This window comes from Engystomops pustulosus, chromosome 4 (assembly GCF_040894005.1).
Source record: "Engystomops pustulosus chromosome 4, aEngPut4.maternal, whole genome shotgun sequence".
In the NCBI taxonomy this organism is placed as follows: Eukaryota; Metazoa; Chordata; class Amphibia; order Anura; family Leptodactylidae; genus Engystomops; species Engystomops pustulosus.
In genome coordinates this window covers 37,865,308-38,009,486 of record NC_092414.1, presented here as the reverse complement: position 1 = coordinate 38,009,486, position 144,179 = coordinate 37,865,308, and the positions used below count along the sequence as shown (strand labels likewise).

Here is a 144,179-nt window from a genome sequence, read left to right as displayed (position 1 = left end):
GGTTGCAAGTATTTTGGTCCAGCCTAAAATATTGAAGGAAATTAATTAAGACTGGAATTTTAAATGCCAGTCTTAAAATTCTCAGCTTTGGCTGTAACTATTAAACGGCTCCAGCTTATTAGATCGGGTGCAAACTCCCAAAGACCAGGCCTGATTTTACAGAGTTTTCTTCTATAGTCCCCACCAGCTTTCTGTCTGAAAATATAGTACATATTACAGTACATATATAGTACATATAGTACATATATGTACATATAGTACATATAGTTTTATTGAACTTGTATGTATCATTACTCCTGGAAAATCAATAAAAATTAATGTTCAAAAAAAAAAAATATATAGTACATATAGTGGGGAGGGTGTTCACACCGATGGCCGTCAGGCTCCCTGCCTGCTCCTCGACACGCCCAAAGTGACATGCTGGTCAGAGAATCCAGGAAACTGATGGTTAAGGGGGATGTTTATGTGAATCTACCCCATTTTGTTAGGACATGCCTGCATTATAGAGCTAAATTGCTTTAGCCATAAGCTCTATAGTATATTGAAAACTAAAATAAAAAATACAAGGACAAAGAGAGGCTTATAACATATAACATTTTTCTAGTGAACACAGGCAAAAATGCAACAAAATAGCAGCTAATAAAAAAGCAAATCCTGTTCCTGTGTAGTCATAGTAGGTAAAACATAAGATGGATCATCTGCTGTAGTAGTTTTCTACAGTTTCTTCAAAGATATTTCCAGATTAACCCAGTCTCATCCCTTTAACAATTCTATACGTTCATTTTTTTCTTTATGATAACATTTGGATGTCCAGACTTTAAAGTTTTAAAGTTAAAAGTAATAGGGGCCACATGAACCCCTTTTTGTCATTCTTTGCAGTTTCTTAGCCATCAAAAGATGGTGATTCCTGGTGTTGCTCAGTTTTTTTTTTTACATAAAGACTCGGCTTTTGAATGGTAAAGAAATGCTCTTCAAATATTTTTTTTTTATTTTCAGTTGTAAAATGTTCCAAATGGGAAAGCAAATGAATTTATAATTGTAATAAACCTATTTGAGAAGTTATTGCAGCATGTATGTACAAGGTCAATGACCTTTTCTATGACAGACCATGTGTATCACTGTTAAAAACTTCTTCAGCTTGGACTCTTTAGCTAGACACTCCCTCCTAGTTGCTTAAAGAGGTTGTTGGACATTAATAAAAACTTACCTCTCTGGGTGTTCCCGGTGTCCCATGCTGTCGTCTGTCGCTGTCGTGGCCGTGTTTGTTCAGAGAATGCTGTAGCCTGGCATGCCCACCTGCCCCAGCACTGTAGCAAGCACTGGAACAGGAGACAGGTGGGTGTGCCAGGCTGATGGAAATTGCCGGAGCAGTGGTGCCGTGCCAAGCGGCAGCAAAGGACGGTGGTGCAGGACAGTTGGGCCACTAAAGGAGGTAAGTACAGGTGTATTTTTTTACAGTCCCCCATAGTCCACCAGTTAAGTTTTTATTAATGTCAGACACCACTTTTAAGTTTCATCATCTGTTTTAAGTAAGCACTAATATGGCAATATATGAACTTAGCTTCTAAGAGGCAGTCCCCGGATTTCATTATTAATGAAGTTACTTGTAAATCCCAAATAGGCTCAGAGAGGTTGAACAGCACGTATCACCTGTCTTTCTGTTTCTCACCCCAAGCATCGTATGCTGGGGAGGGTGAGTAATTGACCCTATTCTCCTAGTTTCTCTGTTTTGTCCCAATTCATATCCTTTGCAACAACACCATTTTGCCATAAAAGTTCTCATATAAGTTACTATAGATATAATCAACGACATAGGTGGCTGCTTGGTTGATTCCTCTCTAGAGTAAGTGATCTCTGTTCTTTTGATATATAAGTTACTCAAGAAGATAGCCTTCACCAGATATTTATATCATATACTTCAATAATTACATAGATAGTAGGTTTAAAAAAATACATGTGCCCATAAAGTTCAACCACAGAAGGCAAAGAAAAGGATGGGACAGGGAAGGGATGGAATGGGACACAATTCTATATTACAATACAGTGTAACCAGCATCGATACTTTGCTGTAAAAAGGAATCTATATTCTAAATTATACTAATGATTTAAAAAAAAACTCTCACATAAGAAAAAACTCCTAAGCTTCATTGCAGCATTTGCTGTTGGAAAATGAAAATGAAAAGATTTAGTTAACATATAACTCTTTTCTTTTAAATATCAGAAACTAAGATATATACAATTTAAAAATGTTTAATCCAACCGAAGAATATGGACATTAAAAACTAAGACTAATGTGTGATCTGTCTGCTATTCACCATCTTTCAATATATTAGTATTAGTATTAATATACCTTTAGTACCTTTAAAAAAAAATTACCAGTGAAATGTTTAATTTCTAATATCAGAACGTAACAGAACCTGAAACAGACATAATGTAGAATTAGCAAATTGAAAGTGGAAAATTTAGATCTAAAGTAAGATTTAAAAATGCAAAACATCAGCTTTAATTTTTTTTTCTTTGTGGTTTATGATCATAAACAGTATTTTGTAATTGATATGAAATATAACATGCATTTTTCCAAGTAAATTTATATTTATATATCTGTTTATTTTAAATGATATCTGATAGCAATAAAGCTTAACCATTGAAGTTGCAGTTGCCCATATATGACACGTGTGTAAAGTAAATATTTTTGCAGCATCATATTAAACTTTGTTTTACAATCCATAAACTATCCTTTAAATTTGTTTTGTTTACATCAAAAATTATACTTTTTAGTAGTAAAAACAATAATTGTGTTATATCTGTTAAACTAGATATATTAGTTAAAAGTAAGTCAGTGATGCTGCAGTTCCCCATATTGGCCTCAGAGCGCCGCTGTTCACCTACAAGGAAAATATTCTGTAAATCCAGAATCACCTCCATGATGCAGACAGTGTTCAACTGCAAGAAGAAATACACAGCATTTCACACTGGGATGTGCCGGGTATAGGACTCATACACAAGAGGGATTATTTTCCTGTGGATTCTACATATAACAAGGGATTTTACCATTATATTTCTGGTGAGAAGAAGGATGGCTGGATTACACCTGCAGGAAGGACAAGCAATGCAAGGACTCAGATGGCAAGTAATATTTCCCTTCTTATTCTCCTGGCTGTGTCATTCAGTCTCTGGTCACATCCATTATTCCATTAATGAAGAATTAAGGAAAGGATCTATTGTGGGGAATATAGCAAAGGATCTACAATTAGATGTTAAGGATCTTTCAAGGAGAAAATTCCATATTGTGTCGTCTGAATCTGACAAATATTTTAGTATAAATCTAGATAATGGAAACCTGTACATTGCTGATAGGATAGACAGGGAGACATTGTGTGGAGCTGAAGCCGACTGTGTCCTTACATTTGATGCTGTGGTGGAAAATCCTCTAAATGTCTTCAGTATAAAGATTGATATTCAGGACATAAATGACAATTTTCCTACATTTCTTCAAAACACATTAACATTAGACATGAGTGAATCCACCTCCCCAGGAAGAAGATATGTGTTACACAATGCAGAAGATTTGGATGTTGGTGTTAATTCTGTGATAAGCTACAGACTCAGCACAAACCAGTATTTTACTCTTGGAGAGAAGGTCAGCACTGATGGCAGTGTATTTCCAGAGCTGATACTAGAGAAACCTCTAGACCGAGAGACACAAGACAAGCATGAGCTCATCCTAACAGCTTCTGATGGTGGGAATCCTGTACAGACAGGCACTGCCCTAATAAATATCATTATCACTGACATCAATGATAATTCTCCAGTATTTACACAGGATGTATATAAAGTAAGTGTTAGGGAGAATATACCGGTGAATTCTACTATTCTGCAGGTCAGTGCAAGTGATGAAGATGAAGGTGTCAATGGGCAGATCACCTACACTATAAGAACCACGGCAAATAATATTCTTCAGACTTATAAAATAAATTCTTATACTGGAGAAATTACACTAAAAGGGCATGTAGATTATGAAGTTAGTAAATATTATGACATTTCTGTACAAGCCAAAGATGGAGGAGGCCTAGCTACTCATGCTAAGGTTTTAATAGAAATCATAGATGAAAATGACAATGCTCCAGAGATATCTATAACCTCATCATCAGATCTTATTCCTGAGGATTCTGCCCCTGGGACTGTGGTGGCTCTGATTAAAGTTCAGGATCGTGACTCTGGAGAAAATGGTGAGGTCCAGTGTATAATAAAAGGTGATTTGCCATTTGAGCTAATATCATCCGGGAGTAATTTTTATAAAGTTGTTACAAAATATAGTCTAGATAGAGAAATAATATCATCCTACAATATCACAATACAAGCCTCTGATAAAGGATCTCCTGAAATGACTTCTAGAAAAGTTATTAGGCTTGATGTATCAGATGTCAATGACAATGCTCCAGTGTTTGATAAACTGACTTATACTGCATTTATACCAGAAAATAATCTTCCCGGAGCTTCAATATTTAATATTCAAGCAAGAGATATGGATAGTGAAGACAATGCTAAGATAACTTATTCAATAATGTCTACAAGTAATGAAGAAGATCTCCTGTCCTTCTACATCTCCATGAATCCAGTAACTGGGGTCATCTATGCTCAGAGGTCATTTGATTATGAAAACCAGAAAGAATTTAGGATCCAAATCATTGCCAGAGACAATGGATCTCCATCTCTGAACAGCAGCACAACACTAAGAATATGTATAGTCGACCAGAATGATAATTCACCAGTCATTCTCTACCCATCTCCAGAGGCTGATAGCTCAGTATTTGAGATGGTTCCTTGGACCTCTGAACCAGGCTCTGTAGTATCTAAAGTGGTGGCAGTGGACGCTGACTCTGGACACAATGCCTGGTTGTCTTACTTTTTACAATCTTCAGAACCATCGCTCTTCACCATTGACCAGCACACAGGGGAGATCAGGACATCTCGTGTATTTCAAGAGAAAGACATCATGAAACATGGAATTGTGGTTCTAGTGAGAGACAATGGGAATCCATCCCGCTCAGCTTCAGTCACTATAAACATGGTGATCGCTGGTCATTTTCATCAGGTCCTTCCTGAGCTCAGCAACCAGACTATAAAAGACGAATCTCAGTCCAACCTACAATTCTACTTGGTAATAGCCTTGGCATTGATTTCCTTCCTCTTCATGGTGACTGTGATTATTGTTGTTGTCTCCAAGTATAAAGAGTCCAAATCATCTCCATTTGGATCCATGAGTACAAGTCTATATCCACCGGTTGATCCCAGATTTATGTCACAGTTCAGCAATGGGACATTACCTCTGCCATATTCCTATGATGTTTGTGTAACTCTGGACCCAAGTGAGAGGGAATTTGCTTTTGTAAAACCTCAACACAATGTTCCTGTAGAAAGTCTAATAGATGCTGATGTCTCAGGGATTGGAACTGAATCTGTACAGAACTACCCACCCGCTGAAATTAACTTACCACAGGTATGTCTTTATATGCTATGTTTTACATGCTGAAGACTCCGGGATTAAAATTAATAGTTTAAATAACACTCCATATGCATAAAAATAGATGTGTTTTTTTCCATCTTTTTTACAATTCTTTGAATCTATCATTTTCTATAGCTTTTACTTAATAAAGTCATCTGTTAAAGCAACATTGTACCAAGTTTTACTATTTAAAAATACATAGTGATATCTGTGACATTAATTTTCTACTGTTTGCTTTTTTCCTTTATTTTTTTCTTTAATAAAGGGATGGCATGGAATAAAAAGGGATTGTCTTCCCCTAACCACCACTTTTTTATAGTTGGTCCAGGTTTTGTATCACGTTGATTACAACCTGTTGACCCATACTGAGGAGGTGACTTCTATAAAAGTATGCTGTATAAGAATAATACAGGCGCCACATGCTAAAAAATATTTGTAGTCGAAAGATACAAGTATTACATTTTAATGGTATGCTTTAAAATGAATTGTGATCACAACAAATAAAAACATATAGGGAAGGCTGGTGACGCATCTCGGACTATGTAGTAGGGTCATACCTAAAAGACACAAGGTCGTCATACAAGCAAGTAGATCCCTAGATGGCAAAACTTTGTGTGACATGAGAAAGGGGGAGTACCCAACTAGGTGACAGGATACATATGAGTAATGTGACATAGGTGGAGGTCATGTGAATGTCGGCGTAAAAAAAAAACCAAAGGAACGAGGTATAAAATAGAAATACATTAGATCTTGTTTGTAGTTAAGACCTTCAGGAAATCTTGTTCCCAGCATTAGGATCAATAAAGCTTCTCTGGTAAGAGGAGCTTTACCTTTATTTCCACCAAGAAGTGGTCAAGGAACTTGCTCAATGGTGATGGCAGCCATGCAGCGGGTAGACCCTACATGGAAGTCTTTGAAGTGCTTGAATGCACCTGAAATGCCACGATTGACAGTTAAAGAGTATTCTCTTTAGCTCCAGTGATGTATTCAGATATTATAGTTTTCATTTTGCGCACAGGGCAGCCAATATTATGGACCTGGCAGTAGGTATTTTCTATCATGCAAACTACATATGTTGACTCGGAATTCTTATGTGATTTGATTTTATGGGTACAATGCATTGCTGTGGAGGAGAAAATAGTAGTTTTATTCATATAAAAGCAGAGATTACATCTTGATCTATCTCAACGGTAGCTACCACAATAGTGGATCCACATTTTTTTTAACTGGAGATTTACACACGTAAGGAGAGATAATGCTGTCTAAAGTGTGTGGGGGGTATGGACACAATAGAGATGCCAGACTTACCAGCTCACTTACTCTGGTGCTGCCACAGTTATTAGGAACTGTTTGTTTCTCTTTTTCTCTTTCTTTTGCTTCTATTAAAGTACCTAGAAGGACAAAAAAGCCCCTTAGCCCTAAAAGTCCATTTATATCATAAAAGGGTTATTGAAACAGTTTTTCAAATTTGAGAATGTGTGTAAGAGGGATACAATTATTTCAATCTCCCGAAATAAGGAAAAGAGCTGTGTCCATGAATATGTTTATGTATATGCTTACATATATGGATGAAGTCCTTAAAAACTGAATATATTGGAAGTATTTAAAGTTATTTTCATGTGATGGATCCAAAACTTTGTTTGCCGTTACATAACATAAGAAGCCTTCTCCCATTATAATTGCTGCATAGATAATTAAATTTGTCATTTAGTTATATTCTGGCAAAGACTTTTCTGTAAGATTAATCACTGGCACTTTCAGAAGTGAAGGGGATGGAATAGTCTAAAATAACTAATAACTTAAAATTCTCAGTGGCGGCACTCTGATGCTCGGAACTAGTAAGAGGCTCCAGCCTATTAGTAGATCAGGCGCAAACTCTTAGAGACCAAGTCTGATATTACAGAGTTCTCTGCTATAGTCCCCACCAGCTTTCTGCATGAGAATATGGTACATCCTGTGTGGAGGATGTTCACCACCAAGCCCCCCCCCCCACTCTTTTCCCTGATGATCCTCAACCTGCCCAAAGTCATGTGCTGGTCAGAGAATCCAGGACACTGGTGGTAAGGGGGAGAAAACTGGCAAAGAACACATAATGAATCTACCCCATTATGTTGCAAGGACATACCATTTTTATAATTGCTTTTTACTTGGACATATCTTATTATAAATTGCTTTAGCGATAAGCTCTGCAGTATATTGAAAACTAAAATACAAAAAATACAAGGACAAAGAGAGAACTACAACATACATAATTTGTCTAGTGAACACACCCAAAAATCCAACAAAATAGCAGCTGATAGAAAAGCAAATCCTGTTCCTGACATTTCCAGATTAACCCAGTCTCATCCCTTTAACAATTTTAAATGTTCATTTGTTTCTTTATATTAACATTTGGTTGTCCAGACTTAAAAGTTAAAAGCTATAGGGGCCACATGAACCCCTTTTTGTCATTCTGTGCATTCTCTTAGCCATTAAAGGGGTATTCTCATCAGGGGATTCACATTTAAATGCATTTGCCATATGTAAACATTTCTTCAATTAGATGTTAATAAAAAAAATGTTCCAGTGTGCAGATAATTTCTCATAAATGTAGCCATGTTGTCCCTTAGAAACCAGATAGCTTCCTCGGATACGACCACCTCACACTCTGGCAGCACTGTGCCGGACTGCCAGGATTCAGCGATCATAACCACAGGACGGCTGTGCGACATGTAGTAACTCCCGGACATTTTATATACAATAACCTTTTGTTTCTTTGTGCAATCTCTCCAGCAGAGGTGGCCGTATCCGGGGAAGCTATCTCGTTTCTAAGGGACAACATGACTGCATTTATGAGAAATTATCTTCACACAGGAACATTTTTTTTAATAACATCTAATTGAAGAAATGTTTATATATGGAAGATGAATGAAACTGAAGGAGAATGCCAAGATGAGAATACCCCTTTAAGGGTGATCATATCTGGTGTTGCTCAGTTTTTTTTTACATAAACACTCGGCTTTTGAATGATGAAGAAATGCTCTGCAAATTATTTTTCATTTTCAGTTGTGAAATGTTCCAAATGGGAAAGCAAATTAATGTATAATTATAATAAACCTATCTGAGCATTTATAGCATCATGTATGTACGAGGTCAGTGACCTTTCCTAAGTCAGACCATGTACATCATTCTTAAAAACGTCTTCAGCTTGGACTGTTTAGCTAGACACTTCCCCCTTAGTTGCTTAAAGAGGTTGTAGATCGTTAATAAAAACTTTACTGATGGGCTGGTGTTCCCTGTGTCCCGTTTGTCGCTGCAGTGGCCATGTTTGTTTACAGGGGCACAGCATCTCTGCTCCGAGAATGCTGCCCGCCTGGCATGCCCACATGTCCCTGCACTGTAGCAAGCATTGGGACAGGAGACAGGTGGGTGCGCTAGGTTGATGGAATTTGTGGGAACAGTGGTGCCGTGCCTCTGTATACAAGCGGCAGCAAAGAACGGTGGGGCAGGACAGTGGGACCACCAAGGGAGGTAAGGACAGGTTTATTTTTTTTCACAGTCCCCCACAGCCCACCCGTAAAGTTTTTATCAATGTCAGGAACCACTTTTAAGCTTCATCATCAATTTTAAGTAAGAATTAGTATGGCAATATGTGAACTTCTAAGGGGAAGACCAGGGTTTCATTGTAAATAAAGTTACTTGTAACTCACTAATAGGCTCAGTGAGGTCAAGCAGGAAGACATCACATATAACCAGTCTTTCTGTTTGTCTCCCCAATCATAATATGCGCAGGAGGGGGAGCGGTTAGCCCTATTCTTCTGGTTTTTCAGTTTTGTCCAAAATAAAATCCTTTGCAACAACACTATTTTCCCATAAATGTTCTCATATATGTTACTATAGAGATAGTCAGTGACATAGGTGGCTGCTTTGATGTTTCCTCTCTTGAGTGATCTCTGATCTCTTGATATATAAGTTACACAAGAAGAAAGCATCCATCAGATATTTATATCATATACTTAAATAATTACATAGTTAATAGGTTTGAAAAAAGACACGCGGCCATAAAGTTCAACCACAGAAGGCATGGTAAAGGACGGGACAGGGAAGGGAAGGATGGAATAAAACACGATTCTATATTACAATACATTGTAACCATCAATGATATTTTTCTGTAAAAAGACATCTAAGCTCTCTCTGCTATGACCAGCTCCTTAGGTAGACCATTCTAAATTATACTAATGATTTAAAAAAACTCTCACATAGGAAAAAACTCCCAAGCTTCATTGCAGCATTTTCTGTTAGAGAATGAAAAGGTTTAGTTAACATATAACTCTTTTGTTTTAAATATCAGAAACTAAGATTTATACAATTTAAAAATGTTTAATCCAACCCAAAAATATGGAAAGTTAAAACTAAAACTACTGGGTGATCTGTCCGCTATTCACCATCTTTTAATATATTAGTATTTTAATAAATTATTGTATCTTTAATCTACCTTTAAAATAAATTACCTGTGAAATGTTTAATTTCTAATATCAGAACTTAACAGAACCTAAAACATTTTCAGACATAATACAGATTTAGCAAACTAAAAGTGTAAAACTTAGACCTAAAGTAAGATTTAAAAATGCAAAACATCAGTTTAAAATGTTTTTTATCTTTCTGGTTTAGGTTCATGAATAGTATTTTGTAATAAATATAAAGTATAACATACATATAAGAATGAATCTTTCCACAAAACATACTAATACAATTTATATTTAAATATTTGTTAAATTTTAAGTGATAAAGCTATAAATAAAGCAATAAAGCTAAATCAAAGTTAACATTGCCCATATATGACACGTGTGTAGAGTAAATATTTTAGCAACATCATATTAAACTTTGTTTTAAAATCCATAAACTTTCCTTTTAATTTCTCTTAACATCAAAAATTATACTTTTCAATAGTAAAAACAATAATTGTGTTATATCTGTTAAACTAGATATATTAGTAGAAGTCAGAAATGCTGCAGTTCCCCATATCGGCCTCAGAGCGCCGCTGTTCACCTATAAGGAAAATATTCTGTAAATCCAGAATCACCTCCATGATGCAGACAGTGTTCAACTGCAAGAAGAAATACACAGCATTTCACACTAGGATGTGCCGGGTATAGGACTCATACACAAGAGGGATTATTTTCCTGTGGATTCTACATATAACAAGGGATTTTACCATTATATTTCTGGTGAGAAGAAGGATGGCTGGATTACACCTGCAGGAAGGACAAGCAATGCAAGGACTCAGATGGCAAGTAATATTTCCCTTCCTATTCTCCTGGCTGTGTCATTCAGTCTCAGGTCACATCCATTATTCCATTAATGAGGAATTAAGGAAAGGATCTATTGTGGGGAATATAGCAAAGGATCTACAATTAGAAGTTAAAGATCTTTCAAGGAGAAAATTCCATATTGTGTCTGATAATTCTGAGAAATATTTTAGTATAAACATGGAAAATGGAAACCTGTACATTGCTGATAGGATAGACAGGGAGACATTGTGTGGAGCTGCAGCCGACTGTGTCCTAACATATGATGCTATTGTACAGGATCCACTAAATGTCTTCAGTATAAAGATTGATATTCAGGATATAAATGACAATTCTCCTACATTTCTTCATAATACATTGACATTAGACATGAGTGAATCCACCTCCCCAGGGGCACAATTTGTGTTACAAAATGCAGAAGATTTGGATGTTGGTGTTAATTCTGTGATAAGCTACAGACTCAGTACAAACCAGTATTTTACTCTTGGAGAGAAGGTCAGCACTGATGGCAGTGTATTTCCAGAGCTGATACTAGAGAAACCTCTAGACCGAGAGACACAAGACAAGCATGAGCTCATCCTAACAGCTTCTGATGGTGGGAATCCTGTACAGACAGGCACTGCCCTAATAAATATCATTATCACTGACATCAATGATAATTCTCCAGTATTTACACAGGATGTATATAAAGTAAGTGTTAGGGAGAATATACCGGTGAATTCTACTATTCTGCAGGTCAGTGCAAGTGATGAAGATGAAGGTGTCAATGGACAGATCACTTATTCCATAAGAACTACAGCGAATAACATTCTACAGACTTATAACATAAATTATCATACTGGAGAAATTACACTAAAAGGACATTTAGATTATGAAGTTAGTAAATATTATGACATCTCTGTGCAAGCCAAAGATGGCGGAGGTCGAGCTGCTCATGCTAAAGTTTTATTAAAAATCATAGATGAAAATGACAATGCTCCTGAGATATCTATAACCTCATCATCAGATCTTATTCCTGAGGATTCTGCACCTGGAACTGTGGTGGCTGTGATTAGAGCTCAGGATCGTGACTCTGGAGAAAATGGTGAGGTCCAATGTATAATAAAAGGGGATTTGCCATTTGAGCTAATATCATCTGGGAGTAATTTTTATAAAGTTGTTACAAAAAGTAGTTTAGATAGAGAAATAATATCATCCTACAACATCACAATACAAGCCTCTGATAAAGGTTCTCCTGAAATGACTTCTAGAAAAGTTATTAGACTTGATATATCAGATGTCAATGACAATGTCCCAGTGTTTGACAAAGTGACATATACTGCATTTATACCAGAAAATAATCTTCCTGGAGCTTCAATATTTATTGTTCAAGCAACAGATATGGACAGTGACGACAATGCTAAGATAACTTATTCTATAATGTCTACAAGTAATGAAGAAGATCTCCTGTCCTCTTACATCTCCATGAATCCAGTAACTGGGGTCATCTATGCTCAGAGGTCATTTGATTATGAGAAGCAGAAAGAATTAAAAGTCCAAGTCATTGCCAGAGACAATGGATCTCCATCTCTGAACAGCAGCACAACACTAAGAATATGTATAGTAGACCAGAATGATAATTCTCCAGTCATTCTCTACCCATCACCAGAGGCTGATACCTCAACATTTGAGATGGTTCCATGGACCTCTGAACCGGGCTCTTTAGTATCTAAAGTCGTGGCAGTGGACGCTGACTCTGGACACAATGCCTGGTTGTCTTACTTTTTACAATCTTCAGAGCCATCACTCTTCACCATTGACCAGCACACAGGGGAGATCAGGACATCTCGTGTATTTCAAGAAAAAGACATCATGAAACATGGAATTGTGATTCTAGTGAGAGACAATGGGAATCCATCCCGCTCAGCTTCAGTCACTATAAACATGGTGATCGCTGGTCATTTTCATCAGGTCCTTCCTGAGCTGAGCAACCAGTCTATAAAAGAAGAATCTCAGTCCAACCTACAATTCTACTTGGTAATAGCCTTGGCATTGATTTCCTTCCTCTTCATGGTGACTGTGATTATTGCAGTTGTCTCTAAGTACAAAGAATCCAAGTCTTCTTCATTTGGATCCATGAGTACAAGTCTATATCCACCGGTTGATCCCAGATTTATGACACAGTTCAGCAATGGGACATTACCTCTGCCATATTCCTATGATGTTTGTGTAACTCTGGACCCAAGTGAGAGGGAATTTGCTTTCCTTAAACCTCAGCACAATGTTCCTGTGGAAAGTCTAATAGATGCTGACGACTCAGGGATTGGAACTGAAACTACAAACAACATACAACCTTTAGAAATGGTTGTAGCACAGGTAAATTTATTATAGTTTTTTTAAAATTAATAATAACAATTAATAAAGTGCACAAAATAACTATTTATATGTATGAATTGTGCTTTGTATCTAAATATTCTCCACATTTTTCCCTTTTGGATTTTTTAAATGTATATTTATGGCATTGCTTGACCCTATTTGCAGTAAATTAGCACACTACTTTGTTTTTCTTTGTAGAATCTAAATGAAAGATATTTTTATCTTAAGTATTAGCTTTATGCCATATTAAATATTTACTAAACAGGTCCAAATATTGTATTTTGAGTATTTGAAAGCAAAACATATAACTCCATAATTTTACAGATTTAGGAGCCATGAATTGACTTAATTCTGTCTCGTCTATCTAGCAATCTATCTTGATTGCTTAGTCCCTGTCATGGATGACTTAGGGCCATAGGCCTTATGGATCCGCAGATGTAAAACTGGGTTCTTTTCACCTATTTGTTTATTTGTATTTGAGTAGAGTGATGCTAAGATAATAAGTGATAATAAACAAATGATTTCTGGTCTTGGATACATCCTTTATATCATCATTGTGCGATGATTTTTACACTGTCAGCACTGCTACATCTCTGTTCTCACCGATGTGTGCCTGTCTCCTCCTTCCCCCTTATCCTCTTGTGCTTTTCATTTTCTATTTCCTTAAGATGTGTTTGCTGCCAGGTAGTGAATCAGTAAGTGTCTTTGATCTCCAGATTACAAGGGGGTGGGGCTACAGGCTCAGAGCAGATAGACACAGAAATCTCAGCTGAACAGAGTCACACAGAAATTCAAGATGGATTCCCCGACCCTAAAGTCAGAAGTTACAGGGTTGTGTCAAGGGGCAACTGAAATTGTGTACACCAGGGCTGAAAAGACAGGTTGCATTTATGTCTGTGAAATGCTCTATTTTTAATAATAACAGTGAATTATAGAATGTTATTTTGGTATCCTGAGTACATTTAAGAAACTTGTCCTTGTGGTAATTGCAAAGTCGCCAGTGGCATTTAGATCCATGTTGCTGTGCTCACCAGCACCATGGTTGAGGTACTGCATGCTGCTATTTCGGTGAGGATCATTGTTCCTGTTTACATTGTCAGGCAGTGAAAACCCTCCCCAAAATGGTGCAGAATGCCGTCACTTGCGCATTTGCCAGGGACATTTTAAAAGTTAACACCCTCAATCAGTGCTAGCACCAATCGGAGGCAGTAACTGCAGGGGAAGGTTGAGTCGAACCTGGCCCCCAAACCCACAAAGTTTGATATGAACATAAATGTTGTGGTTCAGCTACATTCTTTGGGTTGTGGGTAAACCACGTCACTATAGCTTAGCTGGAATTCAAGAAATGATGAGTAACTACACAGAGAACAGAGCTGGAAGTTACACAAATAAGTGACAATGGGGGAAGGGACACAGCAAGAGTGTTAAAAAACAAAAACTACTATAAAATAGTTATCATGGTATAGTTTATATTTTATAAGAATATTAAATCAATACTGGAAAATATACTGTACTAAAATAGGAATTGAAGTAAAAATAAAGCAGAATTACAATATCTTTTTTTGTCGACTGCCTGAATACAGTAGGGTTCCCTGTGCTTTTGACATTTTCAGTACCCATGTTAGTTATATTTTTTTACATGGTAGTTTTATGGTTAATATGTTATGTGATATGTGATCATTCTGTAAGTCTTTTACATCACTTTACAAATGAATTTAGAAGGAAATCCAAGTAAAATTCAGATTTGCATACATACTTTATACAGTTTATTGCCATGTACATTTTGTTTGGTCGGGTTTATATTAATCTTTATAGACTATAAGAGTAATATATTAGAAACAAGAGTAATAAAATTGAAAATAAATTGGAAGACAAAGCCTATTTATTTTTGTACACAATGTACAAATCTAATACATCTAATATCTTCACAATGACTTCACTAGAATGAATAAGAGCTGAGCTGTAGTTCTTAATGAAGTCACTACACATGGAGGAGAGCTGAACTTCTGCTTCCATACCCTATGTTTATTCTAGTGTTAAAGGGAGCCCTTTTAAAGTTATAATGTATGCTCTTACTGTTAAGATTGTTTTTTTTATATTATGTCGGGGGGATGTGTTTTGATTATTTTCTATAATACATTTTATTTAGAAATTCCACTTAGTTTGAAAAAACGATGACGGGCGGGATATTTTAAATAGTATTGTTTGCCACTAGAATGTAGACCATGAATAAGGCTTGATCAGCCAAAACGCATAGGTTCGGTAGTTGGTCTCTGTGGAAATGTGTTCTGTTTTTGCTCTTGGATTGAAATAAAGAAGATTTTATGAATATCTACCGTCTAAGTCTGCAGTTGAGTGCCTAGCACTTGTTCCTTTCTTTATTTAGAAATTTTACTTAATTTGAAAAGAGAACAGGTTGTATTATGCCCCTTGGTAACAGCTTTTATCTGTATTAAAAAAGGGAATCCATGTTCTAGGCAGGCTATAGGTTTATTACTGAGCATCTTGTGTTTGTTATATAACTCTAAGCAGTAAGTCTCACCCCTTTCTGCTATCACACTGTGTGGCACATTTACTTACCCGGTCCCTCAGAGTTCCCAAAAGTGTATTGTCCGACAACAATGCACTGTGCGTCGCTTCCCCGATCAGGACCGCGGGAGTTCACCATCTACTTACTGGTGTATGTAAGTGCATTGTATGCAACACAATTTGAATGTAAAATCCCGCGCTGAGTCCGAATCAGTCGGATCGTCTGATGGCCCTCCCTCCCACCTGGATTTCTGTCGCCTTAAATCATGAATCCGAATCATGTGCGACACAATCCGAATCATGTGCGACACAATCCCCTTCTAAATCACAGTGGCTCAAATCCAGAAAATGTCCGGAGTTCTGACGAAAATGCAATCCGCGGACCCTTAGTATTATTTGCTAACAGAATTTCATTCCCCATACCATACTTTCAATTTCAATTAGATATGGAAAGACTTGCTGGGTTGTCAGACATGTATAAAAGTTCTGTTTTACTAGAATACTGATCTCTACAGAGAGATAAAAGACATAGCAGTGTGCAGTCAGTTTTTTTTTAATAAAAAAAGCAGAATTAAAAAAAAAGGTATATTCACATTTTTTATCAATACTAGATATTATTTCACAGTAAATTGATAATTTAGCTTTGAGCAGAAGTGAGTAATTCATGTAAAACATTCATTCTATGGCTGAGATCTGGTGGTTAAAAGTTTGATAAAAATCAGAATACCACTCTACTTCTAGAGGTTTTTAAAGTGTCAGATGAACAATCAAAGATTGTCAAAACATTTAAATAATTATAGTTTAATTGAAAAAGAAAAATATATTCCGGGCTTGCAGGGACAAACACAGGAAGAATAAAGTGTATATTTTACAAAAAAATGTTTAAATACAAATCAATTTATATAAAACAAGATAGTACTTAATAATAAACTTTGACAAGATTTTGTTTAGGAATTATTATAAAATAATAAAGATTTCATAGATATAACAAATATAATGTTTTGTATCATAAACATAGTTAGATGAATAAAGAATTAAATCAGTGATGCTGCAGTTCCCCATATTGGCCTCAGAGCGCCGCTGTTCACCTATAAGGAAAATATTCTGTAAATCCAGAATCACCTCCATGATGCAGACAGTGTTCAACTGCAAGAAGAAATACACAGCATTTCACACTGGGATGTGCCGGGTATAGAACTCATACACAAGAGGGATTATTTTCCTGTGAATTCTACATATAACAAGGGATTTTACCATTATATTTCTGGTGAGAAGAAGGATGGCTGGATTACACCTGCAGGAAGGACAAGCAATGCAAGGACTCAGATGGCAAGTAATATTTCCCTTCTTATTCTCCTGGCTGTGTCATTCAGTCTCTGGTCACATCCATTATTCCATTAATGAAGAATTAAGGAAAGGATCTATTGTGGGGAATATAGCAAAGGATCTACAATTAGATGTTAAGGATCTCACCAGAAGGAAATTACGTATTGTGTCCAAAACCTCAGAGAAATATTTTAGCATAAATCTGGATAATGGAAACCTGTACATTGCTGATAGCATAGACAGGGAGACATTGTGTAGAGCTGCAGCCGACTGTGTCCTTATATTTGATGCTGTGGTAGAAAATCCACTGAATGTCTACAGTATAAAGATTGATATTCAGGATATAAATGATAATCCTCCTAAATTTATTAATGACATATTAACAATGGAAATGAGTGAATCCACCTCCCCAGGAGCAACATTTATATTGCAAAAAGCAGAAGATCCGGATGTTGGTGTTAATTCCCTGATAAGCTACAGACTCAGTACAAACCAGTATTTTACTCTTGGAGAGAAGGTCAGCACTGATGGCAGTGTATTTCCAGAGCTGATACTAGAGAAACCTCTAGACCGAGAGACACAAGGCAAGCATGAGCTCATCCTAACAGCTTCTGATGGTGGGAATCCTGTACAGACAGGCACTGCCCTAATAAATATCATTGTCACTGACTTCAATGATAATTCTCCAGTATTTACACAGGATGTATATAAAGTAAGTGTTAGGGAGAATATACCGGTGAACTCTACTATTCTGCAGGTCAGTGCAAGTGATGAAGATGAAGGTGTCAATGGGCAGATCACTTACTCATTTAGTACAACTGAAAATCATATTCTTCAATCTTTTATTATTGACTCTAAAAAGGGAGAAATAAGGCCAAAGGAAACTTTGGATTATGAGGTGACAAAATATTATGAAATTTCTGTGCAAGCCAAAGATGGAGGAGGCCGAGCTGCTCATGCTAAGGTTTTGATAGAAATCATAGATGAAAATGACAATGCTCCTGAGATATCTATAACCTCATCATCAGATCTTATTCCTGAGGATTCTGCACCTGGAACTGTGGTGGCTCTGATTCAATTTCATGATCCAGACTCAGGAGAAAATGGTGAGGTCCAATGTACAATAATAGGTGATTTATCATTTGAGTTAATTTCTTCAGGAAGTAACTTTTTTAAAGTTGTTACAAAAAGTAGTCTAGATAGAGAAAAAATATCATCCTATAACATCACAATACAAGCCTCTGATAAAGGTTCTCCTGAAATGACTTCTAGAAAAGTTATTAGACTTGATGTATCAGATGTCAATGACAATGCCCCAGTGTTTGACAAACTGACTTATACTGCATTTATACCAGAAAATAATCTCCCTGGGGCCTCAATATTTAACATTCAAGCAAGAGATATGGACAGTGAAGACAATGCTAAGATAACTTATTCTATAATGTCTACAAGTAATGAAGAAGATCTCCTGTCCTCCTACATCTCCATGAATCCAGTAACTGGGGTCATCTATGCTCAGAGGTCATTTGATTATGAAAAGCAGAAAGAATTAGGATCCAAATCATTGCCAGAGACAATGGATCTCCATCTCTGAACAGCAGCACAACACTAAGAATATGTATAGTAGACCAGAATGATAATTCTCCAGTCATTCTCTACCCATCACCAGAGGCTGATAGCTCAACATTTGAGATGGTTCCTTGGACCTCTGAACCAGGCTCTGTAGTATCTAAAGTGGTGGCAGTGGACGCTGACTCTGGACACAATGCCTGGTTGTCTTACTTTTTACAATCTTCAGAACCATCACTCTTCACCATTGACCAGCACACAGGGGAGATCAGGACATCTCGTGTATTTCAAGAAAAAGACATCATGAAACATGGAATTGTGGTTCTAGTGAGAGACAATGGGAATCCATCCCGCTCAGCTTCAGTCACTATAAACATGGTGATCGCTGGTCATTTTCATCAGGTCCTTCCTGAGCTCAGCAACCAGTCTATAAAAGAAGAATCTCAGTCCAATCTACAATTCTACTTGGTAATAGCCTTGGCATTGATTTCCTTCCTCTTCATGGTGACTGTGATTATTGCAGTTGTTTCCAAGTACAAAGAGTCCAAATCTTCTACTTCATTTGGATCCATGAGTACAAGTCTATATCCACCGATTGATCCCAGATTTATGACACAGTTCAGCAATGGGACATTACCTCTGCCATATTCCTATGATGTTTGTGTAACTCTGGACCCAAGTGAGCGGGAATTTGCTTTCCTTAAACCTCTGCACAATGTTCCTGTGGATAGTCTAATAGATGCCGATGACTCAGGGATTGGAAGTGAGGCTGTTCAAAGCTCTTTACTTGCTGAAAGTCTCCCACCACAGGTATGTATTCATATGTTAAGAAATATGCTACTCTAAAATTTTTATTAAATTAATTGAATAATCTCTTTTTATGAATTCATGCCAGATATTTAAACATATTCACATTTTTTGTCCTTTCTTATTTACTGATTATATATTTTTTATTTTGTTTTGGGGGCGGTCATTGACTTGGGTGTCATGAACCATAGGAGGCAATAGTTAATCTATCAATGCAATATCTCCAATAAGTCTATAAGTCTATTGGAACATTTTCCTGACTTGCTGTGTTGTGTTGCGTGGTATGTCTTTGGCCATTTGTCGCTTAGTTTTCAGCATTAAGGAGTATAACCAATAACAATAAATAACATGTACATTACAAAAAAAATTAGAAAACTTTATTAACATAACATAACATAAATCATTTTTACTAACAATGCTATTGTCTGATTAAACTTTTCTATAGTTATTATACTTTCCTAAGGTCCAGCAGCAGAGACGACAAGCATTCTGTGATTATTTGCGCCAAAAATAACTTAATGCTTTCTACCACATTTATCAATCATGTAAGAGTGTTTTTAAAAATAAAAATAAAATGACCCCTGGTGCTACAAAATCAGCAAGGCCTGGAAAAGGCCTTCACGGGAAAAGACCTGTCAAAAATGTGAAATATGAAAAATGTTTCAAAATATAAAAAAGTAAAACTAGAGCGTGTAATACGACAAACTTTTTGCAAGATACACTTTCATAAATCTGACGCAGACTCTCTTTAAATTCACACATTCTGACTCAGTCACTTTGTATAAACCTGTTCCTTTGTGTGTACTCTGCCAATTGATGTACTAATAAACCCCATATCTTATCTGTGCTTATGGAAAAGTTAAAAGCACGAGTATCTAAAAAATAAACTAAAAAAATTATATTTATTTTTATTTTTGGAATGGCTATTTTATATCTCTGTATGGACATTTATGTACTATATTTTTTGGACTATAAGATGTTCCTTACTGTAAGACGTAGCTCAGATTTGATCATCATAAAAAAGGAAAAACTTTTTGAAACCAAATAAAAATTCCCTGGTGGTCACACACTGAAGCAAAGCCATGCTAAATTTGCATACAATCTGCTACATCCATCATCTCTCTCAAACACAATGCTACTACATCCATCCTCTATTCCACACACAGCCCTGCTACATCCACACACACACATCTCTTATTCATTCATAGTTCCAGACTCATTGCATAAAACTCCTATCATTTGATTTCATCCCAACCAGCAGTATAGAAGGGTTCAAAGACATACTGTGATGAAGCATGTGATGATACACAAGCTTCTGAAAGCCCTCTAGGTTCTTGTCCTCCTTTACTCATGACAGTCCAGTCAAGAGAGGGAGAGGTTGCTTTGCTAACTCTAAACCCATTCTCCAGGACAGCGCTCAGGAGGGTCTGGCAGTATTGGACCCTTTGGACTTGTGGTCTATAAGAGGCAGGCACTTTTAAGCAAGGTTTTTTTCTTGCTAAAAAGTGTGTCTTATAGTCCAAAAAATGCAATAATGTTGATTTATAGTCACACATAAAAGTTGTGTTTCTTGAGTCTTAATTCACATTTGGAGTCTGGATAACAGAAAAGTACAGTCATATACAGTACAGGTCAAACATATATTGGGCCCTATTTAGCGTTATTTTATGTAAAAGTCTGGGGGATTAGCATCAGTCTGACCTTCTTTTAAGATGTATTACTGCATTGCTTTCCTTTTATGGACATCCTGTAAAAATGTAAACTGAACCATAAGGAATACATTTCTTCAATAAGAAATTACAGATAACAAAATGTCTTTGTACACGTACTTCATGTAACGGCATGTAAGAGCTGTCTTTCAGAAATATATACCGGGATTATTACTTGACACATACCTTAGACATATACTGTAATTGTAGTTTCAGCAGAGCTCAAATGATTTGGTCAAAAAAAGAACATAGTTCACAGATATTTTTGGCCATAATTTCATGCACAGATAAAATAAATGTTTATTAAAACTATGATTATATTTTGTATGTTCGTTGAAGATACTTTAGTAGGGTTCTTTGTATGGACAACCCATTGATTTAAAAAAGTAGTATTTATTTTTCTCTATCACTGTGGCTCGATTGCCTTGCTTGCAATCATAAATCAAAATTGCATCTCCATTTTGTTTTAACCCACGTGAAACATGCAAAGGGTTAACAAACTTCGTACAGTTACGTAAGTATGATGATGGGACTAGTTTCTATAATGGGATAATTCATAGGGTTTTACTATTATTTAGGCATCTCAAAGTCCCTTGAAACCCGAGCAGGTCCTTTAAAACCTGAGTCTAGGCGATTCTCATGAAAAAGTGAAATATAGCACCTGGAGTTCTTCAAAAATGAGAGGATGCATAAAATACATGCCAACATAAAGAAGACATTCTACAAATTTTAGTTATCGAATTATTTAGGTTGCAGGACTTTGGGTAAAAGGAATCTTTTCAGAATTTTTGCTAAATTTCCAACTTCGCAAGGCATGTCACCCAAAGTTTTCAACTACCATGAAGTACAAAGTGTCATTAGAAAACAATCTCAAAACACTTGGTTATGTTAAACCATTCCACAATTTTAACCAAATAAATTCACACTAGTCCGATCTGAAAAAATGGGTTGTGACAGGAAGGTACAAAATAGCCAAGTCTTAAAGGGGGTCAATAAAGATACAGGGGCACATTTACTTACAAGGTCACTCGAGTTCACTGAAAGTGCATTCTCGGTATATAATGCTGCGTGTGGCGATTCACCAAGATTGTGCGCCACAAATCATGAGCTCACCATCTTTTTTGTGGTGCACTATTAACTATTAAATAGTGTGCAACACAATTTTCAAAGTTAAATATGGTGTTCGGTCCGAATCAGTTGGACTGTCCCATGGCACGCCCCCTAATTTGTGTCGCATGGAGGTCAACACAGCTGTTCCACAAAAGGGTCACGTGCGTCACAATCGCAGTGTAGAAACTTCTTAAATACCTGCGCAAGCCGTTTTAGCCATAAAGAACGTGCACAGTCCGACAAAAGTGTTGCGCGCCACCCTTAGTAAATGTGTCCCACAGTTTTTATATAGTGACAAAATGGCTTGGCTCTTTAAATTTTCAGTTTCAGAGTTTCATGTTGAGTTATAAAAATGTTGCTGTAAAATATTCCACTTTTTCCATAAATGTCTCAAATGATAAAAAAAAAAAATTATGTGCACATTTAACTGCTTCATCTTTTCCTTTCTGGAGTGAGGGCTCTCTGTTGTCTTTATATTAGCGGTGCATAAAAGTTAACCCTTAATGTCAGATGACAACGGCATATAATGTCAGTATGGTTAAAAAAAGACATAGATCCACAAAGTGCTACCAAGGAAGGAAAGGGGAAGGGATGTAAGGGAACCCAATTCTATATTATAACATAACCATCATTGTTATTTTGCTGTAAAAAGGCATCTGAACCCTTCTCTCCTCTGTCCCCCCTGTGACCAGGACCTCAGGCAGGCTATTCTAAAGTATACTACTGATTAAAGAAATTCTGACTTTTAAGCTTTATTTCAGACTTTACTGTTTGAGAAGGTAAATCCAAAGTTTAGTTAAAATATTACCTTTTTCAGAATGGAAACATTTGCAAATTAAAAATGTTGAGTAAAACCTTGAATCAAAGACTTAGAACAATAAAACATGATCTTTATGAGTGATCCTTTTGCTGGTCAACTTTCTTTCAGTATAAAATTATAATTGATATAGATTACTTTTACAATACAATTAGATGAGATATGTTTCATTTCTAATATCATGTAGATTCAGGAGAAAAGATTTCATGAGTACCAACAAACTACATTTACCTGAGTAGGCAAAAAGAACTTCAAACATTCAAAACTTTTTCCGACATTTATTAAAGAATTTGCAAACTAAAAGTATAAGATTTACATCTCAAGTTAAGTTTAGACATGCAATACATGGGGTTTCAATGTATTATTTTCTTGTGGTTTAAATTTATAAACAGTATTCTGTATTTCACATAAATTATAACTTTTGGAATCTTTCTACAAATAGTAATTCATAAATATCTAAAAATATGTTACATTTTTAATTATATCATAGAACTCAGTCATCTGAGGCTAGGTTTTTTTAAAAGATTTAATGCAATAAAAATAGTTGGCTGCAAATAGTTTTCATTCTAAGTCAGTGATGCTGCAGTTCCCCATATCGGCCTCAGAGCGCCGCTGTTTACCTATAAGGAAAATATTCTGCAAATCCAGAATCACCTCCATGATGCAGACAGTGTTCAACTGCAAGAAGAAATACACAGCATTTCACACTAGGATGTGCCGGGTATAGGACTCATACACAAGAGGGATTATTTTCCTGTGGATTCTACATATAACAAGGGATTTTACCATTATATTTCTGGTGAGAAGAAGGATGGCTGGATTACACCTGCAGGAAGGACAAGCAATGCAAGGACTCAGATGGCAAGTAATATTTCCCTTCTTATTCTCCTGGCTGTGTCATTCAGTCTCTGGGCACATCCATTATTCCATTAATGAGGAATTAAGGAAAGGATCTATTGTGGGGAATATAGCAAAGGATCTACAATTAGATGTTAAGGATCTCAACAGAAGGAAACTACGTGTTGTGTCTAAAACCTATGAAAAATATCTTAATATAAATCTGGATAATGGAAACCTGTACATTGCTGATAGGATAGACAGGGAGACATTGTGTAGAGCTGCAGCTGACTGTGTCCTTACATTTGATGCTGTGGTGGAAAATCCTATAAATATTTTCAATATAAAGATTGATATTCAGGATATAAATGATAATCCTCCTAAATTTCATCATAACACGTTAACATTAGACATGAGTGAATCCACCTCCCCAGGAGAAACATTTGCACTACAAAATGCAGAAGATGTGGATGTTGGTGTTAATTCTGTGATAAGCTACAGACTCAGTACAAACCAGTATTTTACTCTTGGAGAGAAGGTCAGCACTGATGGCAGTGTATTTCCAGAGCTGATACTAGAGAAACCTCTAGACCGAGAGACACAAGACAAGCATGAGCTCATCCTAACAGCTTCTGATGGTGGGAATCCTGTACAGACAGGCACTGCCCTAATAAATATCATTGTCACTGACTTCAATGATAATTCTCCAGTATTTACACAGGATGTATATAAAGTAAGTGTTAGGGAGAATATACCGGTGAATTCTACAATTCTGCAGGTCAGTGCAAGTGATGAAGATGAGGGTGTCAATGCAGACATCACATATTCAATTAAAAGTACAAAAGACATAATATATGAAGGTTTTTCTATAAATCCCAGTAATGGTCAAATCAAAGTAAAGGGACACTTAGATTATGAAGATAGTAAAAATTATGAAATTTCTGTCAAAGCTCAAGATGGAGGAGGAAGAGCAGCTCATGCTAAGATTCTTATAGAAATTATAGATGAAAATGACAATGCTCCTGAAATATCTATAACCTCATCATCAGATCTTATTCCTGAGGATTCTGCCCCTGGGACTCTGGTCGCTCTTATTCAAGTTAATGATCCAGACTCAGGAGAAAATGGTGAGGTCCAATGTACAATAATAGGTGATTTACCATTTGAATTAATTTCATCAAGTAGTAATTTTTATAAAATAGTTACAAAACAAAGTCTAGATAGAGAAATCATATCATCCTACAACATCACAATACAAGCCTCTGATAAAGGTTCTCCTGAAATGACTTCTAGAAAAGTTATTAGACTTGTTGTATCAGATGTCAATGACAATGTTCCAGTTTTTGAAAAACTGACTTATACTGCATTTATACCAGAAAATAATCTCCCTGGGGCCTCAATATTTAATATTCAGGCAAGAGATATGGACAGTGAAGACAATGCTCAGATAACGTATTCTATAATGTCTACAAGTAAGGAAGAAGATCTCCTGTCCTCCTACATTTCCATGAATCCAGTAACTGGGGTCATCTATGCTCAGAGGTCATTTGATTATGAGAAGCAAAAAGAATTTAATGTCCAAATCATTGCCAAAGACAATGGATCTCCATCACTAAGTGGCAGTACTACACTGAGGATTTCTGTTGTTGACCAGAATGATAATTCACCAGTCATTCTCTACCCATCTCCAGAGGCTGATAGCTCAACATTTGAGATGGTTCCCTGGACCTCTGAACCAGGCTCTTTAGTATCTAAAGTGGTGGCAGTGGATGCTGACTCTGGACACAATGCCTGGTTGTCTTACTTTTTACAATCTCCAGAACCAACACTCTTCACCATTGACCAGCATACAGGGGAGATCAGGACATCTCGTGTATTTCAAGAAAAAGACATCATGAAACATGGAATTGTGGTTCTAGTGAGAGACAATGGGAATCCATCCCGCTCAGCTTCAGTCACTATAAACATGGTGATCGCTGGTCATTTTCATCAGGTCCTTCCTGAGCTCAGTAACCAGTCTATAAAAGAAGAATCCCAGTCCAACCTACAATTCTACTTGGTAATCGCCTTGGCATTGATTTCCTTCCTCTTCATAGTGACTGTGATAATTGCTGTTGTCTCCAAGTACAAAGAGTCCAAATCTTCGGCTTCATTTGGCTCCATGAGTACAAGTCTATATCCACCAGTTGATCCCAGATTTATGTCACAGTTCAGCAATGGGGCATTACCTCTGCCATATTCCTATGATGTTTGTGTAACTCTGGACCCAAGTGAGAGGGAATTTGCTTTCCTTAAACCTCAGCACAATGTTCCTGTGGAAAGTCTAATAGATGCCGATGACTCAGGGATTGGAAGTGCAGCTGTTCAAAGCTCTTTACTTGCTGACAGTCTCCCACCACAGGTATGTATTCATATGTTAAGAAATATGCTACTCTAACATTTTTAATTAATTGGATAACCTCTTTTTATGAATACATGCCAGATATTTAAACATATTCAAATTTGTTGTCCTTTCTTATTTTCTGACTGTATATTTTTTATTTTGATTACTGGGGGCGGTCACTTTTATGCATTACATTTTATAGCTTTCAATATTAGAGCAGTGTCATGGATCATAGGAGGCAATAGTTAATCTATCAATGCAATATATCCAATAAGTCTATAAGTCTATTGGAACATTTTCCTGACTTGCTGTGTTGTGGTGCGTGGTATGTCTTTGGCCATTTGTCGCTTAGTTTTCAGCATTAAGGAGTATAACCAATAACAAAAAATAACATATATATAACAAAAAAATTAGAAAATTTTATTAACATAAAACATTTTTACTAACAATGCTATTGTCTGATGCAACTTTTCTATAGTTTTAATTATACTTTCCCAAGGTACAGCAGCGGAGGCGACAAGCATTCTGTGATAATTTGTACCAAAAATAACTTAATGCCTTAATAATTTATCAATCATGAAAGAGTGTTTTTAAAAATAAAAATTAAATGACTCCTATTGCTACAAAATCAGCAAGGCCTGAGAAAGGCCTTCACAGGAAAAGACCTGTCGAAAAATGCCAATGTGAAATATGATAAATGTTTCAAAATATGAAAAAGTAAAACTAGAACTTGTAATACCACTAACTTTTTGCAAGAGACACTTTCATAAATCTGACGCAGACTCTCTTTAAATTTACACATTCTGAATAATTCACTTTGTATAAACCTGTTCCTTTGTGTGTACTCTGCCAAATGATGTTCCTAATAAACCCCATATCTTAACCGTGCTTATGGAAAAGTTAGAAAGCACGAGTATCTAAAAAATAAACTATGAAAATTATATTTATTTTTATTTTTAAAATGGCTAATTTATAAATGGACTTACCGTATATACTCGTGTATAAGCCGAGTTTTTCAGCACAAAAAATGTGCTGAAAAACGTCACCTCGGCTTATACACGAGTCTATTATAAAAAAAAATTACCCAGTTAAAAAAAATAAACTTAAATACTCACTCACCGACGTCAGCACGGCTCCCCGATGTCGGCGCGGCTCCCCGATGTCCCCGATGTCAGCGCGTCCTGTCTTCTTTCTTCTCCGCGGCTCCTCTTCTCTCTTCTTTCTTCCGGCATTGACGCAGCGGCCGCGTCATAGTATGCGCCTGCTAGAAGAAAAGATGGCCGCGTCCATGCTGGAAGAATGAAGAGGAGCCGCGGAGAAGAAAGAAGACGGGACACGCTGACATCGAGGACATCGGTAAGCCGCGCCGACATCGGGAAGCCGCGCTGACATCGGAGGGTTAGTATTTAAGTTTATTTTTTTAAGGTCCGTGGGGGCAGGCTGCTGTATAATACTAGGGGCTGCTGTATACTACTAGGGGCTGCTGTATACTACTAAGGGCTGCTGTATACTACTAGGGGCTGCTGTATACTACTAGGGGCTTTATGTATACTACAAGGGGCTGCTGTATACTACTAGGGGCTGCTGTATACTACTAAGGGCTGCTGTATACTACTAGGGGCTGCTTTATACTACTAGGGGCTTTATGTATACTACAAGGGGCTGCTGTATAATACTAGGGGCTGCTGTATACTACTAGGGGCTTCTGTATACTACTAGGGGCTGCTGTATACTACTAAGGGCTGCTGTATACTACTAGGGGCTTGCTGTATACTACTAGGGGCTTGCTGATACTACTAGGGGCTGCTGTATACTACTAGGGGCTTGCTGTATACCACTAGGGGCTTGCTGTATACCACTAGGGGCTTGCTGTATACTACTAGGGGCTGCTGTATACTACTAGGGGCTGCTGTATACTACTAGGGGCTTGCTGTATACTACTAGGGGCTGCTGTATACTACTAGGGGCTGCTGTATACTACTATGGGCTGCCGTATACTACTGGTGGCTGATGTATAGTACTAGGGGCTTGATGTATACTACTAGGGGCTTGATGTATACTACTAGGGGCTTGCTGTATACTACTGAGGGCTGGCAGGCTGTATACTACTGAGGGCTGGCAGGCTGTATACTACTGGGGGCTGGCAGGCTGTATACTATTGGGGGGGGTTGACCAATGCATTTCCCACCCTCGGCTTATACTCGAGTCAGTAGTTTTTCCCAGTTTTTGTTGGTAAAATTAGGGGCTTATACTCGGGTTGGCTTATACTCGAGTATAAACGGTATCTCTGTATGGACATTTATGTACTTTATTTTTTGGACTATAAGATGTTCCTTACTGTAAGACATAGCTCAGATTTGATCATCAAAAAAAAGGAAACATTTTTTTGAAACCAAATAAAAATTCATTGGTGGTCACACGCTAAAGCAAAGCCATGCTAAATTTGCATATATATGATACATCCATCATCTCTCTCAAATACAATGCTACTACATCTATTATCTACACTACATGCAGTGGTGCTACATCCCTCCTCTCACACACAGCTCAGCTACATCCACGCACACGCGCACATCTCTTATTTATTCACAGTCTCATTGCATAAAACTCCTATTGTTTGGTTTCATCCCAACCAGCAGTATAGAAGGGTTCAAAGACCTATAGTGAAGAAGCATGTAATCAGCCACAAACTTCTGAAAGCCCTCTAGGTTCTTGTCCTCCTTTACTCATGACAGTCCAGCCAAGAGAGGGAGAGGTCGCTTTGCTAACTCTTCACCCATTCTCCAGGACAGCGTTCAGGAGGGTCTGGCAGTATTGGATCCTTCTGACCAACAGTCTATAAGAGGCAGGCACTTTTAAACAAGGTTTTTTTCTTGCTAAAAAGTGTGTCTTATAGTCAAAAAAAATACTATAAATGTTGATTTATAGTCACACATTAAAGCTGTGTCTCGTGTCTTAATTGACATTTGGGGTCTGGATAACAGACAAGTATTGGCATATATAGTACAGTACAGGTCAAACATATATTGGGCCCTATTTAGTGTTTTTATGTAAAAGTGAGGGTGCGACTTAGGTGCAATTTTTTACATTTTCATGAGAATCACCTATACTCGCATTTTCAAGGACCTGCTTGGGTTTCAAGTGATTTTGAGATGCCTAAATAATAGTTAAACTTTATGAATTATACCATTATAGACAATAAACCCCTCATCATACTTAAAACAACTTTTACAAAGTTTGTTAACCCTTTATATGTTACACATGGGTTAAAACAAAATGGAGATGCAAGTTTCATTTATGAAGCAAGGCAATCCAGCCATAGTGATCGAGAAAAGAAAATACTACTTATTTGAATCAATGGGATGTCCATACAAAGAACCCTACTAAAGTATCTTCAACAAACATACAAAATGCAATAAACATTTATTTTATCTGTGCATGAAATTATGGCCAAAAACACCCATAAAAATAAAGCAATGCAGTAATACATCTTAAAAGAAAGTCAGACTGATGCTAATCTTAGCATCAGTCTGACTTTCTTTTAAGATGCATTACTGCATTGCTTTATTTTTATGGGCATCCTGTAAAAATGTAAACTGAACTATAAGGAATACATTTCTTCAATAAGAAATTACAGATATCAAAATGTCTTTGTACACGTACTTTATATAACGGCATGTAAGAGCTGTCTATCAGAAATATATACCGGGATTATTACTTGACATATACCTTAGCCATATACTGTAATTGTAGTTTCAGCAGAGATCAAATGATTTGGTCAAAAAATGAACATAGTTCACAGATATAGTGTTTTGGGCCATAATTTCATGCACAGATAAAATAAATGTTTATTGCATTTTGTATGTTTGTTGAAGATACTTTAGTAGGGTTCTTTGTATGGACATCCCATTGATTCAAATAAGTAGTATTTTTTTTCTCGATCACTATGGCTGGATTGCCTTGCTTGTAGTCATAAATCAAACTTGCATCTCCATTTTGTTTTAACCCATGTGTAACATATAAAGGGTTAACAAACTTTGTAAAAGTTGTTTTAAGTATGATGAGGGGTTTAGTGTCTATAATGGTATAATTCATAAAGTTTAACTATTATTTAGGCATCTCAAAATCACTTGAAACCCAAGCAGGTCCTTGAAAATGCGAGTATAGGTGATTCTCATGAAAATGTAAAAAATTGCACCTAAGTTTTAAGCCTCTTAACACGCTTCAAAAATGAGGGGATGCATAAAATACATGCCAACATGAAGAAGACATTTTACAAATTTTAGTAGTACGACGTTTAGGTTGTATGACATTTGGGAAAAGGAAACTTTTCAGAATTTTTGCCAAATTTCCAACTTCGAAAGGCACAGCACACAAATTTTTCAGCAAACATGAAGTACAATGTGTCATGAGAAAACAATCTCAAAAACACTGATATGTTAAACCATTCCCCAGTTTTAACCACATAAATTCACACAAGTCCGATCTGAAAAAATGGGTTGTGCCAGGAAGCTACAAAATGGCCAAGTCTTAAAGGAGTTGATAAAAATACAGGGGCATATTTACTTACAAGGTCACTCGAGTTCATTGAAAGTGCATTCTTGGTCTATAATGCTACGTGTGGCGATTCACCAAGATTGTGCAAAACAAATCATAAATTTGTCGATTCTCTGCACAGGTGTTCACCATCTTTTTTGTGGTGCACCTTTTAAAATATAGTGTGCAACACAATTTTAAAGTTAAATACGGCACTTGGTCCAAATCAGTCGGACTGTCCCATGGCAGGCCCCCTAATTTTTGTGTCGCATGGAGGCCCACGCAGCTGCACCACAAACGGGTCGTGTGCGCCACAATCGCAGTGCAGACACTGTGCAAGCCGTTTTAGCCATGAAGAGCGTGCAAAGCCCGATAAAAGTGCAGAGTGCCACCCTTAGTAAATGTGTCCCACAGTTTTTATATAGTGACAAAATGGCTTGGCTCTTTAAATTCAGAGTTTCAGAGTTTAATTTTGAGTTATAAAAATGTTGCTGTAAAATATTCCACTTTTTCCATAAATGTTTCATATGATAAAAAAGTTATGTGCACATTTGACTGCTTCATCTTTTCCTTTCTGGAATGAGGGCTCTCTGTTGTCTTTATATTAGCGGTACATAAAAGTTAACCCTTAATGTCAGATGACAACGGCATATAATGTCAGTATGGTTAAAAAAAGACATAGATCCATGAAGAGCTACCAAGAAAGGAAAGGGGAAGGGATGTAAGGAAGCCCAATTCTATATTATAACATAACCATCATTGTTATTTTGCTGTAAAAAAGGCATCTGAACCCTTCTCTCCTCTGTCCCCCCTGTGACCAGGACCACAGGCAGGCTATTCTAAAGTATGCTACTGATTAAAGAAATTCTGACTTTTAAGCTTTATTTCAGACTTTACTGTTTGAGAAGGTAAATCCAAAGTTTAGTTAAAATATAACCATTTTCAGAACGGAACGGAGTCAAACCTTGAATCAAAGACTTGGAACAATAAAACATGATCTTTATGAGTGATCCTTTTGCTGGTCAACTTTCTTTCAATATAAAATTATAATTGATATAGATTACTTTTACTTTTACAATACAATTAGATGAGATATGTTTCATTTCTAATATCATGTAGGTTTAATGAGAAAAGATTTCATGAGTACCAACAAACTACATTTACCTGAGTAGGCATACAAAAAGAACTTCAAACATTTTTCAGACATTTATTAAAGAATTTGCAAACTAAAAGTATAAGATTTACATCTAAAGTTAAGTTTAGACATGCAATACATGGGGTTTAAATGTATTATTTTCTTGTGGTTTATATTTATAAACAGTATTCTGTATTTCACATAAATTATAACTTTTGGAATCGTTCTACAAATAGTAATGCATAAATATCTAAAAATATGTTACATTTTTAATGATATCATAGAACTCAGTTAGTGATGCTGACTCTAGTTTTCTTTAAAGATTTTATACAATAAACTTAGTTGGCTAAATCAAAAGTGATACATTTTAATAGTGAATACCATAATTAAGTTATGTCTGTAAAACTAGATATATTAGTAGAAAACAAAGTCAGTGATGCTGCAGTTCCCCATATTCGCCTCAGAGCGCCGCTGTTCACCTATAAGGAAAATATTCTGTAAATCCAGAATCACCTCCATGATGCAGACAGTGTTCAACTGCAAGAAGAAATACACAGCATTTCACACTAGGATGTGCCGGGTATAGGACTCATACACAAGAGGGATTATTTTCCTGTGGATTCTACATATAACAAGGGATTTTACCATGATATTTCTGGTGAGAAGAAGGATGGCTGGATTACACCTGCAGGAAGGACAAGCAATGCAAGGACTCAGATGGCAAGTAATATTTCCCTTCTTATTCTCCTGGCTGTGTCATTCAGTCTCTGGTCACATCCATTATTCCATTAATGAGGAATTAAGGAAAGGATCTATTGTGGGGAATATAGCAAAGGATCTACAATTAGATGTTAAGGATCTCAACAGAAGGAAACTACGTATTGTTTCTAAAACCTATGAGAAATATCTTAATATAAATCTGGATAATGGAAACCTGTACATTGCTGATAGGATAGACAGGGAGACATTGTGTGGAGCTGCAGCCGACTGTGTCCTTACATTTGATGCTGTGGTGGAAAATCCTCTAAATATTTTCAATGTAAAGATTGATATTCAGGATATAAATGATAATCCTCCTAAATTTAATCATAACATGTTAACATTAGAAATTAGTGAATCCACCTCTCCAGGAGAAAAATTTGCACTACAAAATGCAGAAGATGTGGATGTTGGTGTTAATTCTCTGATAAGCTACAGACTCAGTACAAACCAGTATTTTACTCTTGGAGAGAAGGTCAGCACTGATGGCAGTGTATTTCCAGAGCTGATACTAGAGAAACCTCTAGACCGAGAGACACAAGACAAGCATGAGCTCATCCTAACAGCTTCTGATGGTGGGAATCCTGTACAGACAGGCACTGCCCTAATAAATATCATCATCACTGACTTCAATGATAATTCTCCAGTATTTACACAGGATGTATATAAAGTAAGTGTTAGGGAGAATATACCGGTGAATTCTACTATTCTGCAGGTCAGTGCAAGTGATGAAGATGAGGGTGTCAATGCAGACATCACATATTCAATTAAAAGTACAAAAGACATAATATATGAAGGTTTTTCTATAAATCCCAGTAATGGTCAAATCAAAGTAAAGGGACACTTAGATTATGAAGTTAGTAAAAATTATGAAATTTCTGTCCAAGCTCAAGATGGAGGAGGAAGAGCAGCTCATGCTAAGATTCTTATAGAAGTAAAGGATGAAAATGACAATGCTCCTGAAATATCTATAACCTCATCGTCAGATCTTATTCCTGAGGATACTGTCCCTGGGACTATGGTGGCTCTTATTCAAGTTCATGATCCAGACTCAGGAGAAAATGGTGAGGTCCAATGTACAATAATAGGTGATTTACCATTTGAATTAATTTCATCAAGTAGTAATTTTTATAAAATAGTTACAAAACATAGTCTAGACAGAGAAATAATATCATCCTACAACATCACGATACAAGCCTCTGATAAAGGATCTCCTGAAATGACTTCTAGAAAAGTTATTAGACTTGATGTATCAGATGTCAATGACAATGCTCCAGTGTTTGAAAAACTGACTTATACTGCATTTATACCAGAAAATAATCTTCCTGGAGCTTCTATATTTAATATTCAAGCAAAAGATATGGACAGTAAAGACAATGCTAAGATAACTTATTCTATAATGTCTACAAGTAATGAAGAAGATCTCCTGTCCTCCTACATCTCCATGAATCCAGTAACTGGGGTCATCTATGCTCAGAGGTCATTTGATTATGAGAAGCAAAAAGAATTTAAGGTCCAAATCATTGCCAAAGACAATGGATCTCCATCATTAAGTGGCAGTACTACACTGAGGATTTCTGTTGTTGATCAGAATGATAATTCTCCAGTCATTCTCTACCCATCACCAGAGGCTGATAGCTCAACATTTGAGATGGTTCCTTGGACCTCTGAACCAGGCTCTTTGGTATCTAAAGTGGTGGCAGTGGACGCTGACTCTGGACACAATGCCTGGTTGTCTTACTTTTTACAATCTTCAGAGCCATCACTCTTCACCATTGACCAGCAGACAGGGGAGATCAGGACTTCTCGTGTATTTCAAGAAAAAGACATCATGAAACATGGAATTGTGGTTCTAGTGAGAGACAATGGGAATCCATCCCGCTCAGCTTCAGTCACTATAAACATGGTGATCGCTGGTTATTTTCATCAGGTCCTTCCTGAGCTTAGTAACCAGTCTATAAAAGAAGAATCCCAGTCCAACCTACAATTCTACTTGGTAATAGCCTTGGCATTGATTTCCTTCCTCTTCCTGGTGACTGTGATTATTGCAGTTGTCTCCAAGTACAAAGAGTCCAAAGCTTCTCCATTTGGATCCATGAGTACAAGTCTATATCCACCGATTGATCCCAGATTTATGACACAGTTCAGCAATGGGACATTACCTCTGCCATATTCCTATGATGTTTGTGTAACTCTGGACCCAAGTGAGAGGGAATTTGCTTTCCTTAAACCTCAACACAATGTTCCTGTGGAAAGTCTAATAGATGCTGATGACTCAGGGATTGGATGTGAAAACTTAAGGAATCCTCCATCTGCAGAAACACAGGTATATATTTAAGCCATTTCTGTGAGGGACTGTCGTTTCATTTTTTCTTTCCCCTTATGTTTACTATATCACTTCTTTGAGAGAACCATGTGTTAATGGAATGTGCCTTCAATTTTTACTACTTGATGACGCGCTGATGGTCGTTTTTTCAAATCTTTGTTTATTCTGTGATGGTAGGTTTTCTATTCTTTTTTTCTTAAGTGATTTCAGCAGTAAAATGGAAGTTAAATGGATTTTCTGGGTCCTCATTACACCTTTGCACGATCCTTTGGATGTCATACTGATGACCTACCCTGAGGATAGGTCTTCCTTCTAAAAGTTTACAATGGGTAAAACAGATCCTTTATTTGAAAAATGAATTTTTATCATAAAATATATATTTCAAAACAGTTTTGCAATTTCAATATTAATATATCATTTATTTAAATCTACCAAAGTAAGAAACGGATGTGTTTGAGCATGTGTGGGTTTCTTTATGTTCTGGAACCAAACCTTGGAAGAAAACAGAAACAAATTTTATGATTTACAAATCTTTATGCAATTTTACAATATCTAAACCAACCACTGACTATCCAAAAGCAAGAAAGAATATAGTAATTTATGTGTAACGTTTCCTCAGTATTACATCCCTAGAATTACTTTAACATTACATATGTCAGTAGCTCTACTGGGAGACAAAATGTTGTTTAATACTAATGAATTTAAAGTATCAATGTCTTAGAAACAAAAACTCTGTTAAGCTTTATTGCAACTTTGATGGTACAATCTGTGATTTTCAGGCCAGAACAAGTTATGCACGCCGACTACAGAAAGTGTCTTCTATTGCATGGTGTTGTTTTCTATTCACAAAGCTGAGAATTGTCTTTTTTACCTTTAGCAACCGTTAAAGCTCTAATTTCTTGTAGAACTTCGGCAAAATAAAGGCTTATGATTGGATTGCATAGAATACAGCTTTAAAGATCTCCCCCATTATTCTCATCTTGCAAAGACATTGTCAGATAGCCAATCACTAGTGATAACCTGATAAAATTTGCGTTCTGCCAATTTCAGCCAAACCAGAATTTTAAGATCCTGACCCAAACCCCAAACAGTAACAACCACAATTGGTGCCTGCACTGATTGCGGATGTTAACTGTTTAAATGTTGCTGGCAAACTCGCCAGCAGCATTTAAACTACTGAAGCACAATGAGCCTTTACTAACATGCTGGCAGCGCTGCACACTGCAATTTTTGGGACGGCTGGCAGTATTTGGGGGTTGCCACTGCCACCTAAATGCTGCTGGCAACTTTGTCAGCGGCGAAGATGAAGTAGAGACAAACCTGCTCAGTTTGGTATTAACCTTAACTTTGCAGTTCGGGTCCTCTCCACATTACCAATCACATCACATTTGGTTTCTACATCAGGCAATTTTGATCAATTAGGTGTGTATGATTTTCTTATCAGCATATTGTACTAGGAGACATATGCGAGATTTACAAGAGTAGAGAGAGGAAAGCAGCAAAAAGGCAGTTTTCATCTATGTAGTTGTGAATCGGTAATGAAATGACAAAGACAATTGCAGTTCATGATAAACATGTTACCAAAAGAGAACTATGGTAAAACTTCTTGATGACTATCTATCCAAAATTGTACTGAAAAGTCGTCTTCTAAGAGGTGTCAATTAGGATAGCAAGTTTGGATAATGTATGGTGGAGTGGTGATGTTGACTTGTTTGAGCTGCATCTCTTCTTGGAACTTGACAGGAGATGAAGACGGATCGGATTGTTTCAAACTATTGAATTTTGGGAGTTGTTGCAGGGTCTGCTCATTTGGGCCAGTTTCTTCTCCTTTTGAATTCTTTTGGATTTTTTTGACTTTATTATTTGGAGTTATAGTCTTATTAAAAGTTTTACTAAATTCAAAATAATTTCCATAACTCTCTGTGTAATGTAATGTAAGTGGTAAGATAAATAAAACTTATAAAAACAATTCTCAAAGCAGTTTTAAAACAGTTGTCAACTTTCAGGAAATAATTGAAATTGTTTGTGAAATGAAAAGATATACGATTTTTCAATATACTTCCTGTAGCAATCCCCCATGGTTTCCTTAGATCTCTGCTTGCTATCCTTCTATTGGAAGTCTTTTAGTTTATTTTCTGGGGATAAAAACTAGTCCCTGGTCATATGATGTCACACAGGTGCACAGCTCGTTATATCACAGTGAGTAATAAGACCTGCACCTGTGTGACATCACATGACCAGGGATCAATTTCTATTCACAGGAGGGAAACAATGAAGATCCCTGTTTAATGTTCCTGTTTAATGTTTAAAGGAGAACATTGGGAATTGATACAGAAAGAATATTAGAAAATTGTATACATTTCCAATACACAAACAATATCAATTATTTGCAGAAAGTGGACAAACCGTTTAATCTTTTTAGGTTATAAACTGTAGCCCCACCAACAAATATTCAATTGAACTATGGAAAAAGTTCCTTATGAATTATATTAGATGTTACTTTAAAGAAACATATTGTTTAAAAAAAGAAATATGCAGTGATTACATGAAACACTGATGACAACACTAGAATAACTAGGTACAGGGGTGGGGTTTTCAAAACTATATAATATGGGTGTAATAATATAGGAGCAGGAATAAGAAATATCGGCTAATTGTTTAGTTTCTTAATACCTTTTGATAAAATTATTTTGTGTAGATTATTATGCCAACTGTATTTGCTGTTACTTTTAAATTACATAGTAATGTTATATATTTCATCTGAAGCAGTTTCAGAATTTTAATGTTCATAAACACCAAGCTATACTTGATAGACTACATTAAAAAATAAGACATTGTTTAACCTGTGTGTTTGTTTTATAACACTGGTTTTATACAAGTCATAAATTTATACCAAGGGTAAAAATTTGAAATGTAATATATTGGCATAAACTGTATTTTACTTTTTTTATATTTTGGGGCTTATTTCTACATTTACAATTCTTAACATTCTAAATATAAAGTATAAATGTGAATATTTAGTGTTTTAGTAAAAGATGAGTAAAGAAAAATAAAACATTTTAGTAAAGATACATTTAAATATTATATACAAAGCTTTGAATTATATCTGTGATGCTGCAGTTCCCTATATCGGCCTCAGAGCGCCGCTGTTCACCTATAAGGAAAATATTCTGTAAATCCAGAATCACCTCCATGATGCAGACAGTGTTCAACTGCAAGAAGAAATACACAGCATTTCACACTAGGATGTGCCGGGTATAGGACTCATACACAAGAGGGATTATTTTCCTGTGGATTCTACATATAACAAGGGATTTTACCATTATATTTCTGGTGAGAAGAAGGATGGCTGGATTACACCTGCAGGAAGGACAAGCAATGCAAGGACTCAGATGGCAAGTAATATTTCCCTTCTTATTCTCCTGGCTGTGTCATTCAGTCTCAGGTCACATCCATTATTCCATTAATGAAGAATTAAGGAAAGGATCTATTGTGGGGAATATAGCAAAGGATCTACAATTAGATGTTAAAGATCTCAAAAGAAGGAAATTTCGTGTTGTGTCAAAAACATCTGAGAAATATTTTAGCATAAATCTGGATAATGGAAACCTGTACATTGCTGATAGGATAGACAGGGAGACATTGTGTGGAGCTGCAGCCGACTGTGTCCTTACATTTGATGCTGTGGTGGAAAATCCACTAAATATTTTCAGTATAAAGATTGATATTCAGGATATAAATGATAATCCTCCTACATTTCTTCAAAACACAATAACATTAGACATGAGTGAACTCACCTCCCCAGGAAGAAGATTTGTGTTACAAAATGCAGAAGATTTGGATGTTGGTGTTAATTCTGTGATCAGCTACAGACTCAGTACAAACCAGTATTTTACTCTTGGAGAGAAGGTCAGCACTGATGGCAGTGTATTTCCAGAGCTGATACTAGAGAAACCTCTAGACCGAGAGACACAAGACAAGCATGAGCTCATCCTAACAGCTTCTGATGGAGGGAATCCTGTACAGACAGGCACTGCCCTAATAAATATCATTGTCACTGACTTCAATGATAATTCTCCAGTATTTACACAGGATGTATATAAAGTAAGTGTTAGGGAGAATATACCGGTGAATTCTACTATTCTGCAGGTCAGTGCAAGTGATGAAGATGAAGGTGACAATGGGCAGATCACTTATTCAATTAAAAGTACAAAAAACATAATTTTTGCAACATTTGATATAAACCCCAATAATGGTGAAATTAAAATAAAAGGACATTTGGATTATGAAGTTAGTAAATACTATGACATTTCTGTGCAAGCCAAAGATGGAGGAGGCCTAGCTACTCATGCTAAAGTTCTAATAGAAATAACAGATGAAAATGACAATGCTCCAGAGATATCTATAACCTCATCATCAGATCTTATTCCTGAGGATTCTGCCCCTGGGACAATGGTAGCATTAATTCAAGTTCACGATCCAGATTCAGGAGAAAACGGTGAAGTACAGTGTTTAATAATAGGTGATTTGCCTTTTGAGTTAGTATCATCAGGTAGTAATTTTTATAAAGTTCTTACAAAACATAGTTTAGATAGAGAAATAATATCATCCTACAACATCACAATACAAGCCTCTGATAAAGGTTCTCCTGAAATGACTTCTAGAAAAGTTATTCAACTTGATGTATCAGATGTCAATGACAATGCTCCAGTGTTTGAGAAACTGAATTATTCTGCATTTATAGCAGAAAATAATTTACCTGGAGCTTCAATACTCAATATCCAAGCAAAAGATATGGACAGTGAAGACAATGCTAAGATAACCTATTCTATAATGTCTACAGATAGAGAAGAAGATCTCCTGTCCTCCTACATCTCCTTGAATCCAGTAACTGGGGTCATCTATGCTCAGAGGTCATTTGATTATGAAATCCAGAAAGAATTTAGAATCCAAATCATTGCCAGAGACAATGGATCTCCATCTCTGAACAGCAGCACAACACTAAGAATATGTATAGTAGACCAGAATGATAATTCCCCAGTCATTCTCTACCCATCACCAGAGGCTGATAGCTCAACATTTGAGATGGTTCCTTGGACCTTTGAACCAGGCTCTTTAGTATCTAAAGTGGTGGCAGTGGACGCTGACTCTGGACACAATGCCTGGTTGTCTTACTTTTTTCAATCTTCAGAACCATCACTCTTCACCATTGACCAGCACACAGGGGAGATCAGGACTTCTCGTGTATTTCAAGAGAAAGACATCATGAAACATGGAATTGTGGTTCTAGTGAGAGACAATGGGAATCCATCCCGCTCAGCTTCAGTCACTATAAACATGGTGATCGCTGGTCATTTTCATCAGGTCCTTCCTGAGCTCAGCAACCAGTCTATAAAAGAAGAATCTCAGTCCAATCTACAATTCTACTTGGTAATAGCCTTGGCATTGATTTCCTTCCTCTTCATGGTGACTGTGATTATTGCAGTTGTCTCCAAGTACAAAGAGTCCAAGTCTAGTTCATTTGGATCCATGAGTACAAGTCTATATCCACCGATTGATCCCAGATTTATGTCACAGTTCAGCAATGGGACATTACCTCTGCCATATTCCTATGATGTTTGTGTAACTCTGGACCCAAGTGAGAGGGAATTTGCTTTCCTTAAACCTCAACACAATGTTCCTGTGGAAAGTCTAATAGATGCTGATGACTCTGGGATGGAAAGTGAAAGTTTGAATATTACCCCTCCCTTAGATACACAGGTAGGTCTTTAATTATTTTTGTATTATATTATAGAAGTTGATGCCTGTATGGAATTATTACATAATTTTAAGCATTGAAGTCATAAATATAATTTATGTTTTCAAATGCTTTTATTAGGGTATACTCTTCAGCTGATAATGGTCCAGATTTTGCTCCAGAACTAGCACTGACTTCATTTGGAGTAAGAAGGTTGTGTTTTCATGCATGTAAAATTAAGCAATGTGTCTTTTAAAATATAGAGAAAATATAACAGCAGCACAGCCTCAATCTATCGGTGTTTGTTATCCTCCAATCTTTCATCAAAAGAGTTAGAATTTTTTATATTAAGAGATCTGCTTAGCCTATTTTAGAAATTTGGGGCATACAGGTAAAATTTGAATGTGAAAGGCCTACATGCAGCTTGTGTCAAAGTCCAAGCCAAATCCTTTGTTCATCTCCCATTAAAGTAAATCAAAGCTATTAACCTATCCCATGGACAGCCCTTTACTATGCATAGACAGGAAAATATTTTAATTAAGTATTTTGTAATTTCTGTGTTGGCGTCATCTTCTGTCTGATTTTGTCCTTATGTTTTGCTCTGATATTCTTGGTTTAAACAATGGATTGATTGATTGATTGATTGATTGATCGTATCACCTATCTCTTCTGTTGTTCTCTTACAGTTCATCAGAGCTTAAGCTGCTTTGATAGACATAGTTATTATCCTAACAGCAGAGAATCATGATTCTGACACCACATTAAAGGTCCTAGGATCCTTTGCTTAGTGCTACTTATAGATCACACCTGACCAAGCTGGCATGTTTTTTGCCTACTCATATCTGATATCTCCTGACCCTGTAGCTTGTCTTTTGATATTGGTTTGGTACTTTGCTTGCTCACTTTGTTGTGACCTGGCTCTGGCGACCATTCTTACATTTTTGTTTGTTATGTCTTGTCTTTTGCAATTTGGTGCAGTGAGGGATAGTTTTCTAGTTGTCTGCCCACTGCCTATTGTGGTCCCTGCAATATGAAGGAACAGCTAGGATCTGGATTAGTTTCCGGCCCATTGTCTCTGTATATGTCTTCCTTCAGTTTTAGACCCTGCATGACATATTTACAGCATTTTCTTTGGTGCTTATGAATTCATTTATATATTTGTCCATTTTTCATAGTAATTAATATATACATTTTAGTTAAGCTATTAATTTATTGATATATCTTTATCATTACACATTTTTTAAAATCTGATATGCTATCTTTTTACAAATATTTTAACTTAAAAGTGTCCACCTATATGATTATTGCTATCAGCGGGATTCCAGTCGATGGCAACGGTGTAGAAAAAAATCTCCACTTGTATGGTGGAAAGAAAATGTATATAGGAATTTGCTTATATAGGGTCTGTGATAAACAAGGTACAACAACAACAATTATCATGTGATATCCTATCGGATTTATTACAGTGGGCAAAGCCACCTTGGAAGGAGGCTAAAAAGAAAGTCAGCTGATCTTTATTAGCTCTGGTGATTGGCCGGGCACTATCATCTGGTGTTACTGTACAAAATGAACACCAAATGATCTACTACAACCAATTAGCAGCAGGTAAATAATCAAAATGCTTGTGTGAAAGACATTTTTCATTCCTTAAAATAGTTGATTTGTAAAAAAAAAATATATTAATCTTTACTTAAGCTCTACTTTTTATTATGGGAAAGAGGAGGAAGTATGTAGATTTAAATACAGAATTATTATTTATTATTATTAACTGTACTTTACTAAGTAGGAAAATTTGAGGGCAAGTTCTATGGGTCCTGCACTTGTATTTATCGGGATCAGGTCATTCTCCAACTTTCTTTTAAGAGGAACAATTTTCATCATAAATTTCAACATTACCAGTTAGTAATTCTAGGCATACAGTTGCTCTATGATTTATAGCATTGGAAGGTATACATTTCCTCCTGTAGATGGCCTGACTTTCTGGATAAACTATGACCAATTTTGCTTCATCATTAAAAAAATGATGAGAAGCAAAACTTTCCCAGTAACTTGGGTAACACATTTGTATATTGTGTTTTATACTTGTAGAGACTGTGTGTGGGCTCTATGGTGTAAATAAAAGGCAATAGAGGACAAGATACTTTATTGCCTATGCTGTAGTGTATATCATATATTTAGGATTAGTTGTGTTAGAATTATTTAAAGGATATCTACCACCTTGATGAAGGATTGTAAACCAGGAACACTGACATACACATGTGTGCCCCTATGGCAGAATCCAATTTTCTCTAAGTTTCTTATATCCTTGTTTCTAAGAATAAAAGGCTTTAAAAATGATGCTAATGCATTTGCATAAAATTTAAAATGCTTTAAAAAATAAACAAACAGGGAATAAGAAGCTAAACAAAGAGATGATCCTACCAGATGGGGCCCACACCAGTATGTCAGTGTGTTTGGTTCACAATCCTTGATCCTGGTGGTAGAAGTCCCTTAAATGTCTAATTTTCTAATCTTATTTTTAGATGTTATAGATTTTTAGTCTACCAGTAAGCATACTTTATACGCTTAATAGAGGTGTTCTAGTGCACCTGTTTTTAGTTCTATTGGTGTGGCCAATCATTGTGAATAGGGTAGTATGGACTATTGTCAGGAGTATCTGGTGCACCAAGAAGTGTATTTGCATTACATACATTTGTTTGTACATATGACATTTTATCCTAAATGACGGATTATTTGGAGACATGAATGTCTTAAAAAGCTGGTAAACTCCTTTTAATAGTGGATCCTCTATAAAGTAGTATGATTACATGCAAATGGCTTTTCGTCTCAGATAAATAATTTAATTATGCCTAAAAAACTATAATGAACCGCTTTGAATATAGCAAACAAATACGGTTTAGATTCAACTTCTAAGAATGATTGGTTAGAATGGGAAACATGGTCATTTGTTGCATGCAAATCGATTAATATTCCTGTCCTGACACAGCCTTGCAAACTTCACAAGGAGCAATAAAAACAAGAATTTCTGGTTGATAGAGCAGAGAGATCAGATAACAAGAAACTGCAAAATCTGGATGGAATATAAGTGGCTAGTGATTCTAGAGCTATTAAACAGAGATTTATCAGAAGCTGCATCTGGAGCCTATAGGCCAGACATCTATAGCCCAGAGACTGGAGTATGTGTAGAGGAGGAAGAAACAAAGCTGTAATTAGATTTTCCCTTTCATTTCTTTAATGTAGAGGAGGAAAATATGTAGTGAATTTTCAACGATAACTCTAACTTCATCCAAAATGTATGCCGAAATATGTAACAATTTTTCCAGAACTTTTGGACATACCCCCTAAAAGTAATGAATGAATTTGCTTTACCTCCATATTACAGGGATAACAAGTAAAAAATCAACAGATGAAAAAAGTAAACTAAAACAAGAATATCCTGTGCGCCTTTTCCAGAACTTTTGGACATACCCCCTAAAAGTAATGAATGAATTTGCTTTACCTCCATATTACAGGGATAACAAGTAAAAAATCAACAGATGAAAAAAGTAAACTAAAACAAGAATATCCTGTGCGCCTTATTTTTTTAAAATGATATACAGGAAAACCTGCACGTGACAATTTTTATAACATTATAAAACTGATGTAAAGACCTATGATATAATTCTTATGTGTAACACTTGTGGGTGTATGTATGAGCAAATAAAAATGGAATAACTTTATTTCATTACCAGAAGAAGAAGTTATCACAGTGAGATTGTGCATTAAACAATTCTGCATTATATTGTGTTATCTATGGTAATTATCATGGCAGTTACTATTCTATAAATTGTTTTCTTTTTTATATTAAAAAGAAAATTAATATTTTTAATATGTGTTAGAGATAAAATCCAAAACATATTATAGAATAATTAAGTGATCCTACAGATAGCTAAGCTAAACATTGAACTTCTTAGATATTCTCCATAGTAAGAGATCTAACCAGCTGCTATTTGTAGAATAAACATTACTCTCATTTGATTATCTTTTTTTAAAATTTTACATAAAATGTTATCTGCCACTCCTTAAACATTAAGATATTAGACTTTTATATAAATATATCTTGCACCTCCAAAATATTCCTATAACAAATCAAATTGTACTATGAATAAAATGTATTAAACGTAGTAATTGTGAAAAAACATACATAATCTTCAGGCGCAGCATAGACTGTACATGTTTCTTTCTTAGTTTCTAACAATCAATGGAGGTAGATATATAACTAAATAGAAACATCTTAAAATACCAGTACAAGAATGTTTTATTATTCAAATATTTGAACTTTTAGGTCCTATTAGGTAAAAATGTATTTAGTGATGCTGCAGTTCTCCATATCGGCCTCAGAGCGCCGCTATTCACCTATAAGGAAAATATTCTGTAAATCCAGAATCACCTCCATGATGCAGACAGTGTTGAACTGCAAGAAGAAATACACAGCATTTCACACTAGGATGTGCCGGGTATAGGACTCATACACAAGAGGGATTATTTTCCTGTGGATTCTACATATAACAAGGGATTTTACCATTATATTTCTGGTGAGAAGAAGGATGGCTGGATTACACCTGCAGGAAGGACAAGCAATGCAAAGACTCAGATGGCAAGTAATATTTCCCTTCTTATTCTCCTGGCTGTGTCATTCAGTCTCTGGTCACATCCGTTATTCCATTAATGAAGAATTAAGGAAAGGATCTATTGTGGGGAATATAGCAAAGGATCTACAATTAGATGTTAAGGATCTCACCAGAAGGAAATTACAAATAATGTCAGATGTATCTGACAAATATTTTAGTATAAATATAGATAATGGAAACCTGTACATTGCTGATAGGATAGACAGGGAGACATTGTGTGGAGCTGCAGCCGACTGTGTCCTTACATTTGATGTTTTATTAGAAAATCCATTAAATGTCTTCAATATTAACATAGATGTCAATGATATAAATGATAATCCTCCTATATTTATTCATAATACACTGACATTAGACATGAGTGAATCCACCTCCCCAGGAAGAAGATTTTTGTTACAAAAAGCAGAAGATGTGGATGTTGGTGTTAATTCTGTGATAAGCTACAGACTCAGTACAAACCAGTATTTTATTCTTGGAGAGAAGGTCAGCACTGATGGCAGTGTATTTCCAGAACTGATACTAGAGAAACCTCTAGACCGAGAGACACAAGACAAGCATGAGCTCATCCTAACAGCTTCTGATGGTGGGAATCCTGTACAGACAGGCACTGCCCTAATAAATATCATTGTCACTGACATCAATGATAATTCTCCAGTATTTACACAGGATGTATATAAAGTAAGGGTTAGGGAGAATATACCGGTGAATTCTACTATTCTGCAGGTCAGTGCAAGTGATGAAGATGAAGGTGTCAATGGGCAAATCACTTACTCATTTAGTACAACAGCAAATAACATTCTTCAATCTTTTATTATTAACTCAAAAAATGGAGAAATTAGAACAAAGGGAACATTAGATTATGAGATGACTAAATATTATGATATTTCTGTCCAAGCCAAAGATGGAGGAGGCCTAGCTGCTAATGCAAAGGTTTTGATAGAAATAACAGATGAAAATGACAATTCTCCTGAGGTATCTATAACCTCATCATCAGATCTTATTCCTGAGGATTCTGCACCTGGGACTCTGGTGGCTCTGATTAGAGTCCGTGATCGGGACTCGGCAGAAAATGGTGAGGTCCAATGTATAATACAAGGGGATCTACCATTTGAAATTTTTTCATCAGGAAGCAATATTTATAAAATTGTTACAAAAAGTAGTCTAGATAGAGAAATAATAACATCCTACAACATCACAATACAAGCCTCTGATAAAGGGTCTCCTGAAATGACTTCTAGAAAACTTATTAGACTTGATGTATCAGATGTCAATGACAATGTTCCAGTGTTTGAGAAACTGACTTATACTGCATTTATACCAGAAAATAATGTCCCCGGAGCTTCCATATATAATTTTCAAGCAAGAGATATGGACATTGAAGACAATGCTAAGATAACTTATTCTATAATATCTACAAGCAATGAAGAAGATCTCCTGTCCTCCTACATCTCCATGAATCCAGTAACTGGGGTCATCTATGCTCAGAGGTCATTTGATTATGAGAAACAGAAAGAATTTAGGATCCAAATTATTGCCAGAGACAATGGATCTCCATCTCTGAACAGCAGCACAACACTAAGAATATGTATAGTAGACCAGAATGATAATTCACCAGTCATTCTCTACCCATCACCAGAGGCTGATAGCTCTACATTTGAGATGGTTCCTTGGACCTCTGAACCAGGCTCTTTAGTATCTAAAGTGGTGGCAGTGGACGCTGACTCTGGACACAATGCCTGGTTGTCTTACTTTTTACAATCTTCAGAAGCATCACTCTTCACCATTGACCAGCACACAGGGGAGATCAGGACATCTCGTGTATTTCAAGAAAAAGACATCATGAAACATGGAATTGTGGTTCTAGTGAGAGACAATGGGAATCCATCCCGCTCAGCTTCAGTCACTATAAACATGGTGATCGCTGGTCATTTTCATCAGGTTCTTCCTGAGCTTAGTAACCAGTCTATAAAAGAAGAATCTCAGTCCAACCTACAATTCTACTTGGTTATAGCCTTGGCATTGATTTCCTTCCTCTTCATGGTGACTGTGATTATTGCAGTTGTCTCCAAGTACAAAGAGTCCAAATCTTCTACTTCATTTGGATCCATGAGTACAAGTCTATATCCACCGGTTGATCCCAGATTTATGTCACAGTTCAGCAATGGGACATTACCTCTGCCATATTCCTATGATGTTTTTGTAACTCTGGACCCAAGTGAGAGGGAATTTGCTTTCCTTAAACCTCAACACAATGTTCCTGTGGAAAGTCTAATAGATGCTGATGACTCTGGGATGGAAAGTGAGAGTTTGAATATCACCCCTCCTATAGATACACAGGTAGGTTTTCAATATTTTGTATAATATATAACACTAGTTATTACTTAATCTTAAGCACTCGGATAACAAAGTAGAATTTTTTATTTCAATTGTTTGTAGTGAATTATGTTTATATAGCTGAAAATGTCGCCGATTTTCCACCGGAACAATCTTTACAAAAATTTACCTAGCAATTAACTTACAATGGGAATATGGATGTTGTGTTTACACTTATGAGGAATGAAATGATAGGTCCTTCACACTGTGCCTAGAAAAGGAATGTTAGCCGTGCAGTTTCAGTTTTTCAGTGTTGTTATCCGCAATATTCCCACCAAAGGAATTTGGCATCTGTTTTATATTTTATTTACTTCGTGAGGAACCTGCATAGACTCCTCCTAAAACTTGGAGTATAGAGTAAAATCTTAAAGCCTAATATATACAGCAGATATTAATGCATCAATTTTTATAATTTGCATTTGGTATTAAAGGGGTTTTCAAGCCAAATCCATGGTTCTGCTCTCATTACAATAAATGGAATCTGAAAGGCTAACCATGGGACAGAACTTCTTAGGCCGCTAAATTCCCATCTAAAGACTAATTTTATGGACAGGGCTTTACTATACATATAGTATATATAATCATTTTCTTTGGGGTTTATGATTTTCTACACGTGTCCATTTCCTACAGTTATCTTATTTTATAAACAATTCTCAATCTGTTATAATCTGATATTCCTTTACTATTATCAAACTCTTTTTTAGCATTTAGATTATTTTCTGTTGATATTTTCTCATAATTTTATTTCAAGTATCCATCTCTATGATTGTTGTTATCAGTGAGATTCAGGTCTATGGCAAAGGTGTGTCCAATAATCGCTTGTGTTATGGAAAGAAGTGATAAGTGGCTTTTCTCTTTGTTTCCTCCTATATTTGCCGATTTCTTAGTGCATTTGGATATTTGCGCCAAAATTTGTGGTTTTTCAACTCGTCTAGCAGTTAGATGTTAAAATGTTTCATTGTTGAGTCAAATGTAACTTTGAAATCCAGACGTGGATGTATAAAATAGCACAATTTTAGCACAAATTGCGGTTAAAAAGTTGCAAATAAACTCAAGCCCCGACCATGCATAGGGAAAACTTTAGAAGGGGTTGCAGAAGAGTTTGCTACTTTTGTGCAAAAACTCCAGAGATATATATCTACGTCTAAGATGAACCAAGGAATAACCGGAGTCCAAAACCTGGAATAACCGAAAGAAGACACGCATAATTGACCCCCATTGTGTAGGTCACCAATATAAATAAATTCAACATACTCCCAAAATGGGCAATCAAACTGTATACATCATAAAAACATAATATCCAGATCCAGAAAAAAAAAATAAAATATAATCCAACATCATATATAAAAATAGGGTGAATCTTTATTTCGTGGCAACATTTCAGTGATATAACATATCTTTGCTTGAGAAGGGTGTGTTATATCTCCAAAACATCACTACGGAATAAAGATTCTCCCAATATTTCAATGCTGCCTCTTCATTGGATTTATTAATGTTACCCCCCTTGCGATGGGTTATGTAGCTTTGCATTCACCTTGGAGTTGGGCTGCTCTCACTTTTCCTTTTATATATATATATATATATATATATATATATATATATATATATTGAGAGAGAGAGAGATTTCATCTTGTACTACCTACTACTATTTTAATTATTTTCTTCCAGTTTAAAATTGGCACCTAAAGGTGTACAGCAAATGGAAAGTTCTGTTTTGACAAATCCCTGCACACCTCTGGGATAAGCAGAAGCAACTTAACTCAAATTCAACTCAAATAGGGATGGTCCAATCATACAGTATATATGCTGACTCTTAGTCTGGAAAAGTGGTTTCTCCATTATTTGAAATGGTCCACTCGGCATTTGTATACTTTTAGGTGGCAAATTTACACGGAATGAGAAATGATATAAAGAGCATTACATTTTTTTAAATTTTCTACAAAAGAGGGGCACATTTTTATACTTAGTTTGCTATTTACATTTGGAATCGGTGATCTTCCCTTGGAACCATGGGAGGTGTGAATAGTGATGCAGAAGCTTAGGTTGTCCAGACATGTCCCAGTCTTGAAAATCTCTCAAGTGTGGTGAGAATTGTCCATGGATATTATTTTCTTATATGCCTTTTCAATTAACTAAAGATTCGAGCCGTAATATAATTAGCCTTTTTTGCTATGAAATAAGTTCAAATGGAGTTTCTACCTTAAGTATATATATACCCTAGCTCTTATGGCAATGTGTTGTGTAAATGTCAGCCTGTGAGTGACCTAAATCTTTGGACAACACTTGTTTCACCTTAAAAAGTGATAAGAGAAGCAAAAAAAAAGTTTTCTAAAACTTGGATATCTTTTGAGCACTGATATCAAATTTGCAATCACTAGGGCTGCATTCACACTGACGTGTGCCCGCCATACCGTATCACAGTGGGCACACAACAGCGTCAGGGAGAGAAGGAGAGGGTAAGCGCTGCTCACCCCCGCCCCTCTCCATAGAGTAACATAGGCACGGCGCCGTATTCCAGGAAAAGATAGGACAGCGCTGTACCACTCCCATAGGGTGCCATGCGCCCTTTGGCGTCTCTGGGGGGGGGGATATACGTTGGATGTATATACGTCCTCCGTATGGCAGTATGAATGCAGCCTAAGATTCATCTTCAGCAATTTGTTACAAAAAAACTTGGGGCCTCATTTACCAAAATAGAACTCAATGCTTTGACCATAGCACCAAAGTATGGTTTAGCTTTAACTGCTAAAACTGTGATTGTAATTGGTTACAATGGGAAATAAGACCGCAGTTTCAGTCTAAATAAATGATAACGTGTGTTGCATAGAAATTGAGTATTATTTCTTAGTATTTCATAGTATTTTTTCCATCAAGTACATGTGAAGCTATAAATGATACATCCTTGCAAAGTTAACACGGTGTAATAGAGTTGGCAAAGAGTAGAGATCAAAGAATAGGAAATTGTAAAACCTGAAAAGAATATACATGGAAGCTAACATTATAACATCTATAAAGCTTAACTTAATTGTAATTGGTTAATTATATCCAATGCAAACTTAGTACTCACTTGAGGGGGGAGGGATTGGAATGTTTCTTAATGTTCTGTTTTGTATTTCATGCAAAAAAACTTTGAATAAAAATACATTTGAAAAAAAAAATTAAGAAAAATAAAGCATAGATTTATTAGAAACTGCAACTAGAACTTCTAGGACAGACATGTATAGACCAGAGACTGGAGTGGGCATATGGAAGAGATAGAAGCAGATCTGCAGTGTGATTTCACAATTCTTTCAGTAGATTTTAATTGGAAACGTTTAATATAAGCTTTATTTCATCAGAAAATGAAGTTATTACAGTGAAATTATGCAGTGTATAATTATGAAATGAATAAAAATGATCTGAAGCCGGCTGCATGCTATGTCTGGGTTCCCGCATTAGATTGTGTCACCTATAGTGATTACCAGGACACTTGCTATTCTGTAAATTGTTTTCTTTTTAATATTATCCAATTTCTGTCTATTGAGTTGTATAGGCACCAGTGAATTACTCCTGGTAGAACAGATGAGTTCTAAAAATAATATTTAATAATTTTAATTCTAATAGTTGTCTATGGAAAAATTTAAAGAAGCTATCCCGTGGCAAGCTGTGAGTTTCTTAGGTATATCACATAGTAAGAGATCTAACTGGCTGCTAGTTAGTATTAGTTTCATTACTCTAATTAGATTTAAAATTTTACATTAAATATATACAATTAATTTTTATGTTATACTTCTAAATATATATACTGCACCAAATATTCTGGGTAATTTCTGTATTCTGTATTTCTATCATATTAAATGTTTTGAACTTATGGATATAAAAATAACCTAACTAATCTTCAGGTGTAGCATAGATAGTAAAAGTTTCTTCCTTATTTCCTAACAAACACTGGAGTTGGATTTGTAACTCAATAGAAAAAGTCATGAATAATCTAAATTTACCAATGAAAGCATGATTTATTGTTCAAAAATTTAAACTTTACTTAAAATGTGCTGAAAGGTAAAAATAAAATCACTAGTGCTGCAGTTCCCCATATTCGCCTCAGAGCGCCGCTGTTCACCTATAAGGAAAATATTCTGTAAATCCAGAATCACCTCCATGATGCAGACAGTGTTCAACTGCAAGAAGAAATACACAGCATTTCACACTAGGATGTGCCGGGTATAGGACTCATACACAAGAGGGATTATTTCCCTGTGGATTCTACATATAACAAGGGATTTTACCATTATATTTCTGGGGAGAAGAAGGATGGCTGGATTACACCTGCAGGAAGGACAAGCAATGCAAGGACTCAGATGGCAAGTAATATTTCCCTTCTTATTCTCCTGGCTGTGTCATTCAGTCTCTGGTCACATCCATTATTCCATTAATGAAGAATTAAGGAAAGGATCTATTGTGGGGAATATAGCAAAGGATCTACAATTAGATGTTAAGGATCTCTCCAGAAGGAAATTACAAATAATGTCAGATGTATCTGAGAAATATTTTAGCATAAATCTGGATGATGGAAACCTGTACATTGCTGATAGGATAGACAGGGAGACATTGTGTGGAGCTGCAGCCGACTGTGTCCTTACATTTGATGTTTTATTAGAAAATCCATTAAATGTCTTCAATTTTAAGATACACGTTAAGGATATAAATGATAATCCACCTAAATTTACTCAAGAAGTACTGATACTAGACATGAGTGAATCCACGTCCCCAGGAAGAAGATATGTGTTACAAAAAGCAGAAGATTTGGATGTTGGTGTTAATTCTGTGATAAGCTACAGACTCAGTACAAACCAGTATTTTACTCTTGGAGAGAAGGTCAGCACTGATGGCAGTGTATTTCCAGAGCTGATACTAGAGAAACCTCTAGACCGAGAGACACAAGACAAGCATGAGCTCATCCTAACAGCTTCTGATGGTGGGAATCCTGTACAGACAGGCACTGCCCTAATAAATATCATTGTCACTGACATCAATGATAATTCTCCAGTATTTACACAGGATGTATATAAAGTAAGTGTTAGGGAGAATATACCGGTGAATTCTACTATTCTACAGGTCAGTGCAAGTGATGAAGATGAAGGTGTCAATGGGCAGATCACTTACTCGTTTACTACAACAGCAAATACCATTCTTCAATCTTTCATTATTGACTCTAAAAATGGAGAAATTAGAACAAGGGGAAACTTAGATTATGAGATGACAAAATACTATGATATTTCGTTGCAAGCCAAAGATGGAGGAGGCATAGCTACTCATGCTAAGGTTTTAATTGAAATAACAGATGAAAATGATAATGCTCCAGAGATATCTATTACCTCTTCATCAGATCTTATTCCTGAGGATTCTGCCCCTGGGACTGTGGTGGCTCTTATGAGAGTTCGTGACCGTGACTCAGGAGAAAATGGTGAGGTCCAATGTATAATACAAGGGGATTTACCATTTGAAATTCTATCATCAGGAAGCAATATTTATAAAATTGTTACAAAAAATAGTCTAGATAGAGAAATAATATCATCCTACAACATCACGATACAAGCCTCTGATAAAGGATCTCCTGAAATGACTTCTAGAAAAGTTATTAGACTTGATGTATCAGATGTCAATGACAATGCTCCAGTGTTTGAGAAATTTATACAAACTGCATGTGTCACAGAAAATAATTTACCTGGAGCTTCAATATTTCATATTCAAGCAAGAGATATGGACAGTGAAGACAATGCCAAGATAACTTATTCTATAATGTCTACAAGTAATGAAGAAGATCTCCTGTCCTCCTACATCTCCATGAATCCAGTAACTGGGGTCATCTATGCTCAAAGGACATTTGATTATGAAAAGCAGAAAGAATTTAAGATCCAAATCATTGCCAGAGACAATGGATCTCCATCTCTGAACAGCAGCACAACACTAAGAATATGTATAGTAGACCAGAATGATAATTCACCAGTCATTCTCTACCCATCACCAGAGGCTGATAGCTCAACATTTGAGATGGTTCCTTGGACCTCCGAACCTGGCTCTTTAGTATCTAAAGTGGTGGCAGTGGACGCTGACTCTGGACACAATGCCTGGTTGTCTTACTTTTTACAATCTTCAGAACCATCACTCTTCACCATTGACCAGCACACAGGAGAGATCAGGACATCTCGTGTATTTCAAGAGAAAGATATCATGAAACATGGAATTGTGGTTCTAGTGAGAGACAATGGGAATCCATCCCGCTCAGCTTCAGTCACTATAAACATGGTGATCGCTGGTCATTTTCATCAGGTCCTTCCTGAGCTCAGCAACCAGTCTATAAAAGAAGAATCTCAGTCCAACCTACAATTCTACTTGGTAATAGCCTTGGCATTGATTTCCTTCCTCTTCATGGTGACTGTGATTATTGCAGTTGTCTCCAAGTACAAAGAGTCCAAATCCTCTTCATTTGGATCCATGAGTACAAGTCTATATCCACCGATTGATCCCAGATTTATGACACAGTTCAGCAATGGGACATTACCTCTGCATATTCCTATGATGTTTGTGTAACTCTGGACCCAAGTGAGAGGGAATTTGCTTTCCTTAAACCTCAACACAATGTTCCAGTGGAAAGTCTAATAGATGCTGATGACTCAGGGATTGGAAGTGAAACTGTTAAGAATCCCTCACCTGAAGAAACACAGGTTTGTATTTAAGAACACATAAATGTCAATATTTTCTATGCTGTTTATGTTATACGCCTGCTTTGAGAGATTCATATCTCTAGTTACGTGCTTTGGTTTACCAAAGCAAGGATAGGGCATCGATATCAGATTAGTGGGAGTCTGATATTCAGCAATTCCACTTGTCTAGCATTCTCCTTGAGTAAGTAGCCCACAGTTATCAAAAACTTAGCAGCAGTGGCGTAACTAGGAATAAGTGGGCCCCATAGCAAACTTTTGGCTGGGCCCCCCCCCCCCCTCGCCGATGACCACGGCACCTTTTCCCATTCCCTGCCCATTTTGAACATATATAAGGGTTTTTTATATTGTAAGTATACAGAGTAACTAACACAGGAATAACACATAAGGCATTTATAGTTTAACATATTTTATCACTTAGGTCATAGTCATAACTTACCTGAAACCCAAAGCACCGTGTTTCCATCTCTTCTTGCTTGATATAAATTTTAACTTTAAAACATCTAGGAAGCACCTAAGCACAAAAATGATAGAGGTTAATCTTGCATAAAGCTATATAACTATTTGTAAATATAGAATGGTATAAAATTTAATAAAAATTTGTGTCTTAACTTATATGTAATTCGTCAAAACTTACTTGGACAGGAAGTATCATATTCAACTAGTTTGCATCTTCTGAAAAGATATGTTGTTTTTTTCGAACATATTAAATATATGAAAAACTCGCCAACCTGAAAAAAAAATATAAATAATCCAAATTCTGTTCATGTTTCTCCAATCAGCATTGATTCTAAAATAAATTTCAAGTTTTCTAACTTACATTAACAAAACCAGAACTTTCAACGGATGATCATCCTAGGGAAATCAACAAAAATAATATTTATTAGAGGTTTTACTTTAGCTGTATTCATTGTTAAAGGAGTAGGCAAGCAAATCACAAGTTCTGCTTGTTCACTCCATAACCATAAACTTTCTGACAGATTTATCAAGCAGTCTGAAAGTCAAAATATTTCTAGTTGTCCATTGCAACCAATCAAGGCTCCCCTTTAAAATATTCATGAGCACTAGTAAAATGAAAGCTGAGCTGTGATTGGTTAACATGGGCAACTAGAAAGATTCTGACTTTCAGACAGCTTGATAAATCTGCCCCATAGTGTTAATACATAGTTTTAAAGTAAGCCATACTCACTTTTGTCCAGATCCTTCTATCTCTATAGATTGTAGGATACGTAGCTTTACTCTTCTCTTTTTCTCTTCAAGTTTTGATCACTGTTTGGCCTTCACACTTCACGTAATGCTCTTCACAATAAAATCTAGGAAAGTAGAAAAAAAGAAAATGGCTCTGAGCAAATGGGTGTTTAATATTCATAGTCTACCATAAGGATAACTCATTTTTAAAAATCAGCATAGAATAGACAGATGCGCTTTAAGCTGATGACTAAGAGTAATTCTTTCCATATGCAGTGACTATTTGGCCGGGTCAACGTACGGGCCTGTTTCTACTGGTTGATAGTGTACATGAACTCTTTCACATCAGAACAGAGTCCATGTGCTCCATCTAACGCATGCTCATCTCTCTATGGCTAAATAGGAGTCCATGCAATATAGTGAACAATAGTCCTGAAACATGGGGCTCCTGTGTGCCAAAAAGCAAAGGGGTTACTAGTATTCATTGGTCGATATTTGAAAGTAAACTAATGAACTCTAAAAGCTTAACACAGATTATTGAAGAGTAACAGTATTCATATACTGGCGGTCCCCTACTTAAGGACACCCGACTTACAGACAACCCCTAGTTACAGACGGACCCCTCTGCCCCCTGTGACCTCTGGTGACCACTCTGGATGTTACTATAGTCCCAGACTGCAATGATCAGCTGTAAGGTTTCTGTAATGAAGCTTTATTGATAATCCTTGGTCCCATTACAGCAAAAAATATTGAAACTCCACTGGGGCAAAAAAAGAATTTTGTCTGGAGTGACAATTGTAAAATATACAGTTCCGACTTACATATAAATTCAACTAAAGTACAAACCCAAGGAACCTATCTTGTACGTAACCCGGGGACTGCCCGTATTTTATTAACCTTTTTTATAAAATGCTTTTCAGATCTGTAAATGGTGTATACTTTGCCTTATAAAGTGGAGTACTTTAGTTATGTGGATAGTTTGTTTTAATAAAATGGTTGACAAGGGTGCGTCGGGGAGGTTTTATTTTAATAAAAAATATTTCCTAAAAAATGTTGTTTTTTTAACTCAAAACTTGCCTTAGTAATGGTCCTGGACTGGGGCCTTGTGTTAGCTGGTAAAAAAGGCTGATATTAACCCCCTTATCATTACCCAGGTACCTACTGCCAACAGAGGTGCTGTAAAGAGCTGGATACAATCCAGTACCTGACCGTCTACAGATGATCCGGTACTAAGGCGGTTGCAGGCTGGTATTGGGCTCTGCCCAAAAAAAGTGGGTGCTCAGATTCAAATAATATCAGGGTGCTCCAGCTGTATTGCATCTGGCTGGTTATAGAAAATGAGTCTCCATACCCTTTTTGTAAAACAAGTTTTAAAAAAAAAATGACGTGGGGTTCCCCCTCATTTTCATAACCAGCCAGATACAATACAGCAGCAGCACCCTGACATTACTGGGGTGTGAGTGCCCATTGATATAGGGCCATCACAGCCCAATAATACCAGCCTGCAGCCGCCCCAGCACCTGACCATCTATAGATGGTCAAGTTCTGGATTGTACCCAGCTCTTCCTGGCACCCCTGGTGGCGGTGGGTACCAGGGTAATGATTAGGGGGTTACTGTTAAGCCTTTTTTACCGGCTAACACTAAACCCCGCTCCTAGTAATGGGCGACGTCTATTAGACAGCACCATTACTAAGGCAAGTTTTGAGTAGAAAAAAAACACACAAAGAAATATATTTTATTAAAATAAAAACTCCCCAACAACCCCTTGTTAACCATTTTATTAAAAAAAATAATCCAGGTCATTGATGTAGTCCAACGAATCAGGCGAAGTATGAAACAGCATACCCAGATCTGAAAAATAGAAATACAGAAAAGGCATCAAATAATTATTTATATACACACACACATATATATACATATATATATATTTAAATATATGTTATTAGTGAGGGGGTGAGGGGAGACACCTCACTAAAAACACGCCCAGCAGTGGCCTCCCCTCACTAATGACATGGCCCCTAGGGCCTCCCTTAACTAATAAAAAAGCTCCTAGGGCCTCCCTTAACTAATAAAAAAAGCCCCTAGGGCCTCCCTTAACTAATAAAAAAGCTCCTAGGGCCTCGCTTAACTAATAAAAAAGCCCCTGGGGCCTCCCTTGACTAATAAAAAAGTCCCTAGGGCCTCCCTCAACTAATAAAAAAACCCATAGGGCCTCCCTTAACTAATAAAAAAGCCCCTGGGGCCTCCCTTGACTAATAAAAAAGCCCCTGGGGCCTCCCTTGACTAATAAAAAAGCCCCTGGGGCCTCCCTTGACTAATAAAAAAGCCCCTGGGGCCTCCCTTGACTAATAAAAAATCCCCTAGGGCCTCCCTTAACTAATAAAAAAGCCCCTAGGGCTTCCCTTAACTAATAAAAAAGCCCCTGGGGCCTCCCTTGACTAATAAAAAAGCCCCTAGGGCCTCCCTTGACTAATAAAAAAGCTCCTAGGGCCTCCCTTGACTAATAAAAAAGCCCCTGGGGCCTCCCTTGACTAATAAAAAAGCCCCTGGGGCCTCCCTTGACTAATAAAAAATCCCCTAGGGCCTCCCTTCCCTAATAAAAAATCCCCTAGAGCCTCCCTTCCCTAATAAAAAATCCCCTAGGGCCTCCCTTCCCTAATAAAAAATCCCCTAGGGCAGCGATGGCTAACCTATGGCACTGGTGCCAGAGGTGGCACTCAGAGCCCTTTCTGTGGGCACTCAGGCCTTCACCAGAGATGACTCTAGGAATCTTCCTACAGTCCCAGACAGCCCAGGACTTGCTGTGCACAGAGCTATTTTAAAGTGACAGCTGTACCTGGGACTATTTTCTGCTTTATTGGTGCCTCAGGTGCTGGTATCAATGAAAACTGTGACAGAGAACGGAGTATAAATCACAAATTAAATTTCTGTGTTGGCACTTTGCAATAAATAAGCGGGGCTTTGTTGTAGTTTGGGCACTCGGTCTCCAAAAGGTTTGCCATCACTGCCCTAGGGCCTCCCTTCTCTAATAAAAAATCCCCTAGGGCCTCCCTTCTCTAATAAAAAATCCCCTAGGGCCTCCCTTCTCTAATAAAAAATCCCCTAGGGCCTCCCTTCCCTAATAAAAAATCCCCTAGGGCCTCCCTTCTCTAATAAAAAATCCCCTAGGGCCTCCCTTCCCTAATAAAAAATCCCCTAGGGCCTCCCTTCCCTAATAAAAAATCCCCTAGGGCCACCCTTCCCTAATAAAAAATCCCCTAGGGCCTCCCTTCCCTAATAAAAAATCCCCTAGGGCCTCCCTTCTCTAATAAAAAATCCCCTAGGGCCTCCCTTCTCTAATAAAAAATCCCCTAGGGCCTCCCTTCTCTAATAAAAAATCCCCTAGGGCCTCCCTTCCCTAATAAAAAATCCCCTAGGGCCTCCCTTCCCTAATAAAAAATCCCCTAGGGCCTCCCTTCCCTAATAAAAAATCCCCTAGGGCCTCCCTTCTCTAATAAAAAATCCCCTAGGGCCTCCCTTCCCTAATAAAAAATCCCCTAGGGCATCCCTTCTCTAATAAAAAAAATCCCCTAGGGCCTCCCTTCCCTAAAAAAAATCCCCTAGGGCCTCCCTTCCCTAATAAAAAATCCCCTAGGGCCTCCCTTCTCTAATAAAAAATCCCCTAGGGCCTCCCTTCCCTAAAAAAAATCCCCTAGGGCCTCCCTTCTCTAATAAAAAATCCCCTAGGGCCTCCCTTCTCTAATAAAAAATCCCCTAGGGCCTCCCTTCCCTAATAAAAAATCCCCTAGGGCCTCCCTTCTCTAATAAAAAAATCCCCTAGGGCCTCCCTTCCCTAATAAAAAATCCCCTAGGGCCTCCCTTCTCTAATAAAAAATCCCCTAGGGCCTCCCTTCCCTAAAAAAAATCCCCTAGGGCCTCCCTTCTCTAATAAAAAATCCCCTAGGGCCTCCCTTCCCTAATAAAAAATCCCCTAGGGCCTCCCTTCTCTAATAAAAAATCCCCTAGGGCCTCCCTTCCCTAAAAAAAATCCCCTAGGGCCTCCCTTCCCTAATAAAAAATCCCCTAGGGCCTCCCTTCCCTAATAAAAAATCCCCTAGGGCCTCCCTTCTCTAATAAAAAATCCCCTAGGGCCTCCCTTCCCTAATAAAAAATCCCCTAGGGCCTCCCTTCCCTAATAAAAAATCCCCTAGGGCCTCCCTTCTCTAATAAAAAATCCCCTAGGGCCTCCCTTCCCTAAAAAAAATCCCCTAGGGCCTCCCTTCCCTAATAAAAAATCCCCTAGGGCCTCCCTTCCCTAATAAAAAATCCCCTAGGGCCTCCCTTCTCTAATAAAAAATCCCCTAGGGCCTCCCTTCCCTAAAAAAAATCCCCTAGGGCCTCCCTTCCCTAATAAAAAATCCCCTAGGGCCTCCCTTCCCTAATAAAAAAGCTTTCCCTATACAAATAATAAACACATACTTACCCACCGGTGATGTCTTCTTCCGTATACCTTCACCTCACGGCTAGTCGGAAGAAAATGGCGGCTCGGCTCCTCCAGGTTGCACCGCGCGCCTCTGGTCACGTGACTTACGCGACCTGACGTCAGGTCGCGTCAGTCACGTGACATGGGCCGCGCGGCGCAACCTGGAGGAGTTACAGAACAGGTGGGCGGATCGCCGACGCAGGACTGGTAAGGAGGGGGCAGAAACAGGGGCGGGCGCAGGGACAGATACACAGGGGCGGGCGCAGGGACAGATACACAGGGGCGGGCGCAGGGACAGATACACAGGGGCGGGGAGGGGCCTTATCGTGCCGTAAAGCAGGGCCCGGGCCCCGGGCCTCGGTCGGACCGGGTCGGTAATGCTGCGCAGCAGACATTGTAATGTGCCGCCCCACGGGCCCCTGAAGCTCCCGGGCCCCGTAGCAACCGCTACGGCTGCTACGGCGGTAGTTCCGCCACTGCTTAGCAGTCTGCACTGTGTGTAGTTTTCCTGTGTAGTTTCAGGTTGTGTCAGATTCAGAAATTGTGGCGTACGTTCTTCATAAATCTGGCACTGCCCCGACAGTGTACACCACCTTTTTTTGGTGCCACTTTAACATGGGGCGTGCAACACGGTGCGAAATTTGTGTGGCATCAGGTACAGTGCAGCCGTGAGACAAAAGAGTCGCATGCAACACAAATGTGTCGCTGACACTTAAGTACATAGGCAAGTAGTTTGAACAGAAAAGAATTTGCAAAGTCCGACAGAAAACGGGTGCAATGTCCTTAGGAAATGTCAGAGATGTATGGTTGGGACTACAAAAGATAAGATACTGATAACCTATCCTATGAAAGAAGAAGATGCTGGGCACGTACCATATTTTTGGACTATAAAATGCACTTTTCAGCAAGAAAGCAGAGTCTTGTCACTGCTTTCTCTGTCTCTTGGCCGCCCCAACTCTAAAACTGAAGGAACTTTAAAGATGTAATCGGGTCATGTGATCTTCAAGTCAAGCAGAGAACATTCACTACACATAGTAAGCTGTCTTTGTCCTGCAGTTACATGGAGAATGTGAGTAGCTGTAGGGCTGGGGAGCTAGATGAGATGTAAGGGAAGGATATACAGAGGGGTATTGTTATACACAGGGGATAAAGAGCTTCTGGGGTAGAGGTTATTTATTCTAAACGTTTGATAGCTGATGAAATGTGGGGTAAGGGAGTATGGAAAACTGGGGGGATGTGGAGTTTATAGATTTAGTAAATATGGTAAATAGGAAGCTCGGGGCGCGTTCACACGAGACGTTTTGGGGACGTGTTTTACATGTTACCATGCGTTGGGCTGCTTTGAAGCATTTTTCTTCATTGCTGAAATTGTAAGCAGCTGTGTTACCATTTTCACAGCTGCTTATACTTCCAGCAATGAATAAAAACGCTTTCAAAGCAGCCAAACGCATGGTAACATGTAAAACACATCCGTGCAGACACCTGTTTAAAAGCGCATCAACAAAACACCATATGTGAACGCACCCTCAGGGTACAGAGGACGTTAGTCATTATAAAGGGTTAAAGGCTGATGGTGTGTTGGGGGGGGGGGGCTTGCATGTAACAAGGGTTTATCTTTATATGTGTGAATTTATATAGAAGATATGTCTTAATATGTGTGAATGTAGTGGAGCTATTACAGAGTTGTTTGTGACCACCAAGTGGGTGTCAAATATACTTTTGCTTTTTTTTTGATGTTCAGATTATGGTAAGTTTCGTCTTAAAGTCCGAAAAATACTTTTTCTTTTTCTATTTACCTTTTTAGTACAATAATTCCTTGAATACAGTGTTTTGTAATACAAAGTAATGTATAAAAATCTGAACAATATAACAGTTCTTATAATAATTATACTTATATCATTTTAGTCATTCATAGGGAGATAAGTTATAGGGTTTCTACTAAAAATAAATGCAGTCTTTTCAGTATTTAAGGTCCTTTTGTTGTAGGATTCATCTATGTTAAAATATTTATACATTTTATGTCTTATAAGGTCTTCCGTTCAGTGCAGTGAATTATAAGCGACATCAGACATATAGTGCATTACAGCTACTATAAATATAATATTTATATAGTTATTTTAAGGTATAAAACTGTAATTTTTCATCATCAAGCTGTTTAACAATACTTTTTGTCCTGTAGTGTGTATCCTATCAAACTTTATAAAATCAATGGCCTATCCTTAAGTGAGACAAACACATTAAGATTTAACTCCCGCGGAAAACTGTAGTCTGAAGGGCCGAGGAACTTTGCACATTACTATATCTTTCTGTTGTTTACATTGGGTGCCAAAACCTTAGAAACACCCCTCATTTTGCAATATTGTAGCTGTTGCATAGTACTATTCAAGTTTAGCTTGAGCACCCAATGTAAAAGATAAGACTACATGTCCTGTCCCCTCAGAACAACTGAATATCAGATATACTAAAAGTTATCATACCAATGACAGCTGTGTGATACCCTACTACTAGTGAGCACTGTTATACCCTCAGTGACTAATAAATAGGGCAATAAGAAGGTAAAGTCCAGTTAGGTCACATCAGCTAAGTTAATGTTGCTAAGAGGTATCATGTTGTTAAATCACCATCATGCTCTAAGCAGTGAATATAAATCAGCGATTCTGCCCGTAAGGCTCTGACAGTGGAGAGATAAATGTGCCCAGTTGTTAAACTATTAACAGATGGTCTGTGAGGGGTATATTTGGTAGAAAATGTTATTATTTTGTTTTTTCAAATATTGACTTCTAAAGGTTTAGGTAATATTGATGAATAAAAAAATTCCATATAAGCTACATAGTAGCAGAATTTTGTATACTTAATATTTACTAACTAAAGTTGCAGTTCCCCATATTCGCCTCAGAGCGCCGCTGTTCACCTATAAGGAAAATATTCTGTAAATCCAGAATCACCTCCATGATGCAGACAGTGTTCAACTGCAAGAAGAAATACACAGCATTTCACACTAGGATGTGCCGGGTATAGGACTCATACACAAGAGGGATTATTTTCCTGTGGATTCTACATATAACAAGCGATTTTACCATTATATTTCTGGTGAGAAGAAGGATGGCTGGATTACACCTGCAGGAAGGACAAGCAATGCAAGGACTCAGATGGCAAGTAATATTTCCCTTCTTATTCTCCTGGCTGTGTCATTCAGTCTCTGGTCACATCCATTATTCCATTAATGAAGAATTAAGGAAAGGATCTATTGTGGGGAATATAGCAAAGGATCTACAATTAGATGTTAAGGATCTAGTCAGAAGGAAATTACGTGTTGTGTCTAAAACCTCAGAGAAATATCTTAATATAAATCTGGATAATGGAAACCTGTACATTGCTGATAGGATAGACAGGGAGACATTGTGTAGAGCTGCAGCCGACTGTGTCCTTACATTTGATGCTGTGGTGGAAAATCCTCTAAATGTCTTCAGTATAAAGATTGATATTCAGGATATAAATGACAATTCTCCTAAATTTATTCTTGATACAATTAGAATAGAAATGAGTGAATCCACCTCCCCGGGAAGCAGATTTCTATTACAAAATGCAGAAGATCCGGATGTTGGTGTTAATTCTGTGATAAGCTACAGACTCAGTACAAACCAGTATTTTACTCTTGGAGAGAAGGTCAGCACTGATGGCAGTGTATTTCCAGAGCTGATACTAGAGAAACCTCTAGACCGAGAGACACAAGACAAGCATGAGCTCATCCTAACAGCTTCTGATGGTGGGAATCCTGTACAGACAGGCACTGCCCTAATAAATATCATTGTCACTGACTTCAATGATAATTCTCCAGTATTTACACAGGATGTATATAAAGTAAGTGTTAGGGAGAATATTCCGGTGAATTCTACAATACTGCAGGTCAGTGCAAGTGATGAAGATGAAGGTGTCAATGGGCAGATCACTTACTCTATTAGAACCACAGCAAGTGAAATTCTACAGACTTTCATTATTAATCCCAAAAATGGTGAGATTAAAACAAAAACACATTTAGATTATGAAGTTTCAAGGTTTTATGAGATCTCAGTGCAAGCAGAAGATGGAGGAAGCCGTGCAACCAAAGCCAAGGTTTTAATAGAAGTAACAGATATGAATGACAATGCCCCTGAGATATCTATAACCTCATCATCAGATCTTATTCCTGAGGATTCTGCTCCTGGGACTGTGGTGGCTCTGATACAAGTTCATGATCCTGACTCTGAAGAAAATGGTGAGGTCCAATGTGTTATTCTAGGCAATTTACCATTTGAGTTAATATCATCAGGAAGTAATTTTTATAAAATTGTTACAAAAAGTAGTCTAGATAGAGAAAAAATATCATCCTACAACATCACAATACAAGCCTCTGATAAAGGTTCTCCTGAAATGACTTCTAGAAAAGTTATTAGACTTGATGTATCAGATGTCAATGACAATGCCCCAGTGTTTGAGAAACTGACTTATACTGCATTTATACCAGAAAATAATCTTCCCGGAGCCTCAATATTTAATATTCCAGCAAGAGATATGGACATTGAAGACAATGCTAAGATAACTTATTCTATAATGTCTACAAGTAATGAAGAAGATCTCCTGTCCTCCTACATCTCCATGAATCCAGTAACTGGGGTCATCTATGCTCAGAGGTCATTTGATTATGAGAAACAGAAAGAATTTAAGATCCAAATCATTGCCAGAGACAATGGATCTCCATCTCTGAACAGCAGGACAACACTAAGAATATGTATAGTAGACCAGAATGATAATTCTCCAGTCATTCTCTACCCATCACCAGAGGCTGATAGCTCAACATTTGAGATGGTACCTTGGACCTCTGAACCAGGCTCTTTAGTATCTAAAGTGGTGGCAGTGGACGCTGACTCTGGACACAATGCCTGGTTGTCTTACTTTTTACAATCTTCAGAACCATCACTCTTCACCATTGACCAGCACACAGGGGAGATGAGGACATCTCGTGTATTTCAAGAAAAAGACTTCATGAAACATGGAATTGTGGTTCTAGTGAGAGACAATGGGAATCCATCCCGCTCAGCTTCAGTCACTATAAACATGGTGATCGCTGGTCATTTTCATCAGGTCCTTCCTGAGCTCAGTAACCAGTCTATAATAGAAGAATCTCAGTCCAACCTACAATTCTACTTGGTAATAGCCTTGGCATTGATTTCCTTCCTCTTCATAGTGACTGTGATTATTGCAGTTGTCTCCAAGTACAAACAGTCCAAATCATCTTCATTTGGATCCATGAGTACAAGTCTATATCCACCCATTGATCCCAGATTTATGACACAGTTCAGCACTGGGACATTACCTCTGCCATATTCCTATGATGTTTGTGTAACTCTGGACCCAAGTGAGAGGGAATTTGCTTTCCTTAAACCGCAGCACAATGTTCCTGTGGAAAGTCTAATAGATGCCGATGACTCAGGGATTGGAAATGAATCGTTGAAAAACACTACACAGAATTTTATACCACAGGTATTCTTCTTGCATTATTATTTATCTAGCTGTACATTAATATTGGGAATTTTTGCCTAAATAACTTTTTTGGGTTTTTTATTTTGTATTAGTTTTTCAATTGCTATATTTTTAGTCAGAATTTAAGTCATGTTTTTTAGTTGTTTTAGTGTGGTTATATCAACACATGACTCTTAAATAGCAACTAAATGTTTTCTGTTGGAACACTATGGTGGCTTTACTTTTGCACAGGTTCTACAATTTCCCTCTGAGGTCAGGTGTAAATTGAAGCTTCTAGTCCAAGTTGAACATCTATACAATCCACCAACATGACCACCACTGTAATGTATTTTTGTTTGTGCTGATATCTTTCTATGGGGTAGAGACTCCTTATTGATTCCCAAAGGCAGTGTGAGTGAACCCATGGCATGGGTACCATGGGTAGCCCAGCATGTGCTGCGTTCATCACTATTTTAAACCAACACTTCCTGGGCTTCTTGGGTCTGCATATGAAGAAAGGAGATGTGGATAAGACTGGATTTTTATTGGAGATCCTGTCCTGCAATATTTCCTGTTCAAATGGACCCTAGAGGGAAGCTACAATGATAAATCTAATTTCCCCTCCTTCTTTCAACGGTGTTAGTGTCCCCAAGATGCAAATACGGTTGAAAACTGTGGCAGGACAGGGAGCAATAAGTTGTTGATCATGATTATTGAGTAGGTTTTTGGCTATTCTTGGGCACTAGGCCTCTAAAAGGTTCCCAATCAGTGCCCTAAGGTTTTGTCCATAGAAGTTTCTTTCTGAATTTCCTGCATTTTAGAGTGGGCTTTGGTTTTGGTCTTGAGTTTGATGTTTTTTCTCAATTATTCAAGTTATGGCTGATAATATTGTCGAGGACCAAGGTTAAATTATGTGTACATGTTGCAAATAATTGTGGTTTTTAAGGTATAGAGGTGCTTTTGGTGCCTGATTTTAGCAGTGATTTGCACTATGATTATATATTGTGGCACACGACTTTAATGTATTTGGTGCACAGGAATTTCAGACCATATTTATGAAGGATTTAGAAGTTAATACACTTGCTTTTTGTTGGTCTTATTGTGTGCCAAAAACGTGTTGGGAAATTAGAAGTGCAGGAAAAGCACAGGATTGAAGAGCTGTGCCCAACTTGAGTGACAAAATAAAATAAAAGTTTGTGAATGTCAGAGAAGATGAAAAATTGAGGGTTCGACACAAAGTGCAGCAACAAAAAAAAACACTTCCCCCAAAAAATTGGGTCAAAGCCATTAATAAATTCCCCCCATAGTGTTATATATGGTCTACAATAGGGAATCATTTCAAAGGTCTAAGTTCAAGGTTACAAAGAAATACTTACTCTGTCATAATAGATAAGCAAAAATACAGACAAGGTAAACTGGTAAGGTAAACAAGGTTTGAGTTATACATGGTTCCACGCAGACTCAGGATAAACAGGTTTCCGGAAAGGATAAAGGTACACAGAGTTCCAGACAGCTTCAGGTTACATAGTGTTCCAGACCATTTCAGATTGCACGAGATTCCAGACAGTTCAGGGTACACAGGGTTCCAGACCGGTTCAGGCTACATGGGGTTCCAGACACATTAAGTGTACATGGGTTTCAGACTAGTTTAGGGTACACCTGGTTCAAGACCGGGGGTACACAGGTTTATGGCTTACAGGTCACAGTTTACACTGGGTTTCAGGTATATCGGATAAAGTCAGTATACAGGATTCTTTATCAAATCATTATATAGGCCCCAGTTTACACTGGATTTCAGAATTACAAGATCAGGTAGGAAACAGAATTCCAGATTAGGCCAGGATACAGGGTTGCAGTTCACCCTGAGTTTCAGGGTTCTAGCTCTGGCAAGTGTCAGGGTTACCATCTCTGGCAGGATTCAAGGATCCAGTTCTGACAGGAGTCAGGATTCTGACACTGACAGGATACTGAGTTCAAGACCTAGCAGGAGAACCAAAGGCCAGAGCAGAACCAGATCAGGATTAGGCTCACAGAGAAAGTATACCCCCATCCAGGGGCATAACTACAGTGGTAGCAGCCATAGCAGCTGCTATGGCCCCCACAGTGTCAGGGGGCCCCATCATCCAACCTGACAAACTAAAGAATGGAGGATGTACACCATTATATAAATATTATGCTGCACATTGTACAACATAATATGTGTGTAACATATATGCGATGTATATATGCTGTATCTGTGATGTATATATGCTGTATCAGTGATGTGTATATACTCGATGTGTATATATACTGCATTATGCTCTATATATGTACTGTGTATACCATGCAACTGTAACTCACATTTTTGAGCATATAAATATGTATAGTTTTTTAAGGGGAGGGGGGCCTCATTCAGAGGGGGCCCTTCCTCTCCTAGTTACGCCACTGCCCCCATCCCTGAGCTAGCTGAGCCCTCGGAACTTATCCAGACTCGATACCACCCTCAGCTACTGACAGACTCAGCTGTGGGTTGGTGATGCAGGGATTGGACACAGCTTGCAGAATGAACCCACACAACTTTCCAGGGATCAGATACTGCAAAGCAGCTATCAATCAGCTGCCAGCAAAGCTTCCCTGGGTCAAAGCTTCACTCTATACTCAACGGCCAAAGTCCATTCAGATGATCTGTCAATATACAGAACCTATTTTGTGTGAGGTCTAACACCTTATTTGTAAATCTACCTATTATGTGTAGACTTTTTTTGGTAGTGTCACACGACAGTCAAGGAGAGTGAACCTCAGGAGTTTGTTCACCAGCCTGGTTGTAGATGCAGACTGGGATGTAGCTGTGTCCAATTTTGGAAGCTGCAGCTTTAATCCTGGGTGTTCTGTGTGTGTGGGCACTAGAGGTGTGCACCACACGCTGTCTCTGGTCACTAGACAGATTAGTGATCTAATGGATGTGCTCTCTAGGAGAGATGGGTTCCAAGAGCTTGTGCTCTAAGAAGTTTCTGGAACTCCAGACCTCAAACCCCTTCCGGACTAAGGGATTGGTTACACTATGGTCAGGTCGTCTCCCTCTCCAATCACACTCCAGTTACAAAGGTGGAACATAATTGGATGATAACAATATCAAATACAGATTTAACCCTTGTCAATCCAGGCAGTATCTACCGCTGCTAATTACCTCTATCTAACTATATGACTTTGAAGTGAGTTGTACAGGCTCACCTACTGGGGACACACAGACAAAGGGCTTATTCGCAACTACTTCTCTGCTTATGCATCGGCAGGGGTGTTGCATATGCAAGCAGTATGATGGCAACTAGAATACAGCCGCCATAAGAGTGCATTGTGCATGGCACGGTACTGTGCATCACTGCGCAATCGCAAGAAAATAACAATAGAGCGTGCTTTATTTCTTGCAATACATATGGCCCGGCAGCACGCCTCCTTATTGAGAGCAGAGTATAGAAGAGTGCTCACTTCTCCAAATCTCCAGCCAAATGTATGCTATGCCTCGGTCCCAGCCCAGGCATAGCATCCATTCCCATATGAGAAGCCTTAGACTGTGGGTACTAAATAAAGAGTTCAGCTTCAAGAATAGATAAAAGTCAAAATACTTCTACAGTAGATCTAGCGCCTTTATCTAAAATTTGCTTTACACTTTAATGATCCATAATGTAAACTTCAGTACAGGTACTAAAATCTTCTTACCGGTGATTTTATTTGTGAGTTATCCATTTCTAATGTCTAATCTTCATCTTATATGTTGACAGAACATCACTTTAACTCTTTTTGCATTATGTTTACAGTAAACCTTTGTGGACTTTTTCTTTTGTTTATAAAATAATGTAAATATCCCTGAAATTAAAAGATTCGTAGAAGTCTTCCTGAGAAGAAGTAACTCTTTCCTACATATCCCTGGTGTTAGATTGGTAAACATATGGAAAGTTAAGCATATCCAAAGTCTAGCACCTACAGATCTTCTCCAATTGCTAACTGGCCATAGGGTAAGATTCCTGGATTCTGCAGGTGTAGGCACATACTTACCATAAGTAAAGGAAATGGAAATTCCTTGGATAGTCACTTAACTCTGCTTGGCATCCAGATGATCATACAGTATTTACCAAGAAGTGAATTGGATAAAGATGCAGTTAGTACCATAAAGACAGGGGCAATATCCAGGCAGGTGAAAGAGCTACATTTTAAAGCTTATAACAAAGCTTTTTTTTAATTCTAAACTATTAAAAAACTTTTTATATTTTCTATTGTAAATATAAAAGTAAATTTGCCATTAGATTATATAATAACATCAGATTTTACCACACAATTCTATGGTATTTTGGTTTTTAGGATTTGAAAAAAATGACCTAAGATTAGCTGATAATTTGGTAACGCACATACAATATCTCCTCTAAACTGGCATCCATTACAATAGTTAATTATCCATGATAACTAATAGTAGTGGATTTATTCCTTTATAAAATGTCATTTTAGAAGAACAACATATTCATTAATATACGTAAAATGTCTTCACAATGTGCTGTCTATCAGAACCAGTCACTAATGCTGCAGTTCCCCATATCGGCCTCAGAGCGCCGCTGTTCACCTATAAGGAAAATATTCTGTAAATCCAGAATCACCTCCATGATGCAGACAGTGTTCAACTGCAAGAAGAAATACACAGCATTTCACACTAGGATGTGCCGGGTATAGGACTCATACACAAGAGGGATTATTTTCCTGTGGATTCTACATATAACAAGGGATTTTACCATTATATTTCTGGTGAGAAGAAGGATGGCTGGATTACACCTGCAGGAAGGACAAGCAATGCAAGGACTCAGATGGCAAGTAATATTTCCCTTCTTATTCTCCTGGCTGTGTCATTCAGTCTCTGGTCACATCCATTATTCCATTAATGAGGAATTAAGGAAAGGATCTATTGTGGGGAATATAGCAAAGGATCTACAATTAGATGTTAAGGATCTCTCCAGAAGGAAATTACGTATTGTGTCCAAAACCTCTGAGAAATATTTTAGCATAAATCTGGATAATGGAAACCTGTACATTGCTGATAGGATAGACAGGGAGACATTGTGTAGAGCTGCAGCCGACTGTGTCCTTACATTTGATGCTGTGGTGGAAAATCCTCTGAATGTCTTTAGTATAAAGATTGATATTCAGGATATAAATGATAATCCTCCTAAATTTATTCTTGATACAATTAGAATAGAAATGAGTGAATCCACCTCCCCAGGAAGAAGGTTTCTTTTACAAAATGCAGAAGATCCGGATGTTGGTGTCAATTCCCTGATCAGCTACAGACTCAGTACAAACCAGTATTTTACTCTTGGAGAGAAGGTCAGCACTGATGGCAGTGTATTTCCAGAGCTGATACTAGAGAAACCTCTAGACCGAGAGACACAAGACAAGCATGAGCTCATCCTAACAGCTTCTGATGGTGGGAATCCTGTACAGACAGGCACTGCCCTAATAAATATCATTATCAATGATATCAATGATAATTCTCCAGTATTTACACAGGATGTATATAAAGTAAGTGTTAGGGAGAATATACCGGTGAATTCTACTATTCTGCAGGTCAGTGCAAGTGATGAAGATGAAGGTGTCAATGGGAAAATCATTTACTCCATAAGAACCACAGCAAGTGACATTCTACAAACTTTCAATATTAATTCCAAAAATGGTGAGATTAAAACGAAAGCACATTTAGATTATGAAGTGTCAAGGTTTTATGAGATTTCAGTGCAAGCTCAAGATGGAGGAAGCCTTGCAACCAAAGCCAAGGTTTTAATAGAAGTAATAGATGAAAATGACAATGCTCCTGAGATATCTATAACCTCATCATCAGATCTTATTCCTGAGGATTCTGTCCCAGGGACTGTGGTGGCTCTAATCCAGGTTCATGATCCTGACTCTGAAGAAAATAGTGAGGTCCAATGTGTTATACAAGGCAATTTACCATTTGAATTAATAACATCAGGAAGTAATTTTTATAAGATTGTTACAAAAAGTAGTCTAGATAGAGAAATCATGTCATCCTATAACATCACAATACAAGCCTCTGATAAAGGATCTCCTGAAATGACTTCTAGAAAAGTTATTAGACTTGATGTATCAGATGTCAATGACAATGCCCCAGTGTTTGAGAAACTGACTTATACTGCATTTATACCAGAAAATAATCTCCCTGGAGCTTCTGTATTTAATATTCGAGCAAGAGATATGGACAGTGAAGACAATGCTAAAATAACTTATTCTATAATGTCTACAAGGAATGAAGAAGATCTCCTGTCCTCCTACATCTCCATGAATCCAGTAACTGGGGTCATCTATGCTCAGAGGTCATTTGATTATGAAAAGCAGAAAGAATTTAAGATCCAAATCATTGCCAGAGACAATGGATCTCCATCTCTGAACAGCAGCACAACACTAAGAATATGTATAGTAGACCAGAATGATAATTCACCAGTCATTCTCTACCCATCCCCAGAGGCTGATAGCTCAACATTTGAGATGGTTCCTTGGACCTCTGAACCAGGCTCTTTAGTATCTAAAGTGGTGGCAGTGGACGCTGACTCTGGACACAATGCCTGGTTGTCTTACTTTTTACAATCTTCAGAACCATCGCTCTTCACCATTGACCAGCACACAGGGGAGATCAGGACATCTCGTGTATTTCAAGAAAAAGACATCATGAAACATGGAATTGTGGTTCTAGTGAGAGACAATGGGAATCCATCCCGCTCAGCTTCAGTCACTATAAACATGGTGATCGCTGGTCATTTTCATCAGGTCCTTCCTGAGCTCAGCAACCAGTCTATAAAAGAAGAATCTCAGTCCAACCTCCAATTCTACTTGGTAATAGCCTTGGCATTGATTTCCTTCCTCTTCATGGTGACTGTGATTATTGCAGTTGTCTCCAAGTACAAAGAGTCCAAATCTTCTACTTCATTTGGATCCATGAGTACAAGTCTATATCCACCGATTGATCCCAGATTTATGACACAGTTCAGCAATGGGACATTACCTCTGCCATATTCCTATGATGTTTGTGTAACTCTGGACCCAAGTGAGAGGGAATTTGCTTTCCTTAAACCTCAGCACAATGTTCCAGTGGAAAGTCTAATAGATGCCGATGACTCAGGGATTGGAAATGAATCGTTAAAAAACTCCTCACAGATAGAAAATCTTATACCACAGGTATGGTTATTGCCTAATTATTTTTCTATCTAGCTATACATTTTATCCGGAATTGTTGACTAGAAAACTAACTTTGCATTTTTTCAAGTTTTATTTTTTATTTTGCTTTTTATCCTTCATTAAGATAATATCACTAAAAATTTAAATTATTCTCTCTAGTTGTTCTAGTGTGGTTATAGTGGTTATAGAAAGTCATGGCATAAATAGCAAATGATGGATTCTTGTTGGAACAATATGGTAACTTAACGTACAGGTCATACATATAACTCTGAGGTCTCATGTTACTTAAATCTTCCTGTCTACCAGTGGTGGTGGCACTCAGAGCCATCTCTGTGGGAAACCAGGTCATCACCCTAGCACAGTGATTACCAGACAGGTTAAGTGGCTCAAGGCCTCCACCTGCAGCCATTTGTAGCCAATGATATGCTGCGGTCAGTGCTAATTTAAAGCACCACTTCCTGGGCTTCCTGTGATTGCATGTCGAGAAAGGGGGCATGGACAGGACTGGATTTACATTTGAGCTCCTGTCCCGTGATTCTGCCTGGATGGAAGCTACAATGACATTTCAAATTTATCTTCTACAACGGTATTAATGGCCTCACCATGCCAACACGATTGAAAGCTGTTGCAGAGCAGGAAGCAATGAGTTACTAATAAAATTGCTGTGTCAGCACTTTGTAAAATAATTGGGTTTTTGGCTGTAGTTTGGGCACTCCAAATGTTCACCACCACATCACTAAGGTTTGCAATATATCACTGAAATACGTGAATCTTTCTTTTTTTATACATATATTAATGGTTGTGCATAAAAGTTATTTTATAATTTTGCTTCATTTTAGCAAATTTTCTGCATTCTCAAATATTAAAGTCACAGCTGCTCATCTTGTTGAGGACCTTGGTTAATAAAAGTGTACTTTAAAAATTATATATACAGACGGTCCCCTACTTAAGAACACCCGCCTTACAGATGACCCCTAGTTACAAACGGACCTTTGGAGGTTGGTGATTAACTGTACTTTAGCCTTGGACTACAATGATCAGCTGTAAAAGTTATCACAGGTTTCTGCAATGAAGCTTTATTGTTAATCCTGGTTCTTATGACGACCCAACATTTTTAAAATCCAATTGTCACAAAGACCAAAAAAATGTTGTCTGGGGTTACAATTATAAAATATACAGTTCCGACTTACATACAAACTCAACTTAAGAACAAACTTACAGAACCTATCTTGTACGTAACCCAGGGACTGCCTGTACATTTTATTAAATTTTCACATTATAACAATGCCATTGAAGAAAACAAGCATTTTGACCAGTTGGTTCACCATGCACTCGTAACAAATGAGCAGAGATATGATTATAGCAAGGGTTTACATTACTCACAATCCTACTAAGAATTATTGTTCATTTGTTTCAATCCCACTAACTTCCAATTTAGGTCCTCATGACAAGGGCCATGGACGAGTAAGAATTGAAATTGGCTTACATCTTATTCAGGCCTCAGGGGCCTAATAAATCACTTAATATTTAACACTTTATAAATGTGTACATAGAAATGTGACCTTGTTGCAAGAAATTTTAGTTTTTAAGTTATTGTAGAAGTAATAGAGGAAGATTTCTTGTATTATGACATCCTTACCCTGTCTGGCTGCATCGAATAAATCAAGACGCTTCTGGCATAGAAATAATGCGCAGCTTGCAAACTTTCATATGTGTAATTCACAATCTCCTCCTGTGTTGGATGTGGTTGGAGAAGTATGGCATGCCAGTACTTATGGGGGAAGATAGAACCTGCTCTATGTTTCCCTCCCAGTACGGTATGGCACAGTGGTCAATACATCCATCAAAGCAGATGGACGTAATGCCTATTATAAAAAATATATAGGTTTTACAAGGTTTTTGTGGTAAAATTAGGGGCCTCGGCTTATACTTGGGTCGGCTTATACGGTATCTGAAATTTTTAAGTTCAATGATACATGATGTAAACTTTGGTAGAGGTACTGAAATCTTCTTACTGGTGGTTGTATTTGTGAGATATTCGCTTCTGTCTACTCCTCATTTTATGTTTGGATGGAAAGTCACTTTAAATCATAAAGAATCATGTTTACAATAAAACTTTGGGACTTTTTTTTATATCGCTGGTGTTAAAGTGGTAAACCTATGAAAAGTTAAGGGTGTCCAAAGTTTAGCACTAACAGATTTTCTTCAATTGCTAACTGGCCATAGGGCAAGATTCCTAGATTCCAGAGATGTAGGCACATACTTAACATAAGCAAAGGAAACAGAAAATACTTGGATAATTATTACACTCTGCATGGCATCTAGATGATCATGTTGTATTTAACAAGTACAAAAATAGAGAACGAGGTAGTCCCATAAAGAAGCAGGAGTAGAGATCTACAGTAGCCAGGTAGGTGAAAGAACTACAGTTTAAAAAGTTAACACTTATAACATAGTTTCTTAAAATTCCTAAATATTAATAAGCTTTTTATATTTTCTATTGTAAAATATTAAAGTAAATGTTATATTAGATTGTATAATTCCATTGTTTTTATCGCATAAATCTATAGTTTTTTGGTTTAAGGATAGGACAAAAATTAGATAAGATTACATAAAAATTTGATTCAGCACATACAATATCTCCTCTTACCTGTAATTAATTATAATATTTCCCACTAACTTATATCAGCTGATTTATAACTATATACATGTCATTATAGAAGAATACCATCTTTTATTATTTTATATACATAAACTGTATTTACAATGTGCTGTCTGTTAGAACCAGTCACTAATGCTGCAGTTCCCCATATCGGCCTCAGAGCGCCGCTGTTCTCCTATAAGGAAAATATTCTGTAAATCCAGAATCACCTCCATGATGCAGACAGTGTTCAACTGCAAGAAGAAATACACAGCATTTCACACTAGGATGTGCCGGGTATAGGACTCATACACAAGAGGGATTATTTTCCTGTGGATTCTACATATAACAAGGGATTTTACCATTACATTTCTGGTGAGAAGAAGGATGGCTGGATTACACCTGCAGGAAGGACAAGCAATGCAAGGACTCAGATGGCAAGTAATATTTCCCTTCTTATTCTCCTGGCTGTGTCATTCAGTCTCTGGTCACATCCATTATTCCATTAATGAAGAATTAAGGAAAGGATCTATTGTGGGGAATATAGCAAAGGATCTACAATTAGATGTTAAGGATCTCACCAGAAGGAAACTACGTGTTGTTTCAGGAGTCTATCAAAAATATTTTAGCATAAATCTGGATAATGGAAACCTGTACATTGCTGATAGGATAGACAGGGAGACATTGTGTGGAGCTGCAGCCGACTGTGTCCTTACATTTGATGCTGTGGTGGAAAATCCTCTAAATGTCTTCAGTATAAAGATTGATATTCAGGATATAAATGATAATCCTCCTAAATTTATTATTGATACAATTAGAATAGAAATGAGTGAATTCACATTACCAGGAACAAGGTTTCTTTTACACAATGCAGAAGATTTGGATGTTGGTGTTAATTCTGTGATAAGCTACAGACTCAGTACAAACCAGTATTTTACTCTTGGAGAGAAGGTCAGCACTGATGGCAGTGTATTTCCAGAGCTGATACTAGAGAAACCTCTAGACCGAGAGACACAAGACAAGCATGAGCTCATCCTAACAGCTTCTGATGGTGGGAATCCTGTACAGACAGGCACTGCCCTAATAAATATCATTGTCACGGACTTCAATGATAATTCTCCAGTATTTACACAGGATGTATATAAAGTAAGTGTTAGGGAGAATATTCCGGTGAATTCTACAATTCTGCAGGTCAGTGCAAGTGATGAAGATGAAGGTGTCAATGGGAAGATTATTTACTCCATAAGAACCACAGCAAATAATATTCTTCAAAGTTTTAAACTCAATTCCAGCAGTGGAGAGATTATTACAAAAGGACAATTAGATTATGAAGTGTCAAGAAAATATGAAATTTTGCTGCAAGCTGAAGATGGAGGTGGCCTGGCAGCCAAAGCCAAAGTTTTAATAGAAGTCATAGATGAAAATGACAATGCTCCTGAGATATCTATAACCTCATCATCAGATCTTATTCCTGAGGATTCTGCTCCTGGGACTGTGGTGGCTTTGATACAAGTTCAAGATCGGGATTCAGGAGAAAATGGTGAGGTCCAATGTATAATAAAAGGGGATGTACCGTTTGAATTAAAATCAACTGCAAATAATTTTTATAAAATACTTTCAAAACATAGTTTAGATAGAGAAATAATATCATCCTACAACATCACAATACAAGCCTCTGATAAAGGATCTCCTGAAATGACTTCTAGAAAAGTTATTAGACTTGATGTATCAGATGTCAATGACAATGCTCCAGTGTTTGAGAAACTGACTTATACTGCATTTATACCAGAAAATAATCTCCCTGGAGCTTCTATATTTAACATTCAAGCAAGAGATTTGGACAGTGAAGACAATGCTAAGATAACTTATTCTATAATGTCTACAAGTAATGAAGAAGATCTCCTGTCCTCCTACATCTCCATGAATCCAGTAACTGGGGTCATCTATGCTCAGAGGTCATTTGATTATGAAAAGCAGAAAGAATTTAGGTTCCAAATCATCGCCAGAGACAATGGATCTCCATCTCTGAACAGCAGCACAACACTAAGAATATGTATAGTAGACCAGAATGATAATTCACCAGTCATTCTCTACCAATCTCCAGAGGCTGATAGCTCAACATTTGAGATGGTTCCTTGGACCTCTGAACCAGGCTCTTTAGTATCTAAAGTGGTGGCAGTGGACGCTGACTCTGGACACAATGCCTGGTTGTCTTACTTTTTACAATCTTCAGAGCCATCACTCTTCACCATTGACCAGCACACAGGGGAGATCAGGACATCTCGTGTATTTCAAGAAAAGGACATCATGAAACATGGAATTGTGGTTCTAGTGAGAGACAATGGGAATCCATCCCGCTCAGCTTCAGTCACTATAAACATGGTGATCGCTGGTCATTTTCATCAGGTCCTTCCTGAGCTCAGTAACCAGTCTATAAAAGAAGAATCTCAGTCCAACCTCCAATTCTACTTGGTAATAGCCTTGGCATTGATTTCCTTCCTCTTCCTGGTGACTGTGATTATTGCAGTTGTCTCCAAGTACAAAGAGTCCAAATCTTCTACTTCATTTGGATCCATGAGTACAAGTCTTTATCCACCGGTTGATCCCAGATTTATGACACAGTTCAGCAATGGGACATTACCTCTGCCATATTCCTATGATGTTTGTGTAACTCTGGACCCAAGTGAGAGGGAATTTGCTTTCCTTAAACCTCAACACAATGTTCCAGTGGAGAGTTTAATAGATGCTGATGACTCAGGGATTGGAAATGAAAGTTTAAAGAATTCTTCACCTGCAGATTATCTTATATCACAGGTACGTATGAATATGCTATAGATTCTGATAATTTGGGAATCAAAAATTGAACATTAAGAAGCTGTCCAACTGTAGACATTTATAAAACATTTAAATTGTTTTGTTTTATTAGTTTTAATTTACGACTTCATAGATTATTTCCAACTTGCACATTAGTTCCAAAAAACGTTTGACATTTCCAAATATACTTTATAGATTTATTTGATCCTGTCTGTTTTCGGAAAAGAAAATTCTATTAAAATTCTATTATTACTAGTTTGAAAAAAAAAACATTATTTGCAGATGAATATATATATAGCTATAAAGATGTTTCTTATAAGTTATATTTATCATATATGTATATATATATATATATATATATATATATATATATATATATGAGATTTATTAATTAAGATTTGATAAACTTAAGTATATGAATACTGTATCTCAATGATGGCCCTCAAGCGGTGACCCTTGCTTGACCATCCTATGATCAGTAATAAAGGGATTATCATTACTTGGTGATCAATGTAAGGTAATGCATAGAAAAGCCAGATTGTCCATTGGAGAATCCGCTCTTATATATTGGTATTCTGAGTGAAACCACAACTGCAGGTCATGTTTGTAAGATATTACATTGTTTTACTGTTTTTATTTCTGTAAATTATCTTGTATTGCATATTCGATCACTTTTGTCAAATGATGGGGTACAAGTCTTTTGAATTCTTAGATATAAGTAAGATATTTAGGAGTTAAAATTTATAAAATAATCTTCAGTATGTATTCTGCATGGCAGTTATCCAGTCTAAGGCCTCTAACACTGCCTAAAACCTTGTAGTTTTCGGTTTTGACCGCGATCAATGTACTACAGTGTGATGTGACAAAAGTGTGAAGAATCCATGTAATGGTATTTTTAAGTAACAAAAACTTTTCCTTAGCTTCTTTAGTTTGTTTTTAATTTGGGCCTAAGGAAATTAAATCCCATTGAGGACTGTTGAGTAGCTGTAAAAATGTTGGGAGAAAGAATTAAATGAGTTCTACATTACAGGGGACATTGAAAGTTATACGAAACATAAAATGTATAATAAATATAAATATATATAAAAGCTAACTGTACATTGTAAATACAATGTATGTAAAGCAAGAATGTGTAAGGTTTGCGTCAATAAATTATCATTTAGAATGTATCAGATTTAAAACATATTATAAACTTTAAATCTGCAACAGTTTAACCAAAGAAATTAAAGTGACAGAACAGTTTGTGGTACAGTTAAACATTTAAAAAGTATCTGGTTGCATGTTAGTACAGATAATCTTGACAGGTTGTGCTAAGTGCTTCTAGCAAAATATCTGCTGCCTTCATATACCCTCAGACACAAAGAGAAAGCTAAGGCCATCTTATACTTAAGGAAAATAATTTTAATTAGCCAATCGGTTTTGGGACTGTACCAGACCCTTCTTCAAGGTATACAAATTCTAAACTGTTTACTAAGCCTTGGCATGATACAGCGTGGACAAGCAAATCTTTATGGCAACCTTATTTCATTTCTTAAAACTATGTCATATTGGTGAAGTTAGACAAAGAGATCATGCGAACAAGAGATATTGAATTATTGTTATCATTGTAATTATAATTGCTGCATATATCTAGAATAGATAATCCAAGGAGCCGTAAATGGTATCTGTTCTGTATGTTCTGGTTACCCTATGGTTGTATTTACTTACTGTGCTGCATAGAACAACCATTAGGTCAAGCTATGGTTGCTAAAGAGCCATTTTGGGGTCAGGGACCACAATTGGTACCGCATAGGAATCCATCAAATAAAACGCTATGGAAAACAGGCCATAATTCTGCAGTATTTGGTAAGATGGTTCAGGTCAATGAGCACTTTATCATCTTACGTTTTTTAAGATGATATCTGAAACTTGTAAAAAGCTTCCTCAGGGCAATCACAAGGAAGAACAAACAAGAGATATTTTCTCATTGTTAGAATCACAGGGTTTGCTATATGACAAGATGCCACCTATACTTTAGATAGTAAGATAAATTAGGGTTGATTGGTGTGTGTCCACTTTGTAGCTACGCTACAAGGAAAAACAGCATTATGTAGGGCATGTTATAGAATTTAAAGACACAGCTTTCATGTTTCCTAATCGACCCACTGGGCTGAGTGGATTACACTTAAGGTCTCCTCCATGCTACTTATAATAAAAATCAAGATTTAAAAATATTAAATGAATCAGTTCTACTTCAGGGAAGCAATCCAAAGATTATTCTGGTGGTAAACTCAAGTAATAAACTATAATGTTTAGCTAAAACCAGCACTAATATGTCCTCGAAGATCCTTTATCAAATATATATAAATTCTTCTTCTGTATGTACACATAAAATATATTGTGATATCTTCTAGCAATGATAATGCAGTTCCCCATATCGGCCTCAGAGCGCCGCTGTTCACCTATAAGGAAAATATTCTGTAAATCCAGAATCACCTCCATGATGCAGACAGTGTTCAACTGCAAGAAGAAATACACAGCATTTCACACTGGGATGTGCCGGGTATAGGACTCATACACAAGAGGGATTATTTTCCTGTGGATTCTACATATAACAAGGGATTTTACCATTATATTTCTGGTGAGAAGAAGGATGGCTGGATTACACCTGCAGGAAGGACAAGCAATGCAAGGACTCAGATGGCAAGTAATATTTCCCTTCTTATTCTCCTGGCTGTGTCATTCAGTCTCTGGTCACATCCATTATTCCATTAATGAAGAATTAAGGAAAGGATCTATTGTGGGGAATATAGCAAAGGATCTACAATTAGATGTAAGGAATCTCTCCAGAAGAAAGCTATACATTGTGCCAGGATTATCTGAGAAATATTTTAGTATAAATCTGGATAATGGAAACCTGTACATTGCTGATAGGATAGACAGGGAGACATTGTGTGGAGCTGCAGCCGACTGTGTCCTTACATTTGATGCTGTGGTGGAAAATCCTCTGAATGTCTTCAGTATAAAGATTGATATTCAGGATATTAATGACAATTCACCAACATTTATCCGTGATACACTAGCATTAGACATAAGTGAACTCACCTCCCCAGGAGCTACATTTTTGCTACAAAAAGCAGAAGATGTGGATGTTGGTGTTAATTCTGTGATAAGCTACAGACTCAGTACAAACCAGTATTTTACTCTTAGAGAGAAGGTCAGCACTGATGGCAGTGTATTTCCAGAGCTGATACTAGAGAAACCTCTAGACCGAGAGACACAAGACAAGCATGAGCTCATCCTAACAGCTTCTGATGGTGGGAATCCTGTACAGACAGGCACTGCCCTAATAAATATCATTGTCACTGACTTCAATGATAATTCTCCAGTATTTACACAGGATGTATATAAAGTAAGTGTTAGGGAGAATATACCGGTGAATACTACTATTCTGCAGGTCAGTGCAAGTGATGAAGATGAAGGTGTCAATGGAGAGATCACTTACGCTTTTAGTACAACCGCAAGAAATATTCTTCATACTTTTTTCATTGACTCTAAAAAAGGAGAAATTAGAACAAGGGGAATCTTAGATTATGAGATGACTAGAAATTATGAAATTTCTGTACAAGCCCAAGATGGAGGAGGTCGGGCAGCTCATGCTAAGGTTTTATTAGAAATCATAGATATCAATGACAATGCTCCAGAGATATCTGTTACCTCTTCATCAGATCTTATTCCTGAGGATTCTGCTCCTGGGACTGTGGTGGCTCTGATTAAAGTTCATGATCCAGACTCAGGAGAAAATGGTGAGGTCCAGTGTATAATAAAGGGGGATTTACCATTTGAGTTAATTTCACCAACAGGAAATTTTTATAAGATTGTAACAAAAAGTAGTCTAGATAGAGAAATAATATCATCCTACAACATCACAATACAAGCCTCTGATAAAGGATCTCCTGAAATGACTTCTAGAAAGATTATTAGGCTTGATGTATCAGATGTCAATGACAATGCTCCAGTGTTTGAGAAACTGACTTATACTGCATTTATACCAGAAAATAATCTCCCTGGAGCTTCAATATTCAATATCCAAGCAAAAGATATGGACAGTGAAGACAATTCCAAGATAATGTATTCTATAATGTCTACAAATAGAGAAGAAGATCTCCTGTCCTCCTACATCTCCATGAATCCAGTAACTGGGGTCATCTATGCTCAGAGGTCATTTGATTATGAAATCCAAAAAGAATTTAGAATCCAAATCATTGCCAGAGACAATGGATCTCCATCTCTGAACAGCAGCACAACACTAAGAATATGTATAGTAGACCAGAATGATAATTCCCCAGTCATTCTCTACCCATCACCAGAGGCTGATAGCTCAACATTTGAGATGGTTCCTTGGACCTCTGAACCAGGCTCTTTAGTATCTAAAGTGGTGGCAGTGGACTCTGACTCTGGACACAATGCCTGGCTGTCTTACTTTTTACAATCTTCAGAGCCATCACTCTTCACCATTGACCAGCACACAGGGGAGATCAGGACATCTCGTGTATTTCAAGAAAAAGACATCATGAAACATGGAATTGTGGTTCTAGTGAGAGACAATGGGAATCCATCCCGCTCAGCTTCAGTCACTATAAACATGGTGATCGCTGGTCATTTTCATCAGGTCCTTCCTGAGCTCAGTAACCAGTCTATAAAAGAAGAATCTCAGTCCAATCTACAATTCTACTTGGTAATAGCCTTGGCATTGATTTCCTTCCTCTTCATGGTGACTGTGATTATTGCAGTTGTCTCCAAGTACAAAGAGTCCAAATCTTCTACATCATTTGGATCCATGAGTACAAGTCTATATCCACCTATTGATCCCAGACTTATGTCACAGTTCAGCACTGGGACATTACCTCTGCCATATTCCTATGATGTTTGTGTAACTCTGGACCCAAGTGAGAGGGAATTTGCTTTCCTTAAACCTCAGCACAATGTTCCAGTGGAAAGTCTAATAGATGCCGATGACTCAGGGATTGGAACTGAAACTTTAAAGAGCTGCCCACCAGTTGAAAATCTGATATCACAGGTATGTTTTCAAATATTTATTATTTTGTTAATTGCATTTCTTTAACATTTAAGCCATTTAGTTTTAGTATCTTTATCACAAGATGGTTATTTTCATATAATGCCAGTTATTATTTTGGAGACATTCCTGAGGAAGCTACACAGGAAGTGATACACATTGGGTTCTTAAGTAATTGGATATTTCCTGGTCTGATACCTACTTCTGCCCTTTCCATACTATAATCTTTTTGACTTATCCGTGTAAACCGAGTATGCCTACATATTACTGGATACTTTGCAGATAACTGAAAGTGTTTACTGCGACTGTTGTATATCTTTATATATGATCAAAGCCCAACAGCAACAATCTTTCGGCTGATTAAAACTAGATAAGAAAATAAATCACAGTTTTCTTATCTATTTTCTGATTGAAGGCTTTTTGGCTTCTATTTTCTATTGTTGGTTATAAGGTCATCCATTTTGCCTGATCTCCAGTAACAGCACTTAGTGATATACTATACAGCAGCCTTGTGGTCATAGATAGGAAAAGTCTGGAGCTGACATCTATGGAACATTTAATAGGCATGCTCTGTGCAGATGAAACAAATTTTTCTGTCAAAACTTAATCATAGTTACTACTGGAGGTGGTTGTGATTTTATTCTATAGAGGCGTTATATTCTTTTGTTATTATGGCAATGTAATTACGTCTGGTGGCCAGAGTTAAAATTTTCAGGATAAACTACTTTATATTATATAGTATACTTTTATATGATATAAGAGTGAGATGGAAACAGAAACAATGCTAACAAATAGCTATGAAATAAAAACGTTATTAAAGATAGGTTACTTTCTGGTAATATCTTCCCTTTTAAATCTCTAACATACAAAACATAATCTAAATAGAGAAGCAATATCATCCTACAATAGCTGTGTGGCACAGAGACAATCTCTGCTTAAAGATAAAAGTGTGGCATTACTATACTTAACATTGTGATCCCTCTGAAATGGTTATATTCATAAATCATAGTGATGTAATAGCAGAATAAGAATGATTAAATCACTTTGTCACTTTGACATCTGTAAAGGATCATACAGTTTATGCATATATTATAAAGTTTTGTGTCACAGTGGGGCAAACTGCGTCCTTGGAGTTCCTGGAAAGTGCATTGTCTGTCGATAATGCACTGTGCCACGATTCACTAAGATCGTGCGCCCGATATCTTGCATGTGTCGCTTCCCTGCTCAGGTCCGACAGAGTTCACCTTCTTCTTCCTGGTGTATGTAAGTGCAACACTTACATACACCAACACAATTTGAAAGTTAAATCTTGGGCTCAGTCCGAATCAGTTGGAGCGTCCGACGGAACGCCCCCTAACTTGTGTCGCATGGAAGCCAGCGCAGCTGCGAGAAAAAACGATTGCATGCGCCAAATTCCCAGCACAGACACCTGTTAAATAACTGCTCAAGCCAAGCAAACCCCGAAAAAACATGACGAAAGTGCAGTGCACGACGCTTAGTAAATAAGTCCTAGTACCCTGTTTCCCTGAAAATAAGACAGTGTCTTATATTAATTTTTGTTTCTAAAGAGACACGAGGTCTTATTTTCAGGGGATGTCTTATTTTTCCATGAACAAGAATTTACATTTATCGTTGAACAAAAAATCAACTTCTCTAACTTCTTTATGACTCTCCAAACTCTGAATTTCCTGCTGTATGTCTTGTGACTCGATTTTTATTAGAATCATTGGCCCCAATCTCTAATGTTTAGTAAAAGAACTTTCTATAAATGACCCTTCTTATCCTGGAAGCTGCTGGTATCACGTTTGCCGCACAACAGCCAGCGATTTACTTCCATGAATGTCACATCCTTCTGCAGCATCTAAAAGATTTACTAATACTAATGTATGGCATGGGGGGAGCTGCTGCTATGGCGGCCGCTAGGTCTTATTTTCAGGGGAGGCCTTATATTTCTAAGCCTGAACAAAATTGTACTAGGTCTTACTTTCGGGGGATGTCTTATTTTAAGGGAAACAGGGTATGTTAGAAACCAACATATTTGGGATTTGTTTCAATACTTGGAAATAAAAATAACATTTATGAATTAAAACTTATAAAACTGTGAAAGTGTCCTTGCATGTTCTACATGGCATGTGTCCAACCTTGCACTTTTACAAATGATTGTCTAGAGTGGTGATATTTAGGATGGTGTTATAAAACTAATGATACACGGGCTGTCACATCCTGTTGTGATCTAAGACTACTTGAAAATATTGTAATTTACAACAAATTGCACAAATTGCAGTGCAGTTGCAAAAATATATCTACCTATAGTTTACAGTATCATAAGTTAATTTATAGCTTCTTGGCTGCTGTTGGGACTTGCAATGAATTTTTAGCTTCCATCATGTTAGAAGAGGATACGTTTTGCAGAAACAGATGTAAAAGCATATATATAATGTATTTATAGTGTTGGATAGTAATACATTATATAACATCCAAAACAAATGACTTTTGGTTATAAGCAAACCTGTATTGATCAGTAGACCCAAGTGAAATGTTATTTTTGGTAGAGTGTCAGAGTCTATCCCACAGTGGTCTCATGTTGGACCTACATATCATTACAGCCTGGGGGTAAATTAAAATATTAGTAGCCTCTTTTACAGAGCTTCACTGGGAGGTCCCAACTTTAAGGCCCCTTTCACACTTAGGAGTTTGATGTGTTGAGTTTGCATCACACTCGGAGCTCGTCCTGCCTGGAACGTCCGTCCTGGAAGTTGCAAACTGTTACTGAACTCAGGATGTCAGTTCAGTTCTGGTTTGCAGTGTTTGGACCAAACGATCCAGCCAGCAAGAGCTGCAGGTGTGATGCAAGTTCAACGCATCACACTCACAAGAGTGAAAGAGGCCTAAGAGTTATCTAAGGTGTCTACATTAAAGCTTTGTTTTCAATCCATGTTGCCGCAACATCCAATAATAATCAGATTCCAATTGTCACAAAAAACTTGGCAATTAATCACACTTTCAAAATATAGCTGTGCATACTTAGACTAAGTTTATATATACATTTTATATATGCATTCAGCAGGTTCCTTTCCCTTCCATTAACAAATAATGGAAAAATAGTGCAATAACCCAATATGAAAAGGTAACAGAAGGAATATTTTAAAGTATATGTAATTATTTCCTATAACATATTAGTTGGGCACAGATGTAGGTAAATCAGGTTGCTGATATTGGGGTGTATGTTGTGTAGTAGAGTATATGGTACATAATGGAACTGTTAATTGATTCTATCGTGTTAGCTTACAGTGGAAGTGTCACTTGGTGAACTTAAGGGCAATTTTATTTGAGCACCAAAATAGTTGGGAGAGTGTCAATAGTGCTAACAAAATAAGGCATCATTCAATAGAGTGCCAGAAACGAGCAAAAGGTCAAAATTCTCTAGCATTTGAACTTCCATTTTCCAACTTTAAACTTAAATGTAATATATATTAGAAATAAGGCATTCACTTAAGTCCAACACATTGGATTGAATATTGTGCTACAAATAACTTTGTTTTCAAATATATAAATGGTTAATTTAGAAATGCTTTTTGTTACTAATAGATTTTTTTTTAAATTACCATTGTAATGAAACGCTTTAAGAAGTCTGACAGTTTTAAAGCCAAATCACTGATGCTGCAGTTCCCAATATCGTCCTCAGAGCGCCGCTGTTCACCTATAAGGAAAATATTCTGTAAATCCAGAATCACCTCCATGATGCAGACAGTGTTCTACTGCAAGAAGAAATACAAAGCATTTCACACTAGGATGTGCCGGGTATAGGACTCATACACAAGAGGGATTATTTTCCTGTGGATTTTACATATAACAAGGGATTTTACCATTATATTTCTGGTGAGAAGAAGGATGGCTGGATTACACCTGCAGGAAGGACAAGCAATGCAAGGATGGCAAGTAATATTTCCCTTCTTATTCTCCTGGCTGTGTCATTCAGTCTCTGGTCACATCCATTATTCCATTAATGAGGAATTAAGGAAAGGATCTATTGTGGGGAATATAGCAAAGGATCTACAATTAGATGTTAAGGATCTCTCCAGAAGGAAATTAAGAATTGTGTCTGATGCATCTTACAAATACTTCAGTATAAATCTGGATGATGGAAACCTGTACATTGCTGATAGGATAGACAGGGAGACATTGTGTAGAGCTGCAGCCGACTGTGTCCTTACATTTGATGTTGTTGTGGAAAATCCTCTAAATGTCTATAGTATAAAGATTGATATTCAGGATATAAATGATAATCCTCCGAAATTTATCCATGATACACTGACATTAGACATCAGTGAATCCTCCTCCCCAGGAAGAAGGTTTCTTTTACGAAAAGCAGAAGATGTGGATGTTGGTGTTAATTCTCTTATAAGCTACAGACTCAATACAAACCAGTATTTTACTCTTGGAGAGAAGGTCAGCACTGATGGCAGTGTATTTCCAGAGCTGATACTAGAGAAACCTCTAGACCGAGAGACACAAGACAAGCATGAGCTCATCCTAACAGCTTCTGATTGTGGGAATCCTGTACAGACAGGCACTGCCCTAATAAATATCATTGTCACTGACTTCAATGATAATTCTCCAGTATTTACACAGGATGTATATAAAGTAAGTGTTAGGGAGAATATACCGGTGAATTCTACTATTCTGCAGGTCAGTGCAAGTGATGAAGATGAAGGTGACAATGGGCAGATTACTTATTCTATTAGTACCACAGTAGATGATTTTCTTCTGCTTTTCAATATTGATTCCCAAAATGGGGAAATTAGGTCAAGGGGGGCTTTAGATTATGAGGTGACTAAAGATTATGAAATCTCTGTCCAAGCCCAAGATGGAGGAGGCCTAGCTGCCCATGCTAAGGTTTTGATAGAAATAACAGATGAAAATGACAATGCTCCTGAGATATCTATAACCTCATCATCAGATCTTATTCCTGAGGATTCTGCCCCTGGAACTGTGGTGGCTCTGATTAAAGTTAATGATCCTGACTCAGGAGAAAATGGAGAGGTCCAATGTATAATAATAGGTGATTTACCATTTGAGTTAATTTCATCATCGAGTCATTACTATAAAATTGTTACAAACAAAAATTTAGATAGAGAAATAATATCAACTTTTAACATCACAATACAAGCCTCTGATAAAGGATCTCCTGAAATGTCTTCTATAAAAGTTATTAGACTTGATGTATCAGATGTCAATGACAATGCTCCAGTATTTGAGAAATTATCTTACACTGCATTTATACCTGAGAATAATCTCCCTGGAGCTTCAATATTTAATATTCGAGCAACAGATATGGACAGTGATGACAATGCTAAGATAACTTATTCTATAATGTCTACAAGTAATGAAGAAGATCTCCTCTCCTCCTACATCTCCATGAATCCAGTAACTGGGGTCATCTATGCTCAGAGGTCAATTGATTATGAAAAACAGAAAGAATTTAGGACCCAAATTATTGCCAGAGACAATGGATCTCCATCTCTGAACAGCAGCACAACACTAAGAATATGTATAGTAGACCAGAATGATAATTCTCCAGTCATTCTCTACCCATCACCAGAGGCTGATAGCTCAACATTTGAGATGGTTCCATGGACCTCTGAACCAGGCTCTTTAGTATCTAAAGTGGTGGCAGTGGACGCTGACTCTGGACACAATGCCTGGCTGTCTTACTTTTTACAATCTTCAGAACCATCACTCTTCACCATTGACCAGCACACAGGGGAGATCAGGACATCTCGTGTATTTCAAGAAAAAGACATCATGAAACATGGAATTGTGATTCTAGTGAGAGACAATGGGAATCCATCCCGCTCAGCTTCAGTCACTATAAACATGGTGATCACTGGTCATTTTCATCAGGTCCTTCCTGAGCTCAGTAACCAGTCTATAAAAGAAGAGTCTCAGTCCAATCTACAATTCTACTTGGTAATAGCCTTGGCATTGATTTCCTTCCTCTTCATCTTGACTGTGATTATTGCAGTTGTCTCCAAGTACAAAGAGTCCAAATCTTCTACTTCATTTGGATCCATGAGTACAAGTCTATATCCACCGGTTGATCCCAGATTTATGTCACAGTTCAGCAATGGGACATTACCTCTGCCATATTCCTATGATGTTTGTGTAACTCTGGACCCAAGTGAGAGGGAATTTGCTTTCCTTAAACCTCAACACAATGTTCCTGTGGATAGTCTAATAGATGCTGATGACTCAGGGATTGGAAATGAAACTTTAAAGAGCTGCCCACCAATGGAAAATCTGATATCTCAGGTATTTTTCATACATTTATTATGTTGTAAACCAGCATTTCTTTAAATGTTAAGCCATTTAAGTGTAGCATTGTTATGCCAAGAGGGTTATTTACATAAAATGCCAATTTTTATTATGGAAACATTCCTGAGGATATTATCTAACATTCAAACAATTGACTTTTGGTTATAAAGAAACCTTTATTGTTCAGTATACCCAATTGAAATTTAATTTTTTTGGCAGAACGTCAGAGTCTACCCCATAGTGGGGTCATGCTTGGCCTACAGATTATTGCAACCTGGGGGTAAATTGTAACATAGCAGCTGCCTCGAGAAAGCTTCACTGGGAGGTCCCAACTATATGGCCCCTTTCACACTTGCGAGTGGGATGCGTTCAGCTCCCATCACACTCGCAACACATGCTGCCTGGAATGTCCATCCTGGAAGTTGCAAAGTGATGTACATTGGGTTCTCAAGTAATTGCATACTGACTGGTTTGTTACCTGCTTCTGCCCTTTCTATACCATTACCTTTTTTACTTATCCATGCAAGCCAATGCATGTGTGCATGTTATAGGATACTTTGCTGTGTTTTCTGCAATTACTTATCGCAACTGTTCTATATCTGTATATATGATCAAAGTCCCTGTTATGCTACAAGTTGTACATTTAATTTTTATGTGTTGATTTGGGCTACAATTTCCACCATATAACAGGAAGGAGGGATTTCAATACTTAATTTGCATTTCTCCTATTGTCAATCTCCCTTTTTACGACTGATTTGGCAAGCTCTGTGTAGCGCTACGTAATCTGTGTGTGCTATATAAAAATAAAGAATTATTATTATTTACCAACAACAACAATCCTTCTTAACTTTTCTCTATCTTCCAGAAGTGCCCTTCTTCCCTTCTTTAGTTTTATTTATATTACGGCTGATTAAAACCAGATAAAAAAATATATCACAGTTTTTTTTAATCTATTTATTTTATCTAATGGGTGAAGGCTTATTTGCTTATATATTCTGTCCAGAATTATGGGGTCGGCCATCTTGCCTGAGCTCTAGTAACAGCACAGCAGTGATGTGTTTTAGAGCAGCCTTGTGGTCATAGGCAGCAATAGTCTGGAGCTGACTGACTGACATCTGTGGAAGATTGTACAGGCAGTCCCCAGGTTACGTAGATGATAGGTTCTGTAGGTTTGTTCTTAAACTGAATTTGTATGTAAGTCGGAACTGTATATTTTATAATTTTAACTCAAGACCCTTTTTTTGGTCTCTTTGACAATTGGAATTGAAATATGTTGGCATGTCATAAATACTTACATTAACAATAAAGATTAATTGCAGACACCTATAATAACTGTTATAGCTGTTTATTGTAGCCTAGGGCTAAACTACAGTAAATTAACAATTACCAGAGGTCCATTTGTAACTAGGGGTCGTCTGTAAGTTGAGTGTTTTGTTAAGTAGGGGACCGCCTGTATAGGCATGCTCTGTGCAGATGAAACTAATTTGTGTAACTAAACTTGAACATTGTTGGTACTGTAGGTGGGTGTGATGTTATTCTATAGAGATGTTATATTCTATTGTAATATTGTAATGTTACGGAGTCTGGTGGCTTAAATTTGTCTTAAATTAAGTCTTAAATCTGCAAGATAAACTACTTTACATTATATAATATACTTTATATTATATAAGGGTGAGATAGAAACAAAACAAATAAGTTTGGAATAAAAACTTTTCAAAAATAAGTTACTTTCTGGTGATATCTTCCCTTTTAAATTTCTAATTTACAAAACAAAATCTAAATAGAGAAACAATATCATCCTACAATAGCTGTGTGGAACATGCATCCTCTGCTTATAGATAATAGTGTGGAATTAATACACTTAACAATGTGAATTCTCTATCTTTAACTAGGGGTTGTCTGTAAGTCGGGTGTCCTTAAGTAATTCTAATAGCGTAATTAGAATTATTAAAGAACATCTACCACCAGGATCAAGGATTGTAAACCAATCACACGGCTATGCTGGTGTGTGCCCTCTCTGGCTGAATCTGCTCTTCTCTTAGCTTCTTATGCCCTGTTTTGCAAAAAAAAAAGGCTTTTATAATTATGCAAATGAGCTCGAGGGGCTCCAGGCTCAATAGATGTTAATGAAGCCTTGAGCCCCTCAGGCTTATTTGCATATTTTTTAAAGCCTTTTTTCCTAAAAACCAGGGCATAGAAAGCTTAAAGAAGAGCAGATCCTGACAGAGGTGGTGCATACCAGTATGTCAGTGTGCTTGGCTTACATCCTTGATCCTTGTGGTAGATGTCCTTTAAATCACTTTGTCACTTTGACTTCTATGATGTACAGTAAATGCACTTTGACTTCTATGATGTACAGTAACTTTTTTTTGTCACTGTATGTTATAAACGATCATATTTGAAGATTTGTTTCATTACTTGGAAATAAAAAATACATTTATGAATTACAACATCTAAAAATGTCAAAGTACAAGTGTCCTTGCATGTTCTGCATGGCGTCTGTCCAACCCTGCACTTTTACAATTGTCTTGAGTGGTGACATTTAGGATGGTGTTATAAAACTAGTGATACACGGCCTTCTTGGCCTGTCACGTCCTCTTGTGGTCTATGACTACTTGAAAACTTGTAATTTACAACAAATTGCATGAATTGCAGTGCAGTTACATTGCAAAATTATATATGCCTATAGTGTACAGTATGATACGTTAACTACAGCTTCTTGGTTGCTAGTAGGTTGCTTTTTAGCTTCCATCATATTAGAAGAGATGTTTTGCAGAAACTGATATAAAAGCATTTATAGTGTTGGATAGTAATACAATATATAACATCCAAACTAATCACTTTTGGTTGTAAACAAACCTGTATAGATCAGTAAACCCAATTGAAATTTCATTTTTTTGTAGAGTGTGAGAGTCTACCCCACAGTGGTCTCATGCTGGGCCTACATATCATTGCAGCCTGGGGGTAAAATGACATATAGTAGCTGCCTTGAGAGAGCTTCACTGGGAGGTCCCAACTATAAGACCCCTTTCACATTTGAGAGTGTGATGCGTTAAGTTTGCATCACACTCGAAGCTCGTCCTGCCTGGAACATCCGTCCTGGAAGTTGCAAACCGTAAGGCCTCTTCCACACTAGCGTTGCGTTTCACGTCAGGGTGCAATGCGTGAAAAACTGACGTTTTTGGCTGCGTTTTTGTTCCATTTTTCCTTGGAGTAATTAGCGTTTTTGCGTTTTTCACGCGCGTGTTGTTAGCGTTTTTTTTGCGTTTTCGGCGCATTTTTCATACGCGAGTCAATGGGAGAATCGAGCATTTTTCAAAGGGACCATGGTTTTGGATTAAAATGGGTTATTTAATTGAAAAATAATGTCTTCTGATAAATTGCAAACATCTGCGATCTATTCTTCACTGTTCCCCGTGTATATTATCTCCCGACAAGTTAGCAGATGTGAAGAACAGTGAAGAATAGAATAAAAACAGTGAACACAGTGAACACAGGATCATTTAAGAGAAAAACACAGTGCAGAACACAGTGCAGAATAGATTACAGATGTTCGGCACATCTGCTTACTTGTCGGGAGATACGCGCGGAATGGTGCGAACAAAATAGCATGTGAAGAACAATATATATATGTGTGTGAAGAACAAATTGCAGATGTTTAAATACATCTGCAATGTGTTCTTCACACATATATATTGTTCTTCACATGCTATTTTGTTCGCACCGTTCCGCGCGTATCTCCCGACAAGTAAGCAGATGTGCCGAACATCTGTAATCTATTCTGCACTGTGTTCTGCACTGTGTTTTTCTCTTAAATGATCCTGTGTTCACTGTGTTCACTGTTTTATTCTATTCTTCACTGTTCTTCATTGTGTTTTTTTAATTAAATGATCGTTCGCGAGCAGGGGAAATACTGTTATACTGGTCACCTAGCAACCCTTACGTTTAAAACGCATTGCACTCGCATTGCACTTGCAATGTTTGCGAGTGCAATGCGTTTTTGATACGTCCCCATAGACTTGAATGGGGCGTGAAAAATGCGCGTTAAACACAAAAATAGAGCATGCTGCGATTTTGACGCGCGTGCAAACGAACGCAAGCACGCGCGTGCAAAACAACGCAAATGAAGAAAGACCCATTGAATACAATGGGACAGAGTGCAATGCAAGTTCTGCGCGTCAAATGCACGCGCAGAACTCGCACGTGAAAAACGCCAGTGTAGAAGGGGCTTAACTGAACTCAGCATGTCAGTTCAGTTCCGGTTTGCAGTGTTCAGGCCAGATGACCCAGGCAGCGTGTGATGCAAGTTTAACACATCTCATCACTCGCAAGGTTGAAATGGGCCCAAGAGTTATCTAAGGTGTCTACATCAAAGCACTGTTCTAATCCTTGTTTCCACAACATCCCAAAATTATCAAAATCCAAAAAAACTTGGCTATTAATCACACTTACAAAATATACCTGTGCATACTTAGGCTAAGCTCATACATATTTTCAGCAGGTTCCTTTCCCCTTCCATTAACAAATAGTGGAAAAAATAGTGCTGCAATCCAATATGAATGGGTAACAGAAGGAATATATTGAAGCATATATAATTGTTTCCTATAAAATATTGGTAGGGCACAGAGAGGTGAACTGGTATTGTGGGTGTATGACATCTAGTAGAGTATGTGGTACATAATGTAAAGCTTTCTTACTATTACTTTTTGCATGCAACTGTTAAATGGTACAAAATTTATTAACTTATAGTGGGAGTGCCACTTGGTGAACTTTTATTTGAGCACTATATATATATATATACATATATATTACTCAACAGAAGTCCAGAATGAAACAAACAAAAGATCATTATTCTCTAAGGTTGGATACTAAATAATATGTAATATGTTTTTGAATTTCATACCTAAAACCCTAGCAAGTTATTTCTTTGATGAACCAAAATCTAGTATTACCATATTGATTTGCAATTATATAGTACCAAACAAAAAAGTAGTAACAACGTTCTTTACTTAAAACAATATGATATTCGTCTAACTTTATAGGTGAACACAAAGGGGTTTATTTACTAAGAGTCCTCGCACGCACTTTAGTTGGACTTTTGGGGATTGCACGGCTGTGACAGATTTTTAATAGGGTTCTGCCCTGGTATTGTGTTGTACGCAATTGTTTTTTGGCACAGCTGCACTGGCTTTCATGTGACAGGAAATGGGGGCCGGGCCGTCAGACGATCCGACTGATTCGGACTGAGCGTGAGTTTTAACTTTCAAGTTGTTTGTCAAGACAACAAACCATGAAGAAGATGATGAACTCTGGCTGACCTGAGTAGGGAAGCGACTTATGCAGGATATCGGGCGCACGATCTTAGTGAGAGATAGTGTCGGACAAGTTGGTTTTGTAACTATAGTATGTAATGTGTATGGGAACCTTATTGATATGAAAAAACAAAAAGGAGAATTACAGATTGTTAGAGCATACGTATTTTTATTATATCCATATAGAGGGTAATGAAGTTCTGCAATTGTGTAAGAGTGTAGATGGAAGGGTTCAAGAGTGGGCAGGTATGGTATAAATGGGCACAATGTATAGAACTATTAATTTAGTGATAATATTATTGGCAGGTCCTAGAGCAGAGATGTTAAACTCATTTGCACCGAGGGCAATCTCAGCTTTGAGGTTGCCTTCAAGGGGCTAATTGAAAACTGTGTAAACAAAATTACCCCTTAACAGTTTAAGGAGCCATAAAGACTAGTTACATGTTATGCCTGCTCACAGGCTTACTCAATTCACCTGCTTACCAGCGCCCTTGTTCACCTGTTCATCAGCTTCCTCCATTCACCTGCTTACCAGTGCCCTCCATTCAACTACTTACCAGTACCCTCCATTCACCTGCTGACCAGCTCCCTTCATTCATCTGCTCACTAGCTCCCTCTGTATTTCTGCTCACTCTTTCCTTTTGTTCTCTCCCTCCGCCTTCTAGACAGCACCAGCTGGAGTGTTGGATCAAGTGACTTAACATTCCTGCCAAGTTGTCTGTTTGACACTTGTGTTCTATAGAGACCCATATAAGCTCTGTGTTGTGCTTTAGAGGTCTATATGACCCCTGTACATGTCCCAGTTACATGTGAAGTCCGCAATAAAAATGTTCAAATGACCCCAAAAGGCCCTTTCACACAATATAACAGCATAGGTATATAAATAAAGATTATTATTAGGAGTTAAAAATATATACCTCACTAAACAAATTTTAGCATCATCCTTTCTTATTATTTATGGGGTGGGGACTAGTGTGTTTTTCTTAGACACGCATCTACTTTAAATTAATATTATTAGTGGCAGCTATTCAACTACTGTCTTTTGTGTTACAACTTTTGTGCCCCTTACCATGAAGCATAAATAACTTAGAAACTTTTATGTTTGTACATGTACAGTTACACCCAAATAATTGTTTTTTTTCCTTCTGTATTTTTCTGTATATGGGTTTAATGTGTTTTTAGGAGGAAAAAATACTATTTTGGTGTTGTTTTTATTTTTACTGTAGGGTCTAATATAGGGGTCAAGATGTATGATAAATTATAAGAATAGATTGTTTCAAATGCAGTGATATCAAATTGAAAAGGGGAGGTGGGAGCAATGCCACAGAAAAAGTGAACTAGGTTTATAAAAAGGTGTAAAGAAAGAAGCATTTAACTTATTAAAGTTTTGTTATAAGGAAAATCTCTTTAACTTGAGGTTTTTAAACTTCAAGTGTATTGGGTTTAAAACTAAAAGATTTTTTTTAATTTGCACAATATACTAAAAGTACAGTGTAGACTTAGAGGTATAAGGTTTGAAAATATTTAAAATATGCAACACAAACTTGACAACAAGAAACGCTCCTGTATTTCTTTACTTGTGTTTTAAGATGATAAAAAATAGAGCTTGATCCTTTTGTTTTTATTCCATACATTTGTTTTCAATATCTATTAGAAATAAGACATTCACTTCAGTCCAGCATATATTGGCTTGACCATTGTGCAACAAATAACTTTGTTTTCAAATATATTAATGGTTACTTTAGAACATTATTTTGTTACTAATAGATTTTTTAAATTACCATTGTGATAAAATACTTTAAGAAGACTCTGATAGCTTTGAAACCAAACCACTGGTACTGCAATTCCCCATATTCGCCTCAGAGCGCCGCTGTTCACCAATAAGGAAAATATTCTGTAAATCCAGAATCACCTCCATGATGCAGACACAGCAAGAAGAAATACACAGCATTTCACACTAGGATGTGCCGGGTATAGGACTCATACACAAGAGGGATTATTTTCCTGTGGATTATACATATAACAAGGGATTTTACCATTATATTTCTGGTGAGAAGAAGGATGGCTGGATTACACCTGCAGGAAGGACAAGCAATGCAAGGACTCAGATGGCAAGTAATATTTCCCTTCTTATTCTCCTGGCTGTGTCATTCAGTCTCTGGTCACATCCATTATTCCATTAATGAGGAATTAAGGAAAGGATCTATTGTGGGGAATATAGCAAAGGATCTACAATTAGATGTTAAAGATCTCTACAGAAGGAAATTAAGAATTGTGTCTGATGAATCTGACAAATATTTCAGTATAAATCTAGATAATGGAAACCTGTACATTGCTGATAGGATAGACAGGGAGACATTGTGTGGAGCTGCAGCCGACTGTGTCCTTACATTTGATGCTGTGGTGGAAAATCCACTGAATGTCTTTAGTATAAAGATTGATATTCAGGATATAAATGATAATCCTCCTATATTTATCCATGATACACTGACATTAGACATGAGTGAACTCACCTCCCCAGGAAGAAGGTTCCTTTTACGAAATGCAGAAGATTTGGATGTTGGTGTTAATTCTGTGATCAGCTACAGACTCAGTACAAACCAGTATTTTACTCTTGGAGAGAAGGTCAGCACTGATGGCAGTGTATTTCCAGAGCTGATACTAGAGAAACCTCTAGACCGAGAGACACAAGACAAGCATGAGCTCATCCTAACAGCTTCTGATGGAGGGAATCCTGTACAGACAGGCACTGCCCTAATAAATATCATTGTCACTGACATCAATGATAATTCTCCAGTATTTACACAGGATGTATATAAAGTAAGTGTTAGGGAGAATATACCGGTGAACTCTACTATTCTGCAGGTCAGTGCAAGTGATCAAGATGAAGGTGTCAATGGGCAGATCACCTACTCTATTAGTACCAAAGTAAATAATGTTCTTCTGGCTTTCAATATTGATTCTCATAATGGAGAAATAAGAACAAAGGGTACCTTAGATTATGAGGTGACAAAATATTATGAAATCTCTGTCCAAGCCCAAGATGGAGGAGGCCTAGCTGCTCATGCTAAGGTTTTGATAGAAATAACAGATGAAAATGACAATGCTCCTGAGATATCTATAACCTCATCATCAGATCTTATTCCTGAGGATTCTGCCCCTGGAACTGTGGTGGCTCTGATTAAAGTTAATGACCGTGACTCAGGAGACAATGGAGAAGTCCAATGTATTATAAAAGGTGATTTACCATTTGAGCTAATTTCATCATCAAGTCATTTCTATAAAATTGTTACCAAAAATATTCTAGATAGAGAAATATTATCATCCTACAACATCACAATACAAGCCTCTGATAAAGGTTCTCCTGAAATGACTTCTAGAAAAGTTATTAGACTTGATGTATCAGATGTCAATGACAATGCCCCAGTGTTTGAGAAACTGACTTATACTGCATATACACTAGAAAATAATCTCCCTGGAGCTTCTATATTTAATATTCAAGCAAGAGATGTGGACAGTGAAGACAATGCTAAGATAACTTATTCTATAATGTCTACAAGTAATGAAGAAGATCTCCTGTCCTCCTACATCTCCATGAATCCAGTAACTGGGGTCATCTATGCTCAGAGGTCATTTGATTATGAAATCCAGAAAGAATTTAGGATCCAAATCATTGCCAGAGACAATGGATCTCCATCTCTGAACAGCAGCACAACACTAAGAATATGTATAGTAGACCAGAATGATAATTCTCCAGTCATTCTCTATCCATCACCAGAGGCTGATAGCTCAACATTTGAGATGGTTCCTTGGACCTCTGAACCAGGTTCTTTAGTATCTAAAGTGGTGGCAGTGGACGCTGACTCTGGACACAATGCCTGGTTGTCTTACTTTTTACAATCTTCAGAACCATCACTCTTCACCATTGACCAGCACACAGGGGAGATCAGGACATCTCGTGTATTTCAAGAAAAGGACATCATGAAACATGGAATTGTGGTTCTAGTGAGAGACAATGGGAATCCATCCCGCTCAGCTTCAGTCACTATAAACATGGTGATCGCTGGTCATTTTCATCAGGTCCTTCCTGAGCTCAGTAACCAGTCTATAAAAGAAGAATCTCAGTCCAATCTCCAATTCTACTTGGTAATAGCCTTGGCATTGATTTCCTTCCTCTTCATGGTGACTGTGATTATTGCAGTTGTCTCCAAGTACAAAGAGTCCAAATCTTCTCCATTTGGATCCATGAGTACAAGTCTATATCCACCAGTTGATCCCAGATTTATGACACAGTTCAGCAATGGGACATTACCTCTGCCATATTCCTATGATGTTTGTGTAACTCTGGACCCAAGTGAAAGGGAATTTGCTTTCCTTAAACCTCAGCACAATGTTCCTGTGGAAAGTCTTATAGATGCTGATGACTCTGGGATTGGAAATGAAACTTCTTCTGGGATTGGAAATAACACTTTAATAAGCTGTCTACCAGTGGAAAAGTTCATATCCCAGGTATGTTTTCATATTATTTTGTTACTACATCACTTTAAATGTTAAGCCATATAAGTTTATTACCTTTATGCCAAGATTTACATACAATGTCAATTCATATTTTGGATACTTCCCACGAGGAAGCTACACCTGTAGTGATACACATTCGGTTTTCGGGTAATTGCATATTGATACTTCTGTCCTCCTTTTTACTCTTTTACCTTATCCATGCTTTGCACTGGCCAATGAGTGTGTGAATTTTATCATACTTAGCAGTGTGTATTATAGTTACTTATTGCACCTGTTGTACATCTTTAAATGTGATTCAATCCCCTTTTATGTTACAAGTTGTACATTTAACTTTTAGGCTGTATTCACACGACCGTCCAAGGAAGGGGGGGTGGGTACATGTACAGTATGTAAATCCCCCATAGATGGCAATGGCCTCACGGAGCACGTGCGGCACCGTACAGATCTGTACACGGGGCATAGATAGAACATGTCCTATATTTCTCCGTGTTACGGTGCCATGCACCATGCATCGCTATGGAGACGGGAGGGGTCACCCCTCCTCCTCTCCATCGCGGCGAACGTACGTTCGCAATGCCGCATACTTTCGTGTGCATGTAGCCTTAGTCATTGATTTGGTCTTCAATTTCAGCCATGTACCAGACAGCAGGGGTGCCACTACTTATTTTGTATTTCCATTTCCATACTCAATCTACAGGGACATTCCTGCACCGCTCCTTCTTACATTTTCCTTTCATTACATCAGTGCCCTTCTTCTCTTCTTATGTGTAATTTTCATTTTGGCTCATTAAAACCAGATAAGAAAGTATGTCACCGTTTTCGAATCTATTATATGATTGAAGGCTTTTGTACTTCTATTTTCTATCCATGATTATGGGGTCGGCTATCATGCTTGAGCTTAACATTTATTGATTAACTATATAGTAGACTGATGTCTTTGAAATATGCAGATTGGAGGCAGTTGTGATGTCATTCTATAGAGGTGTTTTATTCTATTGTAATATTGTAATGGAAGTATTATTTAGTCTGGTGGCCATAGTTAAATTTGCAGTATATAGCACTTTATATTGTATAATATAATTTTATTTAATATAAGAGTAAGACAGAAGCAATAGTGTTATAAAAATGTTATTAAAAATATTGCACTTTCAAGGGGACATCTTCAATTTTAAATTTCTAATTTACAAAACATAATCTAAACAAAGAAACAATATCATCCTACAATTACTATTTGGCACGGAGACAATCTCTGCTTAAAGATATGATGTCATGATATTAAGATACTTAACATTGCAAATCGCCTGAAGTAGTTAAATTCATAAAATAGAGCATGATCTATTAGCGGAATTAAAATTAGTTCTTCTGACTTCTATAAAGGATCATATAGTATATGCATATATTGCAAACCTTTGTTTCTAAGTAAGTTATATACCAACATATTTGTGGATTTGCTTCAATATTAGAAATAAAAATAACACTCATAAATTAAACTTGTAAAACTGACAGTAAAAATGTTCTTGCATGTTTTGCATTGCATCTGTTTAACGTTGCACTTCTGAAAATTATTGTCTGCCCTGTTGATATTTGTGATACACAGGCTGCTTGAAAACATTTTAATTTACAGCAAATTAACCCCTTAACGACTTGGCCTTTTTTAGTTTTTTCACTTCCATTTTTCACTCACCAACTTCAAAAATCTATAACTTTTTTATTTTTCCACATAAAGAGCTGTGTTATGGCTTATTTTCTGCGTAACAACTTGCACTTCATAGTGACGGTATTTAATATTCTATGGCGTGTACTGGGAAGCGGGAAAAAAATTCCAACTGCAGTGAAAATGGTGAAAAACCACATTTGTGACGTTTTCTTGTGGGCTTGGATTTTACAGCTTTCACTCTGCATCCCAAATGACATGTCTACTTTATTCTTTGGGTCGGGACGATCACGTGGATACCAAATTTGTATAGGTTTTATAATGTTTTCATACATTTAAAAAAATGTAAAACCTCCTGTACAAAATATTTTTTTTTTATTTTGCCATCTTCTGGGGCCAATAACTTTTTCATAATTTGGTGTACGGAGCTGTGGATTTTGCGAATTTTGATGCCGTTTTCATTACTATAATTTTTGGGACTGTGCGACCTTTTAATCACTTTTTATTAATTTTTTTATATTTTTCAAAATGGCAAAAAAATGCCATTTTCGACTTTGGACGCTATTTTCCGTTACGGGGTTAAACATAGTGAAAAAAAATCATATTTTGATAGATCGGGCATTTTCGGACGCGGCGATACCTAATGTGTTTATTATTTTTACTGTTTATTTATTTTTATATCAGTTCTAGGGAAAGGAGGGTGATTTGAATTTTTAGGTTTTTTTATTATAATTTTTTTTTTTAACCTTTTTTTTATTTTTACTTTTACTATTTTTCAGACTCCCTAGGGTACTCTAACCCTAGGTAGTCTGATCGATCCTATCATATACTGCCATACTACAGTATGGCAGTATATGGGGATTTTACTCCCCATGCATTACAATGTGCAATTAGCACATTGTAATGCATGGGTTAAAACTAAGTAGCCTCGGGTATTCGGAATACCCGAGGTTACCATGGCGACGGATCGCCGCTCCCCATGACGTCATCAGGGAGCAGCGATCTACAACAAGATGGCGGCGCCCATGCGGCGTCATCTCTTTGAAGCCGCCGGCAGCATTGCCGTCGACGATCGAGGTGAGAACACCCAGGATCGGTGCTAGCACCGATCGCGGGTGTTACCGGTAAGCCTTTGCTGCAATATGCAGCAAAGACTTACCGGCTATGGAGAGGGCTCGGCCCACGAGCCCTCTCTATGCACCGGGACCCGGCGTGCGCCGTACTAGTACGCGCGCGTCGGGAAGGGGTTAAAAGAGTTGTAGTGCAGCTAAATTGCAACATGCAATAGTTTATAGTATGACAAGTTAACTTACAACTTTTTGGCTGCCAGTAGGACTTTCAATGAATTTTCCTTGTTAGAAGAGGTTACCAACAAATGCAGTAACTGCAGTAGAAGTCTATAAATGTGTAAATAAATCTGTGCTGCCACAACAGCCCAAAACTATCGAATTGAAACAATAAGACTTGGCTATTCATTGCATTTACAAAATATGTCTGTGTAGGCAAAATTAACATATGCATTCAGCAGGTTACTTTCCCCTTCCATTTTCAAATAGTGGAAACAATAGTGCAGCAGCCCATGTTAGAAGAGTAACAGAAGGAATATAGCGAAGTAAATATAATAGTTTCCTATAAAATATTAGTTGGGCACAGAGATAGGTGAACAATGTTACTGGTATTGGGAGTGAATGACGTCTGTAGTAGAGCATTTGGTACATAATGTAAAGCTACTACTATTACTATTACTTTTTTTTATGGAACTGTTAATTGGCCACTGTATTTTGACACTATGGTATTAACTTTCAGTAGAAGTGACATATGGTGAACTTATGGCTCTTTTATTTGGGCACCAAATTGGTGGGTAGGGTCACACTACTACTAACCACATCAGGCATCATTCAAATGAGGGCCAGAATGATACAAGCAAAAGGCCATAATTCTCTAAGGTTGGAGAATGGTAGTTCAAATACTTAAAGGGGTTGTCCATTTACAACAAATAATTGAAAAGTTATACAATTTTCCAGTATACTTTCTGTAGCAATTCCTCACGGTTTTCTAGATCTCTGCTTGCTGTCCCTCTATAGAAAGCCTTATTGTTTACTTCCAGTCGATAGAAATCTTTTCATGGTCTTGTGATGGACCCATCTCTGTGATAGCAACAGCTCATTCCCCTACGTGTCCATCAAAAGATCATGGGCAGATTTCTATGTACTAGAAGTAAACATAATTGGCAACTGGCGTAATTTGGTTGAAAAAATCCGGAGATATGAATCTAGAAAAATAGACGGGAAAGAAGTGGATTGATATGTATAAGTTGTATAAGGCTGTTCGGGAAAAGAAGGCTGTTTCATAAAAAAATGTAATTATATAGATACTGTACAACTGAATAGCCTTTACCCTTGCTCGCTTTTTTTTGTATGCAATAATTTTCAAATTAAAAAAAAAGAAGTACACATAATGGCCCTCATTTATTAAAGCATTTGCGCCAGTTTTCTGTCTGACATAGCCCTGAAAAGAACGTGCAAACTGCATGCACATGTATTTATAAAGTGTTTGCGCCAGTTTTGTGTCGCTGGGGCGGGTTAGTGCTTAGTTGGACTTTGCGTCTCATTTATTACTGACATGCACCACAGTTCTACAGCATGAACAAAGTGCACCAGAAACGTTTTGATAAATGTGGGCCAGGAGCTTTCTATAGATGGACAGCAAGCAGATATCTAGATATGGTACAGATAGATACAGAAACTAAATTAGAAAATGATATAACTTTTTATAAAACAAGTAATTCAGTGTTTAGTGTATGTTTTAGAAGGTGAACAACCGATGGCAAAAAAAATATTATGGCATTTTTTATTAGTTTCATAGTGTCTATTGTAGTGGTCAATTAGTGTGGTCATTTCTAAGAATGAATTGTTATAAATGCCGGGGAGGTGGGAGCGATTCCACAGAAGATGTGAATAAAACTGACTGAGGAATCTAAGAGGTTACAGACAGGTTCCCACTGCAGATGTTAATACTTTCATCACTCTATGGTACGCATGAAGTTCAAGAAGTATTGAGGTTGCAATGAAAAAGTCAGACGTACCCCAAAATAGTTCAATTTCAAATGTTATCTTGTGCCTTAATAAACAAGCTTTAATAATGCTCTTTTCTTTGAATAATTAAAAAATATGGCGATACATAAACATAAAAGTATAGGAAAACTTATATTTGCATATTTGGTATCTCCTTAGTTGTACTAACCCACATAACAATTTTTTATACTGTAGGGTCGACATGAGTAAACGTTTACATTTAAAAAACAAATAGCTGTTTTTTCCTGTTCCCCCACAGCAAAGGTTAAATTCCTTTTTAACAATATATTTTTTACCCAAAAAATAAAGCTAATTGAAAATACAGCTCTTGCCACAAAAAACATGCCCTCATATGTCAAAGAAACCATTTAAAAAGTTATAGATTCCATAATTTGACCATCGAAAAATTAAAAAAATTATCTGTCCTGAAAGCCTAAATAGTCCTTGTCCTCAAGGTGTTAGTTCTAATTATAAGTTTCTACATTTGAAAAAAAAAAGAAAGAAAATCAAAGTGTACACTTAAAGACACAAGTCTCCAAAATGGAAAAAAACATAACAGGCACCGTCTCTATTCTTAAATGGATATTTAATAAATGACTGTACAGTAGTAACAAATAAAAAATGTATACAATATCGACCTACATACACATATAGTTATAAATTGTAATTGTTGTGATATATATGCTGCAACAGCAACAGTATAGGATATAGACTTAGCAGAAACTCTACAAATAGCCAAAAAAGATTTAAAAAAAAAACCTTTGTAAAACATATACAGTATAACACCAATATTAGCAACAAACATGATACATATATCAAATAAAATGAATTTTTTGTTGTCTGGGCCCATGACAACTCCATTATAGTGTCTCCATTTTATATAATTTCGTCCAAAGCTGGTATGGAATATTTACACCTTAATAAGGTTGATTAGGCATGTAAGTAGATAAGTCACACAGAGTACATCCAATTTAAAATATGTGATGTCCAATGCCAAAAGTGCACTTATGTAATGTAGTAGAACTAGTACAGTGCTGTACAGATGTAAAATAAAATAACTAAAAAAAATTTTTTAAAAGCTTGAAACCAGGCAACACCTCTCTATTTCTGTAACGTTGTGTTAATATTACAAAAACAATAGTTTTTTGTTTTTAAAATTTTTATTGTATACCTTTATTTTCAAAAAGGGTTCTGTAATGCCTAGCATGTGTTGACAGACATTTATTCTTGAAGTATATTTAGGTGTTAAAAAATATTTAACACATTCATTTAATACTTTTTATTTAAATAGTATCTGATAGCTATGAAGCTAAAACACAAATGCTGCAGTTCCCCAAATGCGCCTCAGAGCGCCGCTATTTACCAATAAGGAAAATATTCTGTAAATCCAGAATCACCTCCATGATGCAGACAGTGTTCAACTGCAAGAAGAAATACACAGCATTTCACACTAGGATGTGCCGGGTATAGGACTCATACACAAGAGGGATTATTTTCCTGTGGATTCTACATATAACAAGGGATTTTACCATTATATTTCTGGTGAGAAGAAGGATGGCTGGATTACACCTGCAGGAAGGACAAGCAATGCAAGGACTCAGATGGCAAGTAATATTTCCCTTCTTATTCTCCTGGCTGTGTCATTCAGTCTCTGGTCACATCCATTATTCCATTAATGAGGAATTAAGGAAAGGATCTATTGTGGGGATTATAGCAAAGGATCTACAATTAGATGTTAAGGATCTCACCAGAAGAAATTTCCACATTGTGTCTGGAGTCTCTGAGAAATATTTCAGTATAAATCTGGATAATGGAAACCTGTACATTGCTGATAGGATAGACAGGGAGATATTGTGTGGAGCTGCAGCCGACTGTGTCCTTACATTTGATGCTGTGGTGAAAAATCCTCTGAATGTCTTCAGTATAAAGATTGATGTTCAGGATATTAATGACAATTCACCAACATTTGTCCATGATACACTGACATTAGACATGAGTGAACTCACCTCCCCAGGAAGAAGGTTTCTATTACAAAATGCAGAAGATTTGGATGTTGGTGTTAATTCTGTGATAAGCTACAGACTCAGTACAAACCAGTATTTTACTCTTGGAGAGAAGGTCAGCACTGATGGCAGTGTATTTCCAGAGCTGATACTAGAGAAACCTCTAGACCGAGAGACACAAGACAAGCATGAGCTCATCCTAACAGCTTCTGATGGAGGGAATCCTGTACAGACAGGCACTGCCCTAATAAATATCATTGTCACTGACATCAATGATAATTCTCCAGTATTTACACAGGATGTATATAAAGTAAGTGTTAGGGAGAATATACCGGTGAACTCTACAATTCTGCAGGTCAGTGCAAGTGATGAAGATGAAGGTGTCAATGGGCAGATCACTTACTCATTTAGTACAACAGCAAAAAATATTCTACAGGCTTTCATTATTGTTGCAGAAAATGGAGAAATTAGGACAAAAGGAATGTTAGACTATGAAGTAACAAAATTTTATGAGATTTCTGTTAAAGCCAAAGATGGAGGAGGCCTAGCTACCCATGCTAAGGTTATAATTGAAATAACAGATGAAAATGACAATGCTCCTGAGATATCTATAACCTCATCATCAGATCTTATTCCTGAGGATTCTGCCCCTGGGACTGTGGTGGCTCTGATTAAGGTTCATGATTCAGACTCCGAAGAAAATGGTGAGGTCCAGTGTATAATAAAAGGTGATTTACCATTTGAGCTCGTATCATCAACAGGAAACTTTTACAAAATTGTTACTAAAAGTAGTCTAGATAGAGAAAGAACTTCATCCTACAACATCACAATACAAGCCTCTGATAAAGGTTCTCCTGAAATGACTTCTATGAAAGTTCTTAGCCTTGATGTATCAGATGTTAATGACAATGTCCCAGTGTTTGATAAACTGACTTATACTGCATTTATACCAGAAAATAATCTCCCTGGAGCTTCATTATTTAAAATTCAGGCAAGAGATGTGGACAGTGAAGACAATGCTAAGATAACTTATTCTATAATATCTATAATTAATGAAGAAGATCTCCTGTCCTCCTACATCTCCATGAATCCAGTAACTGGGGTCATCTATGCTCAGAGGTCATTTGATTATGAAAACCAAAAAGAATTTAGGATCCAAATCATTGCCAGAGACAATGGATCTCCATCTCTGAACAGCAGCACAACGCTAAGAATATGTATAGTAGACCAGAATGATAATTCTCCAGTCATTCTCTACCCATCACCAGAGGCTGATAGCTCAACATTTGAGATGGTTCCTTGGACCTCTGAACCAGGCTCTTTAGTATCTAAAGTGGTGGCAGTGGACGCTGACTCTGGACACAATGCCTGGTTGTCTTACTTTTTACAATCTTCGGAACCATCACTCTTCACCATTGACCAGCACACAGGGGAGATCAGGACATCTCGTGTATTTCAAGAAAAAGACATCATGAAACATGGAATTGTGGTTCTAGTTAGAGACAATGGGAATCCACCCCGCTCAGCTTCAGTCACTATAAACATGGTGATCGCTGGTCATTTTCATCAGGTCCTTCCTGAGCTCAGTAACCAGTCTATAAAAGAAGAATCTCAGTCCAACCTACAATTCTACTTGGTAATAGCCTTGGCATTGATTTCCTTCCTCTTCTTGTTGACTGTAATTATTACAGTTGTCTCCAAGTATAAAGAGTCCAAATCTTCTTCTTCATTTGGATCCATGAGTACAAGTCTATATCCACCCATTGATCCTAGATTCATGTCACAGTTCAGCAATGGGACATTACCTCTGCCATATTCCTATGATGTTTGTGTAACTCTGGACCCAAGTGAGAGGGAATTTGCTTTTCTTAAACCTCAAAACCACAATGTTCCTGTGGAAAGTCTCATAGATGCTGATGACTCTGGGATAGAAAATGAAACTTCAAAGAGCTGCCCACCAATGGAAAATCTGATATTTCAGGTATGTTTTTTGTCCTTTATTATTTTGTTATTTTTTTAGAAGCTAACTTCATTTGGTTTTAGCAGCTATATTTTAAGACTACGGAGATTGATTACATGTTTTTGCTTCTTATATGACAAAATATTACTTGCCAAGTAAAATAATTCTACCTTTGTGGCATTTATATATCTTTTTAAATTTGTAAAGTTAAAATCGTTCCATTTAAACTTCTATGGAATTTGCCACATTTCTATTATAAATTCCTTTTTTTTCATTTGTAATTCTTTTCCAATTGCAGAATTTGAATAATCATTGTTTTACTCTGAAATATTGGAAATGTTGAGCATAGAAGTAGGTGAATTGTGTTTCTGACTTGAGGGGTTTATGACATCTGGAGTATAACATTTGCTCCTATTAATCTTACTTATTTGTAAATTGAAATGGGCTCTGTATTTTGGCACCATTAGGCAACTTTAATATGGTATTATGGAACCCTATAGGTGTGTAGAGTGACAACAGTACTTACCAGATAAAGCATCATTCAGTAGAGGGCAATATGAAACAAACTAAAGGCTAACTTTCTTAGGTTGGCGAGAAAAGTTCAGTTAAATGTAATATTTTATTATTAAATTTAACACCTGAAACCTTTACAAGTTATTCATTTGAGGCACCAAAATAGAATTGCGCAGAAAACCAACTTCCAACTGCATTCATAGCTTTGCTAATTTCCCCACAGTTAATAGAAGCCTCTTTATATATTGGGTGAAAATTCTTATCATTTTGGCAGTTTTGGTCCTTTCATTTTATTGCACCTTTACTTTTAGCCAACCAATTAATGTCTGTATATAGACGTCAGGAGAGATAACTGTTGTACAAAAGATTGGTTTTGCTGATGCCTACCTTATTAATATGGGAGCCTAACCCCCCTCCTTCCCCACTAACGCTAACCCTGACTAATACTTAGATGAGCTGTCCTTTGATGTTTGTATCACATTTATAGTTTGCAGTATGTGCAAACCAGCAATGGTTATATGAAGTAACTAATCAATGGAAGATACCTATTTATGGGTTTAAAAATGTTCAAAGCATAAAATAAATGGTAAAATCAGGAGAAACATTCTATTGATGTTTGCATTTTTAGTTTGAAACTGAAATGCTTATAGACACAAAGGGGAGAATATATCAATGTATCACAGGCTCCAATAGTGTAGAGCTGGACAACACTAGTCTTGTACTGCAGCAAATTAAAGATTGTAAAATTCTGGCACAGTTTAAGACTGTCAGGTTCCATTTTAGACCTGCTTTTAGCCACAATGTGCGCACCATACATATTTTTTAATTTGTGGTGCACAGACTATTTTCCACCTGACCATGCACCTTTTCCAGATACTTATCCACTTTTCTGAAGCCATGCTCCTTTGTTGGACAAGTTGGAAAAGTGAAAAAAAGGTCTTCAATTGTTGATATATGTGTTGCAAGGTTTTTGTTGGCACAAACTATGCAAGAAGTCTGAATAAAGTGGCTTTGTAAATTCCATCAATACATCCACCTAATTGACTTTTAATTTTGCATGGATGTTCTGTTATGTCATTCCAAAGTCTGCAGATAACACTGACTATTAGGTTGCTTGCAGGGGTGTAACTTTAAGGGGTGCAGAGGGTGCGATCGCACCTGGGCCCAAGAGGTTTAGGGGGCCCTTATGGTGTCACCTTCCCATATGAGAAGACTATAAACCGTACATTGTAGTCGGGGGCCTGGCACAGTGTTTGCACTGGGCCCATCATCTTCTAGTTACACCACTGGTTGCTGGTGTTAAAATGATTGTCATATAGCTGCAGGAGAAGCAGAGTTCTAGAGATGCCCAGTTCAGAACCATAGACATCTATATTATCCCTTTAGATGAGATTACTAGTCCTAGTTACAGTTTACTTCCACCGTAAAAAAAAAAAAATGTTATGTGCAAATTACCCCAAATGTCAATTATGACAATATAAGCTGAAATTCCTATACTCCTAACTAACAACATAACGTTTTACAATACCCTCAGAGACATGCTATGTTACACCTATATAAATACATTAGACTTGTTTTTTTGTGGGATGAGGAGCACATAAAACATATTGATTAACGTTTAAAGGGGATTTCCAATGGAACAAATTGTCCTGTGGATAGGGACAAACTTGCTGATTGGTAGAGGTCTCAGTGATGTGACCCCCACACATAATTAGAACAAGGGGTCTGATAGAGTCCGATGGAGTACCCAAATCAGACCCCTCTTCGCTCCCCAAGATGAGCGGAGCACCCGAACGCGAATGTCCGGGCTCGTTGATCTATATGAAGCTGACTGAGATAGCTGAGCTACATAGAGTTGAACGAGCAGGCTGAAAATGTGAATTCGGCTGCTGTGCTCATTTTAAGGTGATCTGTGGGGTCCCATCACTGAGACCCCCACCGATCAGCAGGGTAGGCCCTTCCTACGGATAGGGCCTAACTTTTTTCCTGGGAAAACCTCTTTAATAACTTATGACTGGAAGTCTCCTATTCTGCTATTGTCTTTCTTGTTCCACTGACTATAGGGCATAAATAAGCTGTAAACTTTAATGTTCAAATTTTGTAATACCTAAACGGTTTGCTTTTCTTTTCCATTTTCTGTAGTAGTTTCTGTATGTGTTGCCTTTTTTTAGGATGTTTTTAGGAGGCAAGCAAGTGTAGGAAAAGACGTGTTTGGCATCAAATGTATTATTTTTATTTATTACTGTGTCTAATGTAGGGGTTGAGTAATGTGGTGAATTATAAGAATGGATTTTTACAGATGCGTGATATCAAATTGGCAAGGGGAGGCAGAAGCAATGCCACAGTACTTGTGAATAAAACTTCCTTTATTAAGTCCTGGTTATCATCCTGTACATGTAATTCCCCATCCACATCCAGAGTATCACAGCTGGGTTTATGAGAACTTGTTTTCTTAAAAATCGAAAATCTGTTGAATTGTAAATTGAGTGGTACATGATACTAAAAATACAGTGCAGGCTTAAAGGCACAAAGTTTGAGGATATTTATAGGATACAACAACAAAAAAAAAACAGGCAACACTCCTATATTTCTCTACCTGTGTATTAATATTACAGTGCCTACAAGTAGTATTCAACCCCCTGCAAGATTTAGCAGGTTTGATAAGAAGCAAATAAGTTAGAGCCTTCAAACTTCAAACAAGAGCAGGATTTATTAACAGATGCATAAATCTTACAAACCAAAAAGTTATGTTGCTCAGTTAAATTTTAATAAATTTTAAACATAAAAGTGTGGGTCAATTATTATTCAACCCCTCAAACCACCAGAATTCTGTTTGGTTCCCCTAAAGTATTAAGAAGTAGTTCAGGCACAAAGAACAATGAGCTTCACATGTTTGGATTAATTATCTGTTTTTCCAGCCTTTTCTAACTATTTAAGACCCTCCCCAAACTTGTGAACAGCACTCATACATGGTCAACATGGGAAAGACAAAGGAGCATTCCAAGGCCATTAGAGACAAGATCGTGGAGGGTCACAAGGCTGGCAAGGGGTACAAAACCCTTTCCAAGGAGTTGGGCCTACCTGTCTCCACTGTTGGGAGCATCATCCGGAAGTGGAAGGCTTATGGAACTACTGTTAGCGTTCCACGGCCTGGAAAGCCTTTGAAAGTTTCCTCCCGTGCCAAGGACAGGGTGTCCGAAGATTCAAGGCTAACCCAAGGACAACAAGGAAGGAGCTCCGGGAAGATCTCATGGCAGTGGGGACATTGGTTTCAGTCAATACCATAAGTAACGTACTCTACCGCAATGGTCTCCGCTCCAGACGAGCACGTAAGGTACCTTTACTTTCAAAGCGTCATGTCAACGCTCGTTTACAGTTTGCTCATGATTACTTGGAGGACTCTGAGACAGACTGGTTCAAGGTTCTCTGGTCTGATGAGACCAAGATCGAGATGTTTGGTGCCAACCACACACGTGACGTTTGGAGACTGGATGGCACTGCATACGACCCCAAGAATACCATCCCTACAGTCAAGCATGGTGGCGGCAGCATCCTGCTGTGGGGCTGCTTCTCAGCCAAGGGGCCTGGCCATCTGGTCCGCACCCATTGGAAGATGGATAGCACGGCCTACTTGGAGATTTTGGCCAAGAACCTCCGCTCCTCCATCAAGGATCTTAAGATGCGTTATCATTTCATCTTCCAACAAGACAACGACCCAAAGCACACAGCCAAGAAAACCAAGGCCTGGTTCAAGAGGGAAAAAATCAAGGTGTTGCAGTGGCCTAGTCAGTCTCCTGACCTAAACCCAATTGAAAACTTGTGGGAGGAGCTCAAGATTAAAGTCCACATGAGACACCCAAAGAACCTAGATAACTTGGAGAAGATCTGCATGTAGGAGTGGGCCAAGATAACTCCAGAGACCTGTGCCGGCCTGATCAGGTCTTATAAAAGACGATTATTAGCTGTAATTGCAAACAAGGGTTATTCCACAAAATATTAAACCTAGGGGTTGAATAATAATTGACCCACACTTTTATGTATAAAATTTATTAAAATATAACTAAGCAACATAACTTTTTGGTTTGTAAGATGTATGCATCTGTTAATAAATCCTACTCTTGTTTGAAGTTTGAAGGCTCTAACTTATTTGCTTCTTATCAAACCTGCTAAATCTGCAGGGGGTTGAATACTACTTGTAGGCACTGTATAAAAACACTAGTGCTTGTTGTTTTTATATTTATATTATATATTGATTTTAAAAATATATTACAAATACAGGCGGTCCCCTACTTAAGGACACCAAACTTAAGACAACCTCTAGTTACAGACAGACCTCTCTGCCCACTGTGACCTCTGGTGAAGCTCTTTGGATACTGTAATGTACAGCTGGAAGGTTTCTATAATGAAGTTATATTGATAATCCTTCCTCCCATTACAGAAAAGAATTTTTAAAATATTACTGTCACTGGGAGAAAAAAATTTTTTGTCTGCAGCTACATTTATAAAATATACAGTTCCGACTCACCTACAAATTGAACTTAAGAACAAACCTAAAGAACCTATCTTGTACATACCCAGGGGAATGCCTATATGGGATCAGTCATGCCCAGCACACATATTGGGGCACATTCACTTACATTGCTGTTGGAGTTCACCGAATGATAATAAACTGTGCCTCGATTCACTAAGATCGTGCGCCCGATATCATGAATGTGTTGTTTCCCCTCTCAGGTCCCATAGAGTTTACCATCTTTTTAGTGGTGCATGTAAGTGCTAGAGCTTGCGACACAATTTAAAAGTTAAATTTCACGCTCAGTCCGAATCAGTCGTACAGTCTGACGGCACACCCCCAATTTGCACTACATAAAAGCCAGCGCAGCTGCGCCACAAGAGGATTGAGTGCGACATATTCCCAGTGCAGACACTTCTTAAATACCTGTGCAAGCCGTTGTAATCCCCAAAAAAACAGTCCAACAAAATTGAGCAGCAGGACCCTTAGTAAATGAGCCCCAGGGTCTTGACTATTGTGCTACAAATGACTTTGTTCTAAATATAGTTTACAAATATTGTATAAGTTTACTAGAACTTAATTTTGGTTTTAATAGATATTTCATATTACTATTGTAATAAATTGTTTAAAGAAGTCTCAGAACTAAGAAGCCAAATCAGTGATGCTGCAGTTCCCCAAATGCGCCTCAGAGCGCCGCTGTTCACCAATAAGGAAAATATTCTGCAAATCCAGAATCACCTCCATGATGCAGACATTGCTTAAGAAATATATAGCATTTCACACTGGGATGTGCTGGGTATAGGACTCATACACAAGAGGGATTATTTCCCTGTGGATTCTACATATAACAAGGGATTTTACCATTATATTTCTGGTGAGAAGAAGGATGGCTGGATTACACCTGCAGGAAGGACAAGCAATGCAAGGACTCAGATGGCAAGTAATATTTCCCTTCTTATTCTCCTGGCTGTGTCATTCAGTCTCTGGTCACATCCATTATTCCATTAATGAAGAATTAAGGAAAGGATCTATTGTGGGGAATATAGCAAAGGATCTACAATTAGATGTAAGGAATCTCTCCAGAAGAAAATTTCGCATTGTGTCTGGATTTTCTGAGAAATATTTTAGCATAAATCTTGATAATGGAAACCTGTACATTGCTGATAGGATAGACAGGGAGACATTGTGTAGAGCTGCAGCCGACTGTGTCCTTACATTTGATGCTGTGGTGGAAAATCCTCTAAATGTCTTCAGTATAAGGATTAATATTCAGGATATAAATGATAATCCTCCTAAATTTATTAACGACATATTAACATTAGACATGAGTGAATCCACCTCCCCAGGAGCTAAATTTTTGTTACAAAATGCAGAAGATGTGGATGTAGGTGTTAATTCTGTGATAAGTTACAGACTCAGTACAAACCAGTATTTTACTCTTGGAGAGAAGGTCAGCACTGATGGCAGAGTATTTCCAGAGCTGATACTAGAGAAACCTCTAGACCGAGAGACACAAGACAAGCATGAGCTCATCCTAACAGCTTCTGATGGTGGGAATCCTGTACAGACAGGCACTGCCCTAATAAATATCATTGTCACTGACTTCAATGATAATTCTCCAGTATTTACACAGGATGTATATAAAGTAAGTGTTAGGGAGAATATACCGGTGAATACTAGAATTCTGCAGGTCAGTGCAAGTGATGAAGATCAAGGTGTCAATGGGCAGATCACCTACACTATTAGAACTACAGTAGATGATGTTCTTCTGCTTAATATTAATTCCCAAAATGGGGAAATTAGAACAAGGGGAGCTTTAGATTATGAGGTGACTAAATATTATGAGATTTCTGTCCAAGCCAAAGATGGAGGAGGCCTAGCTGCTCATGCTAAGGTTATAATTGAAATAACAGATGAAAATGACAATGCTCCAGAGATATCTATAACCTCATCATCAGATCTTATTCCTGAGGATTCTGCCCCTGGGACTGTGGTGGCTCTGATTAAAGTGCATGATCCAGATTCTGGAGAAAATGGTGAGGTCCAGTGTATAATAAAAGGGGATTTGCCATTTGAGTTAATATCATCAGGCAGTCATTTCTATAAAATAACTACAAAAAGTAGCCTAGATAGAGAAAAAATATCATCCTACAACATAACAATACAAGCCTCTGATAAAGGATCCCCTGAAAAAACGTCTACAAAAGTTATTAGGCTTGATGTATCAGATGTCAATGACAATGCTCCAGTGTTTGAGAAACTGACTTATACTGCATTTATACCAGAAAATAATCTCCTTGGAGCTTCAATATTTAATTTTCAAGCAAGAGATATGGACAGTGAAGACAATGGCAAGATAACTTATTCTATGTTGCCAACAAGTAATGAAGAAGATCTCCTGTCCTCCTACATCTCCATGAATCCAGTAACTGGGGTCATCTATGCTCAGAGGTCATTTGATTATGAGAAGCAGAAAGAATTTAAGATTCAAATCATTGCCAGAGACAATGGATCTCCATCTCTGAACAGCAGCACAACACTAAGAATATGTATAGTAGACCAGAATGATAATTCTCCAGTCATTCTCTACCCATCACCAGAGGCTGATTCCTCAACATTTGAGATGGTTCCTTGGACCTCTGAACCAGGCTCTTTAGTGTCTAAAGTGGTGGCAGTGGACGCTGACTCTGGACACAATGCCTGGTTGTCTTACTTTTTACAATCTTCAGAGCCATCACTCTTCACCATTGACCAGCACACGGGGGAGATCAGGACATCTCGTGTATTTCAAGAAAAAGACATCATGAAACATGGAATTGTGGTTCTAATGAGAGACAATGGGAATCCATCCCGCTCAGCTTCAGTCACCATAAACATGGTGATCGCTGGTCATTTTCATCAGGTCCTTCCTGAGCTCAGCAACCAGTCTATAAAAGAAGAATCTCAGTCCAACCTCCAATTCTACTTGGTAATAGCCTTGGCACTGATTTCCTTCCTCTTCATGGTGACTGTGATTATTGCAGTTGTCTCCAAGTACAAAGAGTCCAAATCTTCTACTTCATTTGGATCCATGAGTACAAGTCTATATCCACCGATTGATCCCAGATTTATGTCACAGTTCAGCAATGGGACATTACCTCTGCCATATTCCTATGATGTTTGTGTAACTCTGGACCCAAGTGAGAGGGAATTTGCTTTCCTTAAACCTCAACACAATGTTCCTGTGGAAAGTCTAATAGATGCTGATGACTCTGGGATGGAAAGTGAAACTTTGAATGTTACACCTCCTATAGATACACAGGTAGGTATTTCATTGTATTTATAATATACACCACATTTTGTGTGATTTAAGGTTTTTCTTTGCATTATTTACCTAAAATTATCATTTGGACATGATATCTGAGTGGGAATGTTGGAATAGTTAGTTTATTTAGAGATTTATTTACTATATTAGACAATTAAGCTTCTTTTTAATAATTAGGATTATTGCAGGGACCAAATAATAGTTTTGCAACCACAATAGTATTGGATGCAACTCTATCTCTTCTAATTCTGTACAATTTATTGATAATTTTTTTTTTTTATAAAATACAATTGGGATAATAAGTGTTATTAGTTAATAATCAATGGTTGATGTTTTACAGTAAGTGTACCAGTAAGATAATAGAATAAGGTCTTTACTAAAAACAATGAACAGTCCTAATTGAATACAAGGCACTTCCTGGTTTATTGTGGTCACTTGCTGCTGATGACTTGGGAATGATCATGTAATATTCAGTGTCAAATGGCCCTACTGTATTTGTAATCTCCTATCCTTATTATGTTGAAACTGTTCTTGGTGGAGATTTATCTCAAGTGTCTGAGAGAAAAACTGTTCTAGTTGCTGATAGAAACCAATCAAAGCTCAACTTTCATTTTAGAAATAGTTGTGGTAAAATGAAAACTCAATTCTGATTGGTTGCTATCAGCGACTAGAACAGTTTTCCTCTCAGACACTTGTAACACATGCCTTTATTCTCTTTGTTGTTGTCATTGTAGTGAGCTACATCTTCTTACTAGCAATATAGAAGGCTGACCCATGCTTAGGGCTATTATTAGACTGCTTTTTGGAGAATAATGGCTGCCTTCTTTATATGCACACTGATCTTGTTTACTGTCTGTTACCTCATGAAGGACATTGACATATTTGTATAGAAACCAATCACTGAGCAGCTTTCATTGACGACGATGCTAATAAAACATGAAACCTGTGTTTTAATTGGTTGCTGAGGGAAACAAGATTTAGCTTAGACACTTTTCATCAGTCTGACCATCTGACTTTCCTGAGGTGTTTTTATGGCACCAATATATATTTATCTTTTGATAAGTCCTGGTATCAGGCATTTTTTGAAAGGGAACCTGTCACCAACTCATTATTTTATGGTTACCACATGTTCCAAAAGCCCATAACATGACAAAAGTATATGTGCTTTTGTCTTGTTGGTGTGTAGTGTAGATTCGGCGTGTGGGCACACGTAATCCAGGAGCAGACATTTTTTAAACTTTATTCTCAGGGACTTCAGGAGGGACGTTGTCAGGGAGCCAGGCACTTTAGTATAATGCCTACATTATCTCATCTACACATCCCACCAACATGACAAAACAACATATGGGCTCTTGGAACATGTAATAACCATATCATAGTGCATTGGTGACCCTTGACTGTTTATATCCTCACAATATCAGATTAAACCAATGTCATAAAATTACATTGTATGGCAAAAACTACTTTTCACTTTTATCAGGATAAGTGTATTATCATCCTATAATGATACAAAAAAGGGGAGGTGTAAAAAGTAGAACTTTATCTGTAGCACTGCTCGTCTTTGATATGATATGGATGTCCAGAGTAGTGGACTATCCAATGGGCAACATTATAGCTTTCCCATCACTTTTCAGATGTATAAAGATCTCTTGTTTTATGTACAGCCATTTTACTGTCCTTGGAAAATCATTGTATATTGACAGCTAGTAACGCATTGGTTGTTATCTGTTGAGTAGTATACGACAGAATCAATAGTTACTTACACTGATCAAATATTCATTATTTTAATTAGCTAATGTGTTCATAAAATGTACAGTGGAGAGGGTAAAAAGTTCCCAGACTATGCATAACATCCACCTGTCTATTGTCCATTGGTCGCCCAACACATAAAAACCATTCACAAGCAGTTGCATATAAAATGTATATAGAGACAACTGTCAATGTAATAAAAAAAATAAAACTAATTAAATCCTATGTATATCCTTGTATACATCACACTTTTTAGTCTCCAGTAGAAAACAGCACAACCTACTCTTCTCTAGACCAGCTGCTCATATGCAATAATATACAGGACTGTCCACTATAACTAAGCAATGTAATATATACTATTATACATTGACTAACAATATGTAATACAACTGTATATTGGCAAAGATATAGTTTCCATTTTAGCGTGAACTACTAGTATCCTGGCAGCAGCATATAGTGATTCCCAGAAATTAATCTTGTGGCCTTTGACTATATCTCATGTATAGTAGGGGAAAGCAGGGGTGTAACTTGAGAGGGTGCAGAGAGGCCTAGGGAGCCCTTATGGTGTACCTTTCCTATATGAGAAGCCTAGTACTATAAACAATACAATATAATATATTAAATGATTCTGTTTAAGAACCTATGTCCTTGTTTACCTGTAGTACTAGAGCTTCTACTAACGGATGCTCATAATGCTTTCGCTACGGCTTACTGGCTTTATTTTTAGTATTTTATAAAGTTGACAAGTTGCATTTCTCTACACAAGTTACTCTATGACACTCTTAGTGAGAAGCAATGAGATAAAGAGGCTGTACAGGATTTAAAAAAAACACATAGCTGCCTTCATCCAAAAACAGCAGCGCACCTGTCTACAGGTTATGTTTGCTTATAGCTCAGCTCCATTCATTTCAGTGGAACTAAGTTACAATACTAGACACAACCCGTGCACAGGAGTAGGACTGTTTCTGGAAGATTTTTTTAAACACTTCAATATAAGGTAAATGTTGAAAATACTCCAGATATGGATTTGAAATAAATATAAATGTGTATACACGTGTGTATATGTCCTTTTATACTATGATATGCGTTAGTTTACTATTTATAGAGCGCGTCAGATCACATTATAACATTATAATATACTATAAAAGTAATGCATGTGTATATGAGAGATGGCTGAAGTATAATAATAATGATAAAAAATAATAAAATAGGGCTATCCTTATAGCAAAGCAGACGTACCTGCAGTTCCTCAGTCAGTCACTGTGTGTCGCTGTTGTCCACTACGGTGACTCTGTTAGATGTGGATGTCCGTTGGAGTTTCAGTAGACAGTGCAGACTAAGGAAAGGCATCCTCCTGTGATACACCGGATTGTAAGGCTCTCAGAGGCAGTGGACTGTACAGTAAATCCTCATCCGTTACAGTACACTTGGAAGAGATTTCAGCTCCTTCACAACTTCTTTCAATGCTTCTCCAGACAACCAAAGGCAGAAGAACTTGGAGTACAATGGAATGGCAAGTAATATTCTTTGTATTACTCAGTTGTGGGCTTCAGGATGTTTCTGGTCAGCTTAGATATTCCATTCCTGAGGAGACAAAGAAGGGCTTCTTAGTAGGGACAATTGCTAAGGACCTGGGCTTGAATATTCAGCAGTTGGCAAGGAGAAGATTTCGCATCTCATCTGCAAATGCAGAGAATTTGTTTCATGTAAATCTGGAAGATGGCAACCTCTATGTCACAGACAGAATAGACAGAGAGACTATCTGCGAGACGGCATCCAGTTGTTTACTAAGCCTTGAAGCCGTGGCTGAAAATCCTTTGTCTGTGTTTCCAGTGAAGGTTGAAATTCAGGATATTAATGATAATCCCCCTGTGTTTTCCAAGAGCATTATTAATTTAGAAATAAGTGAATTGACCCAGCCAGGGACAAAATTTGTGCTTGTAAATGCAGTGGACCCAGATGTTGGAGTTAACTCTTTGCAGAGCTACAAAATTTCCGAAAACAATTATTTCAGTCTGCGTGAAAAGATAAGCAGTGATGGGAGAAGATACCCAGAACTAGTGTTACAGAAGATGCTAGACAGAGAGCAGCAGTCATCCTATGAAATTGTGTTGACAGCTCTGGATGGAGGTCAGCCTGTAAAGACTGGAACAGCTGTCATCAAAATAAGTGTCAGCGACATAAATGATAATGCTCCTCTCTTCAGAAAAGAGCTCTACCAGGTTAGCATGTCTGAAAATGTCCCCATCAATTCACTGGTGTTACAATTAGATGCCACCGATGAAGATGAAGGTATAAATGGACAGATCACCTTTTCCTTCAGCCACATCAACAAAATAGCCCAACAGATTTTCTCATTAGATCCCAAGACAGGAGAAATTAGAACAAAAGGTCACCTGGATTTTGAAACAACCAAGAACTATGACATGATCATTGAAGCTGAAGATGGGGGAGGCCTGGTCTCTCATACTAAGGTAGTTGTGAAGATCATTGATGCCAATGACAATGCACCTGAAATAGTACTTTCATCCATTTCCACCTCCATACCTGAAAACGCCATACCTGGGACTTTGATTGCTCTTATTAACATACGTGATGCAGACTCTGGAACAAATGGAGATATTTCATGTAAAATTACAGACTCGTTGCCATTTGATATAACCTCATCATCCAGCAACTACTATAGACTCCAAATATCAGATGCCTTGGACAGAGAAAATAAAGATGTCTACAACATCACTATTACAGCTTCAGATAAAGGATCTCCTCCTCTGTCCACCACCAAGACCATTCAGATACGAGTAACAGATGTGAATGATAATTCCCCTGCTTTTGACCAAGAAAGATATGATGTGTATGTCCCGGAGAATAAAGCAGCAGGTTCCTCACTCTTTACAGTTCAGGCTTCTGATCGGGACCTTCACGATAATGGTAAAATTAAATATTCTATCATTAACTCCAATATAGGTGATGTACCGATATCATCATACATTACTATTAACTCTGAAACCGGAGATCTTTATGCCCAAAGACTATTTGATTATGAACAATTGCGGGAGTTTGAGGTTAAAATAATGGCTGAAGATTGTGGAAGTCCTCGATTGACCAGCAATGTGTCTGCAAGAATTTATGTTATAGATCAAAATGACAATCATCCCAAGATTTTGTATCCTGCCGGTGGACGAGGCGGTACAGCACAGTTTGAGACAGTCCCTCGTTCTTCAAATAAAGGTCACCTAGTGACCAAAGTGGTGGCAGTGGATGCAGATTCTGGTCACAACGCCTGGCTGTCTTATGAGTTTCTGAGTAATCCAGAACCCTTGTCCTTTACCATTGGCCGATACAGTGGTGAAATCAGAACCTCCCGCACTTTTGAAGAGAAGGAAACATCGAAGTACCCTGTTGTAGTGATTGTAAAGGACCATGGAAAGCCACCGCTTTCTGCCACTGTAACCGTAAATCTTGTAGTCGCTGAAAATTTTCAGCAAGATATTTCAAAGATAAATATTGAATCTCAGAACTCGGACTTTTCATCCAATCTCAATATATATTTAGTAATCGCTCTGGCAGCAATATCTTTTCTCTTTACTCTAACTGTTATGGCTGCACTAATATCCAGGTGGAGAAGAGCAAGGACAAGTCATCCCAAAACATTTGGCTACCTTACACCAGATATGTACTCTCAGGTTGGACCAAGATTCCCAGTGAATTATGCAGCATCAACGCTGCCGTATTCATGTGATATATCTGTCGCTACTGAAAATGAATTTGCATTTCTCAAACCAGCACAGACTGCTCTGACAGAGAATCCCATAGAGTCTGATGATTCCGGGATTGGAATAAATGCTTTAAGTGACTCTTCATCCACAGATCTGATTAAGCAGGTAACTATATTTAAATGAGTAGTACCAATAAAGTATATGTATATTGACTGGTAGATATTCTATGTGTATTGTGGCACATGGTCATTGTCAGTATACATGGCAGATCCATCCAGAGCCCATGCTAAAGAAAGGACCATGACTATTCATGACTATTAGTATGAGCATGAAGATTTAGGGAATGCCAAAGCCATAAATCATACTCTACCTCTCCAACCATGCATTAGGCATAATCCTATTAACCAGCTCTGTCTGGAGTGTTCCTTTTAGTACTTTCATTATTCATAATTTCATTAGTATGCTGCACATTGGTATAAAAATAGACTGTTGAGATGTATTTTTCCAGTTGCACATGGTCCACAGTACCGAACACATCATTTAGTACTTGTCATACCACAATTATCTAATCTTATTTTTTTATATGACTGGAAATCAAAGACTATAAGTATACAAGAAAGTTGTCAAACAATTAGTCATTAGAACCTCCCGACCCCTTATACATATGTCGTTTAAGTTGGCCATTGTGCATGTCCTCTCTATAGGCTAGAAGGGAGTAGGCTGTTGCCAGGCACATTTAGTGGTGGCTTATCTTTCCTGAGAACAACAGACTTAACATTTTGAAAGTGGTCAGGCTGAGTCTTCTTCCCCCAATGCCTGCCATCAGAGGCGAGTCAGGATTCCCCTTTACACACTGGATGAATTGGTGTATTTGGGTAAGGCCTACATCAATCTAATGCATGTGGTCAGAGCTGGTGCCAGAACTGGGCATAGCCGTGCAAGTGTTGGGACCCACATAAGGCTGCGCATAAGAAATCCATGGGGGTGTGGGTGGCTGTATCTAATGATCAATAAAGGTTGAGGAGGGCTGTATATAAAATAACCATGAGGGGGCTGTTTGGTATGATAAACTATGAAATATTTCATGGAAAAGGAGACTATTTTAGTGTCTGAATTTCTGCAAAGGGGCCCACTGCGGCTGTGTCGCCTAGGGTCCTACTGAAACCTTAGCCTATAAATCTAAATCTATAGGTAGAATCTTAAACATATTAAAATGATGTTACATTGGTTATACGTTATCACAATTAAAAATGACTGCAGCTATATCTAAAACACAAATAAGTAAAACTCTTTTAAGATTGTAGACAATCTAAATGGGGGAGATGGAAAATGTCTGTTTACATAGGTAATTGATGGACATGGAGAGTAAGTGACCATACCCTGAGGTGAAAGGTGAGTATAAATATCCCCCTGGCTTTAGCCACTCAGGCCTCTTTCCGGTCCTTTTAGGTTGATGTCATTCATAATTTAAGTAACCACCATAGCCAATCGATTTGTCTGTAAAGTCATGTGCTGTACAAACAAATGTGAATGATACACATGACTTCTTCCTCTATGACTTCTTCCTAAAATGACAACAGTGCAGGCAACTCTAAGTGACTAATTTAGCAAAGGTAATAAGAAAACAAATTGATATTTCCTATTTACTGCATCTATAGCATTTATAGATGTTGTAGATAATAATCTTATAAAACGAATTTAGCCGTATAAAATAAGCTTCATACATTTACAAAATGTATAAATTAATACATATATATCCTGTGCTTTAAATATGATATTTCCATATTTGTTATGTTGTTTCTTTGATAACATGTTTTCATATATATCTGAGTATATTTTATACTGTGATGTGTCTGTTTACCATTTGGCCGCATTTTGCTTTGTTTATGGCTTAAGGTTCACAATGATTAATTTTGTAATCTGATCATTCAACAAAGATCCGTGAGGCTCTGTAGAGGTTTTGGAAGAGATTAGTACCTTTGTTGCCATGTGAATAGCATCTCGAGGAAGAGTACATGTTGTTTTTCACTTGCTATTTAAGATTTCTCCACGAGATGGCGACATGATTTCTCGGCATGAGAACTCTATTGTTGACAATTCAATGTCTGCGAGCAGCACACTCAAGTGACAGCGGCTCAGGAAAGCAGATCTGCAAAGCACATTGGAAAAGACAGAGCTGCTCTACTCACTCTCTCTCCCGCCGCCTTCGTAATATTTTGTCACTTTCAAGCTTTTCATCTGAATTATTCACAAATGGAGCAGAAAGGAGTCTTCAGTCCATGGCACTGGCAAGTAATGGGTTTATTTTTTGTCGCTATCTTGAAACTAGCTTCTGCACAGCTGAGATATTCTTTACTCGAAGAATCAGAGCCTGGGACTTTAGTAGGCTATGTTGCTAAGGATCTGGGATTAAACACAGCAGGGATTTCTGAACGAGCTCTGAGGCTGGGCTCTGAACAAAGCCAACAATACTTTGCTCTGAATCTAGAGACTGGATCAATAATAGTGAGGAGTAGAATAGACAGAGAAAAGTTATGTGGCACCAATGTGAATTGTGTTCTGCCTGTGGAAATTGTTCTTGAGAAGCCTCTGGAACTTTATCGCTTAGAAATAGAGATCCTGGATGCAAATGATAACTCACCTGTGTTTCAGAACGTAGAACGTACTATAAAGATTACAGAACTGGCTGCAGTGGGTACTAGATTTCCTCTAGAAAAAGCTCAGGATCCTGACTTAGGCAGTAATTCTGTAAGTTCCTACAAGTTAAGTCAAAGCAAGTATTTTTCTTTAAATGTACAGTCTCGGAAAAATGAAAGACCATCCCCTGTGCTTGTTCTAGACAAAGCTCTGGATAGGGAAGAACAAGCAGAACATAAATTGATCCTGACTGCCTTTGATGGTGGAAACCCACCTAGATCCGGAACAAGTTTAATTACAATTATAGTAATTGATCAAAATGATAATGCCCCAGTTTTTGATAATGCGTTCTATAAAATTAGCCTTAAAGAAAATGTACGGCTAAATACTCTTGTGATAAGACTGAATGCAACAGACAAGGATGAAGGCCTGAATGGTAAAATTAGTTATACCTTTGAAGATATTTTATCAGAGGACATAACCAATGTCTTTAGCTTGGACAGTGAAACAGGAGAGATTCGACTTAAGGGGCAACTGGATTATGAAAAACATCATTCCTATGAAATCTCTGTTAAGGCTCTGGATCATGGGACACCGGAAATGGGAGGACATTGTGTTATCCAAGTAGATGTTGAAGATGTCAATGATAATGCTCCTGAAATCCTTATTTCTTCTGTGGTGTCATCCATTCCAGAGGATACGCCTCCAGGAACTACTGTAGGACTCCTAAGAGTAAGTGACCGAGATAGTGGAAGAAATGGAGAAGTGCAACTGGAAATTTCTCCAGATCTTCCATTTTCAATCACATCCTCCCAAAACCATTATTCCTTAGTTACACATGGATTGCTGGACAGAGAACACACCAATCAATACACAATTGTACTTCAGGCAACAGACTTGGGGGACCCGCAACTTACAACGCAAACAGCAATAAACATAAGTGTCACAGACGTCAACGACAACCCACCAAGTTTTGAAAGGTCAGTGGTCAATGTCGACATAAAAGAAAACAATAAACCGGGAGCTTTACTTTGTGCGGTCTCAGCATCTGACAAGGATTTTGGGGAGAATGCACACATAACTTACTCTATAATCAACAGTCTCTTTAATGGGTCCCCAGCCATGTCCTTCATTTACATGGACACTCAGAATGGGAACATTTATGCCCAGCAATCATTTGACTATGAACAAGCACAGGTTCTCCAGTTCACAATTAGAGCAGAGGATTCTGGTACTCCAAAGTTATCATCTAACATCACTGTCTATCTTCACATTCTGGATGAAAATGATAATCAACCTTTAATACTTTACCCTGGAAATTCACGTCAAGCCCCAGCCCAAAACCCAGTTCCAAGGTCTCTTCCAGCTGGTTCTTTGATAACTAAAGTTGTAGCCATTGATGCTGATTCTGGATACAATGCATGGCTCCATTATAACATAGCTAAAGCCACAGATCTCTCATTATTCAAAGTTGCTCCTCACACTGGTGAAGTCCGACTGGCCCGAAACTTCCAAGAGATGGATTCACCGGTACAAAACCTCTTTATCGTAGTAAAAGACAACGGATCACCATCATTGTCTTCTACAGCTACTCTACTTATTTCTCTAGAGGATGGCTCACCCAAAGAAGGCCATTACTCTACAGATCTACTCTCCGAGGCCAAACAATCCCCCAACGTAACTATGTATCTTATTATCTCTGTAGTTGCTATTAGTGTGGTGTCATTTGTGACATTGATTATATTACTGACAAAATGTCTTAGGAACAAGCAGCAAATACCAAACCCTGAAATGAATCAGTACATTGGGCACAGCCACAAAACCTTACAGCTGAACCCTAATAGCACTCTTCGCTACATGGAGGTATCAATGATGCCGGGGAGTCAACAAAACCAGTACTCTAAGACAGGCGGATCTTCAGACATTAATAGGGACACATTGAATATGATGAAGTCTCTGAACTTTCCTCAGTTAAAGCAGCTAGTCAACCAAAGTGATGATGTCATCTCTGGGCATTTTGAGTGGAGGGACACAGCACAGGTCAGATAGGGTCTAGTTTAGGTTTTGTATTTTGCATAGATAAATGCTTTAACACGTCAAGGCACGCTTTATAAAGTGCTATATTTATTGAAGCTATATTATATGTCAGCTAAAGAAATGTGCAACAATTACATTTGTATATATTGGCTATGAAGTAATCCATAATTTAGAGCACATGCTGTCGGAGAGCCTGAGGCAGCTTTTCTAGATTTTACATTCCAGAGACGTTGTGCAGGTCCAGCAGAGGGCAGCACATTCCTCATTGTTTACATGAACTTCACAGCTCTCACAGACTTAGAAGATTTTCAAGCTGCTACTAAGGGGAAAAAAATTAAAGCTAAAAAAAGGTCTATATTTCTAAATAATGTGGATGACTGAATAGTAGTGATGGGTGTTACACAACACCCTGTGTTCCAAACAGGCTTAATTTATAGTTTACTACATCTTACTTTTTATACTAGTCAATGATAAATGCTTTTTCTCTTAAAAGTTTTGATACTTTGTAGCATTGGGGAAAGTAATAATAACTGGCATTATATCTGCTGGTTTTATTTTCTCTCCACCCCATACTCCTTTTTAGTAATCTCCATGTCCATATTCTGTAGAACAGAATGCACAGCTGACGTTACAATGTACACCCTGCACATATTTGAGGTACGGGCTGGGCTCATGTACATTCAAATGCATCGTCCACAGGACATATAACTATACAATAGAAGAGACTGACATAATGAGCCTGCAAATCTCCACAGGAGTTTGGAAATGGCAAGTAATTGTTCTATTTATCTCTTGTAACAACATAGGTTCTGGTGAGAACCTTCAGTATTCTGTGTGGGAGGAGACAGACCTAGGCACGTTAGTTGGCAATATAACAGAAGACTTGGGTCTATCTAAAGCTGTTATGTCTGAGCGTAAGATACGACTAAGGTCATCAGGTGGGGGTCAGTATTTTGCTGTGGACCAGCAAACAGGTGCCTTTTTTGTAAATAGGACAATAGATAGAGAAAATGTGTGTGGATCTAGTTTACAGTGTTTGATGACAGTAGAAGTTGTACTGGAAAAGCCTTTGGAGTTGCATAGAGTTGAAGTAGAGATTTTAGATATAAATGACAATTCTCCTATGTTCTCAAACCCAGAGCAGGTGATAAATATAACAGAGATATTTGCACATCCTGGGGCCAGGTTTCCTTTAGAAGAAGCACTAGATCCAGATTCAGGAATCAATGGGGTTAGACAATACAGTTTGAGTCCACAGTTGTACTTTTCCCTGTCTACAAGAAGTCCCAATGATGGTGCACCTTCTCCAGAGCTGGTCATAGAAAAGGCTCTGGACAGAGAAGAGAAAGCAGACTACCACCTCATTCTTAAGGCCTTTGATGGCGGAGATCCTCCAAGGTCTGGGACATCCAAAATAGTGATCCTTATCATAGATTTTAATGACAATGCTCCAATTTTTCAACATTCATTTTACAATATAAATGTGCCAGAGAACGTACCTGTGAACACGTCAATAATACAGATAAATGCCTCGGACTTGGATGAGGGATTTAATGCTGAAATAGAATACTTTCTGGATGGTCGTACCCCAGTGTTTGTGAGACAACGATTTTCCATTGATCCAGAAACAGGTATTATTAGGACTAATGGGATTTTGGATTTTGAAAGCTCTGACTCATATGAGATTACTGTACGAGCAAAAGACAAAGGAATACCACAAATGGAGGGCAGCTGTGTGGTTCAGATAGCAGTTGTAGATGTCAATGATCATGTGCCGGAGATAGTGTTAACATCCCTGTTGGGTGAGATTCCAGAGGACACTGTTGTTGGAACCACTATTGGACTTTTTTCAGTTCTTGACATGGATTCAGAAAACAATGGAGAAGTACAACTTGTTCTGTCCCCTGATGGACCATTTCAGATCAAGTCCTTCAAAGACCACCATGCTTTAATTGTGAATAACCTGCTTGACAGAGAGAATGTTTCCTTACATGAACTAGTATTGACTGCCAAGGATAAGGGGTCCCCATCTCTCTCATCTCAGGTTACAATTACAGTTAATATTTTGGATGTTAACGATAACCCCCCACTGTTTCTTAATCAGGATTTTAATACATTTATTAATGAAAACAATGAACCTGGAGATATACTTTATACATTATCTGCCTTTGATCGCGATGAGGGGAACAATGCCAAATTTACTTTCTCTATAGCTGAACACCAGCATAGAGGTTTACCTCTCTCATCTTTCGTATCGCTCAACCCTATAAGTGGAGTGGTTTACGCCACACGTTCCTTTGACTATGAACAGGTTAATGTTGTAGAAGTTGTTGTTCAAGTGGAGGATGATGGAGATCCAAAGCTCTTTACCAATACAAGCTTATTCATTTTTATAGTGGATATGAATGATAACCCTCCAAAATTATTATATCCTAACATTTCTGGAGAGCCAACCACCAATCTGAACATATCAAAAACTGTGCCAGTGGGTTACTTGGTCACTAAAGTATCTGCAGTGGACTCGGATTCAGGACACAATGCATTACTATCATATAGTTTTGTGGAGACTACCAATGATTTCCCATTCAATGTTTCCTCTCATTCTGGAGAAATCAGAACTGCCAGGAATTTCTTGTCAGCTGATGAAGCCCAGCAGAAGCTTGTTCTGTCTATAAGCGACAAGGGCAACCCATCTCTATCCGTTACTGTTACGCTACTTGTTTTATTACTGGACAGTGCTGGGAACCCAAAAACATCATTATCTTTTCTGTATTCTGGAAGCAACTCTGACATACTCTTGTACCTGGTCATTTCATTGGTGGCCATTACCTTAGCATTTCTTGTGACTTTGATGGTATTAGTAGTGAAATGTATTAAGAAAGACCCACACGTGTGCCTGTATCCCTGCTGGTTTCTACGTCCATCAGATCCAGGCAGTTCCCGTGGTGATCAACAACCGGCCCTTCATTTCAACATGGATGGCACACTGAAATACATGGAGGTTAGAACGGATTCAACCAACCCGGAAAGCCATTGCTACAGAACATACTTTTCCCAAGGAGCTGAAAACATCAATCTGGCTCTTCTCCAGCCTTTTACACTTTCTACAATTGGAGAGATGCTCAAAAAGACCGAGACTACAAATGTTTATGACATGAGTGTTCCGTCTCAGGTGAGAAATCTCCCATATGCAATTATTATTACTCAGTCTTACTCCATTTCCTGTGATTTTGGTTGAGCGGTGATTCATATACAGTATTATCATATACAGTAGTCGTCAATCGTAAGCCTACCTGTTCAGACTCATTTTCTCTGTAGTATTTTACTTATACTCATAATATATATGTTAATGAAGTATATTTAACATGTGAGATTTAGTCATCGATCTATGTAGCCTCACTGGCTCATTTGGTGAAATCTCCCACAATGCAATACTCGAAGTCTTTTATGCTTAGTTTGTTATTTTATATTCAGTACGCTTTATTTAGTTGAAAAGTGCATACATACAGTTCAAGAAGCAATGCAAAACAATTTTGTCAATTCTGCAATTGTTTTACTTAAGAATACTTTAGGTTTTCACTCTAAGGTTATATAACAGAAGATCTTCTCTACCAATGCCACTTCTTTCCTGTAGAAATCTAAAGTACAGTAATATCCATAAACTTATCAGGAAAGCAATGCAAGTAGCATTGTTGTCTTCATTTTAGGGATTATATTTTGGTACAAAGTGATATCTTTTGGTGGAAAAAAAATTGCATACAACCTTCATTTTGGGTATTTCATGTTCTACTGTAGTGATACAGGAGTCTACACTCTTCCTGGAATGTTTTATAGTATGTGTGTAATTTAATGGCCTCTCGAGGATTAGGATTGTGATGTAACATCAGTAAAGTGCGCATTTGACCTCCAGTTCTATGATAATGTGGCATATCCATCTCACTTTCCTCTGGCTTATCATTCAGGCTCTGATATCATATTACTCAGCTCTGACTTATGTTTTTGCATAACAGAATAACAAATAGGCTGATTATTAGTACAGTTCCTTCCAACATCTATAAACAGGTTAGATCACCCAGTCCTATGTGTAGGCAGCATTAGGTAATAGATAAAACTTCTAAACCTCTCATACTGTATGCTTGGCTGGGATTTGTACAAGTGAGTCAGGATCATAATTGATAGTGTAATACGTGTCCTACATTGTATAGGAGGAGTATATATCTGCTGCTAGAAAGAGATCACGCTCATCAAATATCTGATCAAATAAATTTATAATAATATGTATCATATTTTTATGTATGATATCTTTCTATATGACGTGAGCAAAAGTTCCCTTATTCCTAGGTTGTACATGGTGCTCAGTAGGGTCACTTTAGGGCATAATAATATAAAACAATGTGAAATACAATAGGCTTCATGCACTTCTATGTGTAACCTATGATTCCGCACTAATCGGAGGTTGTACTGAGACACAATGAACCCATGTGAATGAGGCTGTACTTTCTATGTAAAAAAAACTGCAAACATAAGACCACAAGGAGATTTTATCACCTCCATGGGTGGTTTTTTGTATTTCTTTTTGAGACTCATGAAACAAGCCTCTAAAAGTACCGTAGTACAAGAAAGCAGACAGCGTGGTAATGAATCACCCCCCATGAGTTATACTTCTTTCCAAAGTTGTGAATAATTCTTTGCAGCTATTACTCAGCTATATCTATGGACAGGAAAGCTGAAGCATGGCTACAGTTATAGCACCGGCATACACTAAGATATGGGGGCCCTTTTAGAGGGTCTCCAAAGAGGCGCTAAACACTCACATCATTATATCATAGGAACAGGCCTCCACTTTTCTATTTGCCATTGTGCAACTCTTCAGGCCTCTAAATTACGGTTAATCTGCCTTGTATGTTGTAACTCAGCTTTCCTGTAGCCCCGAGGGGTAAATCTGCTAAATGAATAGCTTCAACCACTAATCACTTATTGTGACCTATTATAATGTGGACGATGTTCCCTGTAAGTGCTGTAATGGAGACCATATTATATGAAACCCAGCTTTTCCCAGGAACTGAAAAACAATAATGTTAGTATTCGAGGGCTTTACAGGCTATTCAATTTACCATGTTATACAAGAGACATTAGATCTAAGAATCCTCTGGGAAAAGGCTAGCAGTATGTTCACATCTTCTATAGCAATACTTAGTGGTTTGAGTTATTTTATTGGTATATACTAACACTGAAACTAACAACTGAGAATGATAATTCAGCATGTGATCAAAGTAATCTCAGCACTGGGATATCCTCAAATCCCCTCATCTGCTTCTCTGGACACTAGAAAATGATGTGTGTGATCATCTGGTTCACTTTGGGTCACAGACAGGAATCAGCACAAATGCTTTTTCCACCATATTTGTGGTCTCTCTAGCTATGAAAAAAAACACAGGAATTTCAGAAACAGAACAATATCATATATCTATATCCAAAAAAGACACACTGTGACAAATAAAGGCTTGGCAAAGTTGAACCGTCTGCTGAGATGTTGCTAGAGGTGGAATAAAAACTACTATTTTGTTTCACAATCTTGGGAGTGTTGCTATCTATCTATCTATCTATCTGTCTATCTATCTATCTATCTATCTATCTATCTATCTATCTGTCTGTTGATCGAGATACATATCTATCTATGTATATATAGTCTAGCCATCTAAAAACAGTTTCATTCTATCTATCACCTAAATAATTCTTTGTACTGTGTTAGCCGGTGGTTACATAGATAAAAGTTGACAGTCGTTAGTTTTTGATAGCTTTTACGTTTTTACTTAGTTAGGAAAAAGTATAAACATCTGAGGACTCTCAACTTTTATCTATTTATGACCTAATAATGAATGTCTTTATCTTGTATTTCTGAATAATGTACTTTCTTTCTCTGGTAATCTAATGTAGTAGATATATATAGTCCTCAATGCCTCTGAAGCCTTAACCCTGCGTGGAGATTTTGCAATGATCTCCTTTAAACTACTTTGAAAGCTAAACTCTGCTCAGTGTCCCCAGTATGCTGCCTGTCCCAGCCCCCACCACATATATGACTCATAGGAAGCTGAGCTATGGGGAATTGTCTGGCAGACAAGTATTTCCCTGAAGTTTCAGCTCTTTGGGATGTTTTTCTTTCTAAAGTGTCCCGGCCGCTATATTTATTTTGTAAGCACTATGAGGACCTTGACAAGTAACATCCTAAACCTCAGCTTCCAGACGCCCTATGAACATGATGAGGCACATTATTCTTTTTAATAATATTTTTTTAAATATGTATAATAAAATCAAATGTATATTTAATTCTAACACTGTAATTGCATAAAGTACAATACATTCCTATAGAGCAGAGGCCCATAATTTATACATAGGCCGGGAATGTGTCACATTGTTAGTGCTTAATAAGCTACAGATGTTGCGGTAAAGTTGTGTGTAAAACAACATGTGAATAATATAACTACAGAGAAACATAACAGGACAACAAGACTCCTGTAAGCTGGGAAATCATAAGTTATCTTTAATAGAAAGATTCTTGTAAATGTTCATTGATGGAAGTCATTAGGACAACTGTTCACATACACGTTATAGAGAATTATTAACTGGGGCCTTGCACAAGCGGGAGCATTTTTTGGGAAATTTCAAGAGATGATGAGTTATCTCAAGAAGTACTCGCTTATCAAGTAAAAGATGTTGTTTGTTCCTAGAAGATTCATACAGATGTAGAAATAGCTGTGAAGGTTGTCTTTGGTCACAACGAGACTACTGTATATCCATGATGATGGTAGCGTGACATTGAGCTCTGGACAACTCATATCATGGCCAAACTCACAGGGGCACATTAATTTTCTGAAAACTTCTTGCACATGTATTTATAAAGTGTTTGTGCCAGTTTTGTGTTGCGGCTGCGCTCTGTCTATCAAGACAGAAAAAATGTGCATTTAAAGAGGACCTGTCACCCAAATTTTCAGCACTAGGAGCTTCTTACTAAAGTAAGTAGCTCCTAGTGCTTGAACAAACGCCGGTAACGCAATCTAACACTTTGCGCTTTGCGAGCGGAAGTTTCCGGTAACGCTATCACTCTAACACTGCGGCGTTTGTTCTTTTTGTTTGTTCAATTTGTTTGTACTTTAGTAAGCAGCTCCTAGTGCCGAAAATTTTGGTGACAGGTCCTCTTTAACGGGGCATGTTAGTGCCCCGTTAGAGTTTACGCCAACCTATTCATACAAATAGCAAAAATTGTGACTGATACTCTTAAACTGTCTGGATAACTCATCTTGAATATTCTTCATCAGGTATCATTGTAAGTATATTTGGTGCAATATATTGTTTATCTATGGAATGAAACATTTATGTGCAATATATGATGTTGATATTCTTATTATTGTGTCTGGACAATCCATCATATGAGAACAACAGTTAAACACACTTTTCTGTTTCTATTCAGCAGGGTCAACCTAACACAGATTGGCGTTTCACCCAGGCACAAAGACCCGGACCAAGTGGGTAAGTGATCTCCTGGATTTATGTAAGATTTCTCACTGAACACAAAAGCTGATATAATAGAATAATTGTGTGTTAACATACATTTTTTTTCTGGTAATTTGACTTTTTGTGTTCTGGATTTCATATGCTTAATATCTCAGAAAAAAACAACAAAAGTTATAAAAGTGAAGAGCCTTTCCAACCCGTGCTTGTTCGGCCATCCCAGACAGTGTTAGTACATAAAATCAATAATAGCCAAATATGCACAGAAATTAGCAGCAGATACAATCCTCAGTGATTTTGAATTGGACACATTTCTTTCCTGCTAGATCTGATCTTGTGAAATACAAATGTTCTTGTACTGTCCAGCGCAGCAATGGAAAAATATGACTCCATACTTATATGACTCCATACTTCTATTCTTTTACTATATTTTTTATACAATAACTTCCCCTCCCAGTTTGCAGTTGTCTAATAAGATACATAGGTTTGTTATCATATACATGTAGCAAAGGATGGGGTTGGGTATGCTTTGGAAATAAAAGAGATTTTGTGATGATAGTTAAAGAAACAACAAAAGAATAAACTGGACATATAGTTTATGAGCCTGGTGTATTCATGAGCCCAGCAATCCTCTCTTCCCCAAGCATCTGTGATTGACACATACACAGTTGTCGGTGAGTCACGGTTAGAGAAGGAGGAAAAATGAGTAGACCCGGCCCAATGTACCAGAATTACTGAAAGATACTGAGCAGCAAAAATGTAATACAAAGGGGGTCATTTATCATATTGAGGTTTCTTTGTTGTTGTTTTTTTTCTTTGATAAATAAACCCCAAAGAGTTTATTGATTAAAGTAAACATTGGTTGCCTATGGGCACACAGGTTAACCATTAAAATGGGATATGCCTTTCAAATCTGTACCGGGTTCAGCATCATTGGACTAATGATGAACCCAGTAAAAGTTTGAAATGCGTTTTCCAAATTAATACTTGACCTATCCCATAGGCAATCTATGTTTATATTTTAATCAATAAACTCTTTGTATTGGATTTGTGCTTCCTAAGTGGATACTTTAACCGGGACACCAGATTTGTCCAACTACCTGCTTCAAATGCAGGAAACACAAGGGTCACAATCTGAACATTAGCCTTCCATGTGCTTGGTTAAGTGTTTGTGGCTTCTCATAACCCATCCAGTAACCAGATATTCAACACACTAGAAATTCATTAGTGTTTTAAATCCCTCCCTTAGTGTAGTATCTTATCACATGCTTGTTTTTGCACTTCCCAAGATTGTTTTTGGTGCAGGTCATAGTAAATTTGACTGGCCAAGACTTTCCAGGATGTGAATGGTGCAATTTTTAGGCCATGCTTCTGACATTGAGACTCTTTCATGTCTTTTGCCCCCAAAAAACTGGTGAAGAAAGCAGTGCACATAAACAATGTCCACATTTTCACCTATTTTTCCACTTTGGCTAAAAGAGGACAGACCTTTAGCATATTATGCTACACGTATATAGAGCAACATAATCTTAAGGCAGGTCTGCTTTAAAGAAGAGGGGTTACATACACTATAGACAGATGTATCCTATTCACTTCTAGTATCATGTCTCAAGTTGCTTCTCCATGGGTTCATGTACAAAACAAATTTGAAAAAAAAAACACTCAGTAAAAAAAGAATTAAAATTCAGGTTTTTAATCAGATGACTTTGTTATAGAATAAAAAAAAATCTCCAAATCCAAGCCTTGCTCAAGTTCTACCCTTGTCGACCTCTAGTCTACGTCTCTTCCAGGAGAAAGGTTTCAATTTCACTGATTCAAAAGAGGTTTTTGTTTTTTTCCTTGCACAGAGGTCTGTGCAGTGTCATGTGTTGGCCATCATTTTGCAAAACCTTAAGAATAACTGTCCTCTATGTGGAATACAATTTATATATATGAAAGGTTCCTATAAACCATCTGCTGGCATCACCTCTCAGTGTTTCCTGGCATTACGGGTAGACACCTGTTACTCCCTCACATTTGGCCTATTTCTTATAGGAAAATATCTTTTCATCTCTTTAGAGCACAACAACCCACAGAAGAAGCTGGAGTGTGGCCAAACAACCAGTTTGAAACAGAAAGACTACAAGCAATGATCCTGGCATCAGCAAATGGTCAGTTTCTATAACAAATCATCTGAAACGTCTAGGTCAAATCAAGAAAACTTGATACTGAGAAGTTATCAAGAGAAAATAATGGTTAATGTGTTGACGCAGAAGATATTTTAACGCTTCATTATTTGACTGCTCAGCCTGATGTCTTAATAGCCTTCTCTGCACTCTGATGTATCTTCAAAATAAATCATATTGCAATAATCAGTATTGACCACTTATTCAGTCAACCCTAAGACAGTGGTCATACAGAATGGACTTCCAGTCCAAGAGATCTCATAACCTATTTGACAATCTAGTCACCTACCATTGAACCTATCTAGCTTTCCTACATAGCACCCAAATCTGCACTTAAAAAGTAATGCAGAGTGGGAAAGTTTAATACTGTCCTCCTGAATGATACCTGCCTCCCACAGCTCTCTGCTGAACACAGATTTATTTTATTTATTTTTTTAGAACTTGGCCTATCCTTTGTCCTTTAGAATTCTTATGGTCAAAGTAGAGAACCAATGTCTTTGTTATCTATTTTTTTATTCAGGTATTAACTTGGATTTTAATAGCAATTTGTTTTTTCAGCCTTTTAAATGTTCACTAACCTTATAGATAATTCCTTTCTCCACTTATCAGGATTTTTTTTGTTCCCACTAAAACACTAAAATTTTGCTCAATATTCACTATAGATTTCATAGTGAACATGAGAATAAGAAGGTTACAGAGGCATAATATTACAGCAATAATATTACAGCTTACAATAGAGAGTGAAGAGGACTGAGCAAGAGAAGAGAGAAACTCACAGATAAAGACCACTGTAGATAAAAAATAAGTACCTCACTCCAATATAGAAGATAACAGTCCAGTCTCTGTGACTGTATAATATTAGACGCATATAGAGAGAACTATCACACTGTCCACCCAGCAGGCAGAAATGTCTCTTTCTCTGTGCTACTTCATCACAAGTTTTATCATTGATGGTTTCCAGACAGAAGACGGCAATGCAAGTAAATGAGTGTCTCTCACACTTTGCATTGTATACACTGCCATTAGAAAAGCATATCTTAGGTATCAAACAAATAAATGGCAAAATAAAGTATCATAGGCATCATGTCCCTAAGGGGTATCTGCAATTTTCTCGGGTAAGTCAGGGTGAATCAGTCACTCCGTGATGTTACAGCATGTCCTGTTTGTACCCACATGATGTAACTCTGCAGATTCATTTGTCTGGACTGATAGTATATTAATCTATTAGTGGTCTCCAAGATACATGCTCTCAGTAATATAACTGCTCCTCACAATAATAGACTCCTATTGATTGGAAACATGAGTGCTACAAATGGGGGAACATTGCCTTTAGCCATGTCAGGCTACCAGCAATTGTAAGCATTTACCATCTATGATCTAATTCCTCTGAGATATTACAGCACATGAATTCCGACAAATCTACCATGGAAATCTATTTCTTGTAGTTCCCATCATTGTAATGTGTATTTTCTACTACCCTATGCTTCCCCACCCCATACAGTAGGTTGCATATTTCTTCTTACTACTGGAATTGGTTAAAGTTATTCTAGATTAGATTCTAGAGTACTGCATCATACAGTGGCCACATATCTTTTTTTTGCAAGCTTTACATTGCAATAAATCAAATTAAATATTGAGATGTTGTCAGGCCTCAGTTTGTTGTGTAAATGTGAGGCATGCTTCAGTTATATATTGAAATATTACCTATCCAATGGATAAATGATTATTCAGTAATCTGTGGAGAACCCAATGGGACTTATATCACTTCTATTTGCTAAAAATCCACCGCCAGGAAGAGTCAGGAAGAATTTAAATGAGTTGCAGTCAAGTATGATCCTTGTTGCTAATTTCAAAGTCTACGGCACTGACAAAGATAGCCAAGGACTATACTCAGCTGTGTGCTGCAGTCCCATAGAGGTGGTAGTGTGTATGATATGCTACTTCTTGGCAGAAGTCTTGTGGATGGGTGGGATGGAGGTCAGTGGACCTTCTGATCTGACCCACAGTGGTCTGACAGTTAAAACTTATCAACCAGATAGGTTATAACTTTTAATATTATTTACTTCTTTAATCACTTACTTGTACAGTCATAAGTGTTTAGTGTCTAGGAGATATTTACCAGGAGATGTATGCCAGTTTTATTGCATACATGCCCAAAAATAATTGTGATTATTATCGCCTTTTAAGGAGGGGCCATGTTGCATTGGAAAGGGTCAGTGTGGGACGTTCCTGAACCCATGCCTGGACCTGTGCTCTAAACAAGTGCCGTTTTGGTTCAATTCTATCCCTGACCCTGCTGTAGCCGGGCGGGGGGGACATCATAATGACCGCCATGGTGTCTTCATGCCTTTGTTTACAGTGGCATCAAATTTAAGGGGATAATTCTGTTTTTGTTTCCTAAATTCAAATTACACTAACTTTTTTTCATTCATTGATTTTAAATCTTTCATAGCATAATACTGTGAACGATCAGGGTGTAGTGATTACAACCAGTAAAAATAGCCTAATCATCTGATCCTTATGATGTTGTCTAGTTGGTTCTGGTTGGGATAATCAGCTAGGCATAAAATCTGCCTATAATATGCTTGAGTGAACTGGCCCTGCACACATCTAAACATGAGGGTCATTTATGATCGCCTTTCAAAAAACTGGTGGTGTTTTTTTCTCTCTCTGCACCTCTTGCAACTTTATGAAGTCTTTATAATTTATGAAGCGTCAGTGCCACAATATTGGTGTTTTCCAACACTCAAAATTGTGGCATTTTTCTATTTTTCTGACTCTTTTTGACTCTTTTTGTGGTGCAGTTAATTCATTAAATTTTTGCACCAAAATCTTGGATCCTACTGAAAAATATTGCACGGTTCCAGCGCCAACCTGCGACCAAATTTATAAATGCCCCTTTATGGGTGACAATTTTTAACCTTAACTGCTTATTTGGTACATAACATACACAAAGAATTGAATATGTGATTCTCACCAATTTCTTTATATAATTTCATTATTGCATCCGACCTGACTTGTCTGTTCTATCTTTCTATACATGCAATCTAGAATGTAAATATTCATGGCTATTCTTTTGGTTCCCTACAGAAGCCGCTGAAGGAGGTGCTGCTCTCGGAGGAGCAACCGGCACAATGGGCCTCAGTGCTCGCTATGGACCACAGTTCACACTGCAACATGTCCCAGACTACAGACAAAACATCTACATTCCAGGAACTACATCTACACTCACTAACGCTGCTGGGAAACGAGACGGAAAAACAGGAGCGCCTTCAGGAAACAAAAAGAAATCTGGTAAAAAGGAGAAGAAATGAAGATATAAATCCTGCTCATAAACAACGCAGTATCCCGTAAGAACGTCCCCAGAGAAAATCTCTGAGTGACCTTCAATGTCTTATCTACAAAAGAAGAGAGAGTTAGAATTGGTTGTATCAGTTATCATAATAGCTAGTAGCAGGGTCCTGCCTGCTATCAGTCCTTAGGATGAGAATACTAGTATGGACACTGGATATCTGAGCCCTATCGCAATGCGCCAAGATTTTCTATTGGCCAGGTTATTATATTTTGCAAAGTCATTTCTTAACCAATGATGTACTCTTTTTACGTAGAAATAGAGAATCCAGCCTTGCTGGCAGTATTCCACATCCTTATGGAGATTCTTCCAATGTAAATATGTATTGCTAAATAGTTATTTATAATTTATCAGCATCAGAGTATTCTTTAAGCTTTGTTAATCCACATGGCATTTATTTTTTGTTTTATGAAGCTGGAAATAAAAAAAAATAAATAAAAAAAAGTTGATATTTGGTTAAGGATTTAGATCTAGAGAAATTTCTTTCATACAGTATTTTTCTGTTAAGAGTTTTATGACATGAAGTTAAAAAATGTAATAGAACAAAACAAATAATTTGTGGCTAAAAAGAAAAAAAATAAAAATAAAGAGAGAAATCAGATAAAAACAAGAATTAGCCGGTGTCTTCACCATTTGGGTTAAGAATTTGTGAAAATACGATAAGATAAGATGCTAGAATCCATAGGATTTAGACCTGCAAGTCATAATGTAGGATATGGACAGGATTATGATTATTCTCAGCTCTTACAGAGCAATTTATCGATTTCGGTGGTTGCACCAGGTAATGCATGTGTAATAATCTCTGCAGGATTGTCTTCCTTCTGCATGTATGTACCCAGCATGGAGTGTACACATTCTTTATATAGAATGAAACTAAAGTGAGCCCGTTTCATGCAGGCCAAATATTAAGAATTAGAATTTCCAAGGAGCCATTTTGACCAAGTAAAAATGATAAAATTTGATATGAAAAGTCTTATTGATTTCCGTATTTTCAGATTCGATTAGATTAGATTAGATTCAGCAATTCCTGATGTGGGTGGGCACTTCCAGGTTGTGACAGGGCACTGAAGCCAGAACAGGACAGCATGTTTGTAACTGGCTGATCTGAAGCATGTGATGAGTCACATGCTTGTGACATCACTAAAGATCCTACAGCCTCTCCTAACAAGCCTCCTGTCATCTCTAGTTGTTCTATACAGTTTCCCATGGTTACCAGACAGCATGGCAAATGGGGTAGACTGGGTGGCAAGGTAAAAACTGTGCTAGCTGCTAATCACCTACAGATAGCTGATTAGAATAAATTAGAAAACTGCTTCTTTTTCCTTGCAGAGTTTTTATACTTTACAGTTGTACTTTAATGATACTAACATCATACCTTTTAAAAAGAAAGGGGTGAATTGCCTTCAGGGAGCTGAATAAATCCTAAAAGATTATGATACCAAAAATCAAAATGGCCATTAAAAAACACTCAATATTTCTAAAAAGCAATTTGAAATTAGTTTCATGTCTTGCATAAACATTTAGGCATAATTATAATGACACTGGTGAAATACATAACGAATCTATTATTTGTTCCCTTTTATTTGACATTTTTTGTGTTTTTTTGTGATTTTTATTGTTTCACATGTGATGTATGGTAGCTGCTAAGAGACAGTAGCAAACGTTGATTCCTTTATGATGATTGTTTAGGTTTTTTTTTATTACATATGTTCATATATCTTTTGACTGAGCAAAAATAAAAGGGCAACAGTTAATCCTTTTTAGGAAAGCATATGAGATCATTTTTATAGTCACTATTGCTTGAATTTCTGTTCTGGGAATATTGGAGGCTGATAACAATTTCTGATGCCTTGAAAAGCAAAGTGTTGTATGTCATGCCTGCTGCACTACTTAGAGTTATATGATATCACAGCATCATACACTAACCTCTGCATACTATGCCAATGCCTCTCCTGTGTGCTCAGGATGCAACCACTAATCCACCATATACACAATAACCTTTCCAGAGCTCGTATCACTATTGAATAGGGCAGTCACACAAGTTCTTGTGGTAGGTGATTTTTTTTATTTTTTAGTTCTTTACTTTACGACACAACCTTCATTGTAGTATAGATATAGGTATTGTAATATAGTAATGAAGTGATCCTTCCATCCCTGTATATAACTTGTGGACTGCAGTTCTTTAATTCCTCCTGTATCTTTCTGTGTGGTTTGTGATATAAATGTACATTAAATTGAATTCATCTGTCTTTTTCATTGTGTCGATTTCTGACCTGTACTTTACGATTATAAATATGCTTTCACCCTTCTTATACCAGTATAGACTAATGTCAATGTAATACACTCAAGTTTTATACTATAATATTTATATTGCTTTTTCTTTCTTGAAGAAAAAAAAGAGAAAATAAATAAAATGTTTTCTTCCAAACAAAATTTCTCTGGGTGTTTGTCCTTACAAAGATGCTATCAGCGTTGTTTCCGAGCAGCACCACACTTATATATAGGTCATGTTATGTATTGATAGTTCCAATAAAGTCAAGGTGGGAAAGGAATAATACTACACACATGGACAAATGTCGAATTTATTAAAAACAGTAGACATTTTTTTCTCATCCTGAACAAAAAGTTTTTTTCAAATTTTAAACAATTATGAGGAAGTGATGCTCACCAAACGATAGCTTAGGTATGGTCCCTTAGAAATGAGATTGCTGTCCTTGGATATGACCACCTCTGCTTCAGTGATTGCACAAAGAAATAAATAGATTTTGTATAAGAAAGGGTTGGGAGTATCTCGCACAGCCTGGGGTAATGATCGCTGAATCCAGGTGCTCAGGAAGGACTCAATAGCGGATGAGTGACTACCTCTGCCAAAGGGCTTCCACTACACAATGCTTTTGTGGGTTCCACCTTACTATTTAGGGTACATTTTTCAGACATTTCTACAAGTATTCCATACATTTCAATAGGCTGGGCAGGTGTAACTTACAGGGTAGTAGATAAATCCCCTACTCTGACCCTTAGGCCTCATGCACACTACGGTAGGGTCTTTTCTGTTCTGTATATACAGCTGTATTCTGGCTGTAAATACAATGTAATTGCAACCATATGGCATCTTATTGGACTGTATGGCATAGTATCCATACCGTATCCTGATGTATGGCTGGCAAATGATGTATGGCTGGCTATTAGCTGGCTGACAGAATGCAGCATGTATGTAGCCCATATTTTATACGTTCCCATTGACTTCTATGTGCCAAACAGAAATACGTCAGAGGACGTGCTTTATATTTTTATACGTCCCGCTCATAGTACAGTATGGTGGACAATACAGCCATGTAAACTTATTGCCCATTGGAATGCATGGAGCCGTATGCCAACAGTAAGTACAGCCATTTTTTTTTTATTCTCTGCATGTTTGTATGCATGGGGCCTTCAGGATGGAGGGGACACTCCACTCTCCCCTATATTTAAATTTGCACGAGCACAGTAGGCAGCCAGTCTTTGCAGGCTTATTTAATAAATGATCTGTTTTTTTATAATACGGTTTATAAAGCTGGTTATGAAGACCAGTCTTATCATTGAAAAGACAAGAAGAAATCACTCCTATCATCCCATTTTACAGTGTATTCAACGCTAAATAAATTTACTCATCCATCCCCCCATCCTCACTTCTCCAGTTTTTATATAATTGACTAGTGTCTTTGCAGTGCTTTTTAATGACCCTTTAAGTATAAAAACAGCTAGATGCATATCAAATTTTTTACCTCCATTCTTATAATACATGACTAGTATTTTCAATGTATCATTAAAATGGAGGGCAGCAATTATCCCACTCTATGTGCATACAGTGGTATACATCTTCCACCTGAAAGCGGGAGGAGGATTGTATTGTATTATTGGTTGCTGCAGATGTTCATGGTGTATCCGGAGTGATGTAGCTGTCCATATTTGGACAGTTATATTACTGGGGAAACACCCACAGTGTACACTCAGTGGAGGCCAGGGATGGGTGAAACATAGTTGCTTACCTCTCCCACAGGGGATTTTGGCCACCTACTGGATGTGACATATACTGAGCAAGGACAAGGACAAAAAAGATTCCTGGTTTACAAGATGCCTGGCATAAAAGCCCTGAAATAATCACAATCGCCAGGGTACATATACTGCTGTATATGCAGAATGTGTACAAAAAATAGATTTCAATCCAACCTAAGAACCGCACAGGTAGAGATAGTTTTGCAACAAAACCCTGTATTTCAGCATCAATGCATTTTATACAAAGATCATACATATATCAGTGTAGTGATAGGGCACGGGGGAAACAATTCTCCATACCATTTGTAAATAAAGCAACCTTTGCTTTGAGCGATTTATTTTCGTGCAGTCTGAAATGCTGATCCAGGAATAGCAGAAGAAAGGTAAAAAACAAGGAGACGTAATCCGGAGATGTAAACAGCAATGGAGCGTGGCGGGGGAGGGTGACGGAGCAGCATAGAAACAAGGAGGAG

General features: G+C 37.4%; 10 protein-coding genes across 10 annotated transcripts; all 10 read left to right on the top strand.

Annotated features, from left to right (window-relative positions):
* Window positions 1-10,725: 10,725 nt before the first annotated feature.
* LOC140128441 (protocadherin gamma-B1-like) lies at window positions 10,726-13,164 on the top strand. Its single transcript, XM_072150145.1, has one exon. The coding sequence runs from the start codon at window positions 10,726-10,728 to the stop codon at window positions 13,162-13,164; it is 2,439 nt and encodes an 812-aa protein (XP_072006246.1).
* Window positions 13,165-23,827: 10,663 nt separating this feature from the next.
* Window positions 23,828-26,290, top strand: LOC140128438 (protocadherin gamma-B1-like). The gene has a single exon (XM_072150144.1). The coding sequence runs from the start codon at window positions 23,828-23,830 to the stop codon at window positions 26,288-26,290; it is 2,463 nt and encodes an 820-aa protein (XP_072006245.1).
* A 6,287-nt stretch (window positions 26,291-32,577) lies between these two features.
* Window positions 32,578-35,004, top strand: LOC140128437 (protocadherin gamma-B1-like). Its single transcript, XM_072150143.1, has one exon. The coding sequence runs from the start codon at window positions 32,578-32,580 to the stop codon at window positions 35,002-35,004; it is 2,427 nt and encodes an 808-aa protein (XP_072006244.1).
* Window positions 35,005-37,991: 2,987 nt separating this feature from the next.
* Window positions 37,992-44,454, top strand: LOC140126354 (protocadherin gamma-B1-like). The gene is made up of 2 exons (XM_072145728.1): window positions 37,992-40,752; window positions 44,112-44,454. The coding sequence occupies exons 1-2, from the start codon at window positions 38,338-38,340 to the stop codon at window positions 44,115-44,117; spliced, it is 2,421 nt and encodes an 806-aa protein (XP_072001829.1). The 5' UTR covers window positions 37,992-38,337; the 3' UTR covers window positions 44,118-44,454.
* Window positions 44,455-45,315: 861 nt separating this feature from the next.
* Window positions 45,316-48,609, top strand: LOC140128436 (protocadherin gamma-B5-like). The gene is made up of 2 exons (XM_072150142.1): window positions 45,316-47,695; window positions 48,521-48,609. The coding sequence occupies exons 1-2, from the start codon at window positions 45,316-45,318 to the stop codon at window positions 48,607-48,609; spliced, it is 2,469 nt and encodes an 822-aa protein (XP_072006243.1).
* A 3,450-nt stretch (window positions 48,610-52,059) lies between these two features.
* Window positions 52,060-54,339, top strand: LOC140128435 (protocadherin gamma-B5-like). Its single transcript, XM_072150141.1, has one exon. It carries the CDS (start codon window positions 52,060-52,062, stop codon window positions 54,337-54,339), a length of 2,280 nt encoding a protein of 759 aa, XP_072006242.1.
* An 8,884-nt stretch (window positions 54,340-63,223) lies between these two features.
* On the top strand, window positions 63,224-65,701 carry LOC140128434 (protocadherin gamma-B1-like). The gene has a single exon (XM_072150140.1). The coding sequence runs from the start codon at window positions 63,224-63,226 to the stop codon at window positions 65,699-65,701; it is 2,478 nt and encodes an 825-aa protein (XP_072006241.1).
* Window positions 65,702-70,402: 4,701 nt separating this feature from the next.
* On the top strand, window positions 70,403-74,297 carry LOC140128433 (protocadherin gamma-B5-like). Its single transcript, XM_072150139.1, has 2 exons — window positions 70,403-72,829; window positions 74,268-74,297. The coding sequence occupies exons 1-2, from the start codon at window positions 70,403-70,405 to the stop codon at window positions 74,295-74,297; spliced, it is 2,457 nt and encodes an 818-aa protein (XP_072006240.1).
* Window positions 74,298-75,857: 1,560 nt separating this feature from the next.
* On the top strand, window positions 75,858-78,305 carry LOC140128432 (protocadherin gamma-B1-like). Its single transcript, XM_072150138.1, has one exon. The coding sequence runs from the start codon at window positions 75,858-75,860 to the stop codon at window positions 78,303-78,305; it is 2,448 nt and encodes an 815-aa protein (XP_072006239.1).
* A 2,479-nt stretch (window positions 78,306-80,784) lies between these two features.
* On the top strand, window positions 80,785-141,918 carry LOC140128431 (protocadherin gamma-B1-like). The gene is made up of 5 exons (XM_072150136.1): window positions 80,785-83,343; window positions 87,148-89,652; window positions 134,114-134,172; window positions 136,213-136,304; window positions 139,410-141,918. The coding sequence occupies exons 1-5, from the start codon at window positions 80,917-80,919 to the stop codon at window positions 139,631-139,633; spliced, it is 5,307 nt and encodes a 1,768-aa protein (XP_072006237.1). The 5' UTR covers window positions 80,785-80,916; the 3' UTR covers window positions 139,634-141,918.
* The last annotated feature ends 2,261 nt before the right edge of the window (window positions 141,919-144,179 follow it).

Bases quoted from the DNA above. Each gene is read 5' to 3' on its own strand.
- LOC140128441 (XM_072150145.1), top strand. From the start codon at position 10,726: ATGGCTGGATTACACCTGCAGGAAGGACAAGCAATGCAAGGACTCAGA.
- LOC140128438 (XM_072150144.1), top strand. From the start codon at position 23,828: ATGGCTGGATTACACCTGCAGGAAGGACAAGCAATGCAAGGACTCAGA.
- LOC140128437 (XM_072150143.1), top strand. From the start codon at position 32,578: ATGGCTGGATTACACCTGCAGGAAGGACAAGCAATGCAAGGACTCAGA.
- LOC140126354 (XM_072145728.1), top strand. From the start codon at position 38,338: ATGGCTGGATTACACCTGCAGGAAGGACAAGCAATGCAAGGACTCAGA.
- LOC140128436 (XM_072150142.1), top strand. From the start codon at position 45,316: ATGGCTGGATTACACCTGCAGGAAGGACAAGCAATGCAAAGACTCAGA. The intron at 47,696-48,520 runs GTGAGAGTTTGA...TTTTATTTCAAG, and splicing joins TGATGACTCTGGGATGGAAA to TATCCATCTCTATGATTGTT.
- LOC140128435 (XM_072150141.1), top strand. From the start codon at position 52,060: ATGGCTGGATTACACCTGCAGGAAGGACAAGCAATGCAAGGACTCAGA.
- LOC140128434 (XM_072150140.1), top strand. From the start codon at position 63,224: ATGGCTGGATTACACCTGCAGGAAGGACAAGCAATGCAAGGACTCAGA.
- LOC140128433 (XM_072150139.1), top strand. From the start codon at position 70,403: ATGGCTGGATTACACCTGCAGGAAGGACAAGCAATGCAAGGACTCAGA. The intron at 72,830-74,267 runs GTATGGTTATTG...CTTCCAATTTAG, and splicing joins TAGAAAATCTTATACCACAG to GTCCTCATGACAAGGGCCAT.
- LOC140128432 (XM_072150138.1), top strand. From the start codon at position 75,858: ATGGCTGGATTACACCTGCAGGAAGGACAAGCAATGCAAGGACTCAGA.
- LOC140128431 (XM_072150136.1), top strand. From the start codon at position 80,917: ATGGCTGGATTACACCTGCAGGAAGGACAAGCAATGCAAGGACTCAGA. The intron at 134,173-136,212 runs GTAAGTGATCTC...TCATCTCTTTAG, and splicing joins CAAAGACCCGGACCAAGTGG to AGCACAACAACCCACAGAAG. The intron at 136,305-139,409 runs GTCAGTTTCTAT...GGTTCCCTACAG, and splicing joins GATCCTGGCATCAGCAAATG to AAGCCGCTGAAGGAGGTGCT.